The sequence below is a fragment of the Molothrus ater genome, chromosome 4, assembly GCF_012460135.2.
Source record: "Molothrus ater isolate BHLD 08-10-18 breed brown headed cowbird chromosome 4, BPBGC_Mater_1.1, whole genome shotgun sequence".
NCBI classification, from domain to species: domain Eukaryota; kingdom Metazoa; phylum Chordata; class Aves; order Passeriformes; family Icteridae; genus Molothrus; species Molothrus ater.
In genome coordinates, this window is record NC_050481.2 from 27,708,492 (window position 1) to 27,852,287 (window position 143,796).

At 40.0% G+C, this 143,796-nt stretch overlaps 3 protein-coding genes across 4 annotated transcripts in view; 2 read left to right on the top strand and 1 right to left on the bottom strand.

Annotated features, from left to right (window-relative positions):
* The first annotated feature begins 1,050 nt into the window (after positions 1–1,050).
* UBE2D3 (ubiquitin conjugating enzyme E2 D3) lies at positions 1,051–24,303 on the top strand. 2 transcript variants are annotated; one of them, XM_036381822.2, is made up of 8 exons: positions 1,051–1,640; positions 15,757–15,820; positions 15,905–15,936; positions 18,449–18,526; positions 19,349–19,454; positions 20,808–20,901; positions 21,416–21,465; positions 22,495–24,303. In XM_036381822.2, the coding sequence occupies exons 1-7, from the start codon at positions 1,617–1,619 to the stop codon at positions 21,462–21,464; spliced, it is 447 nt and encodes a 148-aa protein (XP_036237715.1). In that variant the 5' UTR covers positions 1,051–1,616; the 3' UTR covers position 21,465; positions 22,495–24,303. The 2 variants fall into 2 exon arrangements, with proteins under 2 accessions (XP_036237715.1, XP_036237716.1); XM_036381823.2 differs by lacking the exon at positions 21,416–21,465 and having other exon boundaries at positions 1,067–1,640.
* Positions 24,304–36,324: 12,021 nt separating this feature from the next.
* Positions 36,325–82,432, top strand: MANBA (mannosidase beta). The gene is made up of 17 exons (XM_036381739.2): positions 36,325–36,504; positions 46,159–46,253; positions 46,739–46,844; positions 48,745–48,915; positions 51,579–51,702; positions 54,116–54,291; positions 56,870–56,980; positions 62,056–62,207; positions 63,319–63,436; positions 65,527–65,613; positions 66,108–66,275; positions 68,233–68,451; positions 69,682–69,846; positions 71,553–71,697; positions 78,027–78,169; positions 79,884–80,141; positions 81,995–82,432. The coding sequence occupies exons 1-17, from the start codon at positions 36,325–36,327 to the stop codon at positions 82,217–82,219; spliced, it is 2,643 nt and encodes an 880-aa protein (XP_036237632.1). The 3' UTR covers positions 82,220–82,432.
* A 4,981-nt stretch (positions 82,433–87,413) lies between these two features.
* NFKB1 (nuclear factor kappa B subunit 1) overlaps positions 87,414–143,796 on the bottom strand; it is a 59,055-nt gene continuing 2,672 nt past the window's right edge. Inside the window, exons 2-24 of the mRNA XM_036381736.2 lie at positions 135,023–135,075; positions 133,834–133,918; positions 126,616–126,656; positions 124,172–124,270; positions 116,943–117,091; positions 115,268–115,431; positions 114,350–114,508; positions 111,286–111,390; positions 109,344–109,435; positions 108,627–108,765; positions 106,079–106,201; positions 105,048–105,134; positions 103,993–104,190; positions 100,786–100,927; positions 97,579–97,693; positions 95,402–95,603; positions 93,578–93,747; positions 92,640–92,742; positions 91,633–91,754; positions 90,739–90,805; positions 90,260–90,432; positions 89,954–90,125; positions 87,414–88,299 (exon numbers count right to left, since the gene is read on the bottom strand). Of these exons, the coding sequence (XP_036237629.1) occupies positions 88,112–88,299; positions 89,954–90,125; positions 90,260–90,432; positions 90,739–90,805; positions 91,633–91,754; positions 92,640–92,742; positions 93,578–93,747; positions 95,402–95,603; positions 97,579–97,693; positions 100,786–100,927; positions 103,993–104,190; positions 105,048–105,134; positions 106,079–106,201; positions 108,627–108,765; positions 109,344–109,435; positions 111,286–111,390; positions 114,350–114,508; positions 115,268–115,431; positions 116,943–117,091; positions 124,172–124,270; positions 126,616–126,656; positions 133,834–133,918; positions 135,023–135,067 (2,940 nt within the window). The 5' untranslated portion in view covers positions 135,068–135,075 and the 3' untranslated portion in view covers positions 87,414–88,111. The remainder of the gene's footprint in view (positions 88,300–89,953; positions 90,126–90,259; positions 90,433–90,738; positions 90,806–91,632; positions 91,755–92,639; positions 92,743–93,577; positions 93,748–95,401; positions 95,604–97,578; positions 97,694–100,785; positions 100,928–103,992; positions 104,191–105,047; positions 105,135–106,078; positions 106,202–108,626; positions 108,766–109,343; positions 109,436–111,285; positions 111,391–114,349; positions 114,509–115,267; positions 115,432–116,942; positions 117,092–124,171; positions 124,271–126,615; positions 126,657–133,833; positions 133,919–135,022; positions 135,076–143,796) is intronic.

Below are 143,796 nucleotides of genomic sequence, written 5' to 3' on the forward strand. Positions count from 1 at the left end.
AGAAATGGAGCAGGAGTCTTTCCCCATGTAGAGAACTATGCATAAACCTGCACAATTTATTACTGTGAGAAAAAAAAAAAAAACCTGTCTGAGAGTGATCTGTTGGCCCATGCTGCACAAAATAAAAACCCTCCAAGGAGCTGGAAGTGCCACAGATGGTATCGCTGTAAATAAAATAATCATTCCTCATTCTCTAGAACTACCTAAAAGGTTGTCGTGAGGTGGGGGTCAGTCTCTTCTAGACTGCCTGCTGTGAGGGGACTAGAGGAAATGGTGTTAAGGTGAGTCAGGGTAGCTTCAAATTAGATATTAGAATAATTCTTTTCAACGTTTAGGTGATCAAGCATTGGAATAGGTTGCCTGGGAAGGTGGTAGAGCCACCATTCCTGGAGATGCCTAAGAGGTGTCTGTAAATGGCGCTGGATGATATGGTTTGGGGGCAATGCCCTGTGACAGTTGGACTTTATGATTTTAAAGGTCACTTCCAATTCTGATGATTATATGACTCTCTTTGATGTGTCTGGCCCTTGTACTGACATTCCACGTCACCATATTTTCCTTTTGGAGATGTTTTTTCCCCTATACCGAGACACTTGGTTTGGTACCCTCGTTTGTGCCGATACGCCACTAAAAGGAAGCGCCCGGGCCGGTAACCCTCAGACCAGGCCCACGCTCTTCCTGGGCAAGAGCAGCGCTTTAGCTTCGTCATTCGCACCGAATGCGGCGAACGCTGCAAAACCCATCGCTCTGGGGCTCCCGCCTTGCTCCGTGCCCAGGCGCTCCCGTCACGGCCGTGTCCGTGGGAGGGCCGGTCCTTCCCAGGCTCCAGGCGGGCCGAGCCCCGCTCCAGCCGCTGGGGCGCAGGGCGGCAGTGACCCCTCCGCGGCGCTGACAGCCAGCTGACGCGCGGAGGAACACCGCGCCGCCGCGTCAGCGGGCGGGCCTAGATCCGGCCGCTGCCGCCATTTCGCGGGGAGGCGGGCGGGGCGGGGCCCGCCGTCAGCGGTGCGCGCCCGCCGCGGAGCCCCGGGGACCACCGAGCTCCGGAGCTGCCGCGACCCCAGGAGCTGCGGGCGGGAAGAGCCGCACAGCGGTCCCGAGGCGGCGGCGCCCGCGGGCGGCCCCAGAACCTTCCTTCCCCTGCCCCGCCCGTTCGCCCTCGGCCCCGCCCCCGGAGCCGTTGGCGGCGGCGTGCCGGGCCCGGCCCCGCCTCCCTCCCTCCCGCGGCGTCCGGGCCTGGCCAGCGGCGGCAGCGCGGGGCTCTCTCGCCCTTCCTTTCTCGCTCTTCCCTGGGCGGGCGACGCCTCTCGGCTCTCCCGGCACTTCGCACTCTCTCCCGGCCGTGACGGGCGGCGGCGGGCGGAGCGCTCCCCCGGCAGCCTCACGGCCCCGCTGCCCGCAGGCAGACAGGACTTCGGGCGGCCGGCCGGTCGGGGCGCCCCCCCGGCTGTTTCCGGAGGAAGGAGAAGAGCAGCTGCCCCCTCCCCCCTCTCCGCCTTCCTCCCCGTTCTCCTCCTCCTCCTTCTCCTCCTCCTCCTCCTCCTCCCTCCCGGCCCCCCGAGCGGAGCGCGGAGTCACCGCGGCGCGTAGACGGGCCCGGCACTCGCACACACACAATGGCGCTGAAACGCATCAACAAGGTGAGTGAGCACCGCGGCTCCTCTTCCTCCGCCGTACCCACCCCCCCCCCCCCCCCTTCACCGCTTCGCCCTTCTTTTTATTGTTATTTTTTGGGTGTTTTTTCTTCCCCTTCCCCCATCGCCTTCCTCCCCCCCCTCGCCCCTGGAGGAGACGGGCGGGGGGGGAGAGGCGGAGGCTGAAGAGGCCGGGAAGCGGCGGCTCCTTCCGGCGGGGCAGCGGCCCGGCTGGGGCTGCGAGGCCGCTCTCTCTGGGCCTGAGCTCGGCCCCGGCCCCTTCCTGAGGGCGGGGGCCGGGGGGGGGGGGGGGGTCGGAGAGAGGCAGCTCCCGGGGCCGCTCGGATGTCACCGCGGCCCGGGGTCGCTGCCGCTGCCCTTCCGCCGAAGCCGGCCCGGATGGCGCCAGCCCGTGTGTGCCGAGGGCTTTCGGCGCGATGGAGGTGCTGCCCGGGGCAGCAGCCGGGCCCCCAGGCCGGGTTCTCCCCTCTGCTGTGCAACTTCTCTCCCGCATTGTAAGATGGCGGCGGGTCCGCCTGGCCCGGGCGCTTTCCGGGATCCCTCGCGTTCCGCAATAACGCGGCACGGACACACGGAGCAGCCACCGCGGCGCTGCCCTCGCCCCGCAGTCGCCCCTCTCCGCCGCCCCGGGGCCCTCCGGACACCCGGGAATCCATCGCCCGTCCGGGAATAGCTTCCCCCCGCGCCCGGCGGGAGCGCGCATCGCGCCGCCGCCTCCCCCCCGTTGCACAATCAGAGCCGGGTGGAGCAACTTCGCGGCGGCTAACTCGGAAAAAATGCCGAGGTGATGAAAGTTTGTTGGTTTGGGGTTTTTTTTTTCTTTTTTTTTTCTTTATTCTTTTTTTTCTTCTTTTTTTTTTTTTTTCTTTTGTTTGTTTGTGGCGGTGGTTGTTTTTTATTAAACCGCTCCCAGGGTTAGAAGGCTCCCGGCGTGAAATTGCCCCTAAGTAGGTCTCGGTTTTCTCGGCAGGTTTGAGAATTGCTGGGATGTAATGGCAAAACGCGATGGGGAGCGCAGCGGCGTAACCGGGAAGTCGCTGTTGGTCTGTGCTCCTTCTTACGCGAGCTACGTGGAGCATTTACGTGTTTCAAGAGCTCAGAGGAGTTTCTTGGTCATCTCATAGCCTGCCAAGATGGCAGAACGTCAGTGTGTCCTGAAATCGGTGAATTTCAGTGCACAAAACACCTTTTGTAGACAGTGTGTAAACTTCATGCCGCCTGTTAGTCTCGCTTTAATTTCACACAGTGCCTGTGGTCATATTTTAGACAAAAAAGCCCGTTTTTTATAATATTTTTAGTGAATGGATAGTACTGTTTTCCTCTAAAATTTCAATTCCGTTCTGGGTAGCTAGCTCAATGGATTGTCTTTGAATTATGGCTGTGCTCTGGCAAGAATTTCAAAACAATTCCTTTTGAATCTGCCATCAAAACTTCTTCCCTGTATTAGTTGAAACACAGCTAGGATACTCCCTGGTATGCTTTGTCATCAGCTCATGCTTATGAAACACGTTCAGGCGCTGCAGGTAAGAATTTATTGTCAAATGTAAACCAAGACAAACCCCCACTTATGTAGTAATCTGGTGGTCAGAACCTGGAAACGACTCAGCGTGAGTCTTGAACCAGTAAGTCATCTCTGACTTCAGCGTCTTGGCCTGCTGTGTACAGTCTTGTCTTGTATTGGTCCTTACGCTCTATTCCACTGTGTGGTAGGAAGGCTCTTCCTTTACTCTTGCAAGAGTTTAGGATTGGGAAGATAGTTGAGTCAGGGGTTTTTCTTTTTGCCTTTTTTATCTTTTGTGTGTGTGTGTTTGGGTTTTTTTTATCACCTTAATCACCCCACACTACATGATACACTTCAAAATTCACATGGAGTTTGTAGTTTTGATTTTTGTATTTGCAAGCCTGGAAGGTGAACTTTATTTGTGAAATGAAACCATTCTTTGCACGTTGGTTTCTTTCCTCTACTGCTTTCCAGTACAAATGTTTACAGGGGCTGATGGTGACATAAAAAAAACAGCAGGGCCAGTTCTGTAACAAAATGGTTGTGAATGTAATTTTAATCCTGTCAACCAGTAAAGCGCAGAGAGAACGACATTGTCACTGATAAGCTGGGATTCCCCATCTTCCAATTGTAAGATCACAGATCAGACCTTGGAACTCTCTGATTCCTTGCAGTAGGTCTTTGGTAGTAGATGACAACAGGCTAAAGAGAAACCAGGACCTCAGAACATTGTAATCATCATAGCTGATTTAGTTTGTGTTATTACTTGTCAGGACTAGAATTCATTGTCTCCTGCAGCAGATGACATCCTGAACGTCCCAGTGAAGATATTTTCAGTCTGTTTGTTTGACTCCCTCTTTGTAGACTTGACATATCAAGCAAAATAACATTCTTCATTCTTCTGAGAAAACTAGACTTTGAGACTCTGTTAGTGTGTGTGTGTATCTTTAATTTGAAGTCTGTTGCGCATTCAGAATGCAACCACTCTTAAGGCATAACTGGCAAGTTCTACTTCTGATTTGAAAACGAAAGTAAATGAGTATGTGTTGGGTCGTCTGCTTCTGGAACACCCTGTATAAAGCACTCCCCAAACTGAAGTAGTTGTCAGCTACACAGCCAATCCCAGAAAGATTATTGTTATGCTGGAGTTTGTCATGGCATCAGTGCCATCTGCTCTGGGGGCAGCTTGTGTTCAGTTGGCAAAAAACTCTGTCCTTGATATGACTTGCTTTGCAGTTGTTTTATGATAACAAGCAAGTTCTTTTCCCATAAAATTGAGTGCTTTCTTTCCTGAGGATGAAATTTCCCCCCCAGAATTATCAAGAAATTCACACTGATTTATGAGCATGTATCTAAATGCTTGGTGCATGCTGTGGCACATTGTCTTGGTCTGAAGTGTCAGTGGTGCCTGCTGAAAACACATCCTGTAATTGCTGCAGCATGCTGGAGCTTCCGCTTGGAATGATGATGATGATCTGGTAGCAGGGAAGCGTTTATGTAGGAGTAGGGAATCAGGAATGCATAGAATTTGGAAAACTTGGAAATGTTTCATCATTGGTACGCATCCATTTTATCACTGCTGTACGCATCCATTAAAGTGAGGTAATGTAAGTGGCCTAAGTGATCTTGATAGGCTAAAAATAGAATTAATACAGGAGATGTATGCATGAAATGTCTCGTCCATGTAATCCTTAAGAAAGCTTGTGCCTGCTGTGTTTTATGGCCATTTGATTAAGCATAGCACAAGCCAGCATCATTATATTGCAATAATTTATTAGAAAATCTTAAGTGGAGTTGGCATCCTGGAAGCTAAAGGCTGAAGGTGGCAAAACCATTTATTGCTATTTAAGTACAGATAGGCTTCCATTGACACTGGTGGAGTGGAGACTGAATTAACTATTTTCCTCAGGCTATAGCCTCCAGCACTGTTCCTAGATGTATAATTAATTGCAACTTTAACTCCCCTTCTCCAGATGCTCATAGTAAGAAATGCTGCTAACCCTGGAAATACAGTATTTTTTAGAGATGAGGTTTAATGTGCATTAGTGAGGACTGCATGGAAATCTGCATTAGTTTAACCAAAGTCAAAGATTTTGAAAGCCTGCTCTTTATTTTTAAACTGCTACTTTTTTCTTTTGAACTTGGTTTGAATTTAAAAAAAAATCAATAATAAAGCTGGTTGGAATTAAGTTTTCTTCTCTGGATGAAACCCACAACACTTTTGTGGGCAGTCTTGGGTTTTGTTTACTGGGCTTTCTCAAAGTTGAAGTTAGGTGATTGATCTCACGCTTTGAATGAATGTGTAGAAATAAGTCTGGATTTGTGTGTTTAGGGGCTCAGAAAGTTAAGATTAGCTAGCTAATGAAATTCAGTTGATGGAAGCTTAGTTGAAATGCTTTAAACCTTTGTAAATGCTTTCTCTATGTATTGAATTACTTTTTTTACTGTAATTTCACTTAACTATTGTGAATATCCAGGGCTAGACCAAGGCCCTGCCTTGAGTGGGTAATTCAGCACAACTATTGCACTCGGTGGTAAGGAGGTCACATTGAGCCAGAAGGCAGTGGTTGGTTTTTAAATCATGATATTGCAGTAATGGAGTTTGGGAGGCCCTAGTATTGAAGAACTTAAATGATTTTTAAAGTCAGAATAAAATATTTAGCATTAGATGAAAGCTGTCATCGCTTAAATTCTGTTTAAGATTTAGCTTATCCAAAAAGAAGTGACAGTTCTACTATGAAATTAATATCATTAAAATAGAAATAATGTTTCTTAATTGGGTAGGTTTGGTATTGAAGGCCAGCATTTATTAATAAAGTATTGGGTGTGTTTTAAGAACTGGCCATTTTTTAATGGGAGAGGAAAACCTATGCTTCCTTAGCTGGAAAGTTTGGACTGTGATAACTTAAAGATTTCTCTTGTTAAATAAACACAGTGCTTGTGAAACAAGTTCCCAGTCAGCATAGAACTTTAAATGTGTGCATTGGAGTGGGAAGAGAATGGGGATTGTTATCTCACTTAAGTGATTTACAGAACTTCAGAGATCAATATTCCATTAGATGAGTACTTCTTGCATACTTTAAAAAGACTTCTCCAGGTTATCAAGGATTTAGTTGGGATAATGTGTACAGAGTAAAAAGGGTGGCCAGCTCTTAGGATCTTTATGATCATTCCAGCTTTTAGAGATCTAGTTTAGAAAATAAGTGTGCTTTTGCTGTTATTCCTAGTGTGGGTTTCTTCTACAGAAGGCCTGATGTGGAACTCTACAGAACGAGCTCCCTTCGACTTCCTGCCCAGTCTGTAACCAGTTCTGAGGCTTTTCTCTGAACTCACAAATAATGGATAAGGGAGTGGAGAAGGATGGAAACAGCCGTAAGCAGCAGCTGTTGGGTACTGAGCAGTGAACTGCCTCTTGCCAAAGGCATCTCTCTATTCCTTGTGGAGCCCAGTTCCAGCCTGGCGTTAGGCCCTCCCTACCCGTGGATGTGTTCTCTGCATCCACTGGATTGAAATATTGGAGGAGAGAGAGGATGGAGGTTCTTAACCTTCTCTGAGATATCAAGTGACAGCTGGTAAGGTGGAGTGGAAAAGGGTTGAGCTTTTGTGTCATTTGGATTAGGGCATTGATACACCATCCCTGAGAAGTCTTTCTGTTTCAAATATGAAGGTTTTGCCACTTTAACTGTCTGCCCTGTGCTCTTGTGTAGGTCCCTCCCCTTTGCCTCAGAGCTGGCAGATGGGAACTTGTGGTTTGCACTTCAGCCTTAGGTCTGATCTCTCAGAATAAACTGACTTCTGTTGATGGTTTTAGGTTGAGATGCCATAGCTTATATTGGAAGGGCTGAGTTACAAGCATTCTTTCCTGTGATTGATTTGATGTAGTAATCTGACGGTAGAATATGCAGGAAAAAATTAGGAAATGAAAGCAGCGCTGTGAGTGTGTGTGTGTGTGTATATATATAACTGCAGTCAGTAGTGCATTTTTAAATGTGGTTGCTTTTTGCTAAGTTGGTCTTAAAGTCTTAAATTGTGTAGAGTTGCACATGCTTGACAAAGTTCTGTAAACTTTGGAATATAAATTTAATGTCTTAAACTCTAAATTAAAAATGCAGGAGATTAAAAAAAAAAAAAACGCCACAAAACCAGTTTCTCTTCACTGGTTTTCTATGGGACACAGATCTGATTAAATTTGTGTTGGGGAAGGTTTTCCAAAAAAAAAAAAGTTAAAATTACATTCACAAGTTTAAATTGGTGTTTATGCCTTTAGCAGCTCTTTGTAAAACACTTAAATGTAGACAGGGTTTAATACTGAAAATAGAGCATTGCAGGATTCAGGACTGAAAGCTAAATAGATAGGGGAATTTTTACCAACAGTAAACTTCAGTATTAAATTTTTTGTGTAAAGGAAGCCTTTGTTCTGAACATCATCCCTTTGAGACATGTGATACACTAGACATCTTCAAGATCTGCAGTTTTTTCCACTGTAATTGTGATAGGTTTTTGTTATGGTCTTAAGAAAGCAAGATGAGAGGATTGTAGACTGCTTTGCAAAAGTTACAGCCCAGTAGATAAAGGTGACCAACATTTAAACCTTTCCACAAGCGTCTGGACACCAGAGTTGCCAGTTGAACTGCGTGCAGATGCTGAAGTGCTTTAGGTCTTTCTGATGGGGAAGGCAAGAAGATTGTATTAAATGTTCAGTTACCTTTATAGTGAGCTTTCTTTGTAACTTGGAGTTAGGTTGGCCAGGTGTTCATCACCTCTGTGAGCTCTTCTAAGTGTCTAATAAATAAAGGCAGTACTTCTCAACCTTTGTTGGCCTATTTGAGTAGTAATGCCAAAAAAATCTCTTAAATCAGATAAATGAAAAATATGTTTTTCCTTTTAGCCTTAGTTGTAATTTTTTTCTTGCCTTGCATAATATACGAAGACCTCCTAAATTACTGTTTGCCACATGAGCAAGACCCCCCTTCTACTCCCTTACTTCAGGATGCAGTCTGCTCATAAAGATGCTTTGAAACGTAAAACTTCCCTCATTTATTTTTTAAGATCTTTCTGTACATCACTATTCTCTGGATAGCTGAGGTGGAACTCGACTGTGAGAGCAGTTGTACTCCAGATAGTTTTGTGTTTTGTTTTGGTAGTGGTTGGTTAGTTGTCTTGGTGTGAGTTGATTTTGTGTGTAACTGTACCTAATCCTATAGACAGGCCTTTAGAATGATTATGAAAGGTAGTGTCAGAAATAGCATAATATGATATATGATGGGTAATTGTACAGTGTAACTAAGGCAGTATAGTCAATCCCACATAGTTGTGTCCATAGGCTACACCTCTGTGGTATATTGTAATAATTTTCACGTGTATCTTTGTGTTCATACAAAATATAGACCGGTGAAAGTTAAGACAGTTTTTTAAAAGGAGAGCTGATTTTTAGAGTTTATTAGGTTAAGTAATGAATTTCAGAATAATATCTCAAGCTACTGCTAAACAGTGAATTCACCATGCTGATTACAGACCTGGTGTTACTTGTTAGAATACTAATTTGATAACTCTGTTACAGCGTCCTCATTTTTTTTAGAATATGGATTATTGTTGTAGCTTTTCAGAAGTGCAGACTGACTGATGTTGTTCCCCATTGAGGCCACTTGTCATTTCTACAAAAACTTGTCCTGCACACTGCCAGTCTCCAAACTTGTTGTTGTGTAGTTTTGGCAAACTCTGGGACTCTTGTGTCCCATGGAGCGCAGGGTGTACAGGTGCCGCTTCTGGTTTTGTGTCAAACGCTGCTCTAAGTTACTGTGCCCTCAACAAGCTGAAGGGCAGCATGTTGGGAGGCTCTTGCATAATGCTGCCAAACTCCTGTATCTAAGGAACAATGAGCCAGCATTGGTGTGAAAATGTCTAGCACAATGTCCAAATTGCATTTCTGAGAGGTAGTCATCAGGACAGAGTGCCTTACTTAGAGTATAAACTTCTTTCCAGCTGCATCAGTTTACATTTGTCTGTACTGAATTTCAGCCTTCCCTTTGTTTCCCAGTCATTCTGTTTTATTTAGCAAGGCACATCTTGGTGTTTCTTGTGTGGCCTTTGTTTATACCACTTACCCTCTTCTTTGAGGGCTGCATTGTAGTCCTGGGTTACAGAACCAAAGATTACTGTGGTTCTTGCAGGAAAAAACTCCCAAGGGAAAAGTCATGCTAAGTTTCAGTGTCTGATATTCAAAAGCTTGGAGATGGCAGAATTAAAATACCCAACCGTCACTGAATGACTCAGTAGTTAACCACTGCTTCACTTCAGCCTTGCCCCTTCAATGTACTTTAGCCAATGTGTACAGTCCTCATTCTCCACTGAGCACAGGAGTGTTTTCATAAGCTCTGCTGTTTTCAGGATATGGTAATTGTTATAATACCTCAGAATTTGTGTGTTAAGCAGTCAGATTTTGTTCATCTTGAGTAAGACAGCTTCTGTGGTTTTGGTTAGTTTAGGGGAAACAAACTGTACTTTTGGGTTCAAAGCACAGCTACAGGTGTGTAGTTGCCACCTTTTTTTTAAAAGTTTGTTCTGAAAGCCTTTAGGGAAAGGCTGACCAGGAAAGCAAAGTCTGTAACTGCATTCCTTTTCCATTTGGATCTTTCCAGCTACTCTGCAAAACATTGGAATAGAGAGCCATTTTAGTTGCAGTAACTCAGAAATTTCCCAAAAACCATTACCTGCATTGTACACTTTCCAGATTCCAGAACAGATGAGAACAGCTGTAGACAATACTCTCATTCACAAAGGCCTTGTGTACTGAAAGGTAGAGTCTTTGAAGAGATAGTAGGTAGTCACCTGAGTAGTTTATATCACAGTCCAAGTACACCAAGTGCTTTAATTTCAGTGGCACAGCACTCTGGCATTTCCTTCCTTGAGTGTGAGGCTTAAAACATTAATATTTCAATGTTTGTCTTTTCTTATACCATGATGGTATTACTGCTAGACACTGTACAAACAATATGTGAGGTGTAGGCTGAAAAATCTGGTACTAAGGACCGAAGGGAGAACCATGAAAAAATAGAAGCAGAATAACCAAAATAGGGAGAAATACAACTGTTACAATTTGGCTAGTTGTGTTTTGGGTTTCTTAAAAACCTTTCTGTGCTCATTGTCTTTGCTGTTTTTTGTAATTGTTTTTCATGTGTTTTCTCTGCATAGTTGTTCTTTTTTAATCAAGAGGAACCTATGTCTTTCTGTATCTTGCACTGCCATTACACGTTGCTTTTATCTATTTATTTTTCACCAGAAGGCCAGCTTGTTTGAAACAGATAATTTTCTGCTGGTTACATTTGTTTTGTGATGTCTTTTATGCCATTGCTTTCTTACTCAGCTTAGAAATCCACATTCAGTGTCCTTACAAACTGTTATTTTCTGCTTCCAGGTGTAATTAATTTCCATGCCGAAACGAATGTTTCAAATGTAGGTGTGTGGGATGAGGCAGTAGTTCTTTGCTGCTTGACACTTCTTAATCTTCAAACAGGCTTAAGTGTTCTTCCCCTCCCTTTATAGCTGCTTCCAATCCTTCCTTCTTTTTTAAAGCTGTTTTCAGCTGTGAGCTAATGAGTAAGACTAATGCAGTGATGAATTTTTGGTTGCCTAGAGTTTGAAATATCCTGTTTGACACATCATTAGACAAGCAGTCAAGTTAATGAATGCTGATTTTTTTGATTGGCCTAAGTGTTCATTTTTCTCTTTGTCCTTTTTTGGTTGGATTGGGTTTCTTTGGGTTGGGGGGTGGGGTTTTTTGGGTGTGTGAGCATCGTGGGTTGTTTGGGTTTTTTGTGTTGTGGTTTGTTGATTTATTTTTTCTTCTGATTTAACTGCATATCAACTTTCATGTCCTCCAAGTTATTTTCTGGAAATTTAAGGCAAACCCCTCTAAATTAACCCCTCTTTGCTTTCTTGAGTGCAAACCAGAAAGCTGCAGTATGTCATTTTAACAAATACCTGTGTATGAACCAATATTAAATGTAACTGTGAATTAAGGCCTGTGGAGGACAATCTTCAGTCATTGTGGTTGGAGTGATCTTCTGTCACTGTGTTTAAGTCAGCTGTTAGTATCATTAAAAGGAAGCCCTGGCTATTTCCAGCTTAAACTAAAAAAATGTAGTAGTGCCACAGGGAGTATGGAGTGTGACGAATGGGAAGAAGCCAGTGCAGATGCTGCATTTGGTACCTTGCAAAAAGGCAACTTGCTAGGCACCAGGCTGTCATCTCTTACAGAATTTTCTGGGACCTGAAAACTTCTGTTTTCTTGTTCATGCATATTTGGTTGAGATAGCCTTTGTTAATCTTTAAAATTTCTTCATTCTTTAAATGGCTTCTGTAATCTTTTAAATAGCTGGTGGAGGGGAGTTTTTTGAGGGATTTTTTTAGCAGCTTTTCTGTCAAGAAAAGAAAGGTACTTCTGGTTTTACTATGTAGGATCATAGTCCTGCATTTGCTCTCACATGTCAAAGTTTTGAATCCTTACTTGAAGCTTAAGCCATGTTTTCTATGTTAGTTGTGATTATATTGCTGCAAAACAAGCAGGTTAGTTAGCTTTTTATAAGCATTTTTTTCTTGAAAATACTGGTTTGTGGGTTTTTTTTGTTAGCTTTCTGATAAATGTATAGTGAAAGAGAAGGGAGGAGATAAAAAATGGGGCTGTTTCACCAGTGAAACTGAATCATGCTAGCAACCTAATGTGAAACTAGGCAGAACTGGCAGAGAAAACATGCTGAATTTGTGTTAGAGCAGATCTGTCTGTTGCAGTGATGGGTGCTGCTGTTTTATTTCTATTGATCCCTGTTTTCCAAAACTGTTGCAGAATTGTACACGTATTGCTCCTTGTCTGTGGTACTTTGCTGTTGTCCTCTAACAGAAGCATTGGTCCTTACTCGTTTAACAGTGTTCTAGTCTGTAAAATGCTGAGTGACTAATCATCCTTGTGGAGAAGTAGGAACTATCACACTTTATATTTGGAAACTGGGACAGAGAAACGGTGACATGCTGGAGCTGCGCCGGAAACCTCTGACAGTGGCAGAGACTGCTGGTCACGGTTGTAATTCAAGACTAATCCTTTCCGATAGGTGCATGGTGTGACACTCCTCACCTAATTTGGGTTATTGTTTCTATGTAGTCTTTCACATTTGCTGCTTGAGAGTTCTGGTTTGGTTTTTCTTTAAAGTACCTCTACAGTGAAAAACTGTAACAACCGATTCCAGGAAAATGTGGGTTCTGTTTTGAGGATTTTTAAGAAAATTTGAGATGTAGCTTAATACCCCTTGAGAAAGGGAAAGCATTACTGAAACCATGTTAAAAAAAGAAGCAAAGTTGGAGAAGTAGGTACTATAGAAGGAATAGGAGAAGCAGAAAGCTCTTATATGTATAAATATTTGATTCAATATTTATTTGTTACAGAATTGTTACTCTTGATTGCTAAGCTGAGAAAGTAGGTTTGTATTTATATTGCTGAGTGGGAAGCTTAAAAAAAAAAACAAAAGCCCCTTCCTTTCCTTGAATAAAATGCTTCACCAGCACTCCAGATCTCACAGCCCACGTGTCTCTGCTTGTTCAGTTTCCAGTTATTCCAGTTTGCTTGTTGTGTTCCCTAGAGTTGTAGCTTTCAGAAGGAGGTGCTTTTTAAAGTTACTCAGAACTTTCCACTCCCTGGTGTAAAAAGCGTTCCCTTTTTATGTAGATGTGAAGTGTCACTCAACAGAGAGGTGAAGTAGGTCTGGTGTTAATGTGAACCAGGGTTTGCTTCATGTTTGCCCAAGTTCTTCCACAGCCCTTGGCACTCTGCTGAAGCAAACAGCTTTACTACAGACTGCTCTGACCATAGTACCCCAGAGAAGCAAATACAAGAGTGTGTGCCACCTCAGCTTTTTTTCCCCCCAAATTTAGTGGGTGAATTACTTGCTTTGTGGGTGAAATGCCAACTGGTATATCATTTGTTCCCAGAATTATCTGTATGTTGAACTGCTTTGATTAGCACAGTTAGGGTGGTTTGTTTTTTTTACTGAGCTTTTTTAGACCAGACAAAACTTCAGTCCTTTTGTTAATGAAGGTCACTGCTACCTTGTTATCTTGAGCAGTTCAAGTAGTTAAAAGGAGTACAGGCATAAATTTTGAAATGATTGGAGCCTAGAATATTGAAACTCATTTGTTTTAGCTTTTCATTTTTTTTTAGTATTACCAAAGAGTTTTTTTCACAAATGTATCACTGGAACTTACTAAATTTAATTTATGTCTTACATCTGCAATTACTTTTCCTGGTTGAATTATTGATGTTGAATTACTAATTTTCCTGCTGTGGTAAAGTACCTATTTTTATCTTGAGTACTGAATTCTTGTTTCTCTGAAGATAGTAGTACCTTTTGAAGACCTCTCCAGTCTAACACACATATCTCTGACAGTCCACTTTATGCTAATCTTTTCTCATCCTTGTCTTCATGCTACTTAATTTTATAATTTTCATATATGGCATGAAGAGTCTTCATAGTTCTTAGTCCCTGTGAGAGTTTTAAAAAAAACCTTGAGGATCTAAATGTACTTCTGCTATTAAATCCAGTAATAACTGTACAACTGCATTAAAATAACATTTGTGTCTTTCTGCTTATTCTTTTGCTACAGCTTACTTCAAGGGACATGATACCTTTTTTCCTCTCAGATTTTGGAAATGATTGATCATTCTTAGAATTGGAAAATACATTTTGATGAGAAATAAATCTGATTAACAAAACCTGCTGTATTTGTTAAACAGAAAAAAAATGCCCTGAAAATGAAACAAGCCTTTCTATCAGAAGCTTCTTGTACATTTATTGTTTGCCTTTACCTAAATAACATAAATCTAAGTTAGCAAATTTTTCTGGAGGATAATGAACAACATATGGAACTAAGAAGTGATATTAAATGGCAGAAAGAAGTCTGTCATCAGGCCTCTCAGTAATATTTGGAGAGTGTAGCAAAATGCATTCTAAATGCATGTACTGTGATGATCTGAAAAGAGCTGTTTCCCACACTTCTACAAACAGCAGCAGTGAAATGAGCTGTACTATTATTAACTTCATTGTGCCGTTGCTTATCAAAACTGATAGGGTTTCATTTTGTAAAACACTGTGATGCCAGTGCAGAATTGAAATATTATTAACTGGAAAATTCATCAGAATTAACATGTGTAGGGAGGAGAAACCTGGGACTAAATTTTCTTGGTGTTTGGAGGGAAGGGGATTGTTATGGGCTTTGGGTGATGTGGTTTTGTTGTTTGGTGGGGGATGTTTGGTTAGTTGGTTGTGATTGGGGGTTTTTTTAGTGTATGGACTTGCACATGTTGAAGCGGTGTTATTCTTTCTGTGTTTGCAGGAGCTATCATCTTACCAAAGAACAAGGTGTTTTATGTTACAAGAAACATAAATTGGGGTTCTTTTCTCATTTTGTGTTGGCTTATACTTAGTAAGTTTTTATGGATTACAGACTTTGTGAAACTTTAAGGATGTCCATTAGGATTTTCCCAGGCAAGAGTTAGCTATCTGGTCCAAATATGCATATATTTCCAGCGTAGTAGATATGCCTGGCTTTCTTAAATGTCTGACAAAGTTCTTGGTTGAATGGCTTGTATAGACTTCCAGGGGAAAAAAAACAACTTGTGTGAAACTGTTAATGTATGAAAGAGGGGCCGAATTGTTTGCCTTTTCTTAAGACTTCTAGATTCATTGACAAGTGCAGATTAATCTGTAGAAGCTCTTGAAGCCCTTTTTAGAGTCGAAGGTAGAGCAGGGGAGAAAGAAGGTGATTGTTACATGCTTTAACTGAAAGTGTAAATTTAATTTTAAGACACTGTCCAAACAAATGAGTTGTGCGCCATTAAAACAATTTCATGGAGAGCCTCTTTGTTTCCTCACAACAGTATTGTTACCGCACAAGGAATCCTCCATTCCTGTTTCCATTCTTCTGTAGCGGGGAAGGGAGAGAACTATTCCTGCAGTTCAGTAATTTTTAATTTTAAAGGCATAATTGTCTTAAATGCAAAGTTTAAAATAAAAAATGCACATATTTTGCCTGATTACAGCACTTGTGAGCCTCTTGAATTTTCCTGTCTGTTTCGATCTTTGCAAGGTAGATCCCTAATGCAGGTAGTGGGTAAAGTGAAACCAAGTTTCTGTGGGGTTTTTTCTTCTGTTCTTAGTTCTAATGTCAGATGTTACATACAGAGTTTTTCCTGTTTCATGAAGACTCATCAGCAGGTTTCTCTCCTTCCACTTCAGGCTTCTCTGGACTTGAGTCTTTGTAACTCTCAATCAAAAAGTGATTAGACTTTGCCAGCTTAAGGCTTTGTGTCCTGCTTCTTTCTTCAGCAGGAGTGTTTCCACAGTGGTGACATGTATTTGGAAAGGCATAGTCACTAGTTATAGGTGGTTTTGGTGCTTCTTTGTCTGTTATAAATATTTTTGATACTGATATAGTGGTTCTTAGAGTTATTAATTGCACATTCTTCTGTGTTTGTGTATGGAAAAACTGTTAAAAGGGTTTTGCTAGACATGAAGTGAGAATTAAGTATTTTTGTTTGTTTTTGTTTTCTTAAAGGAACTTAGTGACTTAGCCCGTGATCCTCCAGCACAGTGTTCAGCAGGTCCTGTTGGAGATGACAGTAAGTGACTTTAAGTTTTATGTTTTGTTTGCTGACTCAAAGCATATCATGCCTAGATAATAATGCGGAGTTTTTCTTTTGTAGTGTTTCATTGGCAAGCCACAATTATGGGACCTGTAAGTATTCTGATTCTTGTGATGTAATATTAAATGAGTAGTTCCTACTGAGGAGAAAATTCTGGGGTTTTTGGTTTACTTTTGTTAGCTCCTCTTATCTGAGTTCTAGAGGTCTTCATTACAGTAAAGGAAAATGAGGGAGGGGAAAAAAACCCACCAGTTATTTTGTTGTGGTGTTTTTAAAAGGACATGTATTTCAGCTGAAATAATCTCTAGAGCAATGTTAGGTATTATTACTAAATATCTAGAAATTTTGTTTGTATTTAACTTTTTCTAAAGTTTTAATCTAGCATGAACTTTGTCCCAGGACCTGGTTCTACTGTCAGGAATTAGTTAGGATGTTTTTGTGTGGATCTTAAAAGGGAATCCATATTTGGTCTGGTGTAATGCTGAGATCTTGAATATTTGAAAGAATAGAAGAGGGAATAATCACTGAAATGTGAGGTTTTAGTTATGACTGGAGAAAAATGTCACTGTTGAATGTTCAGTAAGCATCTGAAACCTGAATGGGACTTTTTCCTCCTTAAGGAAGCCAGATGTTTGCTTTTGTTGAAAACAACCTGGAAGCAGTTCACATCTGGAGTTTTCTGGTTACCTGTATTTAAAAGACAAAACCTGTAACCTGTGAAGACAAGCCTTTGGTGAGGCTACAAAGTAGGCATTAAATATCAGTGATGCTGAATTACCATGGCTTTATATATAGCTACAAGTGTGTTATTCGGAGGTGACTGTTAGAGGTTCACTGGACTGAAAAATGTTTCTTCATCCCAAAGTACCTTCTCATCATTGGTTGTAACTAGGTACCTCAAGAAGATAGAATTGTTCAATAGCTATATTCGTGCTTAAATGGCAAGGAGTGTTGTGTACTCCACTGGATATGATGATTCTATGTGGCTGGTGTGTGCATGGTCATGAGGTATTAAGCACTGGTTGAATTTAAATTGGGATTATTATTTTTAGTTTTCCCTTGTGGTTTAATAATGTACAGCTCCTTTTTTCCCCCATGTGGTTTTCGTGGTGTCAGGAGGTCTGCGTTCCTGTTTCCAGATTGGGCAGTACCCTGACAGAAGTGTGTCAGTGTGGTGTTAGTAGTTCTAGTGCTGCTGCCTTTAATAACAGACAGGGATTGTGGAACCAATCATCTGATCTTCACCTCTGCAATAGGATATTGTGATCTTCCTGGATAGGTGTATGAGAGTGTGCTTTGGTTTAACACATTTTAAAGAGGAGTTTCTGTAATTGATAAAATGTATCCCCAGAATATGTCCAGTGAAAGGGTTGGTATTTTTTGGCTCCTTAAGGCCTCATATGGTATCTATTGACCAAATATAAGAGGTTCTCTCTTGATCACTAGATTTCATCAGACAGCATAGGCTATAATCTACATGTTGAGGGTTTGAGTCCCCTGTCTTGTGGTGCAGATTTTCATTCTGTGGTATTTAAGTAATACATAGTTACTTCCTTACATTGGTGAAATGTTTTTGCAATTAAGATGAGAATTATATTTACAAACAATGTAGAAGTGTACTGTGTATGCCTCAAATTCATTTTCCATAGCCCTGAGTCCAGAACTAACAGCAAAGTATTCTTCAGGTTAAACAATGAAATTGTTAGCTCTATTTCAGAAATTTAGTTGTAATTTTTGAGTTAAAAGCCTTTTGCTTCTTTCTTCTTGTGACTGCTAACTTAATCCCTATTTAGTCACTCCAGTTTTTTCTTCTTCTTACTATATCTTTCTTCTTCTTTTATATCTTTCTTCTTCTTACTATATCTTCTTTTCTTCTTATCTCTTCTTACTATCCTTCCACATGTTGCTTTACTGCTTATAGTTGACACCTGAATGAATTATCCCAGTAATTCTTTCTTTGGAGCAGAGAAATGTGAAATACTCTCTCATAGTAGATTACAGTTAATTTCTAATAAAGAAAGATAGACAAAAGAATAATCATAATTCAAGTGAATTTTTCCTATTTGGTTGTGCTGGTAGAATGGGTGAGATTTTTTTGTTGGGGTCTGTCTGTTTGTTTTTTTTTTCAAGGAACAGGGGCCTAGCTGTGTACTCACAGGTTTTCTGCAGGGCTGAAGCTAAGGACAGAATTTAGGAGAGAATGGGAGTCTGCCGCTACTCTAAACTTGGGTGGTCACAACAAATAAGCTCCAAACAAAGAACTGGAGGTTTTTGAGTCTGATGGGACCCCCACTTTGTTAACATTACTTCTTGGAGCTATCTTAGAAGCATTTGAATGCATCTGCCCTCTAGTCCTGAGTGGATTGTCAGAGCTGCTGGGTTTTATGATGTGTTAGCTTGGAGGGGTCCACATGGAAAATGATGTATGTTCTGTATCACTTAGCTTAGGAAGTAGGAATTGAGTTTTAATTATGTCTCACTTGTATTGGTAGATTAAACATTTTGGTTTAAACAAATTGCCTCTCCATTTATTTAAAAACAAGATCTTCAGTGATATTTAGTCCTAAAGATGATAATAGGAGAATTATTTGTTTGCTTTGACAGAACGACAGTCCATATCAGGGTGGTGTATTCTTCTTGACAATTCACTTTCCCACAGACTACCCATTCAAACCACCTAAGGTAAGTATCGCCATGTCATTTGTGAAATTAGTGATTTTTAAAGAACTGAGTACAGGACAGAAATTGCCAGCCTCTGTATTGTAGTATTGTCAAGTTCTCACTTCTTTTCAGGCATTCTTACCATCTATTAGATGTGTGGGTCCCATTCTGATTACCACAGGAACTGGGTGTATTAGCATATTCTTTATGAGTGAATTCCAAATCTCTTAAAATATTTGTGTCCATTTCTGGTTTTCTGAATTGATAGGAAAACTTCATTAGTTTTGTGTTACTATAATAGAATTATTGCCAAGGAGACTGTCAAGTATTATTGTAGCTGTTTGGATTGGTCTGTAGGAATGTGACACTGTGGGTAGGGATTTACTTGCTGAGTGCCTAAAATCGAGAGAAGGGATTATTTGCTAAGAGTTTGGCAGTAACTGCAAAATATGCTCTTTTTTGGTAGCTTTATCAGCCACTAGCTTTGTCTTCCAATTTTCAGTCAATATGAAGGCCTACCCTTGGGGTCACTGCAGCGTTGGAAGTACTTTAGCTCTGTGACAGAAGTGTTTCTGTGCTTTAGGCACTGCTCTTGGGTGTCTTCATCAAAGGCAGCTGGGATTAAAACTCATACTTGCCCTCTCTCTGTTGGAAATAGTGCCTGGTAGTGGGAGACTCAGAGCTTGTGGTTTGGGTGTGTTTCCCTGAATTTGATGCAGTTTAACTGCTTAATCCTTTTCTTTTAGAGTAAATGGAATTGACTGAGGGCTTGACTGAGCAAAACCGGTGCAGTTACTGTCATAGACCCAAACGCATTATTCGTTTCTTTGTTTTTTGTTGCAGGTTGCATTTACAACAAGAATCTATCATCCAAATATTAACAGTAATGGCAGCATTTGTCTTGATATTCTAAGATCACAGTGGTCTCCTGCTTTAACTATTTCTAAAGGTAACTTTTGTGAAGGAGAATTTTTTCCATCTTGTGCTGAATACTGTGCTTTTAGCTTTGATTGTGTTAGTTCTTACCCATCTCTGTAATTTTCCCTTAACTTACCTTCCTCATTCAAGCCTGTGTTTTGCCAGTTTGATGATACTGCATTTTTAATGGATTTTTTTTTTCTAACACTTTCTCATATGTGGCTGTTTAAGGCCTTTTCTGGCCATTTACTTGCTTCAGTATTCCTAACAGAGTTTACCAGCTTGGACCCAGAGGAATTTGCTGGTATTTGGATTGAACTAAGCCTGTGTTGGGCTGTTCAAGCTAAGGCTAAGAAACTGCTTGTTTGGAGCTGCCCATGTAGGTACCTATGCATATTAAATGAAAGATTAATTTCAAGTCAGTTTTTAATACTGAAATTTGCATAATTTTTTCATCCTGTCTAGAGTTACATGCATAGTTCTATTGGCATATCTGTGGTAGATGAATAAATATGTTATTGATACATACTGCTTTCTACCACGTTGCACTGGCGTTGCATTGCATTACTTAATGAACTAAGTTTACTGATCCTACTTCATGATAAATTGATGTTGTGTTGCAAGAGAAGATTTGTGGCTTTCCTCATTTTACTACAGTAAATAACAGATAATTCTCAAATATTTTCATGATGATCTATACTTGTTTTGCCTCAAAGCCACTGGTCACTGTGGCTTCAAAAGATCCCTCAAAGTGCCCTTTTGTCTATAGAACTTGTAATTCCTGTCTGTCCGAACAGTCAGTTTGTTATTTGAATGTGGATTCCCTACATTTTAATGCTTCACTGTTTTCTTCTAAAGCATCCGTGAGAGTAGAAGATGAAGTCCTCATAAGTTGCCCGCAACAGTGTTACTGAGATTTTTACAACATGTGTGTAGCTTTTATCAGTCCAGACCAGAATATTCTTGCCTTATGTACAATAAATAAAGAATTCAGTCTGATTTAAAAACTAAAAGCTTAAATCCGAGGATTTTCTACTTTTAGTGATAAGAACCATGGATATGCTGTTCATCAGAGTACATAATGTGCTTTTGTGTTGGCTGCTATGTTACATCATAGTGCAGGGCACAACAGTGCTGTTCTCATGTATGTGCTGACAGCTCTAAGTATGGGGATATAGGAAGCAAATAGTTCTTACAAACCTTTAAGTTAGTTTGGGCTTTTTACTTAAGAGTGAGTTATGAATTCATATTGGCTGTTTTTCAGGAAAATACTTCTAGGTTCTGTCCTGTGACGACATTGTGCTGATATAAAGATCTGTGCTCCATTGTTTCTGAGATTGCCATTCCTCTTTCACTATTGAGATTGCTTTTTTTTTTTTTGCAGTTCTCTTATCCATTTGTTCACTGTTATGTGATCCAAATCCAGATGACCCACTAGTGCCAGAGATTGCACGTATCTATAAAACAGACAGAGACAAGTAAGTACAGAATTGTGCAAGACTGGTATTTTTACAGTCTGTAAGAGTTCATTGTCAGACAGCAGTTGTGTTCAGTGAGCCTTTTGTGAAGATCTGAGATGGAGAAAACTTGTGTGTCAAAGTGAGTAATGCATAATTTAAAAACAAAGGAGCTTGGCATCTTTGAAGTTTATGGGTGAAAGAGACTTATCTTTTTCTCACATGCATGGAAGTATTTTACAGTATATATATATATATATATTGACTTTGTTTTTGCTTACCATGCATAAATCTAGTTAGAGCTTCATAATGCTTTTTGAACAGCTTTTTGTTGTTTTGATGCCTTCATTTGGCAGCAGCTTGGCCTTAAATTTTGGTTCTTCCCTTGAAAATGGGCAGCAGATTTTTTTCCCCATCTGTGTTGCAACAACTTTATTTTCCTTAGGTATCTTTAACATTTTGCACAGATAGAATTATATGAAGCGGATTTGGGGGGTTTTATATATATTAATGCTAAATATATTTGTCCAATTAGGTACAATAGGTTAGCAAGAGAGTGGACAGAGAAATACGCTATGCTGTAGGGTAAGAATATTTGCAAATTATGGTGCATTTAACAAAATGGAAATTTGTCAGCACTTGGGTGCTGCATGCTCTAAGGCACTGGATTAACTAACAGATAATGAATGCACCAGTTACTGAACGTGGAAATTTAACAGCTTGATCTGTGGTTAGTGTGTAATGTATTGGCTAGTCACTATTTCTCACAGATACTACTCTTGCATGGTCAAAAAAAAAAGTTAGTATGAAGTAATTACTGAGTTCTGAGCTATGTTGTCAATTTGTTCTGGTAAGTATTTTACCCAGATTTTGTCAGAATTTCATTCAAAATGATGCCCTGTAGTGAGACCTCATATATAGACATGAGTGAATTCAGACAATCCAGATTTCAATTATCTTTAGTCAGCGGTGTCTGTCTTCCACATATAAACTTGGAAATATATGGGAATTATATTCTGCTTGTATAGTTAATAATTAACTTCTTACTGACAAGCATGGAGTTAAGTGTTAACTAATTGTCAGCTCAGTTCCTGTGAAAGTAGTGTACTTTAAATAGTCTTAAAATTTTGAGCAGTATATTTGTGTGAAAAGAATATTCAGTGCAGTGAAATGCTTAGTGTTGTTCTTATTTAAAATTGGAAATTTGACATTTTGTATCTAGTGACATTATTAACCAAATAATCTTTACTTATGGCATGGGACAGGTACTGTAATCTTAACCTAAGAACAGTATGCAAATGAAGTATTTGCCTTTATTCCATCCCAGATAGTCTCTGTTTCTTCTCTTTCAGTAATTTTTTTCATAACAGACTACTTGCAAATTTGCTTGTCTTGAGTTTAAGGCTTTTCTTAAAACTAGAGAATATCTATCCTAATCGGTGTAGGGAGGGAATTGTTCAATTTTTTGAGTTCAAGTATGTCTCAGTACAGAAGGAGACTTCTCGCAGTGTCAAGAGACAGAGAGATGGGATTAAAATCATATTTAATCATAAACTGCTTAGGAAATTGTCATTTTCGTGCTGATGTTAATTCAGTTCCTGGTTTTGTCTGCAGGTACAACAGAATATCTCGGGAATGGACTCAGAAGTATGCCATGTGATGCTACCTTAAAGTCAGAATAACCTGCATTATAGCTGGAATAAACTTTAAATTACTGTTCCTTTTTTGATTTTCTTATCCGGCTGCTCCCCTATCAGACCTCATCTTTTTTATTTTTTTGTTTACCTCCTTCCATTCATGCACATGCTCATCTGAGAAGACTTTAGTTCTTCCAGCTTTGGACAATAACTGCTTTTAGAATCTGTAAAGTAGTTACACAAGAACAATTGCCCAAGATTCAGAATTTTTTTTAATGGAGCATGTGTATTATGTGGCCAATGTCTTCATTCTAACTTGGTTATGAGATTAAAAACAAACATTCCTCACTGCTCTAACAGATACTGAAGATACCACCTGAAGGGGGGAGGGGAGATGGATGTTCTGTTTTCTCCCATCAAAGAAGTAATATTGCTGTAGCAACATCCATCTTGTTCCAAACCTTCCAGTGTTAGAGAACTGAGGTTTTATTATATGCTTTCGCTCATAACTGGTGTGTCTGGAGAATTGGTACTGAATCTATAGCATCAGCAGAACAGAAAATGTGATGTATCTTATGCATGTCAATAAAGGAATGACCAGTTCTTGTTTTACAGAGAATGGAAATTGGAAGTCAAACATCCCTTGTATTCCAGAATAGGGTTTAAGAACATTTTTGTAATTCATTTAAATTTTGTTAGGAGGCTTGGAGCTATTAGTTAATCTGTCTTCCAAAACACTGTTTAATATAGCACTGAATAAATGATGCAAGTTGTCAATGGATGAGTGATCAACTAATAGCTCTACTAGTAATTGATTTATTTTCTTCAATAAAGTTGCATAAACCAATGAGTTAGCTGCCTGGATTAATCAATATGGGAAACAAAATCTTTTGTAAAAGCAAAGCTGGTTTTTGTATATACTGTTGGCATTTGCCTCGTTGTTTAACATCAAATAATGATGTAAAGTTCAATAGAGTGACTCTTCTGCCATTTTCAGTTCTAATGCTCAGTCTGTTGCAGGTTGGCACATTGCTCGGCCTGGTGGATGCAGAATTAATAAGCTAACATAGTCGTGTAGCCGTAGTAGGGGGCTGCACTTGGTGCTGGGAGCCCAGCGTTCATGGATGGACTTGGGACCCAGCAGATCTGAAGCGGTGTATTGTGGAGATAATTCCTGATGCACCTGTGTTTGCTGACTGAGAACCTTTTTCTTCAACTTGTACACTTGACAACTGAAAGATCTTAATGTGGGGGTAATGATGAGGCAAAAAAATTATAAAATAAAGTACTGTTTTGATGTGGGAATTGTCATGAGGCTGTGTTGAAGTGACTTTACTATGTGGGATGTTCGTTGCCATTGAAAAGGACTTGTTCAGCCATGCTGCCATTTACATTGATGACTATTTTAATGCAACAGACACTTTCTTCATGTCAGGTGACTAAACGTGAATAAAGACTCATTGCTATTGGATTTTTGTTCTACAAGAAACATTGTCTTGTGCCATTAGTTTCTTTCAGCAACAAGGGCATTATTAAACATCTGACTCTTCCCTCCCCTCTTCCTTCATATTTTTCCTTGTTTAATCTTTTTGGTCTCCATTCTTAACATCCATAGCTTCATTTTCTCTAGTCTTGTACTATCACTTTATTGTGCATCTGTGACTTCTCACTGGCACCACTTTTGCACTGCTTATAGTTATGTACATTCTGATTCCTTGTCCCCACATGGATGTGGAAAGCTAGATGTAAAATAAATGTTAAACCTTAATTTTTATAAAAATTTGAACATGTAGTTTGGACATGGTTTGTTCTGGTTCTAAACTATGAGAGTGAACTTGAAATGTTCAAGTTCAGTTGGCTTGGAATTTAGAAACTTGGGCTCTCTTTAGCAGTACATGCTTCAATGATTACTTTCTGAAATCCCTTGGTGAAGTTCCTGCTTTGCTAACCAGCTTACACCATTTTGCTGGAAAATTGGAATACAGCTGCCAGTAGCATTACAACTGAGGTAAAAGTTGATTTTTTTTTAAGCTTAAAAATGTGCTGGTCTCAATTGTTTTTATACTTGTGTTAATTTGATGCTTATTACTTTGTTCTGGGAGACACAGCTGCTGAAATCACTTACATGATCAACTAGGAAGATGTTTTGTGAGGTGTAAGACCGCGGGTGTTAGAGAACACAAGGAAGTGTGCATGATGAAGGGTCAGGGAAGAAGAAAAAATAGTAAAATATTACATGGGAGACAGAAGTCTTGTTTGGACCAGTACCTGTTTCTTTTTTGCATCTGTCATGTTCCCAAGGTAATAATTTTTTGTAATTAGCAAGCATAAACTTTGACGAAAGAATGGGGATGGATTGTAGAGGTTCTGGAAGCATGCTGAAGGTCCAAAGTGGGAAATGGGACATGTTTTGTCCTTGAAGCAGACTCAGTCCTCTCTGGTACAGGCTTCTTGTCCTAAAATTACATTTGGGCTTCCTCATCAAGCAGTGGGCAAGGGGAGGAGCTGGTAGACAGGAGCTAATATGGATATGGTGAAGAAGAATTCTAAGACCAAAAAAAAAGCTTAATTGGTGATTATCTCAGTGAGTACCTACCAAAACCACCGGTAGTCTAAAAGCTACATAGTGGATTTTGGTGCCTTTGAAACATAGGGGGTGCAAAATTTTCCACTTGAACTTAATGTAAAAAGTGAAGGGTTTGGAAATGTGAGTTTTCCTGTTCTGCTGTGGTAAAATATTCTTTTGTCACGATAAATGCTGTAATAGCTTCAGTGGGGTCAACTTCATGCTAGAAAATTTGGATTAAACAAAATCTATTTCAAAGACTTTTATTTGAGATCGAGTATAGAGAACAAAATGTCAAGCCAAGACATATAACAGGGAAGGAAACTACAGTGTTCTTTCTGCAGTAATTTTTTAAGATTGCTTGCTGTGTTTAATTGGGGTTTGAATTTAACAACACGATTGCAATCTGTTTTTTACTTTTCACTTGGAAAAACCTTGAGTGGTTTTAAGCACAAAAAAGTCTTTTCAGGATGCAGGAAAAACTTGATCTGTGGCATTGGCTAGAGATTTTCCTGGTTTTTCTGTCTTCTGATGCACACAGCATCTGTATTTGTTACAAAATGAATATACACACGTTTTTGCATGCTTGAGTAAAAACATTTTACCCAGTTGCACCGTGCCATAGTTTTATATGAAGATAGCAGATGATAACTTTTTCTGAAAAACCTGGCTTTAAGCAGACCACAGCAACAAGTTTTTGTTGCTGTGGAGGCATGGAACTAAAGTCTGGCAAATGATTAAAAGACAACCATGGATATGCAGATTTACAGTACCAGTCCTGTTAGATTGGATAGTTGTTTATGCAGAAGTTAGCATTAATGAGCAGATAACATGAGGGTTTAAATACAGCCAGAAATGTTCTAAATAACTCCATTGTATTTTTTTTATCTCCCCCCCCCCCCTTCAATTTTTCTCTCTAGTAATTTTATTTCAAACTCTACATTGCTTTAAAAAATAGTGTTTTAACAGGCATTATCATCTGAAGCAGATACCTTGGGTCCATCAAATGTGGCTGGTCATTTAGAAGTCTTTAGTCTGCATATTCTTGGTAAAACTTAGAACATAATTGGAATTTAGCTGAAGATTTCTTGCTGTGTTTATAGCTGTCGAAAAAACATTAAGGTAGTTGTTTTTCTCTGATTTGTTTGTAGTTTCATACATGAAAATGAGACTAAGACAAAACCCTCTTTATTTAAATTAAACTAATTAGCACTGGAAGAATGGAATGAGATAATGCATCATCAGTAAAAGATCTTAAGGTATGAAGGTTATTTTACTAGAACACAGACTATACTAATTTCTTCAAATGTGAAAAAAAAAAGGTACTGATTTGATTTATCTGCTTTCTGGTTTTTGGTGTCATTGAATGGATGGTATTTTTCCCCAGCACCTTCAATATAAATATTAAGTAGGTATAAATTGAAGAACAGTTGGATTCAGATCATGATCAGCAATTGCATATTTTAAAAGGCAGATTGAATTGTGGCTGAAATCCTTCATGTGTAAGGCTGAGGGTTTGTATTTTGGCAACAGTGCAGGAAGGACTAATGCAGAGAAAGCATGGGAACACAGGGAAAATGCATAAATACATGATGTCAAGGGGAGGTGCAGAAGGTAAAGGTAAGAGCTGCCTGTATTACTGTGAAGTGAAAATGGTCTGCTCTCAATTCATGCATTCTAGTATAAAAACAACTAGTTTCAAAATAATCTGGAATATGATAGTTGATAAATTATAATTTTAAGTGTCTATCTTAGTCTGACAGAATAGCAATTCAGAATAACCTTTAACTGGAAAACCAGTTCAGAGTGCAGACAGAGTTCTTGCAGGTGTATGTAGTGTAGAACAGTTCCTAAACTGATGTTTGTGAAGGTTAGCTGATGCCTGTAAACTGACTTGGCATTCTTGGTTAATGCAGCAGTAAATTCTGCAGTAACTTTGGTCTGCAGCGCATTTAGCACTCAGTCTTCTGCAGGGATAGTTCAAAGTTGTCAGTGTCTTTTTTTCTGTACTGCAGGGGTTGATTTAATGTCAAGCAGTTGTGGGGGAAGAGTTCAGTAGCTCCCAGATAAGCAGGAGTAAGGGATGTAACTCTTTCTAGAGCATCTGTGTGCCTTGGGTAGGTTAGAAGAGGTGACAGGCATAATCTTCACAGTGATAGGTGCCAGAAGTGAAATAGTGAATTTGATAAGACAGCCTGTGTAAAGTTATACTTGAAAATTTCTCTGGTAAACATCCCTGTTTGCCCAAAATAGCTTTTGTTTGTTTGGGGTATTTTTGCCTATGCATTAGAAGTATTGGTGAGACTTCAGTATCTTCTTTAAACAGTGAAGGATTTTAATTCATGATGGGACAAAGCTTTATCGGGACACACAGTTGAACAGACTGTTTTGGTTTTCAACAGCTTTTAATACTGATCTTTGATCTCTGGGGTTGTTCCTGTGCTCTGGAAGAGTAGGCTCCTCTCCTTAGATGGCTTCTGCTGGGATTGGTTCCCCTTCAGGAACTTCAAGCATAAATACTCAAGCTCTGAGTACTTAGGAGTCCTAGGTTTGGCAGATCAGGTAATTCTGGCTTTTGCCTAAACTTCACTAATCTTCACATTAACTGTGCATTCTCCCATCACAGATTTAACATGGAGAGTAAGAACAGTTGCTTAGAAGATGGTGATACAAGGTTATCCTCACGGGAGGAATGCTAGCTGTAGAGCTGGGCTGGTGGCTTTGCTTCAGCTGCTTTGGCAGACCAGGCTTGTGGAGAAAGAATTTCAAAATGCCTTTAGTTTTATCAGGGATGGGAATCTGACTCAAGTTTAGTCTCAGATATGATCTCATGTTTCATTAGAGGGAATGCAAAAATTAAGCTGTAACTTGTGTTTTGAAGAGCTGCCTAAGAGGTGATGTTCTCTTAGAAAGCATTTGTAGACACTGAGTATGGTAGTTTCTTGTATGCTGAGGAGAAGCTGTGCTTGTTTGTAAGTCAAGCCTGTTTTGTTTTTTTCCCTCTGGCCAAGTAAGCCTCAGCACTTCTTATCTTACAGTCTTTGATGCAAGTCAAAAATGAAACTGTTCAGTCATTAGTGGAGGGGGTGTTTAATTTGTTTTGGTTTTGCTTTGTGGGATTTTCTAGAGAATGTTCTAGAACAGAACTTTGTACTAAATGTGCAGCTCTAATCCTCTTGAGTTCTAAAGGAGGAACTGCAATTTGCAACCTTACATAGAGAACTTAATGTGAGTCTGTAATCCCTTCTTCCTGGCAAATTTATGAAGGTAAATAGTGAAGATCTGTCATAGCTCTGGCAAAGATCACTGTTCAGTGTGAAACTGTTAATTCTTTAGGGAAGGATACTCTTGCTAAAACAGACTTTGCACATTACTTGCCATAGTGTTAATCCTGCTCTGACAGTGAATGCTGAAAATTAATTCACAGATACCTCAGTAATTGAAGGATCTATTCAATATAACCATTTTAAAATTCTTTTTGCTATTGAAAGGTTTGGAATGCTTTTGTTGGAGTAAGAGGTCCAGTTCTCTTCATAAGGTTCTAGATTTTGTGTCTCTCAGAACAACATTGAGGAGAGGATCACTGTTAGTGACTGTAGGAGATCTCAGGTAACAAACCTAGTGGAACATGGCAGTGATATTTTTCTAGAATGGACTAGCGCTGGCTGAAGAATTGAATATAGTATTTGGAACTGGTGGTGTTCAATCTCTGTGTTGGCTAAAGTACTGCACCTCTCACGCATGTCTGTCTGGTCTAAGCTCAGTAACAAGCTGCCAGAGCACAAGTGCAGATGATGAGTCTAACCAGCATTAAGAGGTAGAACTTTCTTGTGTAAACAAACCATGATACCCTGGTTTTATTGGTTGGTTGTACTAACTGCTCTGTTTTTACAGTTTGAATTGTATTTCATGAGGATATCTCTTAAGTTCTTGTTTACAGCATGATTTATGTTTCCTGAGAATCCATTCAAAATTCACTGAAAGCAGCACTTCAAGGTATCATTCCACAATCACAAGCAATTGAATTAGGAGGTAGGTAGATGGTTGCTACTTAATTTAGCTCTTTTTGTCCTCTCCTATTTCATATGTGCTGCACTTAACACTGAGAATTACCATTTGGTGCAAAGGATGTGAATTTTCATAGCCTTAACTATTTTTTTATAAACTGAGAAAGAAGTAAAAAAAAATTCTTCTTGGCTTAACTATAAATTATAAAAGAAAAGCTTTGAAAAAATGCAGGTAACCCTGAATCATATTTTCACATATAATATTCTTTCCAATATTGATAAAACTGATGTTCAAAAACGTTCCAAATTTTCAGAGTGGAAACATGAAAAGACAGGTTTGTGGAGAAGCATTGAGCAGTTATCTTGAAATTTCTGGATGCAAAATTTAACTTGAAACAGCCTTTTTCTTTCCCTTTTTTTTGTTTAACGTGACTGGTGTGACATCTTAATATCTTAAACATGCATTATGCTGTGCTTAATGAGGGGTGGGAGGGGAGGAGAAAAGGAAGGTGAGAAGTTGCACTTTGCTGTTCAACTGAAGCTACATCTCTGGTTCCCAGGGCAGAGATCAGATCCAGAAATAGGTTATAGTTGACCAATCAGCCCTCCTAGACTAGGAAACTTCCTTAGGTTTTTAAGTTATGTGAATCCAGGTAAAACAAAGACCATGTATGTATTAAGATTAGGAATCTAGAGTGCAAATGTACAGAGACACAGTGAAGGGTGAAAGCTCAGCGTTGTGAGCCTCAATGAGGTTTTAAAAAGAAGTTCCCATGAAGCATATGCTGACACACACATCATGAATAATTTAGGGTGTGGACAGAGGAGAGGGCAGCCAGCTGTACTTGGTGAGCCAGCTGCAGCAAACTGATAAGCTGTTCTCGGAGTTCTGCTAGGCGGAAGTAGCAATAATAGTTGGTGGTTACAGGATTATGGGTCATTGCCGGGAAGCTGGAAGGATAAACAGTGGCTCAGCATGTTTGGTAATGAGAGAACACAACAAAAGAGGTCTTGAAAAACCTCCAAGTTCAAGCTACCACCAAGATGTTCACTAAACAATGAGTGACTTTCTTATGTCAGCATTAAGCTGTCCACTGCTAACTGTGAGAGCAGGAGGTGGCAGGAGAAGCTTAGCTGCACCCTTCTGTCCTCCAAGTAAATCTTCATGTGTCTGACCAGGTATGGAGGACTCCAAAGGGATTACTGTGGAAAAATTGTTACCTGTCAACTTGCTAGGCATATTGAAGTACTTCATTAAACTGAATTTCCTAAAATATGTGTTTAAAATAGTTTTAAGTATCTTTTTGATGTGATTGAAATTCCTCAGGGCATTTTCAGGCCTTTAAAACTATTTCTCAATATGACCACTGTTGATAAACTGTACTGAAAATATGCTGAGAGAATCAACATAATAGAGCCTTTATTGACAGATAAGTACTCAAGATAATTTTGCATCTTGAACCTTCTAAGTGCTGAATAACATTCTGGAGTCATGATAGCTTCGTGTGATGAAGAAACCCGTTCCTCAGAAAGCCATACCTTTGAAAATGGTTGTTTGCTGAATGCTGTTTATTATGCTAATAGGTAAAAAGTGCCAAAAGCTTAGGTGGCTGTTCACTCTTCAACACATTAATTAAAACTTTAAATACCTTCAGAATATTGTGGCACTTCTGTGAAATGTTCTGTTGACATCCAAATGTATGCTGAGTGTTAAATACAAGATTTAGTTGAAGCTATATGGCATCTTTTGTCCTTTCATTAGATCTCTAATAGTTCAGACTAGCTGAAGATCTTTGCTCTTGCTGAAACAATCTGGGAGGAGATTGATTCCAGGCAGTGATCTCCTGTGGTTTTTAGAACCTCTCTGTGGGCTGTTATTACCTTTGTGCTTATCTATAGTCCTCATGGTGAGAAGAGTTCTTCAATGGAACAGTGACATTTGTAGCAGCAATCAAAAGCATAGGGACTAATTTGAGCACCAGATTGTTTGGATCCACTGGGCTGAGAATGTTGCTGTAAACAAAATGTGTGTGAGTAGTATTTTAGCATGGCCACTCCTTGAAAGGGTCCTTCTCTCACCAAGGACTTAGCTGAAGAGACAAGGTTCTTTTCACATCCCTAAGGCTCTTTTTTTAATGTTTCTAGCCATAAAACTACTCTCTGCCTTCCCTTTTTCCAGTGCAAATATCAGACTGTTAAAATTCTGACTAATACCAAAACAAGAGATCTAGTCAGACACTGTGAGAGGACACAAAGAAATGGAATGAAGGTATGTCAGGGAAGTTCCAGTTGGACATTAGGGAAAGATTCTTTACTGAGAGGGTGGTTGGGCACTAGAACAGGCTCCCCTGGGAAATGGTCACAGCATCAAACCTGATGGAGTTCAAAAAACATGTAGATGTTACTCTTAGTCATATGGTTTCATTTTATTCAGTCCTCCAAGGAGATGGGAGTTGGACTTTTGATGATCCTTATGAGTCCTTTCCAATTTGAGATATTCTCTGATCCTTCCAGTACTCTTTGTATACTGCAGTAGTCTTTTCCTTTTTGTTGCCATGAGAATCAAGCACATAATGCTTTTTTTTAACAGATGGGTGTATATATAAAGTAGTATTTTTAGTGGTGTTTGTGCATGAAGTCATTGAAAAAAAAAATAGAGCCCATATTAAAGTAGGCCTGTTTCATGGATGTGCAAGAGTCAGTTTCTGTAAATGTTAGTCCTGAGACATTTGTACCAGTGCAGCAAGTGATAGGGCATGTAGCGTTATGTACAAGGGTTTTCACTGGAATAATTTAGACAAGTGGATATTTTTGCCTGTGTAGCAATGCTCTTGGCTTATGCTGTTGTCTAAGTAGGGCTTGAGTTGATTTAGTGAGAACTTGGTTGATTAAGAATTCTGAAAATTCTTACAGGTGATGAAATAATCATTAATCTTTCAAGAGGAAAAAAAAGTGTGTCTCAAGTACCCAGAGTATTCAGTAAAGTTATTTTGAATATTTTCTGGTGCTTGCATTAGAGTAATTTTGGTAGAAATAAAAGGACAGAATTTGTCCTAGGGCTGAAGCCAGGAGCATTAGCCACTCTGAAGGTCTGAGAAACAGAGGTCCTGACCTGCCCCAGGGGTTTGTTTGGAGGCACTTAAGTCAGAAAAAGAAATGAAGCTCCCAGCTGTTTCAGCAACTCCAAATCCATTTACATTTACTCATCCAATTTATCAGCTACAAACCTTTGTTGATATTCTCTTAATACTCACCTGCACAGAAAACATTCATTAAAACAGTAGGCTGGACGTGTGCTTCATATGTAGTGTGATCTATCTGGTATGTCCTGCTCTCAGCTGGTCAAGTCCCACGCATATGGGCTCAGTGAAGCCTCTCAAACTTCCATCATGGGGGAGAGTTTGCTACCTACAGATCCCCACATGTTGAGGGATTTCATTTTAGGCATTCGGGGACAAGTTGTACATTGTACTGTGGTCACAGATGACTGTCTAGTTTTAAGCCTCTAAGAAAGGCTATGCAACCTGTTTCATAATGTCTGCATTTGTGGTATTTAATTTCTCTAAGTGCCAGAGAATCTGTTTGCTTTAAGTAAGTTTTAATGAGAATTGAAGGGGAGCTTGGACAGCACTGTGCAAGACAATGATTTTGCTGCCTATGAAACAAAGGGTAAATGGCAATGATCAGTGTTACATAATTTTACAAATGGGATTGATTCAAAATTGTTTATAAAATGAAAAGAATAAAAGCTGTGGGAATTCCACCTTCTAAATAACGTGACTTTAGAAATCTGGCCATGCTGGCTTTGAAGATCCTTAGGCTTTTTTATGCCTGTTCTATGGCAGGTGGTGACCTGTCACTTAAATCTTTGGTTTAAGTGCATCTCAAAGCAAGAGGTTATGTAGAGATACAAATAAAGGCTTTCGTCCCAGCATGCCTGATGAAGTTAAAGGTTATACTGAAGGCATCACCTGTCTTTCTGCTTCTGAAATGTTGAAGTTATTATTACGTATTTTTTGCTTTTCCCCTTCCATTACAGCATTTGCCTGGAGCAGTAGCTTCTCTTCTACATACTTGTTTTTAATTACTTGTGATTGTTAGTGTTGGGTAATTTTGTTTGCTAAGGAAATCCCCTTGCAGTGGCCTACAGACTTTGCCATAATTATGAAAGAAACTCCAGGCCTACCATTTAGATTGTCACTTTGTATTTTGCTCATGATAACCTGCTACAACATTCTCTTCTAGTGATGTATTAATAATGTCTAAAAGCAATCTTATTTCCTCATTTTATTTTTGACATCCTTTTGGATGGAGTGCAACATAAGTACAGAATAATGTCCTTTAGAAATCCATGGCTGGAGAGCTCCCTGCATCATATTGTCTACTCCAGTGCAGAGGGTAACTGTTCTGCACAGTAGTTGTGTTCTGCAGATGCAGTCAGAAAACAGAGGTCTGGTGTTATGTTGAGGAACTGTGGGGCTTTCTTATGAATATTCTGTACTGCCTGAAGGTATTTACACTCATACAAACATGCATACAGTGATATTGCTGCATCTGTAGGAAATTCCCTAAGGTAGATGATCCTTCAGTTCCTTTGCATCTTTGACAAATGGTCTGTGGTGGTGGTGGTATCCTAAGCAGCACACAGTTACCAAAAGAGAGAGCATGCCCTGCTACAGACTGCTGTGAGCACAAGTCCTGTATGGCTTCAGAGGTGTCTACCTTCACCAGAAGAATGGTACAGGGTGGACAGGTGGGGGCAGTAATATCTTGAAGCACTGCATCCAAATCTGTGAGAACCTTTTTGTTTAAAACCTTTACATGAGCTCATTGAACATGAATTTGAAAGAGAAAATAGCAGCAGCCTGTTGTAATGATAGAGACTGCATAGCATTTGGAAACAAAGGACTTCTGGATTAACATGGCAGAATTTAGGCAGCTACAGTGGAATTGGCTCTGAATTTATGCTAATAGAGCCAAAGGCATGGTTTTGCCTTCAGCTTTTTGTCTTAGTTGATAAAGAATATCTGCTTGCAGTATCACCAAATAAGAATTGTAATAACCTCCTAAATTTGTGGTATTTCAGAAAGAGGGTTAATATAGTACACAGTAAAAGAAAGTACTTGGTTTATCTTGTTTTGTGTCTTAAGATTTAAAAAGATTAAACCACAGGCTTTAAAATTCATATCTTGAAACAGCGAAAATGTCATTTGTTTAAAAATACCCTCAAACAAACAAAAAACAAACCCTAAAACTGGGACATGAAAATGAGACATGATTTAACTTAATTATAAACCTTGAACAAGGAAACAGCATGTTCTCAGAATACTTAATTACAGCATTGTTTTTAGGTTGAGATTTTTTGGTGTGTGTGTTGCTCCAGTCAGTCTTAAGCAGAAAGAATAAAAGGCAAAGCACAGAAGTACAGTAAACATCTTGAAATGCAGTTTCCTTCTTACTGGGAACCTATCACATGACTTGCTGGAAAAGATTTACTAAAAAAAAAAAAAAAAGGCAGTTTCTTTTTTGACAGCTGTAAATCTGCTTCTTGAGAAATAATATCCTGTAAGATTTCTCAAGCAGCACTATAAGGTTTAAATGGTTTTAGTGTTTTATCAGTGAATTTAAGGAAAGAACACTGAAATGTTTGATTGCCCTGAAAACATTACTCATTGACAGAGGAGGACAGAAACAGAGTAAGGCTTTATACTATTAATGTATAATTATTTTATAGTCTGGACTCTTAAAGGTGAGAAGATGCTAATTTTGACTGAATTCTACAGTATGCAAAGCCAGTTGGGGTAACTCAGTCTAGGATGATAGCCTTTTTTGGCAATCTCACTAAAAGACAGCTGGGAGTTGAACTGAAATGGGACCAGCATTTCAGTTAGTCAGTGAATTGAATGTGGCTTACTCTGTCTTAAAATTACACACATGGTAACTCTTCCAACAGCTAAGTTTCCCCATGGCCTTCTACTGCCTGAAAGTGTGGGTCCCAGCTATCCCTTTTTGAAGTTGGCAGGAGATATTTTTAAGAGAAAAAAGGATCGGCTACTGTCTTGCTCTTTGAGTCAGTATTTCTCAGAATTGCACCCCCTCTTGTGCTTCCACAGGTGAAAAAAAATTACCTGTGGCTGGATTGTGTACTTTTTATTGAAGGTGAATGGAAGGACTGACATTTTTATATTGCATTGAAACAAAGGGTTGTCAGCTTGAAAGGATTCGCATCAAAAATATATAGGCATGTTGACTATGTTCAGTCATGCCTTAAAGAAAAATTTTAGGGTGGATTCCTACAGATGCTGAAATAGGCGTGTGAAAGCCAGGAGCTAAAACAAAACTCTGGTGTTCCTGTTCTTGTCAGTCTGGGGGGACCTGGTGTGAAACATTTCCAGTTCATGGAGGTGAGCTAGAAGCTCCTGCACCCCCTGGTGCAGAGGGAACAGAGCATGAAGCACCATGGATGTTATACCTGGAGAGTAGCTAAGGCCTTATACCGAGCTATTTAAAAACTTGCTAATTCCTGCTTTTGGGCTGTGAATGAAGGGAATTAACCTAGCAAGGGCACACAGGAAAGCTACGGTCTGATTTGAAAACCATACTTCTTGTATGTTTTCTTAGGAGCTGATGCTTCTGTCCTTTTGCAGAGGAGTTTACTGTATTTTTATACACTAAATCCACAGCCCTGCTTTATGAGGAAACCACAGTACTTGGAGATGTCCATGACGTCTGTTACAGTTTTATATGCCTCTGTAATTTTATGGGAAAAAGGATGTGGAAGTCTGAGGCCATATAAAAGCCTCACGACTCGAGGGAGCCAATATTGAGAGAACCCACTGCGGTGTTGCCACAGCTCTTCCTCATCCCTTCCCCGCCTCCCTGCCGTTTTCTAGAGCTCCGAGTGCATTTGCTGCATCTGAGCGATTCGGAACCGTATTAGAGCTCCTTTTACCGCTGTTCCGCCGTGCCTCTTGGAGGAAAAAAGAAAACCAACCCGCCCCTTGGCCGCCGTGCCGAGGCAGGGCTGTGCGCTGGGGGCCGGCGCAGCCGGGCTGGGAGCGCGGCCCGGCCGTTGTTCCGCGCGCTCAGCCCCGGGGCAGCGCCGCCCCGGCCGCCCGCAGGCCCCGCGCGCAGCCGCGCTGCACCGCCCTCAGCAGCGCCGCCGTCCTGCCTTCCCTTCCCTCCCTTCCTTCCTTGGAAGCACCGCCCTCGCTCGCTGCTCGCCGCTGCGGTCATGGGTCCCGCCGCGGTGCTGCTGGTGCTGCTGCTGCCGCTGGCGGTGGCCGCGGGCGGCCCGGAGGTGCACAGCCTGCGGGGGAGCTGGCAGCTCCGCAACGGGAACGGCTCGGTGTCGCTCCGAGCGGAGGTGCCGGGCTGCGTTCACACCGCGCTGCTCTGCCAGGGCCTCATCCAGGTACGGTACCCCCGAGAGCCGGGCCTTGGAGCAGCCCTTCCCGCCGTGGGCAGCCCGCCTCGGAGGGGAGAACCTAGCCCTCCAAAACAGCCCCCTCCCGGCGGCTGCCCGGCCACTGCAGGCTCGCTTGGCATCGCCGGGGCAGCAGCCAGGCTTCCTTTGGTGGCTGCAGTGTGCTCAGTCCCGCATATGGCCGAGGATACAGATGGAGGCTTTGCAGTATGTGAGATTGTGGTTTTGACACGCAGCCAAGGCGCTGACACCAGATACCCGCAATACCCTCACAGCGTGTAAGTCATGCATACCTATAGTGGTACCTGAAAAGAATGGAAAGTTAAACCCATACTCCTAAAGTTTGACTCGTTGATACAATAAGTTTAGGAAATTCAAGCCATTAAAAAGCCCTTGTAAAACTTGTAGGGACTATCAGAACAGTTGAGGTCATATACACCCATTCTGCCTAAGGAAAGTATAGTCTGAAACAAGTTAAATTTAAAGGACTAACTCCTGTTTTAACACTTTGAAGAAGCTTTTCTGCTTCTGTTTATACTTGTCTCTATTAGATTTTTTAATTTATAGAAACACAGCAACCAGTTTCTTGGGAAAATTTTCCAAACTGCAGTTGCAGATGGGTAGCGAAGTAATCTGATACTAGCATAAGGTGCCTGTGACTCAGACCTGACAAGAAACGTGGCACTACTAACTGGATCATTGTTGAAATAAGATGCCTTTTTAAAAGGAAACAAGGCAAATGAAACATGTATCTGGAACAAAGAAATAAAACACAGTGAAGTCAACAAAGTCATCTATAAAGATGATAAAGACGGTTCTGTGCTGGAAAATGTACTGTTATATGGTGTGAGTATATCATATTACCCCTCCTTTATTGTGGGCCTGATGGTGCAGTTCTTGTGCATCATTTATTTAAAAACCACATTCTGGATGTATGCATTTTGTATTTTTTATTTCTTGGGTTTTACCCTTCAGCTTATTATACTTTGATTAAAGTTAGAGAAGTATAAGGAGAAAGTGACACCATTTGGGCAGGATAATTTTAGCATTTTCTGTCTTGGCACAGGTTGGGAATCCCAGCACTAATAATAGATTCCAGAGAGTGTCACTGCCAGATACAGAGCATCAACATTGGAGAAAGAACTGTGCTATGAAGGGATAGGCAGATCTATGATGATCTGTTGTTTTAACATCTGTGTGCTAAGTGATGTGACATCTTGGACATTGAGAATTAAGGTTTCAGAAGGGCTCTTTTATAGTTGTCAAATGTGCAGGGGGCAGGGAGACTTTATGTGGAGGATCCGTGAAGGGAACTGTGCTGGTTTCTCTGACGCAGAAGTGCTCGAGGTGACCTGGACGTCTGGGATGTCGTGTTTGGTTGTGCTGGGAGGTGTTCCTGCAAGAAGTGTGAATAATCATCAGGAGAAACTGTGACCAATGCACTGATTCAGGCACACAAGACAGTGATGTAATGAAAGACTCACATTTAACTACTCACACTAAGTACACTTACGAAGTGAGAAGATGTCATTGCTAATTTAAATGCATTGCTGCAAACTGACCTGTAATTTAGCAGTATATTTGGAAATGAGGATCATGAACTCTCATGTGCCTGGGCAGAATCCCAAGCCTGCACAGAGGCATGAGAGTTTAGTCAGCCAGCTGGGCAGCAGTGGGTGCTTGGCTAATTAAATCCATGATGGTTGGTTGTGGTCACTTAGAACACGTTTGCTTGAATACGAGTAAGAACTTGCTCCAAACACGTGCTGGTACAGCTGGTGGACTGGAAGCTGTTGCCAAGTTGGTGATGCTGCTGTTGAAGTGCTGAGTTAATCAAAATGGTTCACTAGTGTGGTTGCTTGATCTCTGGACTGGACCCAGCTGGTGTCTGGCTAGTTCCAAGCTCAGAATAATGAGGTAACCTGTTTCTATGTATAGATGTGTACAGGTAACTCAAGGCCAGCTTAAACCCATTCTTATTTTAGCAAAGCTCAGCTTACAGAAAGAAGCATTCATGCAAATTTGCACTTGGATAACTAAATTGTTTTAAAATCTCATTTTTGTTTAAAAGATAGAATGCAGATCAATGCTCCCCAAAACAGCAGAGCAACCTTAGCAGATTTGAAATCTATTTCAGATGGTGTTAAATGCTTTGCATTCTACAAAGCAGCAAGCCTGGGTTGTTTGACTCTTGGAGGGAGTCAGTGACATCATTCATTATTGCAGTGTGAGGCTTCATGCTCCAGAGGGGGGCTCAGCTGTTTGTCCTGAGGTTTCTTCACTGCAGTGAATGTGACCCAAGGTTTTCAAGTGCAGCTGCCCAAAATCATGTTCCTATTTTCCTATATTCTTATTTATACAAAAGCATGCACGCTGCCCTAATTGTAGAGGCATAGAGCACTGTTTGCTCCACATTTTCAGAGTTCATTATCTCTGGAAATCAGCCCTTTTTGGTGTTGTGTCAAGTATAGAAGCAGGAGATTTATTATAGATGCCTAAATACAAGTTTTGGTCTTAGGTATTTTTTTTCATTTGCTCCTTTTGCTCTTTGCAATGGAATATAGGATCTTTATTCATCCTACAGAAGATGTCACTAGATCAGTAACTCAGCTTGTAATCAAAAGTGGAGATTGATCTGAAAAGCTGTACCAGGAAATAGGAGAACAAAGGTAGTGGGAACAAAATCATTCTAGATAGCAGGACCCCTATGTTCAGCGACGTGGTGAAATCTACATGCTGTTTTTCTGTGTGATTTGCAAGTGGCAAATCTCACTGCATCCTTTGCTTTTGTACCTGTAAGATTTTCAATGGGTTAGCACCCAGAACAGAAATTTAAAGCAGAATTTGGAAGGGCCTACTCCAGCAATGTAGCTTAGTGGGCACCTCACAACGAGGGGAAGGAGGGCAGCAGGGGTAGGCTGATGAATATTAAGCCTTCAGAACGTGGCTTAGATTGCAAGACTAGGCTGCAAGCAAATTATATATTATTGTGTGGTTCATTTCAAATTTAGGTCGACACACAAACTGGTTTTGCACAGGGATGCTCTAGCTGATTGCGTGTCTTTAGCCTTACTTTAATCTTCTGTGCAAGCCATACACTTGAATTGAAAAACACCTCTCTGATGCTGAGGGTTCATTACTCATCTCTCTGGATCCCCTTAGCATTTGTTCTAGAGATATCTTTATTCTGGCTCATAAAATATACATTGGACAAACATGTCTTTCTGAATACACCAAATGCACGTGGCTCAAAAAATGCTCTTGGGGAAGACTCTTGAGTTTCTTACCAAAGTATTATTTTCTTTCTTATTCAATCAGTGTAGTTCAAATGCTGGATTTACTATGATAAAAGCTCCAGGGCCAGGAGATTGCATCAGAGTATGTGTTTGGCTTGATTGTTTTAATAGCATTTTATTAAGACACTGTAGCTCTTACTACTATTTACATTTAAAAATAAAAAACACATGAGAAATGCAATAGGGAAGGGTAATAGTCACTTGCATAAAGTTAGAGCAAAGCTTTGTTTTGAATGCAGACATTTTACAAACTTGCAGTGAATCTTTTACTAACCCTGCAGCTCCAGGAAAAGATTTGCCAAAACCATTTTGTTTGGAAGTTTTGCTTTTGACCGCCGTCAGTGTAGTATTTTCTTTCAGGCACTGTTCTGGTGAGCCATATGTACCCACAGGTAACTTGCTTATTAAGTCTGTGTGCTGGAAATAAGCCTCCTCTACCACATATTGTCCAGTTCTGCACGATGCCATTTCTTGCTGGCAGGTGACTCCTGTAAATTTCCAGTTCTGAGGAATATGGCTGTTGTAGCTGGATTTTCTCATATGACAGCCATTTGCATTTATACATAAGGCTGTTCTGTCTTATTAGTTGTCACTTAGACTTGTATGGAGTATTATGAGAGGTCTGCAAGTGTGATACTGATATAGGGGCTGGGTAACACTGCATGTTCTGGCCTGTTGGACAAGGGCATACACTGGACAGAGAAGCTAACAGTGCTCTTGGTCATATTTGGGTATCAAAACTTACTAGAAGAGACAGAAGTTTATGTACTAATAGCTGGTAGCTCTACATTTCTGGAAAGTGATGTGGTTTTCTGTAGCTTGTTCTGCATTTGTATAAAATATTCTGTTGTTTATTTTCTGACCCTTCATCACAACTTAGAATTTTTTTGGAACAAGCCAGGTAACAATTCCATTTGGTATCCTATGGTTCTGTTCAGGTTAGGTGGCATTCATTGTTGGAATAGTTGATGATTATATTATTTTCCAGTGAAATACAGGTGCTCTGCTGAACTATGAGAACACGTGTGCAAACATTCAAAACCCTTAGTAAATCCTAGCATAAATAATAAAGGACACTTTATTTTTTCTTTCAAAAGCTTGTGATTTTAAAAGAGGTAAGATTTATAGTGGTCTGTTAAATACATCCAAGTGTTCAAGTAATATTAAGCAGTGGGTATTACTGTGTTAACTCTTTAGTCATATTTGGCCTAGTGTTCTGCTGTGACACATCTTGAACATTGACAGTGACATTCAGTTTACTGCTTTCTGAGAGCAGCTACTGAAATTTAGTTACTTTAGGAGGAACTTCCAAAACTCACGCTCTGAGAGTACAATCCATTCATCACTGCTGTTAGTTCAGCCTGACTTCAAGCTGTGAAAATTATATAAATGTCCTGACTGCTATCACTTGTGATGTCAAGGAGCACATGGGTATAGATAAGTAAATATTAACTACTTAGCTTTCATCTGAAGTTGCCCAGAGCAGAATCATTAAACTGTAAATCATGAAACATCACTTAGAAATTTTATTCTGGTGGTTACACCATCAGAATTTTCTTATGGTGTACATGATAAAATATCAGCAGAGTTAATTTATGAGAGAAGTGCATGTAAGGTGACTTCAAATTAGACCATAACAAAAGCAGGGTAAGGCAAAGGAATCTGGTTTTTGTTCTCTTTATTAAATTTCGTTTTACTTCATGCAGATCTTCCACCTGGGTACAGCTGACTCTGTCTGGTGTCATTCAGGTGTTTGTGCCATGCCCCTCAGAACTCCTGGGTCCTGGGTGGCCAGGAGGTGTCCTTTCTTTGAGCCAGGGTATGCCCACTCACTCGCTCCCTTGGGCTTGGAGCCTCACTTCTCATTTTTTCATATCTCATCCATTTCCTGCTTAACAGGAGAAGCTCTTAGCTTATATCACCGTGGCTTTTCAATATCCCCTTAAAATCATTGCAAGGAGAAGCTTCCATCTGGGCACTGGCAGGTCCTTCATTGTAGTGCTGCCAGTGCCTTTGAAGTCCTGCTGATGTCCTGCTAGCCGACCTGGAAATTGCTTCCTTTTGATGATCTGTAGCAGAGCTTTTAACCTCCTCTTAGGGGGTGATTTCCTGCTTGCTTACAGCGTTGAGACTGGGAGCAGGGAACAAACAGACAGGCAGCTTGAATACTTCAGATTTTTCCCCCAAATTGCAGGAAAATGCAAGGCTGTTATGTTTGGTGGGATCTAAAAATAGCTATAGTTGACTCCACCCCTCTATGAATTGCTTCCAGGAACATACTGAGCTGGTGAGCTATTGAATGTGAAGTGTATTTAATAGATGTGCAGCCTATTTCCTACCATCTTTCAATTTTTTCCTGTGCCTTTAAGTGATTTAAATTTGTCTTTTTTTTTTGCATGCACTTTTCTGAAGTAAGCCTTTCATTTTGATGTGAAATGATTTAATGTGGGATGAAATTCTGTTTCAGAGAAATCCAAACAATTTGACTTACATGATTACATCTTCCAGCACTCAGAACAGTTGTATTTAATAATGGAAAAGTCAATAACCTCACAAGTGTATTGGCAAAGTAATTCTGCTTTCTTAGAGGACTTTGTTTTGATCATGCATTTCTCCTGAACCTTGAGAATTGTCTTAAAAGCATTGCTTGAACGTTGCCACAACTGATTTTACAACACTCAACATCTGTCATGGTTAAAATGGCTGACCAGCTATTAGCATTTAACAGCTTTTATGTGATATACGAGCTGTCTTACTGGTTAGGTAGCAATGATATCAGTAAACTGTTAACTTTTACATGAAGGTACACGGAACTGTGAGCTTTCCATCTAAAAGGGCCTGTGAGTCAGAAGGGCTAATTTGCACTTCTATGACACCTATTTTAGCAGTCAGTGCATTTCTTGAAGTTTGAAGGCTGTAGACTAGTAAAGAAGAAAGCTCCTTCAGGAAAAAGGATCTTCAGTATATTCTGAGATTTAAACATGTCACTCTGTAAGCTCCTGTAAGAGCCCATTTGGCAATGATTTCTGCCTCTGATAAAATATTCCTGCATTTCTCTGCTAGACAACCAGTTTTGTATTTTCCAGAAGTCAGGACTTTGTTCATTAGCATCTTGGTATCTGTGCTTTTGTGGGAGAAATGGTACAGGTTTCTTTTGTGCATCTTTGCCGAGGCGCTGATGTTGATTGTTTGACCATTAACCAAATGGCTTTACAGTCTGCTATTGGTAGTGCATTTGCAACTTTCCTCTCACGCCTTTTGTTAAATATTTCACACATACAAGTGGCAAATACTGAAATTTAACATGCACATTTTTCCAAGCATAATGTGAAATAAAATAGTATGTAATGTTAAATACGAATATGTATGCATATGTATATATAAGTATATATATAATATGTATATATATGTATATATATGTATATATATAATATGTATGCATATATATATATAATATATATAAGATCGTATATAATCTAAAGCAAGACCGTTGTTTAAAAATGTACTTTTAAAAGTACATCTTGTGGGGTTTCACAGTCTCTGACATTCTATGCTAGCCTCTCATTATCTCAGTACAATGATCTCAGTGAAGTTTCTTTTATGAGGCTAAATTTTGCATATTAATATGCGTTTCTTGGCTTTAACTTTTGCATCTCAATAAAAGTCTGAGATATATTCACCAAAAGTAATGCAATGAATGTCTTAAAATTCAGTGATAGTCCTGTAACATCATGATGACTTAACTTTTAGAGAATACACTGTATTATCAATACAGAAGCCACACTTTTTCTCAGGTAACAAGGCTTTTCCTTTTTGACTCTTCCCTTGTAGTAAGAAATTTGATAGAGCATGGCATGTAGAGGCAGGGTGGCACCTTTCTCTCTGTATAAGCTCAAGGGATGATGTTTGTATTCCTGTAGGACTCCAGAAGGGTCTGTGCTGCTGAGGAGAGTCACTTTGATGTTATGATTTTGTTCTGCTATGTAAATAGGTTCATGTGTTTATTATGGAACCTGACCCTGTTAGTTGTAAAACAAATATGAGGTACAAGACCTTTTTTTTTCAGAAGACTTCAAATTCCAAATGTTGTAACAATGCATACTGACTCCTGAAATGGGGAGAAAAATTAAGTTCCAGCAAGTAGGAAAGAAAAAAAAAAAAGCCGGGCAGATTTTCTTCAGTGTGACTGAGAATATCCAGGGTGGGTAGTTAAGTGTGTTGGTGCTGTTGAACACTCCTGTCAAAGCAAACCCTAACACAGCTCCCCTCTCTCTGAGCCAGGTTGAGTCATGCAGGCCAGAAGAGATTGGCCTTTGTTTGGGGCAGCAGCTCAGCCCTGCAGCTGCTGCAGCGGCTGCAATGGGGCTGGCAGGCTGGGACCCGGGTACTGGCACTGTGACAGGGCGTGGGACACTGCCTGTGTGCTCTCTTGACAGGGGATGGACACTGCCTGTGTGCTCTCTGACAGGGGATGGGACCCTGCCTGTGTGCTCTCTGACAGGGGATGGACACTGCCTGTGTGCTCTCTGACAGGGGATGGACACTGCCTGTGTGCTCTCTGACAGGGCATGGGACACTGCCTGTGTGCTCTCTGACAGGGCATGGACACTGCCTGTGTGCTCTCTGACAGGGAATGGGACCCTGCCTGTGTGCTCTCTGACAGGGGATGGACACTGCCTGTGTGCTCTCTGACAGGGGATGGACACTGCCTGTGTGCTCTCTGACAGGGCATGGGACACTGCCTGTGTGCTCTCTGACAGGGCATGGACACTGCCTGTGTGCTCTCTGACAGGGCATGGGACACTGCCTGTGTGCTCTCTGACAGGGCATGGACACTGCCTGTGTGCTTTCTGACAGGGGATGGACACTGCCTGTGTGCTCTCTGACAGGGGATGGACACTGCCTGTGTGCTCTCTGACAGGGGATGGACACTGCCTGTGTGCTCTCTGACAGGGCATGGACACTGCCTGTGTGCTCTCTGACAGGGCATGGACACTGCCTGTGTGCTCTCTGACAGGGCATGGGACACTGCCTGTGTGCTCTCTGACAGGGCATGGACACTGCCTGTGTGCTCTCTGACAGGGCATGGGACACTGCCTGTGTGCTCTCTCTGACAGGGCATGGACACTGCCTGTGTGCTTTCTGACAGGGGATGGACACTGCCTGTGTGCTCTCTGACAGGGGATGCACACTGCCTGTGTGCTCTCTGACAGGGGATGGACACTGCCTGTGTGCTGACAGGGGATGGACACTGCCTGTGTGCTGACAGGGAATGGGACACTGCCTGTGTGCTCTCTGACGGGATGGACAGTGCCTGTGTGCTCTCTGACAGAGGATGGGACACTGCCTGTGTGCTCTCTGACAGGGCATGGGACACTGCCTGTGTGCTCTCTGACAGGGCATGGACACTGCCTGTGTGCTCTCTGACAGGGGATGGACACTGCCTGTGTGCTCTCTCTGACAGGGTATGGGACACTGCCTGTGTGCTCTCTGACAGGGCATGGGACACTGCCTGTGTGCTCTCTCTGGCAGGGATGGGACCTTTTTGCTGCCTTTGTGTGAGGTGTGAGGCTGTGGGGTGTCAGGTCCTTTAAGCTGGGTGAGGGACATGGTGACCCACTGTAAGGTAATAAATACAGCATGAAGCCAGAAAGGCTGAGGACGTAGCTCAGACCAGCTGTGCCTTCTATGCTTACTAGGTAGTGTGGTTAAAGGGAGAAGGACACCTTTGGTGTAAATGCAATACTATTCTCAAAAGTACTAATTTAGTTTTTACCAGAATCAGAATGGTGTTGCTTCTCCTTCTTCTCTTTCTCCATCCCTCCACGTACAACAATTTAATTTATCCTTACCACAGCAAGTCTAGCTGACAAGGAACAACTGGATTATTTGCAATAACTTTAAACTAGAGATTTGTTCACTGCTGTCCCTAGAGGCCTAAAATGCTGTTTCTCTGCCTTTTAAAATCCTATTAGTCTTACTTTCTCCATAATTATGAGGGTGATCATATTTCTTTTCCTCTCATTAAGTCACAGGCTCTCTGGATTTATTGGTTAATTTCCAGACCAGTAATTTCTTCTGTAAAAACAAATCCTGCTACTTCTAGTTTGAGTGATTATAGCAGACAGGGTTTTGAGCTATATAAATAAAGTCAAATATTACTAAAGCTTTGCTTTCACATTAAATTTTAAGGGTGAAGGACTAAGGAAGGACTAATTAAGGTGGATTTTGCATTTGCAGACTGACTGAAATAAGTGTTCATCTAATGGATATTGTGATGCTTTTAATGGAGTAACACTATAACTAAATAAATAATGCAATTTTCTTTTTGTTGGTCTGTTACTAGGATCCATACTATAGATTCAATGATGTGATGTACAGATGGATCTCACTAGATAACTGGACTTACAGCAGGACGTTCAAAACTCCTTTTGACATCAGGTATGCAGTAAAGATATGTCTAAAATAGTTCTGTGCCATCTTTCATGCAGAATTGCAAGTTAATCCTTCCACTCGAAATCTGCTTAATTCTTTTGTATCTGATAAATTATGCAATCATGTGCAGCTGTAAAGCTGTTGCTTCAGAACACTTCAATTGTTGCTTTTTTCTTTTTTTTTAATTGATTGTTAAAATTACTTATGAATTGTCAGCTGAAAAAAGATAGTACTTAATCTAATTGAAAGCTATCCCATCTAATATCTGGTGGGTATGTGAACCTGATGTGTTCTTGAACATGCTGACTTGAGCTACTTCAGCTGTCATCTTAGTTTGACTATTTAAAGGTACAGTGTAGCTACACTGAGTCAAAAGTAGCTGAAGCAACTGCTGGTATAATAGTGATACACATTTTTACATTGTCTGTGCCCTGTGTGTTTTTAACTCTAGGTACTCTGACAGTTTTTCGCATGTATGTTTTCTGTTGTAGAAAGTGGCAGAAAGTGAATTTGGTTTTTGAGGGAGTAGATACAGTAGCACAGATCCTGCTCAACAATGTCACTCTCGGGAGAACAGACAACATGTTCAACAGATACGTAAGTAATGTGTTTGTTTCTATTTATTTCTGCTTCTGTGCTTTCTTCAAAGCCCTTTTGTTCTGAGCACTTCTAGTGCATTCACCTACCCATAAAAGTAGGTGCTTGGATGCAGAAAGTGTTGACTTGAGGACTGCATGTGTAATCAGGTAAATGTTAGGAAGGGAAGTGTACTTACCTTTTCACTAGCAACTGGGTCATATCTAGAGGTGAATGTGCCTTGTCCTAAATGAGAGGACCAATGCAAGAGGATCAATTCAGCTAATAATATAATATATATCTTGCTTCTTGGGATCTGTCCCAGCTTCAAGAAAACATAATATTAAATCTGTTTTATTAGCTGTAAATCTGCTTACTAATTGGTATTAGAATGGTTTACATGTCAATACTGCAATGAAAATGCACGTGCTGTAAAGCCTGTGTATATGTTTCATGCTTTTGGTTTTTAAAGACGGTGGTTTATTTTTAATATGGTACTTTGGGTAACATTGTCTTGCATTTTTGAGCTCTGCTTATGTCAGCATGAGAGTATTCGTTATGGAATGATCTTGAGAGTGGCAAAAACATTCAAACTAATTTTATAGCTTTAAAATACAAAATTATTCTGATATTAACACAAGGAGCAATTCTTGCTTTTATCTTAATCAAAAAATCTGAAGAGTTAAAGGAAGATTGATAGTGGAATAACTGAATTACAATGAAATCTGGTGTCTCCATATCTCAGCATTTACAATTCTGGCAGTTTTTATTGCAGAAGCACTGGACTGAGACATAAGACATTCTGCCACCTGGGTCTGTGTAACCTAGGACAAACCACTTAGTTTCTCTTTGACTTACTTTTACCATCAGTGAAATCAAAAATTTCATAGAGTTTTTATGAAATTGTAATTATTTACTGTTTGGAGAGTATCTAAAGGCTTGTCAGTAGCAGGCTCTGAAAGTCAGAAAAGTGGTATTATTGTGTCCATATTTCTGCAACTTCATTTTGTATCAGATTGTAACAATTCATGAAATGGCCTTCACTGTAAAACCAGCATATACTGCATTAAATTGAGTCCGGGGTTACGGTGACCCAGGCTTGTGCCTTGTTCACCTGTTCCACATGGCAACAACATCTGCAGGAAGGACTCTCTGAAGGCTCTGGTTTGGGGAATGCTATTTTCTTTCTAATATCCTGCTGTATGCTACAGGAATAAGTGATTCTAGCTGGGCTGCTCCCAAATTAAAGAAAAATGGTCAAGACTTGGCTTTTCACAAATGTGCACTCTGAGGAATAAATGGGTATTAGCCATTGGAACCACATTGTCGTGATAGCACAGGATAATTCTGAAATGGAACATTCTTCTGTCTCCAGCCACACTGAAGGGGATTTTGTGACCTGGTGAGGCAGCCCCCAAATGCTTCATTTGGTGCTGATGTAGAATGTGTGTCTTACATTTGGGGGATTAGAATGCAACTCATTTCATTTGGGGAATGAACTACAGCTTTACAGCATTCATGGACTAGGCAGGTCAGTGCCTTGTGGTGGATGAGCTGGCAGCACAGTGTGAGCTGGAAGCACTCTTGTATGGAGCAGCTCTCTGAGTTGGAATAAGGTGTCTTTCCAAAGATGCAGATGGGTTCTGGATGAGGAATGAGGGTAAAGATTCTCTTGCTGTCGTTGTCCTTCAAGTACTTCTCTGTGCAAGCAAAGTGCTGCAGCCTGCAATGAGAGCTTGATGTGAAGAAAGCAGGTTTGCCCAGAAACATCTTTTCTTTCAAAACCAGAGCACGCTGAGACTGTATTTCAAAAGCTTTTGAATAATATATATATGGTATTAAAATCCCCGTGTAATAGTGATTATAAATCTCATAGATAAATGTCAGCATTGTAATGGTTTTGTTCTGTGTTTTGTCCTAGAGCTTTGATATTAGCAGTGTGATCCAGGAGGTCAATTGCATTGAGGTCCGTTTCTTGTCAGCCGTTTCGTACGCAGCGGAGCAGAGCAGATGTCACAAAGCACACAGCATCCCCCCGGCGTGCCCTCCACCTGTACAGAAAGGAGAGTGCCATGTTAATTTCATCAGAAAGGTAGGGGCAGAATTGTCTGTCTCTGACTTCAGTCTGGGAAAGAGGAATGCACCACAAGCTGTCCTTACAGCTGTATTCTGAAACCTGCAATGTCGTTTTGTAAGCAGGGCATACTTTTCATTGCAGCTTCCTTCTCCCATCCCCCCCAGAAACCTGTACTTTTGGATGTTGACAATACAGGAGGCGTGAGAAGGCCAGGCTTCATATCTAAGTGATAAGAATGTTTAAAAGGCTGTTTTCATCAAAGAGTCAGCAAGGAGACTTGCTGCTAAGAGGGCAGGATAGCATTGGGAAATGTGTAGTCATTCCATTTTGATCCACTGGGTGGGTTTAGCAATGTATGCTGACAATAGAGTTCACTGTTGCAAATACTAGTATGTTATAGCCAAGGCTGTAAAAATCTCATCCAAGCAGCTTTTTGAGTGTTTGCTGTTGCTCATGTGCTGTGCTGTTTATTCTGGGCAGCTCTGGCACGTCCCAAGAAGTGTTATCTAACAGGGAACCTGTTCTCTTCTTATTAGTGTTGTCAAGTGTGACTTATATGTACATATTCAATGGAAACAACAGTGTATTATAAATGAATGAGACTTAGAAACTTTGATTTAAAATATGGCTTCTTTGTGTTAAAACAACTCAGGGCAAACTATCATTTGATTAGCATCTCTTGTATTTCTGATAGCTTTGCAGCAGACAGAGGCAACGTCTAGATGATCATATTTTCTAATTTCTCTTTTTGGGTGTTTTTGCATATTTGTTTCCTCTTAAATGCCTTTCTTGATAATTATTTTCAAACTTTCTAATAAAGTCCTTCTAGAGTCTCCTCAAAAATGACTAGGATTCTGTAAATCTGGTATTTAAACTTGGATATAATTTCCTTTAAAATTTATTAATGTAAACATGGACTCCATGTTGTCCTGGAAAGATCCTTTAGGATTAAGATGCTGTCTTTATTTCTGCTTGCTGCTACTTTAATTTTCTCTACATTTTAGAAAATTTAATAGTTCTTCTGAGTCCACTGTGTTTCTCCGAAATCAGTGCAAGGAGAGGCTTGGAAGGAATAGTGCACTTATACAACTGTAGTCTTATTTATAGAGCAAAAGAAACCTGGAATGATTTTATGCCTCACTGAACTATACCTTTTAATTTGTTAGAAAGTACCTTAGTGCTTTTTCCTCAAATGAATTTTTGATTTCCTCAAATGAATTTGTACTTGGAATTCAAAATGTTTCTGGAAATTTCTGGAGCAGTTTCCAAGTATTGGCAACCACAGCAGCTATGTCACATCTAAAACTAAACAAACATACCAGGACATTGCTATAAGCTGGTTGCTTCCCATCTGAAAGTAATGGAGAGCTATTTACACATTTCAGGTGCAGTATTAAGTGCAGTAAACTTAATCTAAATCTAAATCTGAGTAGGAATTTGTGGCAGAACACAAACCTGTCACTGCTAATGTACCCCAGTGATACAGGCATATTGTTCTTGTGACGTACTGTTTTTGATAGCAGTCTCTGCAGTGTTTTTAGTGAAACCTGTCAGTGATTCATTTGCTTATTTTTTATAATGCGAAAATTATTTCCAATTGGACATGTTTTCTAAGAATATGTTATCCCTGGTTTTCTGTTTGAAGTAGGTGCAGTGTTTGCTTCCTGGAAGGCTCTTTTGCAGTTTGATAGACAGGGAGGCTGACTGGCAACACAAGGGATAGGCCAGGCTTGTGCAATGTTGTTTGCCCAAATTAGTATGCCTTGGCTGTAAGTTATTAGTCTCTAAATTTAGAACTGTGTGTCACTGTACAAGACTTTAGGAGATCTATTGTATTTGCTTTGGGGGCTGGGGCTGTGTGAAACTTGGAGGGCAGCTGAATAGATGTTGTCAAGGGATTTGTTAAGTAGAGGTCTGACCAGGTTTGAAAACAGCTAAATGGAAATTAGTGTACGTACTTCTCTGCCTGACCAGCATTTTATAATTCTGACAGTTATTCTGATGTTAGTACCAGAACTAAGCTACTTCTCAACCATGTTTTTGTTCCCTTTGTTTTTGTATAAGAGAACTATAAAAAGGGGAGAAACAGTGGACATGACTGAACTACACAAATACTCCAGACATATCCATTTCTTTCCTTGTATTACTCTGTGGTGTTAAAACTAAAAATAGGAGATAAACTATTTCATGTATGGTTTTTAATTTGATACTTTTCTTGTAGAATACTGTAACATTTCTAATTGTCAGTTTTCTGCTTAGTTAGTCTTTTAGGTGTACAATTAAATACTGACATTACAAACTAAGATAATTCACAGCTGAATTGAGAATAATCTCCTGGATTGTTTTTTTTTTATCTTTACTGTTTGGGGTTTTGTTGGTGTTTTTTTTAGCGATGCGCTAAGTGTTGTTTTGCTCTTTTGGTAATACAAACTTTCTCCATACTTGGACATTTAATACAAAATTTAATTTTTTGTATAATGCAGGTAGTAGCAGCAAAGTTCTGGTTGTGAAGTAAGAAAAAAATACCGTAGGGTCTTCTGGATTTATGGAAACCGGAAAAATTATTTCAGTGCATGTCAGTATTTTATTCCCAGATAGCAAATGTCTTTTATTTCTGGCAGGGCATCAATGTCTATGTGAAAAACAGGCATTTGTAACATAGTCATTCTGTTTTCCAGGAGCAGTGCTCATTTAGTTGGGATTGGGGCCCTTCTTTTCCCACTCAAGGAATCTGGAAAGATGTTAGGATTGAGGCCTATAACCATTATCACCTGATTTATTTTTCTATAACTCCTCTCTTTGGTAAGTCTCTTATTTCGTCTTGTTATTGGTTTCACCTTTAGAATACAAACCATTTTATTGGTAAGCCAAATTAACTGTCAGGTAGGAAATGTTCTGTGGGTTTTTTATGACTTTGTATGTAGTTCTTTCCAGAGCACACCTTTGTTGGGTATTGAAACAGTACTTCAATACAAACAATAACTGTTAAAAGTGTTAGAATTCAGAATCTTTTTTTGCTTAAAATCCCTGAATAACTGCAGAAATAAATGTGGTATAATTGAGATTAGCACCTGTTCTTTGATTTTGAAAAATTTCCTTTCTAATGGCATGTGTTTTCACCAAGACTCCCTGTAAATATGTCTCACTTTCATCTCACTTTCATTTCAAACAAAGGCAAAGCTGCTATGGGAATTTGGTTTTGTGTTGGAAGGACAAATATACAGTGAGCAGAGTTCGAAGAATGCTGAGTTTTCAGGACACAACATGAAGTCTGAGAGAAAAAAGCAAGTTGTGCTATGCAAGGATAATTGTTAAAGCTGCAATTGGAGAGGATAACCTCCTGCATTCTTGTACCTAACTTAACAAACCGGTTTCCTCTCTTGCAGTGGTCTCTGATTTTCCTCTCCTTTGTCCTGAAGATCATTGCAGCTGTGCAAAAGTAGTCAATTTTCCCTTGAAACTTTCTGCAAATGGTGATATTCCCCATTGTAGACCACCCACATGCTTATTTTCACTGCCTGTTGACCCAGTGGAGTATAGGCTAGCACGTGGGTCCTCTGCAGTGGGGTGAATTTTGGCTCTTGGGACTAAATTTGTTGTGTATGAATGAAAGAGGAAGACATCACTCCATGGCTGCTTTTAAAGCGTCCTGAAATAGCTGCAGGTCCTAAATAGAATTGACGTGACTGGAATTTCCATGGAAAGCCCCAGCACAGACTGTGTGCTTTCTGAAGTTTAGTTACAGTAAAAATCTTTTCTGGTCCCTCCCACATTCCCACAACTCCACCTTCTGGTAGGTAAAGTCTTGCTCTCTGGGTAAGTGGAGAGAGCAAACCTCTTTCCTTCAGCAGAGAGTGGCTTGGAACCAGAGCAAGAGCTTATTAGTATTCAAACATAATAACGTTTGAAAAAGGAAGAGTAAATGAACAACCTGAATTTAAGCTGCATATGTACTTTTATTGTTCATCAGATTTAGTGTCATAGCCTTTTGACCACTGAGTCTGTGAAAGATTCATTGTTCTTGGTTTCTCTGTCTAGACCCCACAGTTCAGGCAGTTAGGAGTGGGTTGGAATTTCTGTATGCTTTTGTAAGGGAGGAAGAATGCACTGTAATATCTGACCTTTGTAGGGTGGGTACTTTTAAACCTTTTCTACATTTCAGAGAATTGGTCTTCACTGGGTAATGCTGGGTGTAATATAACTTGGGAACTCAATCATTGCTCTTCATTCTGTGAAAAACAGTGAAAATCACACCAGGGCTGAATGCAATTCTTTGTTTTTTGGAGTGAGCTCTCTTTCTCTTGTGAAGCAAGGAGAGCTAGACTATATAAATGAAAAGAGAAAGCAAGTTATTAGTAATTTGGGCATACAAAATGTGTCTTAGTTCTAGTTCTCCTTGTTTTCTGTTTTGTTTGCTTTTGCTTATATGTTAATCTGCAATATTTGAAGTATAGGATTAGCCAGGCTGTGTTAGTAGCTAGGCAATTCAACTGCTGAAGTTAGTGGGAAATTTACACATAGATCTTGAGTACCCTTGACCCTGGCTCTCCTTATTCAGTAAGGTCTGTAAAAGGGAGGATGCTCTGTGGTAACTTCAGAGAGCTCTCAGGGAAGTCATTAACTTGTTTCTTTCACGACACATGGGTGGGAGAAGGGACGTAAAGATATAGCCTGTCAAGTCTAGACACAGTGGGCCCAATTCATCCCCAGTGTAGCTCCATTCATTTTGTCCAGTGAGTCTGGGATGAATTCAGCTCGTTTTCTGTTAATACTGTTTTTGTTTCATTGACAAAAGTGATTGTAGTGGCTTGTGATTACAATCTTTCCCAAAGAGTACCATGTTCATATGAGTGCTGACTAAAAGCAAATACAATGTCTATGGGAGTTGGTGGGAAAAAATTCCTTCCTAATGAAGTGACTGGTGTCAAGGTCTCTGACTTTTGTACAGAGCTCTGAAAAAAAGCCTGGATGGCTTTTGAATTAAAAAAAAAGAGTTAAAAAACATAAATCACATTGCATTGTTCTGTTCCATTAGACTCATATGCCAAACACACTAAATAAGCAGATTAACCGTGTAGGCTGGTTCAGACACAGCCTGAAAATTGTTAAATTTAATCTTAGTTTTTGAATTTTTTCTTTAATGAAAGATCATGTTAACTAATTGGTATATAAACATAATTCTTAAATTCCCATTTTTTTCTCCATCTTCACTTAGAAAAGAGTGCTCAGCAGTGGTGTCTTGAAGTCGAGTCTATTTTTGATGTAGTCAGCTCCAAGCCAGTTGCAGGTCTTGTGACTGTGAACATTCCCAAGTTACAAACGCAGCAAACGTTCAGTGTGAAGCTTCAACCTGGAGAAGGCAGCATTGTGCTGCTTGTAAACATCAACAAGGTAAAGAGGTGTGTGTGTGGAGAGCTAGTTCAGCTGCAAAATGTTTCCCCTGGTTTCCAGTGTGACTTTCTGCCTCCATGCCAGTTTTAGGCCTCCTTCCCATTCCTTAGTGTCTTCCTGACATTTAACAACAGTTCTGTATCCCCTACAGGGTAGGAGAGCAGTTCTTTTCCTTTCTAAAGTGTGATGTCTGTGAAGCTATGTAGCTCACTGCCAAAAGGTGATGAAGCCTGAGAAAAAGGTCACATAATCACTGGCCACTGTTAAATGACCTTTTTTGAGTTATTTAGGTAAATAACCTTTGGGTACCCTGTGTCACTTCACTTCACTGGCAGCAGGTATCTCACATGCTACTGTTTACTGGACTGATTGGGACCAGAATATACTACAGTACATAGGATTCTCCCAGGTGAGAGAGGAAGCATTCCTCAAGCCTCTCAGTAGATATTAATTTACGTTCAGGTAAATAAAAACAAAAGAAAATTTTGTGGAGTAATACTCCTTACATTCGCTTATAGTCCTTTCGATAGGCAAATCTCAGGAGGAATTTTTGACTGGTAGAAGGTGCTCTAATGAGGAGCAAACTCAATTAAAAAATCAGGCTCCAGCCAGTGGGCAGAGTGGGAGCCTTGGCAAGTGTAGCAGGAGCCACACCTGATGAAGTTCTCCACGGGAGCTTCACTGCTGCAGGACACACATTTGTGGGTGGGTGATGTGCTATAAGCAGGAATTTGGGGCTTTTGACAATACTGGCAGTTAATAGCACTAAAGGGTCTGCCCTCAAGCTCTTCTATATTTTACTGGCTCTGCTGTTTTTCTGCACTGCTGTGTAATGCTGCATCTGTTTTGCCAGTTTGACTGCATTGTAGCTGTTTGCATGGAGAGAAAGCAAGCAGGGTGTTTATGTTCCAGTGTGCACACTCTGGCTTGTGTGCTTATGTGTTTTGTTTTATTTTGACACAGAAGCATAGAAACATGCAGGTTTTTTTACTGTTGTCATCTGATATGCAAGTTACATGAGCAATTACCAATACCCAGTTTCATTTAAGGCAACCATGAGTCTCTGCTTAGCCTTTTTAATGGATTACATTAAACAGGCACTGCAAAGTGAAACTTCAAAAATTATTTTTGCCTATTTAGTTGTCCCAGCTTCAGAAGAAATCTGTTAGTGTAGTGCAACTGCAAGTCTGGAAGGAAGCACTTCCTTCAGAGCAGAGGCAGCAGTGTTTCATTATTCTTTGTGCACAAAAGGCTTTGCTGCATGAATTCACATCAGCTGATTTTATGAGAAGCCCCGAAATGTGTTCTCATGTATTGATGAGGCTAACAGAGCACTTACTCTGTACACAGACTTGTGTGGTGCATGTTAGATACTGAGACCTCACCAGAAATGTATTTTTACTTAAGAGCTTATTGCAGATTACGTTGTGGAGTCAGTAGATGTTCGAGTGGTGCATATCGCAGAGATGTGTATCAGCCTTCCTGCGGTCGCCGCGCAGAGTGCTGTGCTGCCAACGTGACAGCATTTTGCTTATCAGCTAGTGGTGAGCAGAGGGGTGACATCATTAGTGGCCAATGAGACATCCAGTCGTTCCAGGCAGCTGTGAACACCCCCTTGTTGTCGAGGCTCTCGCTGACTCTGTGCTTCCGTTTCTATCCATGCAGCACAGAGATCAGAACTTCCTCACCAGCAGTTGTGAGAATTCTCTATCAGAGAAGCTGAAAGATATATTCATGATATATTCGTGGTTGTGTCCAAGTATAGCCACAGCAAAACATATTGCTGGGCTGCTTTCTGGCCTCAATTTGTTTGAAAAGATTGAGATACTCCTTGCATGACTAAATTCAGCGCTGATCCCTCCATTGTTTGGTTGCATGCATTATTGATTTCTTTCCACAATTTTTGTGTTATGCACGCAACTGGCAAATGCTGGCAACAGGAATGAGCGGCAGAAGAAGGCTGCTAGAGTGAAGATAAATATTCTGTCATCTTGAAATACAATCTCTTGGAGATTGGAAACATTAGGAAACATATAGAGACGAAGCAAAAAATTACCGAATGAATGAAAGAATTTGACTTAAAAGCTTGACATAAGTGAAGCAGTCATTATGGTCATATAATACCAGAATCACAGTTGGAAAGTGTTACTGCTGTATATTGAATATTGCATGGGATAGGTAAAAGGACCAATGAGAGGGGGTGTATGATACAGAGCTCAGTGAACAATGGCTGCTCCTGACACAGATATTTGGGGTTTGGAGGAATAGTGTGTCAGTGTACCTCAGCTGAGGAGTGCTAGATGTGTGCCTGCGTGTCCAGGTGTGCTCATAGCCTGTTGTGAACACAAAATGAAGTGATAGCCTGGACTTGAGCAGAAGAAATCATACAATCACACTTCTCTCTTTAAATGATTTTTACCTTAGAGCTGCAGCTGGAGAGAATGTTAGCGTGTCTCAGCTGAAGCACAAAACCTCGTTAGGCTTGTGGTAATTCACTCAAAGATATCTGAGCCCAGGTGCATTTGATACCTCTTGTTATACATATTGCTCAGGCTTTTTTCTCCCTTGTGTGTTCAAGAGTGCTGCATTGGAGGCTTGGTGGCCAAATGGACATGGAAAGCAAACTGGATACAACATGACAACAACTTTCATGATGGAGGCAGGATGCCAGATTGAGAAGTTTTCGAAGGTGAGCCCTAAAGTTTAATTATATCTGGCATTGCACTGTTGGTGTTAGGACATCTGCTCTGCATAACAAGTGTCTAGAGCTCTTAAAAGTTTTGCTAAGTCGTAATATGCATGTAAAAATGCTAATGAGAAATGAGGTTTTTTTAATGTCACAGTGTGTGGCTACCTCTTTTCTGGTAGTCTCACCTTGTGTGGATGCATTTACTTGTGGCTGCAAGATGGTTTACAGTTAAGCAGAAACCTCAGAAGAGAAAACATGTTTACTTCTTAAGTTTTCTAGCTTATGAAAAGAAAACAGCACTTCTAAACTTCATATACCATGCTCTTGGTTTTGTATCATGCACTGAAAAACCCTTTTAGATTTCTGTAAGATTATGCAAAGGTTTATTACTGAGATTTTTTTTGCTAATTTCAGTTTGTAAAAATTTATGGGATAGACACATTCCTAAAAACCTAACATACATTTATTTATTAGAATGTGGTAGATGTGCTTCAGGCTGAAGAAAAGATACAGTCTTAAATACGACCATAAAAGTAATATTTGGGTGTTTTTGCATAAGGGTTCCTCTAACACACTGGCTGTTTAATTATCTGTTTGGTTTTACTAAGGAGCCTAGAGGAGGTAATTTCCAACTGTCCATTAGAAATAAAAATCTTAGAGATTAGACTGGCCTCCTTATGTCATGAACATGTGGAAACAACCACATAAATGTATGCATTTATTAGATGTTTCTGGTGTGTACTGCTTTACTAAAAACGAATCTGGTCACCAGGCATCTGAACTGCTATTTGCTGTAACATTTGTTAGTGTGAAAAAAACTTAGGAAAACTAGTAGCTTCTGGTGTTGTATCTTTATAGGACTAGCCCCTAGTTTGATTATGTAGTCATAATAATAATAATAATTTGCTATGATTAGTGTTCTAATTTTGAAACAATTAAAAAACCCACAGCAAGTGAACACAGCATGTGTTGCTTGGAAAAACTGGTGGTAGGTAATACAACTATAAAGCCTCTAAAAAGGAAAATTCTGTTACTGTGTGAAAACCACACAATGATAGGAAAGCTAATAATTTCCATTTGAGTGCTTGTTTCAGAATATTTCATAGAGCTCTGTGGCATGTGATCATGGGGACTTCACGGTCTACAACAGAAGCTTCTTATTTTTTTTTCTCCTTAAGGGGAAAGAGGGGGAAAAAAACCCAAATGCACCACATAGTGGGCATTGTGAATTAACCAGCATATGAAGCCTTTACAGCTTACAGTGTGAAGTCTGGTCATCCTTCCCATGTTTTGTGAATCTCTGTCTTGAATTCTGACAGACACACAGGCACACACACACCATCACCCCCAGTCAGAGCTGTATGAGTGGAAAAAGGCTCTGTATGCAGTTTTTTCATGTTGTAGCATAATTTTCTCTCATGTCAGCAGGACTCAACAGCAATGTTCATATAGCTTAATAAGAACTTTGAGTAGTTCAGGAGATACAGTCAGGGATTAATGTTCCTGAAAGTTGTTTTGTTGTCAGTTCTGTTGTCCATGTTGTACTGACTGTGTTCAGGAAGAATAAATTTCCTACTTGCATGATTTTTTTCCCCCTCCCAGAAAAAAAGCAGAGGTGAGGCATTTCACAAGTGGTTTGTGTCCCTATGAGTATCTACTTAACTTTGGACAGGAGAAAACGGAAGCATGAGAACTGTACATGTGAGAAAGCACAGCTTGATCTTATGTCAGATTTGGCTATTCCAAACTTGAACTACTTTCTGGATTCTGACATGCTAGAGTAGTCTTCAAAACTTTAACCAATCCTTTGGGAATATTTCTGGGTGGCCTTCCAGTATGTACTTGCAGGAACTCTATAGAGCTCTAGCCAGCAGTGCTGGGAATCTCTTTGGCTCAGAGAAGTACTTACTCATTTCTGTTCAGAGCAGCAGAAAACCAAAGCAGAATAAAAGCCAACATCTAGGATAGGATGTGGTTTGGTTTTGGCTTGGTTTTCCATTTGAATATTTTATTCTAGAGTTTGTTTCTCAGGATAATGTGAAACAAAGTCATATCTTACAGTGACATTGGTTTTCTTGATGGAGGGTCCTGTTTGCTATTGATAAGTTGATTATTTCTTGCCATCCCCACATTTATTACCTCTTTCATTGCCCCTTGAAGCATTTGTTTGCTTTTCAGTTCTATTTCCCCATCTTTCTATGTGCTCATTTCTCCAGCATTGTACTCAGAGTTTTTTGGTTTTTAAGGCTATTTTTGTACTTTTAAAATCTTGGCCTCCAACAGTCTTTCCCTCCATCCCTTTACACACTCTTTTCCTCTCAGGCATTTTAGCATGACTTCCAGAAGTCTTTCTTTCTGGCTTTGTAGTTTTCACACCACTTTCATGCTGTGTTCTAATTAGTTAGGTCGCTGGGTTGTTCTGTGATCTTAGTTCAGCTCTAGGCATCTTCATCCTTATTACTTTTCCTACTGCTAAATATGGAATGCCAAATGTGATCCACAGGTCACTTAACTGTGTACAAAGCCTTTGTATGTGCTTTAAAAAGGTAGGTATCTGTTTCATAATTATGCTCAGAACCAGCTGATTGGTCTGTGGTGGCTAGAGAGCCCCTTGTGCGTGCCCCAAGGCTGAGAGAAATGCTCAGCCCCCAGGCAGCAAGCTCTATCAGACATTTAAAGGTGGCCAAGGTCTTGGTAGCCAGGAGGGCATGTAGTCAAGCTTGCCAGATGCTGGTTGTCTCCCATTGCCCTTCTTTCACCCCCCAAGGCAGAAGGAAGCTGTATTAGGAGTAGGAAGATGTGCTGTTACCAGCTGGCCCCAGGGGAGCAATGGAGTTGTGCTGAATCTTGGAGGCCTGGGAATGTGAGCTGAGGCTAAGGAGCTTTTTCTCTTGCTCCTACTGTCTGGGTGGTCCTGGCTGAGTGTTTCAGCCTCTCAGGTTGCCTTGGGTTTGGCCAGTTGCATGAGTTCCACTTGAGCAGGAATAAAGCAATGTCTCATTACTTCTGTTAGTAATAGAAGTGCTCCATTACAAATGCACTCTGAGACAGTCCCAACCTGCCTGATGACATCTCTTAAGATGACATCCCAAACACTTTGGCAGCTCCAACTGCAAGTCCCATTCCACTTTGTGCCATAAAAATAGAGCCACGGTGGAGACTGAGGAGTTTCTCTCCAAGTAATTGAATTCAGTGTAGGAAGGTCAGAACTTTTTCACATACTGTAGTTTCTCTCCTGTAGCCTTCAAGAGTTAGAGTAACTGTGAAAATTGCATGAAACTTTGGCTATTATTTAAGTTCAACTTCTCCTGTTAAACTAGGTCTGCAAAAATCTAGGAATGGTTGCTGCCATGATGCAGAGCTGTTTAGGTTGAGCTCAGTGATCTGTGACCTCTGCTAATGCATCTGGTTTGTCACATGCATTGTCTCTGTCCAGGTGTTTGGTTAATAATTGTCCAGTTAACTTAGAGGCACCAAAGAGGAATCAAAAAGTGGTGATTTCCTTTTTACTCCCTACTGCTAGAAATAGTTTTCTGTCTATAGGTGTGACTTTTGATAAGCTGAATGTTCAGAAAACGCAGTCCCATAGTGGGATTAATCATTTCCCTTTTCAATAACAACCATGTCTGGTGTGTGAAATAAAGAGTTGCATTTTGTATTAAAGACAGGTGTATCATTTGCACTTAACTAGGTTAATTTTAGCCTGGTTTAGTGACATATACTTGCCTCAGCTGAAGCTTGTGGCAGAGGGAGAACAGGCTGTACTCTACAAACTGACCTTTTGAAAAGGTAAAGCAAATAGTCATCTGAGAGAGGAGTGGTTGCTATCTAAGGAGTAGTTTAGAAAAAAATTGTTTCCTGCCCTTCTGACTCAAACCTGTTTTGGCTAAAATTTACTGTGAGCTTTCCTTCCCTTTATTTAATTTTCCAGTTTTCTCCCTATGATAATGAGCAACAGGTGCAATAAAGAAAATGTGTTTTCTTCCTGACTTAAGGAAGTTGAACTGGAACAGGGGTCCAGGAGAAGATGTTTAAAGTGTCCCTGAAAGAGCTGTTTTCTGGAAGAGTTTGGAGGTGTGCAGGAGCTGATATGGCAGGTGGGGAAAGCACTGTACAAATAAGGGGTCAGTGCTGTTGCAGTGCATTAACTGCTCCCTCATGGCTGTTTGTGTCAGTGCAGTCAGGATACCCCTCAGAGCAGCATTGTTGCTTGTAGTGAAGTCCTAGAAATCATCTGGAACTATTTCCTGGGAGCTTTAATTCCACCTGCAACAGGAGAAAGGAAGGTTTTCTTGTTTCAGCATCAAAATGCCGTGTATTAGGCTAAAAGAGCAGCTGTAAAAGTTTGGCCTCTGCTTCTGCTTGAGATGTGCTTTATCTTTAATACTTTACTCAGAGTAAAGTGTTTATTTAGCTGAACTGGTCACTCCGAGTCATTATTGCTGATCATGCTGTTCCAACACAGCTGTGATGGCCAGAGGGCCTTTCACTTGCAAAGTGCCATTTGTGTTTGCATGGGTGTTTTTTTCTCTGTAAGTGTTACATCTATTTAAAAAGTGTCATTTCAGAGTAGTAAAAGAAGATCTTGCTTGTACTATGTGAATCTCATTCTAGCCATTCAGGGACAAGACTGAAAACTGAGCTGCTATAGTCTCCTGGTAAAAAAATTGCAGATTTCATGGTGCTTCTGATCTGGTGGAACCCCTGCATTCCTCTTTCTGTCCTTCAGCTGGACTTTTGACTGAACTCTGCAAAAACCAAACTTCACGAACTGTCTCTCCTTACATACATGTGTGCACATGTACAGTTGTTTGCTCATGCTTTCTCTTTCTCTCTCTTAATATGATAGCAACTTCAAAAAGTGAACAGGCTTATTGAAAGAATGCTTTCTAGTACTGTTACAGGGTGTTTTCAGCAAGCAGGAATTTAGAGATGAGTCCTTTGTCTTTTGACTCCTTGACAAATTCTGAGCTGTTACTGTTCAGTTGTACATCCCTTTTGTAATGATTTTCTTTATTCAAGTTGTTTTAATTCCTTTTTTGTCAGCTTTAAATCGAAGTTTCATGTCTTCACAGGTTTATTTTCGGACAGTAGAACTTATTCAGGAGCCTATTCCTGGCTCACCAGGTCTGAGTTTCTACTTCAGAATCAATGGCCGACCCATTTTTATTAAGGGCTCAAACTGGATTCCAGCAGATTCTTTCCAGGACAGAGTGACCTCTGACACGTAAGCCACATTTGATGTTCTCTAAGGATAAAGGATAATGTTTTCCTCCTCCTGATTCTCTCTACACCCTTTATCAAAGGTTGGCTTTAGTGGGTAAAACTTCCAAGGTAGAACACTAATTGTTGTGGGTGGGAGGGGGAGGCTACAGAATTAGGGCTTAATTAACATGAACAGATTTGAGTGATGTTCAAGGCATGTAGGTGCAGTTGCTGGTGGGAAGGTAATTGCTTGCAGTTCATAGTTACTGGCCTTTTGGGTATTTTTAGGGATGATCCTCAGGCTGTTTGACCCCTGTCTGGACACATCCATTGGTAGTCAGAGGATGTGCACTTCATCCATGTTCTAACCCATATCATGCAGGGTTATGTAGGTCCATGGCAGTCTCTCCCCTTCTCCTGATCTCATCTAAGCTACTTGGATTTCAGTGCTCAGCACCACAGAGATTCAGGTGGGATAGGGGCTGTCCTGTACTTGGACTAAGCTTTGCTCTGGGGTATTGGGGAACCAGGACAGCAGAGCATGCTGCAGTGTGCATTCACATGCAATTTAGAGGCTACCAGTATGATTTAAGGAAAAATGAAGCCTAAAACCCTTAAAATGAGATTCCCAGTCTCAGCATTTCTCCTCACCCTCTCGCTCCCCTATTCTCTCTATGCATTATGGAGCTCAGGAAGAGGGTATACATTCCTGATTGCATTTAAAGAGAATTTGAATTCAAGTAATTGACATACAAAGCAAGTAATATCGGAGGAGAAAAGACCAACAGGATTAATAAAACATAGTATTTCTAAATTTGGTCCTGCCAAAACTTCTGTAAAAGCATTTACACATGTGTCACTCCATCTATTTTTTAAGTGTTAACAGGATCAAGCAATTTTTTCTGTGCAAAAAATTGCTTTTTGAGAGCTCTGTCCAGACATGAAGGTTTAGAAACCAGAGTATTTTGATACTTCCTGTTAGAGTTATAAGTCATAGATTGCCTACTAATGATTTAGATTTGGATGGTTTTTTTGGTAGGGGCATTCATTTCTTCATTTTTTTATATAACCTGAGAAATTCTTAACTAATATAGCTTCACAAAACTTGTATATCTCCTTTTTGTATTTGACAGACTAAGGCTACTCTTGAAGTCTGCAGCAGATGCTAACATGAATGCCCTTCGGGTTTGGGGAGGAGGAGTATATGAACAAGATGAATTTTACGATATTTGTGATGAAATGGGAATAATGGTAAAAACAATAAACACAGAATAATTATTTAAAAACTGACAAGAAATGAAAATCCACTTCAAATTTAAAAAAAGAGAATTAATACATAAGTTCTAACCATCTTTCCAAAGGATACTGTAGAGTATCAACACAAGAGGTCAGATTAACCTGATTTTTTGGTTGACTGGTTGGGGTTCTTTAATTTCTTTGTAATTTTAATGGTTTCTGATTACAGAGGCTGTCTGAATCTGGAAGTGATATTTTGGAGACTTTATTGTAGAAGGTCACCATTAGGTAGAAGGTGGCTATGCTCTTCTCAGCTTTGGAAATGGATTTTATTTATTTTAAAAGTATTTTCTTCTTTTTAACAATAGCTGAAAAGGGTTGGGTAGTTTTGGTTCAAACTTCTCATTTGGTCCAAAGACAAACATGGAAGGCATTATCCAAGGGGCCATTTTGAACAAGTTATAATTGAATATAAGTGGAATATAAGTGTAGCTGTAAGGTGAACACCTGCTGCAATCCTAGATGAGTACCTTTGATTATATAAGCTTGGAGGCATGTATTAATAAGTTTTGATGAAGTAGTGACTAGATGAATGAAGGCCAAGTTGCATCTGGTATTAAAAATCCTGACAAGTGTGTTTGGTCTTAGTCTACACCATAAGAGGTAGGGAAACAGAATTCATACCTTGCTGCTTTCAGATGGGTGTGCTTGCAAAAAAAAAAAAAAAAGTTACATCTATTTTAGTGATCTGAATGAGTGTCCTGATTTTCAAGGCTTCTGAGCACTTGCAGTTCTTCAATTTTTGACACTAGGCTCCTTAAGTAGGCCACATAGATCTGTGTCTGTACAGTGCTCAGTGCAAGATTTAGATCCTATTTAACAGCCAAAATAGCAAGTAAGTGCAGAAAATCAGATTCTTTTTTGGGAGGGGCAGTGGGGGAGGCTTTTGGTTTTGTTTCTTCTGATGGTCTTGTAAAGGCTGAAAAGTGCATTGGAGTCAAACTGTGCTTAAGGAAAACCAGTGATAGCTCACTGAGAGAAATAGTGAGAAAGTTTCTTTCAATAGAGAGTTTTGACACCAACAGTCACTGAAGGATTATGAGTGATTCTGCAGCAGTAGCTTTGCTTTTTCTGTACAGTGTTAGGATTGTAACAATTATTAATGGCTCCATTATCCCCCACTGTCCTATTCTTTATCTTCAGTTTCCTTAGGGAATGTGTGCTGAAAAGAGCCTTGGAAAAGCATATTCTCACTGCAATGAAAATGAAATTCTATGAGGAGCTGGTCTCTGTCTCTCAATATGTAGCATGGTGTTAGAAAAGTGGAGTCTTCTACAGACCCCTTTGGGTTAAGGTGCTCCTTCCTAGAGCTCTTTTCCTTAACATTTTAGACAGACTAGAAGGAGCCTCAAGGTTATGGCAATTTAAAAAATAAAACAGGTAAACAAGAAATCTTATCCATGTCATTGGGCTTCCGTTCCCATTTTTGTAATTCTGCTGCAAGGTACAAATGGAGTTTATTGTTCTTGAATTGAAAGGCTTGCTGTTCTGTAGGAGTATCTACTTGATCTTTCTTTGAAGAGAAAGATTACTGTGTTTTTAGAGCATCTAGTTTGTTTCTGCCCCTCTTACTGGGTAAGATTTGCTGGGTTTTAGATAATTTTGTATGGAGGTGTTTTCTTAACAAGTACACATTAAGGTCTGTTAAGTATGCTCAGTGCCACATCAGAAGAATTATTGTCTCTTCTCATTAAGTAGTGGGGATTTGGTGTTACACCTGCAGGAATAGTAAATAAAAATGAAATTGTTCTGTTCAGCTGCAAATTGCTACATGTTCATGTTTCTGATTATTCTGTTGAAAATCACAGAACTTCATCTACTGAGCAGTATTCCTCTCCTCAATGTAGGCTGTCAGGAGCTGATTCCTAAGGGTAAATATTTTGTAACCCTGATATTGAGGATAACCACAGTGGAGTATGCACATACTTGAGCCCCATGGTCAATGTGATTTGTACAAAGGACTGTGCATCCCAATAGCCATATATTTTGCAAGTATGTAAAGTAACTTGCTGACAGTTTTTTTTAATCTTTCCTTTCCCTTATAGATTTGGCAGGATTTCATGTTTGCGTGTGCACTATATCCAACCAACAGGAATTTTTTAGAATCCGTAAGAGCGGAAGTTTCTCATCAGGTATTTTATCCATGTGTCAAAGCTCTATTTCACATTATCTATTTTTCATTGACCGACTGTGTAAGTTAGCTTTCCAAAAATGGTTGTTTTGAAGTTTTTGTTAGTGTACCTTTATGTAGCAGACACAAAATGTAACCTTGCTAAATCTTATTGAGCTCCTCTGACTGCTTGCAGTCAAGAAGACTGCACAGAATTTATCCTGCACACATGGCTGAGTAGAGGTCCATGGTACATACACGCATAAGACAGATGAATGCCAGCATATTAGAAATTTTCCCTTCTGAAAGTGTATATTACAAAACTTTGAGGCTGGTGGCAAATGGAGGGAATAGTGAACCATGTGGCAAAAAAAGGGAATTGTAGGCTTAGCATATGTAATATAATATACATGTGGACTTGTAATTCAACTGGTAGTAAAGTGATTATTTAAAAAAAAATTCATTGTTAAGATAAATAATTTTGCTTGACTTCTGAAACTGTAAGTTGTATTTCAGGTGCGACGCTTAAAATCTCATCCATCAATTATTCTGTGGAGTGGTAACAATGAAAATGAAGCAGCAATTGCAAGCAACTGGTTCTCCATACCTTATCCTGACATAGGAGTCTATATCAAAGACTATGTGACCCTTTATGTGAAGAACATACGTGAAATAGTTCTTCGTGTAAGTAATCTCAAGAAACTCTAGGAGGATATGGTTTGGCAAAAGGTTTTAGTGTTTGAGCAAGCTGGGACTTCCCTTTTTTCTTTTAATCCTTTTAAAGGGATGAAGAAGAGCATTTTGAGAAACTGCTCTTTCCAAGACCTTCTAAATAACTCTCTAAACTCAAGAGTTATTCTCCAAATAAAAACATATTTAAAAAATTACTTGTCTTTAACATTTTATGATGTGTAAAGTAAGACCTGAAAGTGTAGTAGATCTTGCTTCTTTTTTCCTTCCTGCTTTTAGTTATGTCCATGAGTGCCTTCACTTCTAGTGGACAAAAATTAGCTTGCCCATTAATTAATTTATGTCAATGATCAGGTTTTCTTTATCTAATTTTGTTGAAGAATACTGTGAAAAGCATTCAACAGCCCTCAGATCTTTTAAGAGCAGTTGAAAAAATCTATAAAGATGTTATTTCTTCAGTACGTGACCGAATGTTTTTTGTTCTAAGCAGGTAAAGCAAAAGTGATGCTAAACATTGAACTCGTGCTACTACTCGTGTAGTCATTGTATCGATTTTGTAAACAAAATATTGGTATCCTACAGTATATGAAGGCAAAGTAAAATATTTTGATATAAAATTTAAACTGCAAGTATGCAGTCCACAAACACCTGGCATCCTTAATGAAGTCTAGTGTGATTTTGCACAGGTTTTTAAAGGTTTATTTATCCTCTTAGAAGAGGAGATTCTAGATTTCTGTACTGAGCTGTGTGTAAAGGTGTGCTGTGGTGTTTTTGTGATTAGCTACATGAGTTGGGTGGCCAGTGTGTGTGTGCAACAAAGTGAGGTGTTCTGGCTTGGTACTTGTGCAGCATTGCCATCCAAGATGGACCCATTTTTATTTTAAATCCATAGAATAGCTATTCTGAGTGCAAAAAGGAACCATAGAGGGTTCCTTTAACTAACTTCAGGTCCTGCGTAATACAGGCCAGCTGAGGAAACCTGTAACTACCAGTAGTTGGTAACTTGAAAAGACTTCTACCTTTGAGCTAAAGACTTCAGGGAATCCAGGATTTCCTACAGTAAATTGTTTCAGTTAATTATTAATTACTCACACCAAGAAAAAAAGAAAGAAGATGATGTGGGACACAGGATTGTTTCTTAAAATGGGGCAAATGTCAGAGTGCATTGCTGTGTTCGAGTCAATTGCAGTAACTTGTTACTGGTAACTACACTTGGGCCTCTATCTTACTAGAAGTTGGGTGTTGAATGAATTATACCTGCAAAAGGATTCCTTCAGTACTTTGCAGACTGTTGTTAAAAGATTTAGTATTCTAAGTCTACTGAGACTATAAATAAAGGCAGCTCTGAATAATTTGAAATGTAACCCTTCTTGTAATCTCATCTATCTTAGCATGCAGAGCCAGCTAAAATGACAATAACCTGTAATGATACCATGCAAGCATTAAAAGCAGAACACCTTGGATTTGTTAGGACTAAATTTAGGTGACTGTTTAATAAGAAAGGAGAAAATCATGGCCTTGTTCCTGTAAAAACACTGCAAAAGTAATAATTTTCCATAAAGAAGTCATAGTATTCCAATATTAATGTTCCTTGAGTATATATTTCACAAGGCACACTTTAAATAGCCTTCATTAAGAATTTAGAGGCATATAAAGATAGAAAATCTCTTGATGTGAGGAGAGAATCCCTCAGAAGAGCAGAGCAAGCAGAATCATGCCCAGCTGTCCTCCAAGAACATAAGTAAGAAGCTAATTAAGTAAGTAAAGATGATGAATGTTAGGACATAAAAAGAGAATGTTCCTTAGGTGGTGACTCAGAAATTTGGAAGAAGTATGGTCTCCCTGTCCCCAAGCCCCTCTTTTCAAAAAATAGTCTATGTATTCAGATGGTAAACGTCAATCACTTTGTAAAGGGGTTGTATTTTTGTTTTGTTTTTTTTTTATATCCCAGGAAGATAAGAGTCGTCCTTTTGTGACATCCAGTCCCACCAATGGCTTGGAGTCAGTCAAAGAAGGCTGGCTCTCCCACAATCCTTATGACACCCATTATGGTGACACACACTTCTATGACTACAGCAATGACTGCTGGAACTGGACAATGTATCCTAAAACTCGTTTTGCTTCAGAGTATGGATTTCAGTCCTGGCCTTCCTTCAGTACCATTGAAAAGGTAAGGCTGGGCTTCCACACCTTGCTGTCTCCTTTGCTCTCATTTAGTGAGGGCAATTAGTCTCTTCCCAAAAAACTTCTGCATCCAAACCATAGTAATGTGTTTTTAGGCATGGTATGGCATAAGTGGGATAGAGGTGTGTGCCTGGGGAGGGCAGGGATGGATCATTCTGTTTCCCTCCTCGGTGTTCAATATACTTACCTTGACGTTGAAAGAGGGACTTGGTTTGGATGAGAGACTATTATGAAACTGTTATTTCTGGTAGTAATTCTATTTAATGTATAGAGGAGAGGAGAAATATGACAAAAGCTGAATTGTGCTGGATTTTAGAATGTTTTGATTTCTATGTATTTATCAGTTTCTTTCATTTAAATAATCTGTTTCTTAAGGTATTGCATGTAAGAAGATTTGGTTTTGTCTCCATTAAATTTAGATATTATATGTTCTGTCTTATTTATCAAAGTGGAGCAGAGACATACCATGACGTTTGTCCGTTTGTCCAGGGAGAGATGTTGATATTCATGCCTGCTAGCAAAAGGACTTCAGAATGTTTCTTTCAATTTGCTGGGCAAAGCCTATTATCTGAAGCATTATCAGAATATTCATCTATATTAATAACAATAAAAATTATTCAATCCAGCCTAAAAGGAAACAAATTTAGATAAGATTGTTTAGAGAGAGTAATTACAATGAAAACTTGGCAATAGATAACTTAATGAGTTATGCTTTGTTGTTGTCTTTAGTTGAAAAAAGCTGGTTTATGATAATTTGTTATCAGAGACAGGTTTTGAAAATATATAGACATATTATTAGAATTTATACCCCTACTGACTTACATAACTTTTATACCTCAATGTGTTTGACAAGATTCTTCCATATTAATGTAGGGTGTTTCTGATTTACTATGAATGTAAGCAAAACTCTGAGGTCCCTTGGCCAACCCAAACCTTAGGACAGTTAAGTTAAATGCCACTGAGCCAAAAGTTGCTCTTCTGGGTTGAACGGCAATGTGTGTTTTCATTTATTTGTACAAGGAGTGTAAGCAAAGGGTGTTAGTGATTAAAAATCTTTGCATGACTGCACGAGGCACTGTAGAAATATACTACCAGTGTTAAGGTTTTGGATGATATCAGTAGCCTGTAATGGATATCCTCTCCTCAATATCCTGGCTGTCATTAAATGTATATTCTACCTTTTCATACAGATACCTTATTTTTGTTTTTTTTAAAGGTTTCCTCCCCTGAGGACTGGTCCTACACAAGCAATTTTTCTCTCCATCGGCAGCACCATGAAGGTGGCAATATTCAGATGCTTCAAGAGATTGGGCGTCATTTCAAACTTCCCCAGAGCCCAGATCCTGTAAAGCAGTTCAAGGATATGATTTACCTCACTCAGGTAATAGTGATTCTTCCATAGAAGTAGCTGTCAGTACTTGTTCCATTAAATTCTGTCAGCGGTTAGAGCTGGACCTGGTCCCTTCAGGAGTGTTTCATCATACAGAAAGTTTCCATTCTGAAGAACTGGAGAGTCCAGTTTGGTTTGGAGCTAGCTTGTCTCTCTTTTTTTGTAGAGAGACTCCAGTTCCCATGATAGAAGGGCTGAAATAATCAGGGAGTTACCCAGAAACTGGGAGAAAGTCTGTCTGAAAGTATGTGCTGCCTTGGTCTTTCTCCCCAGCTGGGCTCACGTAGCTGGGGGAGGATGCAGGGATGTGCTGGGCTTCCATGGTACAAGATTATTCACAGTGCTGCATGTTACTCCCTGTTCCAGGGTGGGGATGTTTTGCTCTTCATGTGGCCCTTGTAGGCTCACTGCTTTGATTCTTCCCACATGGAAAACACAAGCTTTGGAAGCAGTATTTTTTTCCAAAGAATGTAGTTCTCTATTAATCAGAGAATTTTATTTTGTTATGGACTCAAATATTGATATTTTAGTAAATACATTTTGAGGTTTTTCCAAATCAGAAGCATGTATTTTGCTTTTCATTCATAGTAATTCAACATCATGCTTGCTTCTTTATTTGTGATTTCTGTGCAATTTTTAAAAGATGCTAAGTAACTTTCTAATGCTATTATGCAAATTGAAAGTGCTGTTAATTTTTGGTGTGTTTCAAGAATTTTAGAAACACTCTTGATAGAAGTAACTGCACACTCACTAAGTTTCTAATGTTTGAGAGCTGCTGTCAGCAGGTTTTATATAAAAGCAAAATTGCTTGAGCATTTCTGGCACTCTTGACAAGAGAAAAAGGATAGATGATGCTGTGAAATTGAAACCAGGGTAAAGCTTTCACCATGAGGTCCTGACTCAAAAAAGCTGAGAGAGTTTCTGTAAGGCCAAGTCTGTCAAGGCCTTATTAACAGGTTAAACAATTTAATACCAAAATAAGGATAGCAAAAAGGATGAAGAAAGCAAACTTGCTTTAGTGGTTAACTAGAAGTAATATCTTTACCTTTAGGGCTTTTAACTTTATTTTAAGAATTTCTTTATATTTCCCCAGCCTAATAATAAACTGTGTGAAGAACCATATCAGTCTGTTTAGGACCCATTGAGAACTTGGCCAATGAAAAATTCTGAAAAGTGGTTTTTAGATGTCATGAAGAAGGAGAAAAAGAGTGGAAGTGCAACTGAAAAAAGGTTGCTTTTCTGATGCACAGTTTTGACTGTATAGTGAGAATGGGAGTTGAGAGTGCTGGGATTTAGACACTAAGGTAATGTATACTGAAAGAAATGCAGCTTAACATCATTTTGCAACTCAGAAGGGGGTTATTTAAATTAATGTTTAAAAAAATACTTATTTTAAATTTCATTTTATTTTCCTTGTCTTTGATTTGCCTTTCAAAGACCATTCTCACTGTATGGAAGTAGCCCCATATGAGATTCTTGAAGGTAACTGCTTGCAAAGCTGTTGGGAGATGCTAGGAATAGATCTCCTTTCAGCAGAGTTCCACTGCACTGCAGGTGGATACTCCTCAGGGCTCAAGTTTAAAGTTATGTGCTGTTGCTGTGAAGTCTGTGTTGTGTATCAATATATTCACACATGTTTTGAAAAAGAAGTAAAATGCAATATTCCAAAAATAATTTTTATCTTTTTGTTGACCAAGGTGATGCAGGCTCAGTGTATAAAGACAGAAACTGAATTCTATCGTTTTAGTCAAAGTGAAATAATCAATGGAGAAGGACACACCATGGGAGCTCTGTACTGGCAACTCAATGACATTTGGCAGGCGCCTTCGTGGGCTTCCTTGGGTAAGTTTTGTAGCAGTCTGGTAAAAAGCACCAGCTACCAATTGTGTTTTCCTCATCTGGAAGTATCAGAATAAGAAATACAGCTCTGCTCTGTCTCTTGGGCATGTATTTTTGTCCATCCTTTAGAAGTGTGTTACAGATGAGATTTATGATGTAAAAATTGAACATCTAGATTTCTTCTAGTCAGCTGGGGGAGAGATGGATATCTCCAAATGTGATTCATTGTGTCCTTAACTGTCTCAGAACTGGGGTGAATTATCTTCTCCATGATGAATTTGATTTTCATAGAACTTCATAAGATATCGCTCACCTAGCGTAGCTTCTGAGGAGCTTTCTTTAGGAGATCACTGGCTGAGATTTGCTGTCTAACTTGGTGTCAGATGAGGTGAATCACTCCTCATGACTAAATTATTCTGTTAATATGCTATTTACACATATTTTTTTTCCTCTTAGGACACAAAACTAATCAGACATATAAAGAGATAAATCACTTAGACAGTAAGAAGTAGGGAAGGAATGAGGCAAGTGTGGCATGAGGGAAGTGGCTGTGTTTTATGTTCCAAACATTTTGTCTAGGAGTTGTTTTGAAATGGAGAAGCTGTCCTATGGCATCTGTAAAGGACTTGGGTGGATTCTCTTTCAATTTTAGTTATTTCTCACATATTTTGGTTTTGAAAATCTTTATTTAAGCATTTCATGTGTAAAAAAATACGAACAAACTAGAAAAAGATAAGAAAAAAAATAAGACTATCTGTGGACAGTCTTGATGTGCCCTTGGAATAAAATGCCATTTGGCCTGGTTTTGGGAAAAAATTAGCCCACACCATCCTCCCCCTCTTTTTCTGGGAGATGTTTGTCCCCCTCCCTTTCTGTTCTTTTTATTTTTTTCTTTTTTTGATTAATCCAAACAAAATAGCTGCAACAACAAAGCAAAAACCAGTAGAAGAAAGAGGCTAATTTATTTAAATGATAAGGCAGTGGTCCAGCTATGATGCTCATCTTTCTGGACTTTCTAGACTTGTATTAGGAAATGGAATATCACAATGTTCACTTTTATGATTCTAGCAATAAGTGATGCTCGTAGGTTTTAAGTGCCCCAAGAGAAAAAGATGCTTGGAAAAGTGTCCCTTTGTAAAGACAGGTGTATTGATAGATGTAATGGTTGTGGAGACCCTAAATGTCTTTTTGAGTACAGAAATGACATCACTGTAGAGTATTTATCAAATACTTGAATTATTCATATGTTGTTGAAGTTTAGAAGAAAGAAGCTCAGCAGAGATACAGCTGTCCCTTTGTTTTGTTGTATTCCCTCAGTGAGATGAGGAAAGGTTTAATATTCATTTAATTAGGCAGTGTGGTAGAGGGATTTTGAAATGCTAATGGCTGAAATTATGCAAGACTTGGGAGAAATTAGTTTTATTTGCACTTCAAAAACATGTTTCTGCATCTTGTTAGGTGGCACAGTAGTATCACCAGTGAGTGCTTTTATTTAAATCTGTTGCTTTGCAGAAAGTCATGGAGGGGTTTACATAATTTCCGGTACAAAGCAGAAATGTTTGCACGTGGTGGGGAAGGAAGAAGGTAGCAAATGTTTCTCCTTTTAACTTTTACCTTTAAAATGTTTGCTTGGGTTGAATGAAAACACAGCACAGCACTTGTGTCACAGTACTTCTGGGTTCAGCTCAGAAGTAAAAAGTTTTGATCACAACGGGGTTCTGACTGTTAGCACCTAGCTGTGAAGCTGGCTGTGCCAAGTTGGATGCTTTAGCATCTCTGCAGTGTGTTTTGGTGGAGTGCTGTGACACTCCCAGACAAGTGTCACCTTGAGGTACCCAACTCAGTAGTCTTGAGATTGCCCTGAGCAGGTAACTGGCTTTTATTGCAGGTTCAATATTCAGAGGCCCTGGTGAGCCCCGGTACAGGCTGTTCTGAAGAATAATTGATCTGAATTCATGAGGCTGAGGTGAGGAAAGAACTAGCAGCATGTTTCTCAGGTTGCATTTAATGGTGTGAAGTGATTAATTTAAAATAATTTCAGGGAGATCTGTTTATTTGCACTCCTGCCATCAGCGTAGAAGGCTTCAGGGAAGAGTCAGAAAAAAGGTATTGGGGTCTCATTACAAACCTGATTCTGATTTCCTGTTCTGAAGTTTAATACCACAGAGAGTGCAATTCCCTTGTTATTGTCAAGAAAAATTGAGGAACTTGGATTTCTGTAAGAATTTCTTTAAATGTGGGAGGAGAAGAAAACCACCCCAGGGCTATTTTAAATAACTTTTGGCTGTTGCCTTTGGGCATGCATGTCTGTAATAGGAAAGTTTAAACCCAGAGGTTTCTCATGATAACTTCCTGACCTCCAGATTTTTTACATCCATTTTTGGGTGTGTGTTCATGGTGTATTTGATATGCAACTTGCCTGTTTTTAAAGAAAGGAATGTAGTTCTGGTCCTATGGAAATCAAGACAACACAAGAACTGAAAAATACGGGCTTTTAAATTAGCTTCAGTTTTCCTTGCTGTCTGAAGTTACTTTGACAAATGTATTATTAAGATCCTGTTGCTGGAAAAGTTGTCTTTGGAAAACACTTCCTGTGTGAAACTGCTGCAGCAGTTGAGTTTTGGTTTTTTAAAATGGCTCTAGTTTTTTTTGGAAAGGGAAGTACCAGTATTCAAAGCTGATTTGAGTTAAGCAGACTAATGATGTTTCAAACATTCCAAAGCAATGGGTGTCAAAGTAGTAGAGTGGGTTTTGAAATGGTGCAAACTTTAAAGTGTGTGGTTTGTTTGATTTTGTTTCTTGGCTGGGGATTTTGTTTGCTCGGGTTTTCCTGTGGAAATCTGATGCCATGTTCACTCTGAGTGTGTTGTCTTCACTGTAAAGGTTTTTGAGGATCTCTGCTGCCTTGGTAGCAAACCTCCTCTCTTTCCCTCTGCAGTGTGGCTGTGTAATCCAGCTGGAAATCAAGGCACAGCAGAGGTTGAGAAGGACACATTCAAAAAAAACCCCAGGATTTTATATTACACTAAGTAGCAGAAACTGCTCCACATTAATTGCATTTTTCATTTCCATATATAAGACAGCTGAAGCCTAGATTTTCATTATGTGAGTTAAGCTCAGGAAAAAATTCAAGTCAACAGGCACTGAAACCTCAGACCACGCTGGGTAACTTGTCTAAGCTTGTGGTGGCCTTTGCCTGGATTCTGCAGTTAGCAACATTTATTGCATTGGCAATTTAATTAATTTACAATTGAAATTCCAGGAAGTCTTGTAGCAGTCCTGAGGGCTTTAGGGATTTCAACCCCTCCCAGACTCTCCCTGCCCATTTCTCATACAAGGCCCATAGCTTTTGTTTGTTGGATCAGATACTGCCCCCCTGTTTACTCTGTTTCAGATAATCCATCCCCAGTTTGAATCTCCCATCTTCTCAAGTTTAATGACTGAAGAGTAATTTGTTAGCACCCCCTATTTTTGGTACTTTTGTTATTAAAACCACCAGTGTTTTCTGTCAGGAAGTGTCCTTGGAGTAACAGAACATGCCTTTGTTCATATCACCTGGGGATCAGACCCAGCCAGCACAGGTTTTTGAAAGGCAGGTCCCGCTTGACCAACCTGATCTCCTTCTATGGCAAGCTGATGCAGTTGGTGGATGAGGAGAGGCTGTCGTGTTGTCTGCCTAGACTTTAGTAGAGCCTTAGTGCCATTTCCCACAACATTCTCCTGGAGAAACTGGCTGCTCATGATATGGATGGGTGCACTGTTCACCATGAAAACAAACTGGCTGGAAGGCCAGGCCAGGTGTGGTGATGAATGGATTCTCACCCAGCTGACTGCAGGTCGCTACTGGGATTTTGCAGGGGCTCAGTACTGGAGCCAGCTCTGCTTAATGCCTTTATCAAGGATCTGACCAAGGGGTTCAAGTGTTCCCTCAGCCAGTTTGCAATCAACACCTAGTTGGGTGGGAGTGGCAGTAAGGCTCTGCAGGAAGATCTGGACAGGCTGGATTGATGGGCTGAGGCCAGTTTTATGAGGTTCAACAAGGCCAAGTGCCGAGTCCTGCACTTGGGTCGCAGCAACCCCAGGCAGTGCCACAGGCTGGGGCAGAGTGGCTGGGAAGCTGCCCAGTGGAAAATGTCCTGGGAGTGCTGGTGACAGCAGCTGAACATGGGCCAGGGTGTGCCCAGGTGGTCAGGAAGGCCAAGGGCATCCTGGCCTGTGTCTGTGGCCAGAAAGAGTAGGGAGGGGATTTGACTCCCTGTACTCAGCACTGTTGAGGCTGCGCCTCAAATTCTGTGTTCAGTTCTGAGCCCCTCACTACAAGAATGGCATTGAGGTGCTGGAGCATGTCCAGAGAAGGGCAATGGAGCAGGGGAAGGGTCTGGAGCACAAGGCTTGTGAAAAGTAGCTGAGGGAGCTGGGGGTGTTTAGCCTGGAGGAAAGGAGGCTGGGACACACAAACACACACACTCCCACATACCCCTTATCGATCTCTCCAGCCACCTGAATTGAGGTCATAGCAAGGTGAGGGTCAGCCCCTTTTCTTCATTAACAAGTGACAGGATAAGAGGAAATGGCATCAAGTTGTGCCAGTGCAGGTTTAAATTGGATCATAGGAAAAAATTCTTCACTGAAGGTGTTGTCAAACATTGGAGCAGGCTGCCCAGGGAAGTGATGGAATCACCATCCCTAGAGGTATTTACAAGATATACAGGTATGGCATGAGTACTTAGGGACGTGGTTCAATGGTGCACTTGGCAGGTGAACAGTTGAATTTGATCCTAGAGATCTTTCCCATCATAAATAGTTCGGTAGTTCTATACTGAGAAGCACCAATATACTGAGTATGTTCAGTTTATTGACTGTCTATTTTGAAGAAATGCAGCTGCTTCTCCTGAAGTTTTCCTCCAGCCTTATCTCTTTGGTTTGCTTCAGTGCAATTAACTTGAATGCCAGTGGTGTTTTTGCTGGCAACAGACTGATCTCATAGCACAGTTCAATCTTGTGTGGGTTTTCCAGGCAGATATGAGCTTCTCTTGTTGTTTTCCAAGCTAGCTGGCTGTGAACTTGCTGAGAACAAGGTGATGTGTAAGATGCTAAGCTGGAGCTAATGCACTTACTCTTCACAAAGTTCATTCAGGTCTATGTGGAGTGCAGACAAAGCATGTTCAAGTCCCCCTGGGAAAGCCACAGCAACCCTTTTAAGACTATGCTGGATAAGTCTTTAATTAGGAGATGTTTGAAAGTGCTAAGAGCTTTGTACAAGAACCAAAACTAAGAGATTACTAAGAGTTACAACAAACACATCTCACTGAAAATATTCTTCATACATCATAAAGCACACATCAGTTTTAAACTTGTTGTATAAAGTAAAGACCCAGAAACAAGAATGAAACCTGTATCTAACTTTTCTTTCCTTGTGAGATGGTGCAGCTGACTTGCTACTTCTTTTTAGTGCCATTTCAGTGACTGGATAATGGTTGAGCAAGGACAAACTTAAAATGCAGATAGTGGGTACTAGATGGAATGTTAATAGAGGAAGAAATGGATGCAACTTCTCTTTCAAAATGGTTACGTGGCAGTGTTGCAAAGCAAGAAAACAAAAGTGCTTTTTTTGGAGAGGATGCAGAGTTTGATGGCTTTTCCAGTTTAATGGCAGATTTTCAAAGTATTAAAGTAATGAGGTACAGCTTTCCATTAAAGGAGCAGTGTGAACTGTTTGTCATGTGTCTGTCATGAATACTAACTCCCATGGAGGGGGTGGTGTCTCTAGCTCCTGACAAATTTGTTTTGCCAAGCTCACAGTTGTCTTTGGTTTGGGAACTTATTTTTGTCTTTATTGTTACTGATGTCCTCTAAGGAAGAACTGAAAGGAGGACTGAAAAAAGGGAAGAGAGCACTTTGTATAAGTGCCTTGTCTCTTTTTATAGTAGTGATAGTCTATGGCAGTGCCAGTGTGTTTGTCTGGATTCTCAACAGCACACATGCTCCAGCTGCTTGGTTTATGTGGGATATGCTGTGTCAGCCTTGTCACTTGTGTTCAAGGCTTCCTTTAACTGAATGACAGTGTAGCAGTGACAGGACAGAGACAGAGAAAAATGTAAACTTTTGGGAAAGCTTAAAGCTTGAAAGAGCATCAGATCTTTTCCAGGGCAGAGCCTTTCCTGGAAGGAAGCAAGAGTACCTTCAGTCATTCTTTGCACTTGATAGAGATGAAAAAGGGTGGAGGGGGATGTTGCATTGCCAATAGCAGGACCAGAAAGCACATACAGGGAATGTGTGATAAGGCAATCTTGGATTCAGTTTCAATCTTTATTCTTTTCAACCATTTTTAGAGTATGGTGGTAAGTGGAAACTGCTCCATTATTTTGCCCAGAACTTCTTTGCACCACTGCTGCCTGTGGCCTATGAAGACAAAGGGATGTTGCACATTTATGGGGTCTCAGATCTTCATGAGGACCACAAGGTGACTTTGAGGGTAAGTGGCACCTACCTCACCACTCTTGTGTGCCTCCTACAAAAATGTGAGAAGCTGAAACAAGCACGTCTTTGTACAGACAAGCTTCAGAAAGGCCATGCTCAAACACTGTGAGATGCAACTCTAGTCTTTAATCTTAGGGGCAACACTATTCTTTATTAAAGTAGTGTGTAGTACTTCACAGAAGAAGGAATTGCTTTGCTTATAGCCTTAAAGGTATAAGGCTGAAATGAACTATTCTGTGGAAATCTTAAAGGGATTGATGGTTAAATAGAACAAAGTGTGAAAAATGGTACCTCACTACTTAACAAAACTCTTCCCTGGTGTTAGAACTAGATAACCTGATTAAGTAGAGGGGAAAAAAGGGATCGTACCATTGCTTACCAGTACTCAAACTATACAGCGTTGGGAAAAAGGACTGGATTATCTTCTGAAATGTGAACAGCACATCTTTAATTGGAAGGTCACCTATGCATGGCACCACTTTGCAATTGATGCCTTAACTGTTCTCTGATAATGCTATAGAAAGTGATAAGATTTTTAAGTCAGTATTTGGACTGCTGTGTTTTCTTGTAGAAAAGAGTCTTCCTTTTCAGCTTGTTACATTTTGTTGCTGTTAATCATATGGCAGCCAGACCCCAGATGAATTTAGGGACCATCTTCCACTATGAGATACAGCTCCTGACATAAAATATATCCCATGTGAAAACAGTTTGAAGGATGGAAAAACAGACCTTGAGACCTGGAATGACTCACTAGTAGTATGAGTTTGTCAGCTCCTAGATCATTGCTCTGTCTGGTGGGCTTCCATGAATTTTCAGATTTATAAGGTTGCTTATATGGAGTAAAATATGCTACAGAATATGGTTGCAATTTCTGGATAGTCAGTTCTTGGAGTAGGACTGCACTTAATGAAATTGTTCATTTCTGTTCTGAGTTATTCTAACAGACATAAATTCAGATTTTCTGATAGCATCAGAGAAGTGTTGGCAGTAGAATAGTTCTGATGAATACTGTATATTGCACTTCAAGAAGATTTGGAACTTAACTCTTGAAAGGAGTTAAGATCTATTCCTGACTGCATACTCCTGTTAAGGCAAAAAATAACCAAAAATTTATGAAACAGAATGTTTTAATTCTCATTAAGTACTTAATTTCCAAATTATGCCCTTTTAAAAAGGGTATATTTATAATGCATGGAAGATGTCTGGGAATGTATTTTGCTGTATTAATATACCCTTCATAATCCCTTTTAAGATGATAGAACTTGCTTCTGTTTAAGAGTGATTAAGCAGAAACTCTAGTATACCCAGTTGGGTTACCTCAGATAATGCTTAGCAATCTCATAAAAATCCTCTGAGTTGTTTTTTCTTAATCCAGGAAGGGAGGACAACAAATGAGTCAATAATTACATTTCCAGCACTTCCTTGGTAGGAATTGGCAATCTCTTCCTCTCAAGGAGCCTGGAGAAAACAAAAAAGTCTTGCAGATCAAGAGCAGCTCCAGACTGTTTGAAATGGACCACTTGTTAGGATTTTAGAATGACCTTATTTTTATACTATATCTATTGTGTAGTTTCTTGCTAGGTGGAAATCAGCTGGTGCTGTCAGAAAAACATCTATTGTAATGAGCAATCTGAAATCTAGGATGCTGCATTGTTTTCAGAAATGTAGCCTTTCTTCTAAGCTTTGTGCTCTCTCAATGTGCTTAATAGGTCACAGTGCACGCCTGGAGCTCTTTGGAGCCCGTGTGCACCCTTGCCAAAGAAGGTGTGACTGTTAAAGCACAGAGTGCTGTCCCTATCTACAAGGAGTCCATCTCTGACCTTCTGGGAAGATGCAGAAATTGTACCAGGGAAAGCTGTGTTATTACTTTCTGTCTCGTGGGAGAAGATGGGCTCCAGAGTCCTAGGAACCATTACTTCCTTTCATCACTCAAGGATGCTGTGGGATTAGAGAAGACCCAGCTTAGTGTAAGCATCAATCATGCTAAATTACTGTATTTGGTTTTGCTAATCCTACTGGTTTGGGTTGTTTGCCGGCTGTGCAGTGTCTGATTCCACTGAATGTTCTTTCTCCTTGGTTGTTGCTATTCTGGCTTCCAGGTTAAGTTCAAAATTAGATTTTTTTCCGGTGTCACTATATGTGTATCCAAATAAGACTGCTGGGGGGGTTGTTTGTTTGTTCATGGTTTTTTGTCTGGACTTTGTTTTGTTTTAAAGAATGAAATCTCCCTTTCATTTGTTTAGATTGTCTTCCCCCTTGCAGCATTGCTCCTTTCTTTCTTTTTGTCCCTAGACAGCAAATAGCATCATGACAAGTGTTCTGGCTTGCAGACAGCACTGTATGTCAGGATGAGGTGATCCTAGTTCAGTTGAGTGTGGAGTGCGTTATTGTCAGCAGTATTTCCTCTGGAGGTGCTCACACTCTCAGATCAGTGGAACATTGCTAACACACAACATTGCAGTATTGCATGCTCCTTTCCTCCTCTTTCAAATCCCTGCCCTCCAGTAAGGGTTCTGATTTGCATAATAGTGATTATTCTTAATAGCTGGCAAGTGTGTCAGTCTCCTAAAGAGGCAAAAAACCCATTAGTGTTGTATAACATTGTTGTTTAGTCAATTTGCTGCTTTTTCCTAGATTTCTTCTGCTCCTAGCAAGCTTGCTGTATATATAGAGAGCTTGCATGCCCTGTGTGTGTGTGCACACATGTTTTATTAAACCTCACTTCTTAGCATGTACAGCTTATTGGAAAATTCCTAATCATCAGATGGGCAGGATGGGGACCTTTTGTGTTCTCACATTTGGCTTTCAAACTGCAGCATTGCTCTTTAGTGCTACACAGAACAAGGGGGGAATAGAGGTCTAATCTCTTTGAATCTGGACCAGCATAATGGCTTTAGAAAAAGAAAATGGGCCAGATTTTCTCTTCTTATCTTTTTCACAACAGCACAGCCTGCCTTCTGAGTATACAAAGAAAAGAAATCAGCCTGTTTTAATTTTTTTTTTCATCTGGTGGTACAATCTGCAGTCTGAGTCATGCTGTGGGGAGGTTTTTTGTTTATTTTGGTTTGGTTTTTTGGTTTATGGATGATATCATCAGTAAGAAAAGCTCTGCAACTGGAGCATTTGTGGAAAATTTCATTCCTTTATCTTGTAGCGGTGTTGTCTTTGCAATACTAACTAATAAGGATAGCTAGCAAGGATAAATGCAAAGTGGTCATTTTAAGAAATGCAGCTGTGATTTAAAAAATAACTGTGTTGGGAGAAGCTGATACGTCTATACTTAGTTACTAATTAACTAACTAGGCTTTCAAATACATTGCTAATCCAAGAGCTACAGTTCCTAGCATTGCTTTTAAAAAGCATCAAAAGCCATTAGTATTTCTTCAAGAAACAGAATGTGTAGAGGATGTGTGCTTTTTCTTAAAAATTAATAGCATTGCTTTTCTTGTAAGCAGAACATGATGCCTGTACTGACTGTAATTTGTCCTCTTTTTATAGATGGTTAACTGGTATTTGAAAGTTATGTAGCATAATCTTTCATTGTGGTGAATGGGGAGTGCTGCATGAAAATGCATCCTGGCTGGGATTTAAGGTCTCTCTGAGATTTAAGTACTGATAGAACTTAATACAAAACATTATACCTTGACCTTACATTTTACATTTTTTTTAATATATAACTTAAGTATAAGGGCTACTTTTGATGAGATGTGATTGTTCAGCCTGTTTTACTGGTATGCAGGTCTTTCCCAGTTTGGGTGTAACTGGGGTCTTCTTTAACATGTATTTTTTTAATAATACATATTTTTTATTTCTCTTTCAGGCCTCTGTGTCCCAACAAGATGACATTTATATATTTGTTCTTCAGACCACTGCAATTGCTCCTTTTGTTACTCTGGATGTAGGGAGTATAAAAGGCAGATTTAGCGATAATGGTTTCCTTATGACTGAAAAGAAGAAAACAGTTGTGTTTTATCCTTGGGAACCTACTACTGTTGAAGAGCTAGAAAGTTCACTAATCTTGACCTCTCTACTGGATGTTGTCTGAGAATACTTCATTTCATTCTAGATAAACAGTGAAACAGGAGGAGAAATAAAAATTAGAAGAATTTGATTGAAGCTCTGAAGTGATGTGCACTTTGAGCTGGCTGAAGAACATACTGTGTCTTCCTGTCTCGTGAATTTTAGCTGCTGGTTCATTGTAAAGATACCAACAGCAAAGCTTACATATAATATATGTGGTGTATTGAAAACACATCCATATTTTTTTCTAGTTTCACTATGCTGTGAGTGGAAATTCAGTTTAGGATAACAGCAAGGTGTGTGCTGGGAGCAAGGCAGAAGGATAGGGAGTGAAGCTGGGACTGCCTCGAGCCGCTCCATGGGTGGGTTGCTAAACATTTGGCTTGTCTGTCAGCTGTGGTTTGGAATGCAGCTGGGATCTTGCTGGGGTTCCACAAGGATCTCTGTCCACCCAAGCAAATATTCATTTTCTTGCAAAGCAGAATCAGCATCGCAGTAGGTGGAGTTTGAAGGAGCTCTGCCACTGATGTCCATCGCTGTTGTAAAAGCAGCACGTGGGCATTACTCAGTGGTGGTGTGGGGGGTCTGGGGCACGTGTGGGGGGAGCAGCTGTGTGTTCCACTGGAGAACTCAGACTCAGTTTGAGTTGTGATCACAGTTTTAATTAGCATGTTGGTACTTTGGTGTTAACCAAAACTGACATACTCCTGAGTGAGAGGAAAAACTTACAGATGAAAGGGAAATGACTAATGAGAGTTTCTTACAGATGCTTTATTGGGTCACCAAAACAACTAACTGCAGTTGCATCTGGTTCAAAACAAGTCCTAGTTAAAAGAAGACATGAAGACAATCAAAATATGGGTGTGTATGTGCCAATGTTAATAGATAGGGAAAATGACAGTCATGAGTAAAACTTAACAAATGCAGGTGCTGACAAAGGAAATTAAAAAGCTGAGAGGCATCATGGACCGACAATACCAGAAAAATCCTTCAGTTTTTTTGGTGTCCTGGAATCGAGGTGGAATCAAAGCAGCAGTAAAGTCAACATAAGGTAAGAAAGAAAAAATGTAGAGAAAATATGATCAATATGTACTGCTGCAGTGTATTAGGAAGAGGGCAAGTCTGTTGATGCCTTTCTTTTATATTGATGGAGAAATGTCTCTTCCAGCAACATCTAGATAGAATTTCAAAATGGCACTTAACAGTGTTAAATAAATAAAACTTTGGAGGAATCACTTGTTTAGAGACAATCAAGAGACCTGTCTGGAGGTTAGTGATATTTGTTCATCTCAGCAAATGAGTGAAGTTTAAGATGTGTAGAAAAACTTTTGGATTGCTAGAAGCAAAACCCATTCATTAATAATTAATTTGGATAGCTGTGACCTCATCTAGCCTGTCACAATTTTTAGGCAAAATCTTGAAAGAAATGATGTGTTACATGATTAATAAGTGATGAAGTGGCTATGCAAATAAAGTCTACCAGCACAGTTATACATAACAGCATTCTATTATTTTTTTCCCTGTTGCTTTCTGCAGTTACCAGATTGACATAGCAAGGTTTGGGATATTTTAAAAATTATTGCTGTATTTGAAGGTCAGGAGCTCCTAAGGAGTAGGTCCATTCTTTCTCAATGAAAATCTTTAATTCAGCACTAGGTGCCATTGTGAAAGATTAGCAATTGCTTAAGCCAAATGCTTGAACTCAAAACAGAATTTAAAGGGGAAGGTCGACTTCCATTATTGTTTTAATCCTTAATATGTTCTTTTGGTTTCCTGGTGTTGTAGTAGGTGTGTGTTTATAGAAGCTGTTCTCTCACTGTGCAGCAGTGGCTGTAAGGTGTCCTTTGGTTAACCATTGTTACTTTGGCAGTGGCATCCTGTGCTATATTGGTTAAATTGTTCTGGCTTTGTCTCAGATCCGGGCAGAGATAGGAAGGCAGCACTGACAGCCTGCACTCCTATCAACACATCCATCTTGCCAGCTGGGTGTTGTTACAGCTGCAGCAGCTGTAACCTGTATCGCCAGTTCTGTCTGATGGGGGTTTGGCAGCCGGAGCCTTAGGACAGCATTTGGTGGCTGTGGTGCTTGTCCTCAGTGTCATTACATTATTGGTGGCAGCAGCAGAGGGGACTGGCCCTGTCAGTGTTCCTTCAGGGTACTTCCTTGCAATGTCTTGTTAAGGACCAGGGAATTCTCTTGTGCTCGTGGCCTTTGTTTGTTCCTGGGCCCCTCTGGGCTGTTCTCCAGTGATGGCAAAAGCAGCAGCCAGAGTGCCCCACAGCCATGACAAATGCCCTTCCAGAACAGAACTTGAGAGCAGGTTTGGGAAGAACACTGTATGGTGTTGGCTAATCTGTTGTCCTAAAACCATTCTCTGGCTGGGATTTAGCTGTGAACACATTCTGGGCTTGCAGAGGCCATTTTGAGCTTTGGAGGGCACCTGTTTGTACTTCCTGCCACACAAGGAAGACTTTATTTTGCTCCAGTTTACTGGAGCATGTCCTTGGAAGCTTTTTCAAGTTCTGCATTTTCTCCAGGAAAGAAGCATGCAAATGTATCTAAAAATTACTCTTTAAGTAAGTGTTCATAGTTCTCTGTTAGTCTTTCTTGTTACCTGCTGTTTGCATACCTTGTGGTCTGGACAAATATTCTGCCTTAGAAGCACATCTTTCTCAGTACTTTTACTTCTGTTAGTTAGTTCCCTTTTGGTTTTGGAGATGTGTAGCAGAGACCTTTTCATTAACTTGAACCAGTGTCAGGAGCAGAGAGATGGGCCAATAAGTTTCTTATTTTCAGTACAGGAGAGCTGGGGTTTGAAGTTTACAAGCCAGCCTTTTTATTGCCAGAATCACTGTTTTCTTTCTTACCCACTTAGGGTACCAGGAATTCATGGTTTGAAGTTTTTAGGACAGGTTTCAATCCAAGAGTTGTGTTTACATAACCTTGCTTTCCAGTCAGATGTTACAAGGTAGCGAAACAAAAGCCCCAAATTCATTCAATTAGTGTGGAAAACCAAAACTTAAATGAAAAAAAGGCCATCTCTGTAAGAAGTAGTCAGTCAGCAGAGACCTATAATACCTGAACTAGTGCTCTTCTGCATTGTGCATATGGCAAGGGTGACTGGATGGCTAAAAAATTCTATAGTAGTTTGGTTTAAATGAGGCCATGGGAAACCTCTGCAGCCTTGGAAAAACATACAACAGCCTGGCTCTAAGTGGGACATCAGGCTGCTTCATAATGCTGAAAGGAGGAAATCAACTCCTTGGTAAGTAACTTGTGTTGTCTTTTGCTGTAGGAATATTTTGGAGCCAGCAAAAGTTTGGACTGACCATTGGCCATTACTCTAGAACTGCTTTATTTCAAGGCATGATCACCCAGAAACACCAGAAGCTGTGGATGGTGGGTGAGTATTGACCATAAACTAGCAAATGGGCCCCAGCATTCCTGTCACTTTACTTGGGGGAAGCAAGAAGAGTGGCTCTTTTTTCTTAAATGTGTGAAAAAAGCATTTTACTTTCCAGGCAAGGGAGAAAAGACAGTTGATACACCACTACATGTAGGTAAGATTCTTATCCTCCTGCAGTCCACAGAATCTCAGACTGTTGCCTAGATCTTCCAGTGATTTCCAAGTTTGTACATACATGCCAAGATGATATCAGGAAATGTACAACTGTAGCAGCCAATCTAAAATCAAGGGCAGTTGAACTTTCTGAATCCTTCATTTCATATCAAATGCAGAGAACATCTGAAGAGACCTGTTGTTACAACTTCTTCTGCTTTCCACAATTTTCTGTTGTTTATTACTGCAGCAGAGTAGCACAATAACAGAGCAAGCTCTATTCCGCTGCACATATAGATTAAGTTTGGAGGTTTCTCTCTATAAGCCAGGTGTAAACAGATGTGCTCAGCAATATTCTTCTATCTCTAAAGAAAGGGGAAAAAACCAAAAAAGATTAAAGTCTTTTTTATTAAATACAATGAAACTGAGAAGCTGCCAGGCTGCCATTTAAAGCACTTCCATACATAGGGCCTAGGGGACCTGCTGTGCATGATCACTAACCTGATAAACAGCTATTATGCAACATCTGGTCACAAAGTGCTTTAAGGAAATACAGATCCAGGTGTCTCCTGGTGGTTTAAAAGCAGAGCTGGTCAGAACTAAAGCTAAAAGGTGTGCATAACAGCCAGGGTGCCCTGGTGATCTGCAGCATTGTAGAAACCTCAGTAAAAATCTCTGCCAGTCCCCTGAGCTGTGCTGGAAATTCTTTGGAAGCAGAAGGTGTGTTTTACTTGAACAGCAGCTCTCCTGGGGCCCAAAAAGCCCCTCCACTCCTGGAAATATAAAAACCTTTGCCTGTTTCTATTAGAGCTGGAATACAAAGAGAATACTGGAGAAGTACATTAATTGAACAAAAATCTATATGCCTTAGATATTGCCTTGATGATTATACATACAAGAACTGAAAGAAAGAATGAATGGCACTTTTATTCATCTTCTCTGGAAGTAATTAACATTCTCAGTAATTCAGCTGGATTCTAAAATAAATTCACAAGTTTTTTTGTTACTCATAATTTAATTCATTACAGCAGCTACCACTCTAAACATAACCATTTTCAAGGTTTATTTTGATTCATTTTCTTAGGAGTGACACCCAGGTTACTGAAGACTGAGCTGAGCCAAGAACCACCCTGTCAACACTCCCTCTTTGTGCCACAAAAGTTGGCTAGAGGTGACTGTGTTACAGTGCCCCTCCTGGTTTTTTTATCATGAACTCTGATGTCTGTTCTGTTTAGTTGGGCCAACATCAATAACAGGACACTCACCGTGTCTCAGAACTGATGTCAGACAAGAAGAAACACTGCTCATGAGCACAGTTACTACAGGAGATTCTAGATAGCCCAAAGGAGAGCTGTCTCATCAGAAATTTGCTGAGACACTAAATAGTTGGTTTCAGTGTAAATGATTCTCTGCTGCCATAATCATGAGAACTAAAACAAGGAAGAGGCCTTAATCTCAAAGTACAGCTGCTCAGTGGTAGCTGATGGTCCTACTCTCCCTCCATAAAAGATACTTTAGGCTTAAGACAGGTGGCTTGCAGCATTTCATTTTAGTGCTTGGAAATCAGCATGATCTTGTATCAATGCCTAAAATAGAGATGCTAAATCTTCAATACCTCTACTTGAAAAGTAATGTAAAAATCACAGCAGGCACAGACAGGAGCATTAATTTTGGGGTTTTATTATAAAAGTAAAATAAAAATAGGCATTTAAAAAGCACGCTTTTCCAAAAAGGAACAGATATAAAAAAAAAAACTATTTACAAGTAGGAAAATGCCAAACTTGAAAAATTTTTGAATAAGAGGCACCAAAGTTAAGTTTAAATACATTATTTGAAATATACAAGATTCTTTTAGGATTCTCTTTTTTTGCTAAGTTGTCTCTGTTGTGATTAAAGTAATGATTTTTCTTTGCCAGCTATTTTATAACCTGTTTGCATGCAACTGTGCTGCAAAAATTATGAAGAGAGCAGCTAGAAACTGTATCTTCTGATTGCTCCTGTGCTTAGCCTCTTTAGTAAGTTTGTATTATGCATTAACAACTTCTTTTTCATCTGTAAAAGAAAATCCTCACAGACCAGGGAAGTTCAGTCAGTCTTTGACAGCATCCAGACCTGTGTATTAATGCAGCAGTGGAGCCCTGGTTGCTGTAAATGGCTTGTAAATGAACACAATTAAATGTACTTGAGGAAGGAAGCAGTGGCTAGGAGTCAGATGCTGCAGTTGCCATTTGTTCGGGTTCAGGTGAGATTCTTCCAGTGCACTTTTGGTTGTGAGTTCCCTTCCCTCTGGCCAGGATGACACTGATGTAATTTGAAATGTCCCATTTCTTCCTGTAACTGCATATTGCCAACTATCACTAGTCAGCTATGTAATTGCTTTGCCCTGAACTTTGATGTCCATAGCCCAGGGCCATTTTGCCAAGTGTTAGTGAGGACTTGCTGCTCAGAGAGTCTGAGTAGGTGAAGCTCAGCTTGCGGAAGGAGGTCTCCACACCACTGTCACACACACTTTCAGGGTCTTGGAATCTGCTAGTGTAGCGCTCACCTGAGGGACAGAGAAAAGGGAAACATCATCAGTTGTGTGGCTTGAGCAAGGTTGCTTTGAGAAAAGCCTAAGGCATATAAACCAACAGGGTCAAGCTCTTCAATAGGAAAATAGGTCTAACATGAGGTATTGTAATAGGAAAAGCTGTACTGAATGTTTCCTGGCCACCAAAGCATGTGATCTGATGTACTGCTGGCAGAGATCAGCTTGCAATTGGAGGTTGGATGGGATGAGAAGCCTGGTGCTCTACTGACACTAATGCTGTCACTGCAGTTGGGTTAGGACTCTGCCCAGCTGTGGTGATCACAGGGCAAAAGGTTCTCTGGTTCTCAGAGTCACACTCTGTGCAAGTGTACAACTCCAGGATGAGGCTCCTAAAACTTCTAATTCATGTTATTTCAACTTACAGATTTCTTTTTGAGACAAACATTTGAAGAGCTTTCATCTAGTAAGTGACCCCAAAATAGGAACAAGTCAGTAGCATTCATCACCTGTGCAGGATCCACAGAAGGAGTGCCTGACTGTAAGCTGAAACTGAAGGTACGATGTGGGATCAGTGTGACTAAACCAGTGGTGGTACCTTAAGAATTCAGTCTTGTTCTTCTAAGCAAACATCTTAAAATAAACTATGTGATGCCCTCCATGTTGCAGAGGGAGCAGAACCCCTCTTACCCTTCAAGATGAATCTAAAGGGGCAATATGTGTACAAGCACATTTTTGGGTGGGTGTGAAGGTTTATTCTATGACTGACCAAACAGTTTTCTATAGAGAATAAACTGGCAATGTTAGATTGGAATGGAGTGACTGTGGTGTTTCTTTTTTCTTACCAGAAATACCTACAATGTTTTTACACAGGGTGTAAGTTTCCACATTTGGCTACAGGCAGCACTACCAGTGTTTGAACAGGAAAAAACAAACATTTTTGTTACTAAACCTGGCCAGGCAATGACTGAACAGCCCTGATAGCAAACTTCTCACAATCTCTCTTAGTAGAGTTCCCTTCCCAAAACCACTGTAGAACCTCTGTCATTGAAGGTGCTCAGAACTCAACTGGACATAACATGGGCAACCTCATGTCATGTTCCACTGGCCCTGCTCTGAGCAGATAGTTGGCCAGCAGGACTCCTCAAGGTCCTGTGTAACCTAAGCCATCCCCAGTTTCTTTGCCTACAGAACACTGGGCCATTTTGGAGTGCTACACATTGTGGAAGGAGAAATTTAATACTGAAGTCTTGCCAAAAAGTTTAAGAGCCCAAAACATTTTTGTTTATCCAGCTGTGGGGGGAGGGGGGGGGGGGAGGAAGTCAAAAGCTAATGGCCCTTGTACACACCTAGGAGATAATTGCCTATATTCCCAGTACATCCAAGGCATTAACCATTAGCAGATGGCAGGTGTCTGGTTTTAGCAAAGGGCAGCAGTAGAATGAATACTGTGATGCAGGCATGCTGATTCAAGTGGTTAATTTTTCCTCTCTCTTCTGTATCTAGCAGGTATCTATGATGACAGGGGTCACACTGCAGTAAAATATTTCTGAAACCAGTAAGCAGGTGAAGCAGTGTGTGTAAGAAGGTGTGCAATCCTAACAGTCCTAGATAGAGTGGGGAGGGAGAAAGATCTTAAATGAAGCTGTTCATATTTTGCTGTCAGTTTTACCTGTCTCTCCATTTGTGAGCGGTGATGATAATGGAAGAGCTTTTGCTGTGCTGTCCTCCAGGGGAGGCGGTCTGTGTGAGATGGACAGTGCTTCCTGAATTATTTCTATGGCTTCTGTGTGATCCATCTGTCTCAAAGCAGCAATCAGCTCTTGAACTGTACCACCAGACACCTGAAAGAGCAGACATCAGACACTCAGCATGATCCAGGCTGGCTAAAGCTGCAGGGCTGCACTGTCTCACTGTGCGGGAGAACAAGGTTCTCTACGTGTATCCATGTTCTTTATAACCTGTCACAGCACATTACCTCATAGTTATCCAGCAGGGTCTTCGATGGGGAAGGACTCAACCTGAAGGCATTATTAAGTATGCCAAGACCCAGTTTTTGTGCTAGGGTGGACCAGTTTTTAGTTGGATCAGGCAATTCCAATAGTTTGTAAAGCTGCATCTTGGAATTCTCATTCAGCTCTCTCAAATGTCCTGGGGAACAGAGAAATACGTTAGTTTATTATTTATACAAAACATGCACCAGTTCATTTTTAAGCAGAAACAAAGTCAAACTGAGAGTTCAATCCCAGCATTTACAAATGTATTGCTGCAATACTGCAAATGTACTCCTTGTCCTTGAGACATCTTAAGGGAATCATGCTCATTGTATGAGTGAGGGGGTGGGAGGGCACATCTTCTCTCTCAGCAGCTCAGTTACAAGCAGGGCAATGTCTTCTGCACTTACTCTTTCAGTACTCAATTACTAGAGGGATATTGTCAAGTCTTTATAGGTGTTACCTTGTGTGAGTAAGTCCTCCAAAACCTCTGCTGACTCGTAGGGTTTGCCATTTAATATGTCATACACCTAAGAGAATACATTAAAGTCAGTATTTAGTAGAAATCTGGTTAGTGTCCATTAAGTCTCAGCAGTCTTGTATAAAATTCCATCTGTAAATCAGCATTTTTTTTTCTCTCCTAGGTTCAGTATGACTAAGGATACTGTACAAAACCTGTGCTAAACTTTAGGGAGAAATCTTGAGAAGTTAATCTCCCTTTATTTTAAGCTGTGTCATCTGGCAACTATTTTCAAGACACAGAGGAAGTCTTGGCAGTAAATAAATGGCAGTAGCAGAGACTAGGCAAGGAGCTGCTGCCTGCTGCTGCAACCAATCTTTTAAAACAAAGCCTGGGTTAGATTTTCACCTAAGCTTGGTACCACTCCCAGCTCCAGATGAGCAAAGATGCTGACTGCTTATCCTTTACATTCACACCAAGCCACATGCACAATAATCAGCTCAGTCACTGTTTGGGTAGAACACAGGAGTGCATTTTCCCACCACACACAGGCTGCAGTTTGGAAGAACACTCAGCAAAGAAACCCCTTCCAGAATGGGCCTTCAAACACAAGCTGCCCACCCAGGTAAATACTTTCCCACACTGAAGACTGTAGAGCAACTGCTTCAAGAACTTCCTGGTCATTTCTGTTCAGCAGCCTTAGATCAGTGGAGCTTTCTTCCAGTGCTGTTTCATCAGGGGAGTTTTATGGCTGAATTAGCTTAATTTTTGATGGCAAATTCATCGAATTAATTGCAATAATTTTGGATGCAATGAAAGGAGCTGGCTGAGAGAGCTGAACTATCCTTTATAATTAGAAAAAAACCAAAAAACTAAAAGAGAAAACAGACCACATACCTCAGAGGTGGCTGCCATATCCAGTGGTGTTGTTCCAGGCACAATCCCTTCATCATCATCATCATCTTTCACATAGTCTAGATCAAACAATGGCTCAAAGTTCTCAATGTGAGGATTGGCACCTGAAAAACAAGGAGGGGGGTGGGAAAGGGGCTTCAAGTTGCTTCTCAATAATATTTAAAATATGTCTTCTATGTACTGAATGGCAAATCAGCTGATTTACTCCAGGTGAATGATATTTTATATTAAGCTAGGAAGTAGCTCTTTTTTTCAGTTACATTTAAATACTGTCACATCTCTGTACAATGCTGCTCTCCATTATAAAGAGGGAAAAAACCTGATAAGCTGAGCCTTAGGGCCCAGAGAAAGAGCTCTGGTTCTATCAACTGACTCCCAGTCCCACGTTGCCTCACACAGCACAGCATGTATGTGATGAAGGGATGGTGTGGTGCTGCTTTTTAGTGTCAGAGAAAGTGGGGGTGTTTTAAAAGACCAAGCAGGCAGCCTCAGCAATGGGAGGCTTGGGTTTCTGTTTCAAAGGAGAAAAATTAGGTTTAAGTACAATTGACAAAATGTTCCAGTAAATACTCCAACCTAATTCTTCCAAAGTGACAGCAGTAGGAGACACTACAAGCTCATGCTTCAGTGATGGTATTTTTTTTTTTGGCTTTTTCTTTCTAAAGCAGTCCAACACTTATCCCAGATACATAAAAAGATCTCTTCTCTGCTTCTTCAGCTATAAAAGCTACAAAAGATACTCAAGAAACTTCCCAAAGTCCTCTCGAGAATTTTTTGGACCAACATAGTTTGCCTTTCCAGCCATTAGATGGTGCTGAAGAGTGATTAGTATAGCACCTCAGAGCAGGACTTTCTGAGGAAATTCAGACCTTCTTCCTTTTAATATCTGACTTCCTCCACACGTTTAAACAAGTTCATTCTGCTTTGCAGCCTTTTAACTTGAATTGTCACTGTGAAAGAGAAGTCTCCAGCAAGATATATTTCCATACCTGCTGCTTTGAGAACTGCTGCCAATTTTGTGGAGCCCCTTCCAGCTGCTATGTGAAGTGGAGTTGTCCCATCATATGTAGTGCTGTCCACATCTGCATCGCCCTAAGGTTTTGTTGAATGGCAAAAAAGAAAAAAAAAAAAATCTGTACAATGCAGCTGTAGAGGCTCATGTCAGCATAAACACTGCTACTGTGCAAGTAAGCACCATTCTGTGTCTGGTAGCATAAAAACTCTAACTCTTGCCTGAAAAGGAGGAGTTAGAAAGGAACCACAACTGTCTACATGCATAGAGTGGTAGTGTGCTCCAGTGTTAGAGCAGGAGGCACAGGGTATATCTCCAAATAGGTCAGGTAGATAAAAGCCACTTTGCATCCCCTGTAAAACTTCTGCCATCTGCTTGCCCATGGCCTTTGGAGTGGGAGTGGTGTGCACAGAATCCTGCCCTCCTGCTGCTCATCAGAACAGCCAGGCTGGTGGCACATCCATGCATGAGCACAGAGGAAAGCTACACAGCCAGCTGGGGTGTGTAGAATTAAGGATACCAGGATCAAGGTGTTATGATGAGATAAATATTTACAGATTACACAACTACATCTCTCTGCACAACTCTATACCTGTTCTACTTCACACAGAAGAAGGGATGAACTTCTTCATGGTAACTTCAGTGCCTGCCAGCCTTACTCAGGGCAAATTATACATGGCATATGCAGTCAGGTTAGGGTCACAAACTCTAAATTCCTCAACTTGAGCAAAAGCTTCACCAGCTGAACAAAACAGTAACATTATCAGTAACTTTGCCACTATACCAGTTCAAGTAATCTGGTCAATAAAAAGGACCCTCCCCCCTTTCTTCTGTCATTCTGAAGCATTTTAGGATTGTCAACAGCTTTTAAATATGTAATTGAAAAGACCTGGAAGAAAGAAATTCTGCCTTTACCTCAAGCAAAAGGCAGCCTGCCAAGGGGATGTTCTCTTGTTCAACAGCCAAATGCAATGCAGTTCGTCCAGATTTTTGTTCCTGAGCATTGACATTAACTCCAGCAGCAATCAGCTGTTTGAGGCAGGACATGCTATTTGCCATCACCACCATGTGAATTGCACTGAGACCTACACAAAACAAAACCCGTCCCTCATCTGCATTAATATTGTAAAATTCAGAAATGTCAGAGTAATGAGTTTCAAAGTGAGAAAATGTAAAATGAGTTACTGTAGTTATCTGAGCAGAAATAACATATTTTGCCTGCTTATACACTAAAAGATGACCGAATCATAGAATTTTTAGGGTTGGAAAGGACTTCAAAGATCATCTAGTTCCGCCCCACTCCTGCTGTGGGCAGGGATACCCTCCACCAGATCAAGCTGCTCAAAGACCTATCCTGGCCTTGAACCTACTTTAAGGAATGAGACATCCGCAACTTCTCTGGGCAACCTGTTCCAGTGTCTCATCATCCTCACAGTGAGGCATTTCTGTCTTAGATCTAATCTAAACCCACCCTCTTTCAGCTTAAAGCCACTTTCCCTTGTGCCATCCCCACATGTCCTCATAAAACACCTCTCTCCAGCCCCCTTTAGGTACTGGAAGGTGCTGTAAGGTCTCCTTGGAGCCTTTTCTTCTCCAGTCCCAGCTCTCCCAGCCTGTCTGCAGAGGAGAGGTGTTACAGACCTGTGAGCATCTTCATGCCCTCCTCTGGCCCTGTTCCAACAAGCCCATGTCCTTCTTTATGTTGGGGGCCCCAGACGCTAAGGGAGTACTCCAGGTGGAGGCTCAGGATGAAGTTAATAGTGTTAATAAATATGTTCTTTGTGCATAAATTGGAACTTGGAGAGTCAAAACCATGCAAGGGGAAAAAAAATCAGATTACAAGGTGGAACAGAAGGCAGGAACGACAGAGCTCACCTAGAGCATCTTTTTGCCTCAAGAGAATAGCCTTAAAAAGAAAATCTGTATCTTAGTACTAAACAAGTAGGTACCTCACACTGGCCCTATCTGCCACTGAACATCTCCTCTAGAAAATGGTTTGGAGAGTAACTGGTATATTTTAGTATCATCCTCCTGTAAGGTCACAGTGACCTGACACCTCAAGAATACCTGCACCAGAAAGATAATAATAAAGCCATTTTTAAAAAACCCAACCAACGCCCAACCAAAAAAACCTCTCTTCCTGAAGAACTGAACACAGTTTTTTGAATCCACGATGACAATTTTAGGTCAGACATTTTACAATTTATTAGAGCAGGAGTACTAGATTGAAGTCTCTTGCACCCTGAAAAATGGGAGAACTGTCTCTTTGTGGTTATTTTACAGGCTCTAATTCTGGATAGTCACAAAGTGCCAGATATGAAACTCAATACTAGTGCAGAAACTATTTCTAAGGGGATTTCATTCACTAGGCAGGAGGAAACATTTTCTTCCAGGGGGATTTTTTAAAAAAACCAAGGGTGGTGTAAGGAACAAGATGAACACAAGTGCTTGAGATTGTGTGATATTGAAGAGAATCTACAGGGACAAAAATTAAAATCCATGCTGTGTCACGTGACCATTACCAATCTTCCTGTTCTGTATAACCAGAAAACTGACACGCCTGTGCTCTCTCATCTGTGCCTGCAGGCATATTAAAACCCAAGGACAGCATATGCAAAATGGGGAAAGATGTTATTTTCAGGGTCTGTATCTACCTGTGTAGCAACACAGTGTTGGCAGGAATTGTGGTGTGTTTGTCTAGTAGGGAAGGGCATAAGATAAGCCATTATCTTTCCATACCTTCAGCATTTGGGAGGTTGACCATGGGAGATACCTTCTCATGCCTGAGGAGTAGACTCAAAATCTTGTCATCTCCTTCAGTAGCAGCTAAATGTAAGACAGAATTGCCATGGCGATCCAGAAGGCTGACATCTGCTCCAGCCTTCAGCAAGTCTTCCACCACCTTTGCCTGCTTTGTGATTACTGCCAGGTGCAGGGGGGTCTGCAAGTGACAGAAGCAAGCCATAAGAAGATAAACAAAGCTACATCACTTGTACAGAAATCTCTGAAACCCATAAAAGCTCCTAGTGTGAGAAGATTGTACACATATGCAAGATTTTAGTTGGCTTTGGAGTGGTGTAGCTTCTTTTCTACTGAATACTACAAATAGGGTTTCTACGTACTGGAAATAAAAGCTGCCTTGCTGATGTCAGCAGCTGGACTTTGGGAGGAACAAAGATGCTGCCTACTCTATAAGCCAGGGCACTGACCTGGCTATTTGAGCATTGCAGTGCAAGGGACTCAGGAAATGAGGTCATCCCTGTGCCCCCCACACACTGCAAGCCAGCTTCCATGGCTGCCCCATCACCAAGTTCATGCCACAGTGGGAGCACACACGCTTTCCAGGCCCTACTCAAGTCCTTTAGCAATGAACCATGCTTTCATTTTGCTCCTGAATCAAGAGATTTGCAGCCATGGGCACAGGAGTTCCTTATGGCTGCACAGAAAAGAAGAACATCCTGCAGGTTCTGTGCACTTGTCAAAATGCAGAACAATTGTGCATTTATGCCATGTGTGTTGAACTAGCTGATCCCATTTGCACATTCCCCATTTCTGTGCACCTGCAGCACTGAGCAGTGCTCAGGCTGAGAGGTTTTGGGACCTTCCAGAGGTTGGTTGCATACTGCATTCTTGTCAGTTCTGAGCAGCATCACACTGAACATACATATGCATGTATTTAAACAGTAAGCATTCTAATGAGGTCTGGGAAATGGTAATTCCAATACTAAAATAATTTTAAAATTGAGTAAGATTCCATATCTAGATTACCTTGACAGAGGACTTTAAAAATAAAGACTCATTCCAGCTCTGCACAATAAGCTTGTGTTTGTCAATACATCTGTCAACATATTTGCAATTAATTACTGCATCTGTAAGGTATATGTCAGCTTTCAGAATATCTGCAGAGAAGGAAAATTCTAGCCCAAGCCTACATTCTCTTCTGTTAATGGCTTAAGGTTTAAGTTGAAGGTAGGGAGAGCTGCAGAGGTTCTGTATTTATCAGGGATCAGGCCAGGGATTTATTTCCAGTGTAGAGCCCAGCTTTGCTTCCTGTTTCTGTTAAGCACAGGGCACAGAATTCAATTTAGAATCTTCTGCTTAATTTCAGCAGCCTCCACATTTCAAACTTACTTTATAAGAACATAAAAATGTGAAGGAAAACAAGTCAAAATAAGCCTCCTGGGACTACCTATATAGAATTAAAATCTGCCTTTACTGTTCACAGCAAAGCAAATGTCACAAATGTCAGAGTGCTGCTCAATGGCATGCACAATCTCTTTATAAAGAGATTATTTTCCAGGCAAGTTCCCACAGCTCTTTTCAGAACTTGAATTACAATGCAAACAGGCCAGACTATAGCTGAGGAGACAGAACTGTGCCTGCCAGTTGTTTTCCTCCTAGGTTAAAGCCAAGGGGATGGGCTTTTCTCAGTTACTGCAGAAATGAAAGGGAAATCTTGGTGCTTACATGATGGGCACAAATACAATCTGGGCTGTAGGAATGGCAGAGGTTATTATGGCTTCCACATGTGCCTACAGATAACTGATGATGCAGGAACTGACTCATGATCCCAAGTTAAGCAGTGTCAGAAAGGGCAGAGGAGTCCAGAGCTGGCACACTGTAATCCATACCTCTGGTTTAGTGACAGAGAAGCCAAATACTGAAGCCATGAACTGAAGAATTTACTCTCTTTGGCCTGTTCCACAGTTAGCCCATGGAGACATTTCTGTTACCATCAAGAGAATTATGGACTAAACCAGTGACAACATGATCTTTTTCCTCCACAACCTTCCAGTATATCCTTGTTTCTAAACTTTTTTGCATCAGTCTGATCTCTTCCCACAGACAGCAAGTTGTGCAATTTCTTTTTTACTGGCTAAACAATCAGCAACAGTTATACCCCCACAACTGCTCACCTGATAGAGGTCATTTCTCATGTTAATGATGTCATTGTAATTCAAACGGGGCATCACTTCCAAGAGGTTTTTCACCAGCTCAGTATGAAAGTGGATAATTGCTAAATGAAGGACACTGAAACAAAAACAAAAAACAGATTAACAATTTTACACTGTTTTCAAACTTACTACAAAAGTTTCAAGACTTTGCTGTAGATCTGAATGCATTCTGATATAAACACTTGACTATTAGAGATAATGATTCCAACACTACGTATCAAGACCTAAAATGAATCTCAACACTGAAAAAAAACAGATCAGAAGGTAACTGTTTAACCCTTCAATCACACAAGCAAACTCAGGATGGCTTTTGCTGGCCCTCAGCATTACTTTACTACCAGGCTAATATATAAAATGTGTGGCACAAAACAATTATTTCAGAAATCCTCAGATTCTCTGCTGGTTTGCTGTTTTTTTCATATTTTGAATTATGCAGCAGATAAACACTTCTTACTGTGAAAACCTTCCTGCAGAATTTCCACAAGCCTCTCTGCTACCAAAGCAGATTTCCCCTTACGGGTTTCCCCAGATCTGTGGGTTTTTCTTTATTTCATTTTCAAACAGAAAGATGACTAAGGACTCAGGCCCAGTGACTAACAACCACAGGATTTGCAACAGTGGCCAGAGGGATCATACCAAAAAAGCACCTGTTTTGAGACATGAGTGACTGCACAGCAAGTCACTTTACTTCTACTGGGTTAATACAATGTCCCCTCTTCTCCAAAGGCAGGTCCCTCACCACCAGTGAGGGCTGGACATGCTACATGGCACCAGGAAAAAGCAGGTTGAGAATCCATCACTCCTGTCCCACAGAGCTCCATTTGCCTTGCTACCTTGTACTTCATTTGAAAATCATGCCCTTTGTTTTGAACCATACCCTGCCGAGCCCTCATTGGCACATGCTGACCACCTTCTAGACTCATCTTTGAGCAAGTTGCTGCTGACGCAAAATATCAGCACAGGACACGTGGTGTGTCTGTTATGCCACTCCAGAAACACCTGAACAGTCTCAGATTTACACTTTTGTCAGAAAAATAAAAAGGAAGTTCCATGCCATTCAGGGCAAGGAGTCATCCAGAAATTGAGACAGAGAGCAGTCAAAACCAGAAGATATTTTAAAAAACAGGAAAAGAAATTTACAAATCAAACTCACCCTTAAAGGGCATTTTTGCTGATTCTGTATACTGCTACTTGAAGTATCATGGCACTTCCCTCCTTCAACTCCCCTGTGATGTACAGTCTCATCATTACTGGAAAAGTGCTGTTCCTCTGCTCTGACAGATGCTTTTCATTATGCTCTGTATCATGCTGACATTTTATTTCAAATCTCCAAACACATTTGTTCTTCCACTTTTGTTCTCATTTCAGCAGCAAGTATTTTAATTTTACCCTACTATTATATGTGATGCTGCTGACTAGACCACGCAAGGTCAGTTCCATTTCTTAAACATTCCTACATGAAAAGATGCATTTGAGCACCACTGCAGAGCCATCAGATATCTACAGAGCAATGGTACTGGTATAAATACAGTCACAGCCAGTGTCACTGAGTGTCCACTGTAAATATACACTAATCACAGGTTTCTGGGTTCTGTCTCAAAGCCATAAATTGTTGACAGCCAAGTTTTTTGAAATGCTTAAGCAAAAACTTGCTAGTTGCCATATAATTTTAATGATTAAAGTGCAAACCAGGGCAATTTATTAATTAATTTTGACCTTTTTCTTCTCCCCCAAGAGAGCTGGAAGACAATCACCAAAGCTTTGCTTTATTAAAAAGTTGTGAAGTAATACAGATGTGTATTATGCTCATAGAAGAAATCCATCTCAGGAGAAAGGCAATGTGAATTTGAGCTTCACATACTTGCAGGTATTTCTTGATTCAGCAAGAAAACAACTATTTATTATAATACTAAGAAGTATTTTAACTTAGTTAAAATGCCCTGCAACTCCAGATCGGAGGAGCACCTTTTTGGTATTTAAATGCAGGGCCTACTTGCTCAGTACACTTTTAAGTCCCCCCTTTCTTTTCTTAAACACAGAAGCTCTACTTTCCATAGCACTTGTAAATGTTGTTGCTAGCTCTCACCTCCTTCATATTCCTGCTTATCTCAAAGCAGACATTAGGTTTCCAGCTGGAAAGCAAAGCTTGTAAAGTAGCTCTCTCTGTGCAGTCTCTCTCTGTAATCTGAGGCCTATTTTCATTGAAAATGGAGTGAAGGTGGTAGCCTTTCTCAGAGTAATTGAACAGTGGGATACAGGTCTCAGTCACTTGAAATTTTCCTTCTAGCTAGACATCTTGAGGCTTATCTGGCTTCTACTGTTCAAAACGCTACAATTTAAGGAAATGTAGGTGATTGCACAGGGCCTGCCAGCTAAAAAGTAACAATGTCATAGTGTCACTTGCTTATGCAAGAGATTATCTTTGTGTTTGTTCAGAGCCCTTTTGCTGAACTTCGTTTTAAATAACTACTGATCATTATTAGTTCCTCACAGTACTTCACTCTGAGTTCCACAGAACCTGCATGGCTGTAAAGTAACAAAGTGGATTTCCACTCCAGCTCACATTATTGAAAGACTGATATGCAAATATTAGCAAGTCTGCACAAGCATCTGTGCAATTCATTGGAAGACAACAGTACAGTACAGACATAAGCAAGAGCAAAATAATGTCCTCTGGAAAGAACTTGATGTCAGTGGGAGAAATGCAGTATGGACCCTCCAGCTATTGTTTCTCCTGGTGCATCTCTTACTTGAAGCATCCTATGAAGACTTAGGGACTTGCATGGAATAAAAAGCAGGGCCCTCTCCTTCAGCACCAAGCTGAGGATCCCCACACACCGTGTATCATGATGCAAGCACAGCAATTCATGCTCCCTCAAGATTTTGAGTAAAAAAGGGCAAAGAAACTCAAACTCACAACATGCTCAGCATACTCTCAATGACCAGATTATTTTCTGACAGGTACTGGATCAATGAAGTTTATGGTGTACGTGACTTCTTTGCGAATGAAACAAAAGTGTCTAAATCACAGCTGTACCTCTCCCAAAGAGCAGAAAGAAGTGGTGCCATCAGTGATTGGCACCCACGAGGGACAGAACAAATTGACTGCACCATTCTGCCCCCAAACCCATTGGTTTCAACCCAGCAAGTGCAGTGAGGTCAACTCACTTGTCCCCATTGTCATCCTGGACAGCGGTGAGATGGCGCTGAGCTGCCAGCAGCATCTTCACGTCTCCAGTTACGGCGTAATCGAAGAGAGCGTTGCAGTGGCGCCTGGCAAGCTGCATGGCCTTCTCCAGGAACAGGGCATCTGCAACACAAAGTTTCCTCTTCATCAGCTCACTTGTTTTCCTTGGAACACCACCTACTTTTGACAGGCACTTGTGCTGTCACAGAAATACAGCACCAAGCATTATTCACTGCTTCACTGAGATGGTTGCTAATTACTTCTGAGAGGTGAGGACAGAGGGAATGAATGCCTGGGAAGGAAAACTAGGTGCATGCTGAGCATTCAGGCAGCAGGAACCCTGAGAACAGTCAAATCTGGAAGCTCCCTCTGGTTTGACTGGCACTGAATTAACAGCACTGATGTGCAGTTGTGTGAAATGATACAAAAGGAGCAGAAATTGGATCTGGAACTTGCAGGTCTGAGTAGTTTTTCCTTGAGGAAGCTGAGGCATGGGAAGCCTAAGTGACCCGTCAAATAATGCAGAGAAGCTCAGAGAAAAGCTGTGGAATAAATGCAGGGCTTTGCACTCCTTCTCCAACTCAAATCATGCAGTCTAGCCTGCACAGCAGCAACACAGAGAGTCTGTTCTTCTGTTTAAAACATTTCACTTTTTGCAATGGTTAGTACTTGTTTCCTGATTTTAGAATTATAAAATGGACAGCCACTGAGATTTCAAAAAGCAGAAGTTGTCATGGTGGGCAGGCAAAAGGGAGAAATGGGAGAAAAGAAACTCATTTGCAGATATAAGTAACTCTAGCTGCTCTGTCAATAGTTCTGTGATTCTGTATCAGCAAGAAACTAGTGAAAATGAAACAGATGAGCTCTGAAACTACAGCGTCATTCTGTGAAGCGGTATCATCTGAAACCAGCCTGTATTTTAAACAGTTTCATATTTCTATAAAACCTTGTAAGTTTGGGAATTATAAAGTGCAAACAAGTACCTCAGACTATGTCATTTAAAGCACACATGGGGAGACAATAGCCAGGATTTCCAGCTACACAAAACCAGGCATTTAACCAGGTCAGAAGTGTGTCCCTGATGAACAGGAACACATCACTGCTGTAAGGCAAAGACTTACTCAGCTATCCATGGAGCTTATTGTTCTGGCCAGTACATCCCTGTGGCTGCTGCACTATATGCCTGGCCTGACGGATTTATATTTGCTATTTACCTCTTAACACTAAATGTGTTATATTCAGGATACATATTCAGGTTAAAGGGTGTTAAGCAGTTCAGTCTTTTCTCATTATACATCTTTCCAAAGATCAAAGAACTGGGTGTTGAAATTCCCTGGTTTTCCATATGATGAAACACACAAGAAAGATATCCTTCAAAATATGACATGTATCTTTTAGTATAATAACCAAATGATCTAGCCTGCAGTAGCTATTTTATGGAGCCTGTTCTTCTGCATCAATTCTTTGTATAATCTGGAGCTAGAAATTGCCTCCTTTCATGCCATTACAATAGATTAAAAAAGTCAGCTTCCTGCCTACAATATTAATTGCTTGGAAAACAAGTAAACAATTCAGACCCCTCCTTCATGACAGCTAAATGGACATTGTTATTTCTTCATATCAGCACAAGATTTTGTTCTCTGAACCAGTCACAGGATTTGTCACAACCAAAACTACAAACAGCAGGTTGCTTCAGCGTCATCCGTTCTCAGATCACAAGAGGCTCCACCTTGGAGGTGTTTACAACTACAGCCCATCTCCTGTGCCACTTTGGATTCTCAAGGCACAAGTTTCTAGTGCTGTTAATAGCAAGTGTCAGACAGGGCTGACACACACAAGGTAATGTGCTCTCTCCCTGATCCAGGGAATAACAAAAGTGGTCTAGATCATGTTGCACTTGGTAAAAACCAGAACCAAGAAATTCCTTTGTGCTCAATTCCTACCAATACCATGTCTCTCTAGTCCAACTACTATTTTTTTTATTTTACGCTAAGCATGATTACTCAAATCCTTTAAAAAAGTGTCCATCAACTGTTAAAAAAAAAAAACAATCCAGGAAATGCACGTCTTGGTGTCTGGGAAAGGGTGATTTGCAGTCTTTATATATTTTAGAACTCTGCTGCTAAACCAGTTCTGTTGACTACCCTTGCCTTCCCCCTCCTTTCGTTTTGTTGCCTGAAATAAAAAGACAAAACCATTTACAACAGTGTTAAAATGGTAAGATAAAAAAAGCAGTTCTTTATTAGAAACTTCCAGGTGTGTCCACAGTTATGGGCTATGGGCACACCCAGGAACAGATTTCTACAGTTTTTGTAAGTTTAACAAATTATCCTATATAAAAAACATTGTCCAGTTAGGAGAGAAGTTGGTTAGGTATTTTTTCCCCCAGGTACTGCATCAGTGGAGTTGGTCCAGGGCTTCTTTGCCCCACTTCTTTTATGTCTTCTAAGATTCTGATTGGAAAATAAAATGTTCTTTCTGTAGGCCCTCTACTTGAAAATAAGACTAAACAGTATTTCAGGAGTGTGTTAGAAGGTTAGCTTATTATTCTAAAATCAAAGAGAAAGGGTAGGAAAAATACCAGGAACTGGATAACCACATATTAATGGTCTACAAAGCTACAAATATATGAAAAACACATAAAAAGCAAAAATTTTTAGGCATTAGTTTGACGTGTAACACATTGCTACTGCAGTTACTTTACAGTGTACTTGCCAAATGTAAACAGGTACCTTGACATTTGAAATTCAAACCAATAATGCTACTTTGCACACAGTTCAACAGTGATGCAGGGAAGAGCTACTGCAAGTCATACTAACATCCATTAACTCATCCACTAAAGTCTCTCAAATATCAAAAGCCAAGTTAACAGCTGAGTTACATTCCCTGTGCCTTCACTGCTTGTAGCTTCCTTCCTCACACTGCCTTATTCAAAGGCAGTGTTAACATGCCCAGCAGGCAAAGCTGTCTCATCTCCTTGCATGACCAGCAGAAGCTCAAGTGTCCAGTGGTAGTAGAAACGTGGAAGGTTATCTACAGAACTCGGTATAGGGATGGACCTTAGATCTTGGGGAATTTTCATGTTCTGAGAACCACAAGCAGACATTTTTGGAGTTTCCAAACCTTTAATGCTTGCTTTGCAGTACTGCAGTTTGATTTACCCTAAATAGATTTACTTGCTCACTTACCCTGCCACCTGCAATCTGCTTCGCTCACTTCAGTCTTACAGGAAAAACCAGAATCCTCCTTTTTCTCATGGACAGCAGATGTTCTGCACTCAGTGCTCTCCATGGCTTCCATCTTCACATCACATTTCATGTCCCATTGTTCATTTTGTTTATCACAGCTCTTTCTGTCTTGTTCAGCTGTGCAATTTGATAGGCCTTCTAATAAAAAGTAGAATAATTAATGTTCAGTACCATTGCTTTTTTTAATACAAATGATAAAACTCAACTAGACAAAACCAAACCCTGAAAAATGAATACAAAAATTTACTTCAATGTAAAACTTATCACTAAACTCATGAATCATGATACTCCACATGCCAACACACATGGACAGGCACAGTGATGTGACTGCTCTAAAGTGATGTTAATTCTTTGACAGCCTCTACTTTAGAAATACACTTTTATATATTACAACAGATTTACCTCTCTTTTCATGGTACAAGAATGTAAGTCTGAAGTACTCTCACAAAATCTAGCAGAATTACTCAGACACATTTTTTTTCCTAACAGCAAGTTTATCCCCAAGACTCTGGAAGTATCTATGGAGTAATCAACATGTACATCTGAAATTACCTTCCTATTTTAGGAAGCCAAGAGGATCCTTATTATTAACTTAATCTTTTCCATTGGTTTCTCTGGGCTACAGGGTAGTACCAGACTTTGGCAACAAAGGAAGATACATTTTCTGTGGTCTCATCCTTGGGTCATCTGTAATCAGCACATTCAAGCAAGCAAGAGGGCTGTTGCTTGAAACAATACACTGAATACAGAAGCACGTAGAGGGGTTTTGGTCACTGCTTCTCAGGACTGCACAGTAAAAAGAAACTACACTTGGAGAGGAAAAAAGAGAAGCAGGGCAGTGTAAGCTACACAAACCCCTCTGCTGTCAGTGGTTTGAGAAGAGGCCCTCTCCAGCACGCTTAGCTAGACCTGCCTGACACTCCGGCTCATAGTGTAGACAAAAATACAAGTCAAGCTCAATTCAACTGTTGGAAAAAAGATATTTATGCTGTTACCATGTTTCATGCCAGCATTGGATTTTGTTGTGCCAGGGAAATGCATCCGTCCAAAAGCAGAGTATCCATATGAAGGAAAACTGAACCCTAAAGAATGGAGAAAGATTAAGAATCAATAGAATTACATCCTAAAAATGATTACATCCATCAAAAAGAACAATGAACCTAAAGAACTGAATTTTTGTTTTCTGCATACCTTCTGCTTTATTCCATCCAACTAATTTCCAGGCTAAAGATGAGCTCTCCCCTACCCCTTCAAAAATCCAAAGAAATTCTAGGTGGTTGGCTAGTGACACTCTCTACCCCAACATCCACAACACCACCAAATGTAGTATTGTTATGTCTTTCCTCTGAAACTCAGCTGAGACATCACAAGCTGCCCTCTGTGCTTTTGAATCTTTGTGATTACAACACATTTGTATTCTGGTGTTATGCTATACATGTGCTGCCAGCAACATATGTAGCAATTTGAAAAACTGCTGCTCTATTCCCTGCTCTAAAAAAAGGGTTGTGGTTCAGGTGACATTTGCTGACCTAGAGGTTTTTAATGCTCTGCTGCAAGAACTAAAGCAATGCTCTCACGATCCTGCATATCAGATATACTCTGACCTCAACAGATAGAGCACAGTAGAAAATTCACTAAAGAGCATCTCCAATTTTTTAACAGTTCTTTGCACTAACACAGTTAATTTGCAGAATTCCAATTGTGGTCCAAGAAACAGTTCAAAACCTGTTTAATTTTAGACACCCACGATGATAGCAAACTGAGCTGTCTCATGAATTTCAGCACCTCCCAGGCCCTAGGACGCAACAGAGCTCCCAAAGTGGGAAGGCAAGCAGGATGATGAAGTGTTTAGAATAAGGAGATGCTTGACTGAATTGAGTAACAGTAAAGACAATAAAGGCAACAGAGTCAGGTCTAGTATGCCTAGGAGACAAAATCCTCTTTACATCTTAAAAATCAGCATAAACATCTGTCCTGCTCTCAAAGTAGAGCCCTTTTCCCTCTTTGCCCAAAACTGCTGCCTTACCAGAGCCAGCACCACCACCTGCCCCTCCATACATGCCACCACCTCCAGTGCCACTGCCCCCACCATAGCCATCGGAGAAGTTGGGCATGAGCTTCTGCCGTTTCCTTTGCACTTCTTCTTTATCTGGGATGGAAGGAACAGAGAGAACAGGGAGTCAGTCCTGCTGGTGACAGGCACAGCACACACAGGGTGTGCATACAGAAAGCATCACTACAGTTACTAGGACTAAGGACAATGCAGACTGTGGTAGAAGAGTCAACTTTCCTCAAGCTCCAAATAGAAGAAAATCTTTGTACATACTGGAGCAGAGAGAATTCCTCTGAGAACAAGCCAGTGCCAAGCCCACAGTCAGACCAGCAGCACAGCTTGGGCCTGGCTTGGTCTCTTCAGCCATGTCACTGCCTTGTGCTCAGACTCAGGGGACACATATGGAGATGTCTTGGGGGGCTCAGCGCTTCCTTCAAAAGTGTCTCATGTACTGAGAGCCCTGGAGATCAGTGGCCCCAACATTCTTCAGTGTCTAAGCCAAGTCATGAATCAGCAAGTGCTCCAAACACCAAATTTGTTGCCTTTGGGGAATATAAGCACAGGCTCTTCTTCCAAGCAGATCTTCAGAAATGGAGCCTTATCAGAGGATCACAAGGCACTTTTGAGTTTAAACAGTGCAGAGTACCTGCAGTGCCTTTTCAACTTTTGTTTAAGGGATGGCAAGAAATGGTGAAAACTGTGCTTGCTTGAAATGATTTACTTAAAATACCGTAACAGCCACTAGAACAAAGACAACTTATTTTCAGGCAGGGACATATTACTGTCAAACCATGCTGAGTAGCAGGAGAAAAAAAAAGCCTGAACTTATTTTATAGTATAAGTACAAAATAAGACTTAGTATCCCTGGAAAACAAAACACAAAGATATAAAAGGACTATCCCAGTGACTGGGGAAAGTGAAAATGTCATGACAAGAGCTACAAAAACAGGGATACAAACATTACATGTGTTAAAATCCAGTAGAAATGTTGAGAAAGAACAAAATACCATTTGCTCATTAAACCATCTAGTAGTTTTCAACAGCCATATGAGAAAAAGAAATTTCATGCACAGGCACATCAGTCAGTGCATCAGATGAGACAGCTGAATACATGAGCCAGTACACTGACAAAGCCACGTGCATTGTTTCCAGGTACACATGATGTGTAAGTATGCATGCATGCACACATCAGGCATACTCACACTGACGAGGAGAGAAAACCCTAGAGAGCAATCTAGTCAGAGAAACACAAAAAAATCCACATATATGGGTCTAAGTTTGTGGGAATATTTGCAATAAGGGTTATATAAATGGATCCTAAATGGTAATTTCTTGATGAGGTTGTATAGGGGACCTGAAAATGCACATAATGTTGAACTAATTTTAATTGATTAAGAGGCACATAAAAGAGATTTGCTTCAAAGATTTGAAGCAACTTTGCTCTGCAGCTGAACACTTCCCTTAACACTTGTGCAAGAGGCTCCTGAAATCATTACCAAGAAGAAATTCTCTGGCAACTCTGGAAGCTTTTGTGAATTCATACTTTTTGCTGTTGTATTCTAAGAGTTGCAAAGTAGACTTAATTGGATCACCACCACTCCCTCCTCAGCTGTCCTGAGTCTCTCACTACTAATGCACATTTATTTTAGAGACTCTGACAGGGAATTGATTTCAACACAGCTCTACCTTAGCCACAGAAAACATTCAGGGTCAGAATTCAGTAGTGTAACCTGCAGGCAGGTAAACTCCTAAGCCGAAAGATAATACAATGAAACACCAATTATGACTTGGGCCCTCAAGGCATTTCCATATCATGAACATTATTGGTATTTAAAAGCTTGACTCCTGATGTCATTCCCGTCAAACATTTGAAATGCAGACTTCAAAGGGCACAGATCTGCTGATTAAACTTATTTTCACTACTAATTTAGGAAGCAGATCCAATACCAATTCTTTTACTTCTTTATAGCAACTAAAATTTTAAACAAGAGATTGAAACAGCATTTTCCCTGCTCGCACAAGAAATGTCTTGGGCTTACTAAACTAGTACAGGCAATTGGAAAATACAGAAACATCAGTGGTATTGGCATGATGGTAAAAGATGAGAACTGCAAAATATGTGCCTTTTCCACCAGCACCAACAGGTTGTGGTTTAGGGTTTCATCTGAGAGTACTGACAGTAAAATCTCTTCAGGTATTATTTGGCAGAAACTCAGAGGAAGAGTGCCATCTACTGTATGGACAGGCATGAGTGCATATAGGGAATCTGCGAGGAACAAGCCTCACTCGGAAAATATGCACGGATTTACTGCCCACCAGTCCTACAACACCACCTACAAAACCCATTATAAACCTACCACACTGCATATTGACTCTGTCCAAAACAAGGAGGCAAATATATTTTCTAAAAATAACAGCTAAAACCAAAAATTCCTCACCCAACCAGTTCTATCTTATTAAAAACATTCCTAGGGACCCTACAGTTTCCATTCCAATCTGTAGAACGGGTTTAATGAGTTACCTTTGATTTCTGGATAGTAGAGAAAAGGCTTGGGTTCGCTTGTTTCTAGATCAGATTTCCTACGCAGTTGTACAAATACAGATGCTGGCTTTGTGATATTGACATCTCGGTATTTGGGTGTTTTGAACACAATAGCAAACTGTGAAGGAAACAAAGACAAGCATATCTGTCACAGAGCATGGCTTTTGACAACTTGGCTTTTGCATTTGCATTATTTTGAAGGTGTTGGTTTAGGGCTCAGGAGGCAAAAGTTCAGAGCAAAGGGCTGTTACAACAATAAACTTCCATTTTAGCTTTCAGTTTCACTTCTGAGATTGACTCCTAAAGCCTTTTGGGAAAGACAGAACTGCCATGCCAAGTGCCACCACATCCCATATGTCAGTACTACACTGTTTGTCCCCTGATCCTTTAGCATGTCTTCTGTGGCTTTCTCAGTGCGTTCCCAGGAGCTCTCAGAGCTGTTTATATGTCCTATCCCATTTTACAGGAGGTGCATGTTAAAGCAATGGGACTTTCTCCTAATATCCTTGCACTGTATTCTTAGTAACCTAACAGATGTCTTTAAAGAACTGTTCAGTTTTTTGTTAGGAAGCAATGACTCAAAGAGGAGGTCAGTATGGGATACAGATGCTTTTACAGAATTTACAAACTATAATGTAATCCTAGCTTACAAAGGTGGGAGAATCATTAACAAAGGACAAATGCTCTGTTACTTACCTGTCTATGTACATCTGTAGGAGAGAAATCTCCAAAGCCTTCCCACATACCACCATTCTCATCCTCTTCATAGAAACGTATCTGAATATCATCTGCAAAGAATGAAAGTAACACTCTGGGATGTTTGTGCATTTGTTGAACCTTTGGCTGTGGTTATTCCAGATAAGTATCAACGTGGTTAATTCTTGGATGAAAATACTACACAATACATCAATTATCTTTATCTGTTTTATGAAAACAGCAGAAATAACACATTTTTTACATCAAATTTACATCAGCCTAATCCTAATGACTTCACTCTAGTTGCTATTTACTGAGCTGTAAAAAGAGAACTAGGTTCACATCATCTTCCTATTCTAGGGTTATAAAACATTCCAAAGGAGCCTTATTTGGAACAAACATGTAAGGAGGGGAGAACTTGAAGCATGAAATGTAGAAACCACCCTCTCTCCTCCAACAGTTTCAGTTCAAAAAACTGTAGCAAAACCTGAAGTGCCACAGTTCAAGTTCCGCTTGCTGCTGGCAGAGTGCCACGGTGGAACTGCAGCTCAGAGACTGGGGAGGTGTGAGCCAGCAACATGGCAGCAGGGATCCTTCACCCTCCAAACAGCACAGGCCAGAAACATGGCATTTGGCTTCTGCTCCTCTGAAAAACTCTTCTTTCATTCTCTTTCTATTTATTTATTTATGATTTTAGGAAAAGCATCTCACCAGGAAATTCCTTCCACAGCACTCCCATGAGAAAAAGCTAGAAAAAGCCTATTGTCTCTTAGGGTGACTGATGCAGGACAGGCCTCTGCAGCAGACAGACTGCTTCCCCTGCAGGTGCCCCACCTGCTAGTCTCAAGACTGTGAACCACCACTTCCAGTCCTGCTGTCCTGCATGCTCAAGTTCCTTCAGGCAGGAGGTTTCTGAAGGCAGTGAGGTCAGGGGAAACCCCAGTCTGGCTGAGGGGAAACCCCATCTCAGGGCTTCCACTGAGTCAGACATTTATTTATTTATTTTGTACGTAAGAGTTGCGTTTTATCTCAGCCCTCCTGATGGCAGAGGGTAGATGCACTATTAAAGGAAAATAGTTCTTTCAAAGTCCCTAAAAGCCCCCAAAGCTTTCCCTCTTCCCTAAATGGTAGAAGGGCACTTAGAAGAAAGCGAGATGGAAAAGGACAGCCTGCACCAATACAAAATGTCACAGTGGTTTTAACAACATGAGCGGGGACTGTTTCCAAGTAGATGAGAACAGGGCACCCACTCCACCACGTAATCTACACCAGGGTGTCCCAAGTACTACCTGTAGCTGAAAAATACAAAGAATCTCCCTCACTCCCATCTTTTTTCTTTTTTACTTAGTCCAAATATAACAAACCACATTTAACCATTATCTTCCAATAAAAAAACAAAGTGTCCTAATCCACACTGCTGAAGTCTCACACATTCAAAGCCATGAGCAGAGACTGAAAATGAACCTGTCATAAGTGTCTGTTTACACTGAGTAACCTCTACCATAAGTGTATACATAAAAATGAAGTTATTAGCAGCAGTGCTGAACACATTCAGCTCGCATCCATGAGAATAGTCATACTTACTCTTCACAATCAGGAACTTAATAATAAATCAGAAACTTTAGAATAATTCAGAGCAGGTGTTAATTAATGGAGTCAAACATCACCCACCACCCCCCCCAAAATTCCAGAACACACACAAGGGCAGAAACTTGAGAAGAACAAAGACGATCACATGGTCTCTGTGGAGGCAAGAGAAGCTGAATTTGCTTTGCAGTAGACTTTTTTGATTTATTAAATCTGCTGCCTTGACTTCCAGAAAGGCTGAGTACTTACAAATCCTGCTGCACTATCAGAGTGACAACACTAAAGAGAGCACAGGAGGCTTTAGTGTACTCCAGATGAACACCCTGGTGTGCCTCACAATACTCATGACTCTTACCTTTCTGAACCTTGTCACAGAGCAGGTAAATCTCTTCCCCTCCTGTCACACACCCCGCTGTTCTGTCCATTCTTACAATTTTTAGGTTGGAGGCATTGGGAGCTTCTATTGAAAGGGAAGATGAAAAAAACCTGCTTACTTTTGTAACAGATTTAGACTTCAAAAAAACACAGCCAAGCACAACACACAGAAATGCAATAGAAAGACAAGCTTCCAATACAACCTACTCGAATTTGTCTGTGTTTTATTAAACATGAATAAATGAAGGGCTTTTCATATGAAAGACAAATCTCATATCTTCTATGCTTTGACTGAACTGTGAACTACAAAATAAGGTCCCTGCCACTGCAGCACAATTACTGCACTAGCAAGGTAACCCAGCAGTGACCTGCATCCAGCACCCTGCACTAGTACTCATTTTCTGACAAGCAGGGCCATACAAGAGAATGCAACTTTTTCCTCCCTGCTTTCTGACAGAGTGACACTCTTGAGAGCTGCTTCCTGTTTCTTGCTATCTACAGTGCTCTGCTTGACACTGTGGCTTACTCGAAAGCATGCCAGTTTTTGGCCAATGTACTGGACAGTGATAAAAAAGCCCCCCTCCACAGATCCTAGTAGAGGCATCTACAGACAACTATTGGTCCTCAAGACAGAACTATCATCTGATAAGGGAAAGCAGCTGTGACAGGCAAGTTATGCTACCACAGGTTATGTCTGTTCTGTAAAGACTTGAATGGTGCCAATGAAGTATCCAAAAAACCCCCAAACAAAACCCAAGAAAGATCTTCTGAAATTAGCAATCAAGAATTCACCTTGGGAGATCAGAAGCTAGTAACTGACATCTGTGTGGCAACGTACAACAGCAGAAACATGCATACAAAATGTCACCTTTGTTTGTCTCCTTAGTTTAGGACAAGATTTTTGACCTACATTGCCCAATTAACAGCAAGGCACAGACTATAGCAGAACAGTTGCATTATTACCCTTTGATCTAGACCTTGTTTAAAAAGCAATAATATAGACATGACTGATGCACAAAGGAAAAAAAAGGTACTTTTCCTGAGTCATTACAGAATGACTATCAAGAACATGGGATGCCACAGCCTCAGGAAGGAAAATTCAGGCAGCAGAAAGGGTTCAAGTAAAATGAGTCACTATAATTTAACAGCATAGGGGAAAACATGAAGTGAAAAAATTCTCTTAGAAAAAAGACAAATAGAGGAATGCTCTAAAAAATACTGACAGATCTAAAGGAAATGGTTGTGTCATGGTTTGACACTGGCACAATGCCAGTGCCCCCATGAAGATACCCTCTCCCTGGTAGCTGCTGTGAGATGTGACCAGGAATAAGCAAAGCAGGCTCCTACTTAGGAAAGAAAAGAAAACAGAACTTTATTAACTACTCTACAACTACAAATAAAAAGGAACACACACACAAGGAAAATGAAAACCTTACAAATACATTTCCTCCTCCCCCCACCAAATTTCCAACACAATACATTTATTCCTCAAATCACCAACTCTCGGTCCAGCACCACCTTTTAGACAATCAATCCTCAGTTCATCAAGAGGAGAGGAGTCCTTCTTGTACCATGGGCTTCCCCTGGAAACACAGCTGAAGCCTCGTGTGTTTCTGTGTCACTCGTGGCACTGCCCGGAGTACATCTGCCGTCGTGACCTCTTCCTTTTCATGTCCAGTGCTCCCACCACTGAACACGGACCAGAGCTGCTTCTAGGGTTGTCTTTTAAGGATGCTCTGTCCCGAACCAAAAAAGGCCCAATCTCTCCTTTGGGACACCGGTCCCCCCCATATTTTTCACTTCCTGGGGCCGAGGGGCACCAACACTGAACCCTCTTGGTTCTGAGGCCATTGCCTCCCCCTAGAATGCAGTCTCTGTGTCACAAGGAACATGGTTCTGTCCATGGCTGTACAAAAAGAGTCCAGCAAAAGCCACTCCATCATCTCTTCCCACTAGGATTCTTCTCTACTCTTCCACTATCTCTCACTCGCCCAGACCTCTCTCACACTTGCACATTCCTTCCTCATCTTCCACTCTATCTTCCAGGAGAGGTCAATGATCTGTAAAGTTCTCATTCTCTGAAAAGGGGTTAAAAGCTCCTACAAGCGGCCGGCTGAACCCCCCCCTCTTCTCCGTCCCAGCCGTGCTGCCGGCGCAGGCCCATGTTTATCAAGCTTCAAGGTTACAGTCCCAGGCAGCGGCTCTCTCTCTCTCTCTCTCTCTCTCTCTTTCTCTCTCTCTCTCTGTGTCTCTCAGGGGGGGCTGCCCGATGGCTCCCGGTGTCTCTCTCTCTCTCTCTCTCTTCCACCCTTCCACCCCGGGGCTCAGGCCTACCTCTCTCGGCCACATGGCTTTCCCCTCCCCCTGCCCAGCCAGCAGCTGGGCCGGGGGAGAGACCCGAACTCTTTCCCGCCGGAAACCCAAAAGGGCCCTCCCAGGGGAGAGCTCTGCTTTTAACCCCGTGTTCTCAGAGGCGTGTCTATGTCCCAATGGCCAGGTTAAATGCCAATATTAAAGTCTGAATATCCATTGGCCAAAAACACAGCATCCCAAAAAACACATTTCCTGTCAAACCACCACAGGTTGCATTATCTTTTAAAATATGGACAAGCAGATGGTCTGCAAAACTGAAAGGTGTCAAATTCTCAACAAAGATAGAAGCAAAGTAATTTTTTTCCTCACATCTCTTGTAATAACGCTTTGTCACAGAAAGCAACTGAAAACTCTGCAAAATTCAAGCCCTTCTTATGGATATAACAAGAACTTACAAAATCCTCATAATAAAAGCGGCAGGATTAAACATGCTAACAGCAAAATAAAATCTTCCTCTATGGCTTACATCACCATCTATTAAAATCAGCATGACACTGTATGTACGTCGACAGACATGGGGCTAATTATCCATGGGCTACTTACTTGTTTTTCATCAAATACCAGGCAGGCAGGGCTAGATGAGTCTATGTACAGCAATATCTACCTGTCATTTCTGTGTGTACAAGAGCCTGCCCCTAATTAAAGAAGTGATTAAAGCCAAATATACTTACTGCTGTCATATATTGCATCTGATATGACGGGATCCAGTTTGCGCGTGAAGCTGCCGTTGCTGTCGGGAAGGAAGGCCGTGAACATGAGCCGCACCACGCTGAGATCCATCTCCTTGGTCTGCTGGATGGCTGCCTGGCGGATGATTTCCCTCTCCCGTTCTGGAATTGACAGAGGAATTAACACAAAGGGTAGGGCATCCTTAACAAAACAGAGAGAACAAACAAACATCCAAAGGCATGGATAGGGAAGAAATGTCTTCCTTTACGTTTAGCATCCATTGGGTTTTCCCTTTCTAAGCAGAGTGGAGCAGCTATTCAAATTGTACTGTGTTCAGCTGGCAGTTTGTGCTTCAGATCTTACTTAAGTTATATAATTAAAAGACAGAAAATTACTACTTTCTGCTCTCAGTTTATAAAGGTTGCGAAAAGGAAGGATGCAACCCCTAAGGACACCTGGACTCCTGGTGTTAAAAGTGATGAAAAGACAGCTGGCCCCTCTATGCAGTGCCTGAAAGCAATGAAGACCACAGGTTTTACAGCAATATGGGTGAAATGCAGCTGAATGAAACAGTGCTCTCAAAAGGAGGTCCCTAAGTTAATTAAGGATATCATGTCTTGCTACAATAATGCAAAATTACTCTTAAATAGAGCTTATTCAACAGCAGAAGAGCAATGGAATACAGGTGCAGAGGTTGGTACAGGCAGCTGTGGAAGTTTCTCCATTCTCATGCATGCATTGAAAGCAGACTCCTTTCAGATTCCCTAAAACACAGCAACAATGCACCACCTCTTAAAAGCACATAGACATTGGCTGTTGTCCTACACAAGGTCTTTTTCCAGCTAGGAATCTGTGTTTTCAGAAGCTCAGTCTGTTTGTAATAAAACACCAATTAAAACCAGGCCATCATTGTCACATACCAGTTAGCTGCCTGTCTTCACAGCCTTCTGCCTGAAGATAGCTGAGTTCTGGATGCACCAGGAGTCCTGGGTTGTATCCCTTCTTGCAAGCATCTATCATGCGTGTTTCCAGAGTTTCAAACACTTTCTTCTTCGTGACATGAAGTATTCCAAGATTTGCAAACCTGCCAAATTTTGATTGGGGAATGCTTTAGGCCAGACTTACAGGCAGCCTTTCTCTTACCAGAGACATCTACACAACCCAAGTCTACAGAAGGACTCTACAGGTTTACTTAGACCCTATTAGTGTTTGAGGGAGAATTTTCCATCCAGAAAAATTCAGTCAAGATGACAAAACATGTAAAATGTGCACCATTCTATGACAGCGATCATGTGGGTGCACTTTCCTATGGCATAAGTAGTAATCTGTCAGGTTTCAGACTTCCACTGGGAAAGCAACTTACAAAATGTTGGAAAATCTGGTAGTCACACTTTGTTTGCTGTGTCTTGGCAATGACATTAATATGTCATTCTGTGTGTCTGTTAAGCAGAGCAACTGCTCAGAGTATGCTCCATCTGTTGAAAATGGTTTGGAGAGCAAGCTAAGAAGCTGAAAACAGTGCAGTATTTTACAAATAAAATGTTTTAAGGAAGGCTCTGGTCATTCTGCAAGATAGGTTGGGTATCTATTTGAATAAAAATTTCCAAAATACAAGGTGTGCTTTTGTAAAAATCTGCTGGCGTATTGAAAAATCAATTAGATTTGGAAATATGAAAACAAGACAATAACTCAATTTTCATGTGGGTCAAGTGAGGACAGGAAAGCTGGTTCTAAACATCTGATGAAAAACAAGACAGGTTAGAATATGAGCCAAACTTTTCAAGATGAAAAGGAGCATTTGAAATAAAGCTATTTAAATTGTTGTGCGCGGTAAAGTCAGTGCACTGGGCTTGGACATCAAAAGTTACAATTTAAAAGAATCTCTCTCTCTCCTAACCTTCTCAGCTTTTTAAACTTCATCATCTTCACCAACAAAGACATTCTTGAGATCACAGAACTAAAACTCACAGCCAGCATGAAACCTGATCTAAGCCTCAAAACACGGTTGGGAGCTTCAGCTCCGTTTACTGATATAAAAAAATTATTCTTTCAAATTAAACAAGAACAGGCCAACTACAATTTCACTACAATCTTTCTGCTTTAAACTTTACAATTTTGACTTATGCAGTATTTTCATGTTTATACCCGTCCTGCATTAATTTCAAATTTAATAATCCTATTTTCTTAATGCTTTCCATTACATTTCTATTGACAGGTTTAAATAGAAGTAAAATATTGATCAAAGAGGTGACAAAATGATAACACTAATTTTAGTCCCTTCTCTGATCAAAATTCCTTTCATTTTAAAGAATGGACTTACAACACAAATTTAGATTGCACACCAAGAGATTAAAACTATACAAATTCTAAATAAAAAATCAGTTACCTAAATAAATTTAGCTTGCTTAGGGAAAATTCTACAAAGGTGAACAAAAACCCCATTAAATTTTCTTCTTAAGATATAAAAAAAACAGAGATCAGAGCATGGAGACGATTGCTCCCCAGAGCTGCCTCTTAGGAGTATTTCTGTATTGCTTTTTACAGTCTTGATGCTGCCCCCAGAGCTCAGGTTTGCAGAGGAGCTCCCAGACTTACCCCACAACCATGTCCTTGGGTCCTGCGAGAACCGTGCACACTCCGTCTTCGCAGAATTTACCCACCAGGCTGTGAGCGTGCAAGTGGACGTATTTCCCATTAGTTACTAACTGGACAATTACTTTTGCAGGTCCAACATAATTGCAAATCTGTAAATAAATATGAAGAAAGTGGGATGGATGCTTACTGTTTTTTTAAAATGAAACAAGTGATGATTCCAGGTGAGCATTTTCTGTCAGTTAAGTACAATCAAGTTTACATAGGAGAAATGTGTATGCATTTCTTCATGAAATACAAATGGCAAGCTAACTGTACCAGATCATCACTTTCTTTTGCAATTGAACTTGATATGCAAATGGCAGAAGTACTGACCAAAAAAGTTAAAGGAAAGCCTCATCTGTTTCTTAAAACATGAATCTCACTTTTACATTCTGGCCATTTAGTCCACATTGCTCTCCTTAAGTTTCAATCAGGACACTGAATTCACAATGAACATTGTTACCCATACAGAAGCATATAGAAAATTAAACTAAAAACCCTGCACTGTTTTGCCCAATTCAAAAAGACTTTAAAAATTACTTTTAAACATTATGATTGTTAGAAAACATTTTGGCTGCATTACAATGACTCCTCAGGTAGAGATTTTACACTGAATAAATTCTATATTAACAGGCATTTTGTTAGCTCATGTACTTCATCAACACATATTACTCATTCCACTAAATATCTCTCTTAAGTGTACACAAGGATTTGTAATGAATTCCCACCTAGGATTTTGCTGGACTAGAACTATGATAAACTGTGTGCTTTCTTTCATATACCCAACTCTGAAAGCCTACAAAGCTTTTTTTTCCCCTTGCCACAGTTTCTAATCACCATACATTTTTAACAGCTTTTAATAAAAAACAATGCCTCAAAAATACATCTAAAATTACTAATAACATACCATACTGGTAAGTTATTTGCTTTACATATATTATTTAGAACTTTATTTTCTTTCCTCACTCCAAGGCAGTAATGCTCCAAGGCTGTTATGGGTTATGCACCACTTTCAAATTATGCTGAACATAAAATTACCCCACTTTTTAAAAAGCAAACATTACTTTCCCTTCCAATTCACTTAATTAACCCTTTTATCAATGTTGGGCTTTTCCCCCTCCTCCTCTAATTTTTCTTCTAATTTGCCTTGGGCCAAGTTCTTTGTATTACAGCAGCATATAGATCTAATCAACCAAGGCATTAAAGGATCACGATAAACATTAAAGTGATGAATCAGTGATGAACTGAATATTTAAGGTTATATTGTTGATAAAATGCTGATAGCGAGGGATTGCCTCGATTTCACCACATTACTGAGTCCTGCTAGCTTCCTTCACTCCAGTTAACCCCTCTCTTGAACCCATTCCATCACAGCTGAAACACTTTGCATATGTACAGTGCGTGCCCCCTCCCTGCCTTCCTATTCACTGCTGAAAGCAAAAAAAAAATCCCAACTATGAAAAAGTTGTTCCAGGAGGAGCAGGTGTGCAAAAGCCCTCTCATTACTCACTCCTGCTAGTTAACTGTATAATGCTGCAGTAATGTGCATTTTACAAGTGGCAGTTTCTAAAATACAAGACAGAGGGCTGATGCTTCCCTTCTGTTTCCACATTGAAATCTGGACTGAAACAGTACAGAGATGCAGGATAATCACTGCTGGACTATTTCTGTCATTTACCAGCAGGGAGAAAATATTTATGTACCTTTCAAAGTCATCTGAAAATAAAAACTACTGCATTCAGTGTTACAGTATGTCACCACCACTGCTACAATTAACTTTTCAAAAAGGTAGCTTTAAAATAATTCTTTTCTTTTTACTCCTCACTCAATAAGCCTTTCCCTACTACAAAGCTCCCAGCACATCTGCAGTGCTATATTCACTATGAATAACATTGATGCTCTGGTGTCACATCAGAAAAGTTCAAGACAATCCTCCATCAGCTGTAGAAACCACAGTGAAACTGGAGGCAGGACTGCTGCACACAAGGACTTTCCAGCCCCTGAAAGCTCAGCACAGAACTGCAGTGGTAACCAGATTGCAATCTGCCCTGTTACTCAGCTCAGCATGATCTTTGCAGTCTCTCCCTCCCAGGGGAAAAACAAAAGGGCTCCTAAAACGTAATACCTTATGTAGGTCATAAGGCAAGAAAAGACTATTTTTGTCATCCAGTCTGATGTCCTATGCTGCAAAGGGGACATAATGTCTCTGAACATCTCCTAACTTTATTTCTTATAGACAGACTTTCCTACTTGGTTTTGAGTCATTTGGGGTAAACTTGGTGCCCAGGAAAATAGTCTAAGTGGTTAAATATCCTTATGTACTATAAATTAAGTCTGAAATAACTTTTCAATGTCCTTGAATCATGCCACAATTTCAGAATAATTTTAAATTAATTCTGGCACTAAGGTATGAAAGTAACTACCAGGTTTGCACAGGAACTTAAGAAACACTGTCAAAGGCCTGAAAAGGTAGAAGGTATGTTACAATGCTGAATAGGGATTATGGTTTTGACACAAAAACAGACTCAGCATGAGGGGGAGATAGCATGTGGATGCTGTACGGCTCAAAATCAGAGCTGTGATCTAGAAAACAGCTACTGAACTTCAAATTAAAGGTGAGGGGAAAAAATAAAAGGAGTTCCTGGGTAGAGTATAGCTGTAATACTTGATTACATCCTGTATCTGAAGCAGCACTCAATTGATCTGATAAAGTTAAAAGGCTGCAGGCTTACATTTATCTGCTCTTTCTGTTTGAGAGATTTGTCTGAAAGATTAAAAGGATCCTGTGAACTCGAAATTGAGTCAATTTCAAAACAAGAGTAGAAAGTTTTTTCAGTTATTTCATGTCCTCCTGCAATCCAGATCCCAGCCAATTTTTATAGGTTCCAAAACTTTACAAAAACTTTATAAGAACATTTTCATACTTCAAAGATGTTTTTTTCCAGTTACTCTTACAAGCAAGAAATGAAACCAATTGGTCAACAACAGGAGCAAATGATGGAAAAAACCACATTAAACCTACAACATCAGCATTACAAAAGCACCTATTTCTCCTTCCAATTCCTTTGTTAAAGAACTGCAGCTCCAGCCCTGCCTGTCCTTCAGAGTGTCACTACCGCTGTCCTAGGCATGTAGCCTTGTACAAGAAGTGTTCCAAAGATGAGGCATCACTCACTCTTTATAAACAGCTTGTTTTTACAGAGCAGTATCTCTCTTTTTTCCAGTTGCTAATTAAAGACAAAATACTCAGATGTGGTACAAATCATACAGACAGCTGAGTACTTACTTAAAAGACTTCAGAAAAAGCCATGTAAAGTAATTTAAACGAATGGGAGCTGAAGATCTGATCCTCTGACTGCGAGGTCACTCTAATGGCAAAAATACAGAGCTTCTAAAGTGATCCAGTGCCTCATATTCAGCTAAATCAGCCTTACCAGTAAAAAGCTCAAATCTCACTGAATTTGATTCAGTAGCTTTTTAAAAGGGGTAAAGATTTATACCAAAGAGTCTGCTTATTCTTGTCTCATGTTTTTTCCTTAATTCAGTTGTTGGGTGATTTTTTGGACTTGGAATCAGCAGTCTATATCACTTTAAATTTAATTCCTATTGGGGACAGGGGAAAAAGCAAATAAATATGCTCTTTTTGTCACCAAGGCTCATCAGCAAAGTAATTTTCCATAAATTCTCCTCCTGAACTCGAAGTAAATGTGCTGAAATCCCAGATTTCAAGAAACTCTTATCTCCAGACTGAGGTATAATTTGGAATAGCCCCAGGACAGACTGGCTGGGCAGTTCTGTTGGTGTGCCTTGGTTCAGGGCTACCTAACTGGTGTGCAGCTCCAGTTCACAAGCCAAAGTGCTCTGTGCCCAAACTCTTGTGCAGAGAGATGGTGCTCTTTAGCTCAGGCACACACCTCTGAACTCCGGGCTGGAGCTCATTTACATCCAGCTCACAAAGAACACTGAACTACAGACTGCAGCCACCCACGTAGATTTGCCCCCGAGGAGATGAAAATTCAGGACATTTCCTTCACTCTGCCGTTTTCAGTAAGCTCTTGTCACACCTAAAAGTGGATCAAGCACTTCAGTGTAAATCATGGATCTGCCCACACTAACAGCAGCATGCAAGATCAGGGCACACATGATAAATGTGTAAGGCCAGTGGAAATTTTCTGCATGAGTTTTCTGACATTTTTTCAAATATATAAAACCCAAGCAAATTGTAAATTTAAAAAATTTAGATAGTTAAGTATGCTGGTGATAATATTAGACTTTGCTGGTTTATCCTTTCTTTTTATACTACTGATTGCTTTTTCCTCTGGATAAAATAGTAATGATGAATAAGCAGTTCATGAATAAGCTTTGGTTTCAACTGTTCTAGACAGTAAAATTTTCCAGTGCTGTGTTACTTACACTAAGTAGGTGAAAATGAAATTTAAATGAAGAATTTTAGGTTGCAATCATGAAACATAACTTCATTGTAACATATTTATTATCTACAACTTCTCTGCTCTCCATAATAACATGCGAAGTTATATAGAATCCTCTGAATATGCAAGATGTTTTCTACATATTAGGATTACTCTTAGCAGAGACAGGGCTAAGCAAAGGAACGTAAGTCCACAAATCATTAAGATAAATTAATCCCATTTTTGATATTATGGAATCTACTGTAATCTAGACTCCATTAGTCAGGACTGTTCCATTAAACAAGAGGTTTTACTCCAATTCCACCTTCCTGGCCAGTGCAAATTTGTTTCAGGTGTAAAGACTGGCATTGCTGCTACAGAAAGAACTGCTACATTAGCTCCTGACCTACACCATCTACTAATATACTATACAGGGAGAGGTTAAACATGTAATTAAATACCAAAACACCTTGCTTAGAGACATAGCAAAGTCTTCAAAACTCCAGCCTTTATGTGAGAGATATGTCTTGATGTGTTCCAGCTTAGTTACGAGTTAGTGACAGTGCAGGGAGAAAAAAAAAGGGTGAAATTGAACAGTCCACATTATGCAAGAGGTCACATCCCATAAATGTGCTTTCATTTTGGCGTCCAATCCATCATCCTATGAAAACAGATTAGGAAAACTGCAATGGTTTTTTGCCCACAGAGGATGTCTATTTAAGGACATCCATGGCAGGTACTAGTAAAGTTTGAGAGAGTTGGCCAAACTCTCACAAAGCAGATCCCAATGTGAACTGCACTGACCACACCATGGCCAAGGGTTTAAAGATCTGTCACAAAACCTCATTTTTTACAGTACAGCCAAAGCTCATGTTACTGTCCTTTCACTGCACTGTGATCAATTACTGTAGGTTTTACAGTGAAAACATTGACACGAGAGTAAAAAAAACCCACCAAAAAATAAAAATAAAATTAAAAAAAAAAACAAAACAAAAACCAAACCAAAACAAAAACCCCAATGCAACAAAAAATTGCAATTTTCAATTGTGCTCCGCTCAGTTAAGACAAAGTGAGCACATTCTGACAAAACACAGAATAGACTTACAGGAAAAGGTGTGAAACACTTCTGTCTTTCCTGGCACCACTTGAATCAAGAACAGGCACTAACAAGCAATGGCCTTGAGGAATTTACTTGTGTTCCCTTGCCAGCCTCTCCCAGCAGGTGTTGCCATGTGGGGATTTGTACTGGGGAAAAAAACCCAGATGCACACAGTGGGATGGGAGGGAAGGGAAGGGATCTGTGTGTGTGTAAGCTATAGATGAAATTAAAAAGTGATGATCAATGAAATTAGAAGGTTTGATGGAAAGCCAAAGAACATTTTGCTTTCTACTTTACTCAAGGAGAAAATCCATTTCCCGTTTAACTCCTTGTCATGCTATTGTGTGACCTACCACACCTTTATAAAGCATCACTTGTATTATTATCATTGCAGATTGGATCAGAATCCAAAGATCTGGCTCAACTGAAGTAAATGATTTTATATCTGAACATTCCAGTGAAATTTCATTCATTGGTTCCTCATTACTGTCAAAATAGGAAAGAAAAAAGCAAGTAGATAATTTGCCTGGGCTAGTAATTTTTCCTAAGAGTTTTGCAAGGCTATATGAAATCAGCTTTCCTAGCTTCTTCTCAAGTCACAAAACTACCAGCCTAGCCTACCTCAGCCAGTGCTGTTTATTTTCCATGATATTATGCTTACACTGGTGCATTAGGAGATGCAACTGTTCCAAACTCCAGCCTTTCCCAAGAACTGCAGACAAACTACACACACACTGAGGAGAACAACCAGGAGTGGCACACACCAAGGCAGAGGTTTATTGCTTACCACTCTTCCCTCCCCTTCTTTCCCCATAAAGGCATAAGAGAGCACCAGGATTAGAATATATTAAGAAATAACACCAGAATTAGAATACATTAACCCTGCTCCTCATGAGAATTTGCAGTGCACCAGTTCAAATATGTAATGGACTAAGAAGACCAAGGCTTACTTTTAAGTTAAAAATACTGAAAAGACACAGTGTAGCTTTTCCACACTTCCACAGAAAAAAAATTTGCTGCAAGAAACACAGGCAAATACAATCCTCCAGTCCCAGAATGATTAATCACTTTTCTAATCTTCATATTAAGCCTCCATAGAACATTTCTTTGATTAACATATTTTAATTTTTTTTTTCCAGAGGAGAAAAAAAAACCCACAAAAAAGTTCAGTGAACACCTGAACATAACACTGTTCCTATTAAAATCAGAGGTTCTATGTTACTTTAAAGGAATTAAGTTCCCAAGAATGGAGTACTCTAGAGATATTGAATAAGGAGTAACATGAACAGGAAAAAAAGGAAAACTTGGTAAATAGCATCCTAGAGTGAAATGGAATAACTAAGCAGACTCATGCTTTGCAATGGAAATGGAGCAACAGAGTAGCTCAAGCCTTGCTAAAACTGCACCTTAAGGAAGAGCTCCATTAGTCTGCACAATGGTAGTGAGGTAGTAGGTGCAGATAACTTACTGCTTAACTGTTGGCAGATAAAAACAGTGCCAAAACAAACCCACACATCTTAAGGCAACTTTATTTTCAAAATCAAATTTGAACATCGGGATTGAAATGTAGCCTGTCGTGAGCAGCTTCATACAAATGTATGTTGCTATGCAATAAGGCCCTATACACATATGTATGATGACACTGGCCTTGACTTTGCAGCATTAATGCTTTATGTCCTTACTTTGACCTGAGGGTATGATTTTTTGTTCTTTTCACTAGAAGCACCAGGAAGTCCACCATGCGAAGGCCCTTCACACACGTATCGGAAACGAAATCCCCTCTGTGGAATGAAGGAAAAGAAACTTGAAAGCTGTACAGAAACAGAGCCAAAAGAGAAACAGCACACACAGAGATGAACACACCCACAAACAAGGCTTGCCCAAATGAAAAAGTTAAATTGTTCATTCATGAAATGCTGGTTAACAAAGCATCGCTGAACTGTAGCCCTAGAGAACCTCTTCTATTTTCACTTTAACACTCAGCAGCAGCCTCATATTTTTCTTTTGGTTAAGTGAAGATATTTTGAAAGAGAGAACTATTTATACTCTTAAAATAGGATAAAAATTCACATGTAGAGAATGCAAAAGCAGATACTCTCTCCCAAGACTGCTGCTAAGTAGACAAAATTGGAACAAATAATAAGGAAGTCCAAAGTACCATAAATGAAAGTACAGGGATGAAACAAAAACACTTTCCTCCTTCTGGGAAAAACATATGAAAGCCGTATCTCTGAGTGAAATCCAGAAACAGCATGAAAGCTTCAGGGGACTCTGGCTGTTTTTCATCTCAGCTACAGATGTCTTTAAATAGATATCTGAATATACTTTAGAGAACTGCAGGATATTGAAAACTAGTCCAGAACACAGCTCTCCATCAACTCCTTTGTTGAACATCCCCTTTATTTTACATGGCAATCAATAAAGCATGACAGATGCAACTCTTAAGTGAAGGTGTCTGGTAACTAACTCTACTTAACAATATATTTCATGTGGTCCTCAATTTTGCTTTCAGATCTACCCTTGAGGCCTACAAGCTCTGGCAAAATCTCCATCTTATATAGGGGTCCCAGTGTCCAAATAGCACCAGTTAATGTTGTAGCCTTTTCCAAGAAACATTCAGCTTCTTTCTAGTAGTAGACCACTCTGAATTCAAAGTCTCTATTAGCTGAATGTGAACAACATGCCTTAAAATTACTCCATAAGCAGAAGCTTCAGTACCTATCTCACAAAAGCTAAGAACTTGTTTACCAAGCAAATGTAAACTTCTAAGACTTTTATTCCGACCTAACCAATTCCCTTCCTAAGGTGAACTGAGTGACCCAGAGTCTGTGTGTTGATCAAGTTGATCAAAAGACAAAGCAACCTCTGTGAAAGGCAGATCACCCTCTGCAGTCAGGACCCATCACTCTGCTGATGGATCACCCTCACCACCCTGCTATAAGCCCCTGCCCAGCTTGCCACATGGGTACCTCCATGAGAGGAGCCCCTTGCTGAGAAGTCACACATGGGAACAAAGGTTTCTCCTTATGGATGGTGCACTGCAGGCCCCACCATGCAAAGGCATGGCCTGATTTGGGATGAACTCAAAACAATGAGGAAGATGCAGCATATTCTTCCAAGAGTTCACAGTACACTGCTGTTCCACTTAGTGCTGTGATGAAGAGCCCTATTCCTGGAGGGATGCTCCAGCACAAAAATATCTTTGGTGTGTGATTGAAACCAATGTTCTCCACTGCCTCCTGACAGGAAGAATGGATTGCAGTATGTTTCTGAAGAAGACCAAGAGGAGGATGGGACAGCTTTTAGCCACTGTCTTCCCCTGTTTACTGAACAGCTGTATAAGGGAGGATTTTGGTCAATTCACTGGGACAAACAGGAAGGGCACCTCCATACTGTAACAGCTTCAGGAGGAATCCTTGTTGTTGCTGGTGCCACCAGCCAAAGGGGAACAATACCCAGACACACTTCAGAGCAATCTTTACCCAGCAATGATTTGTACATCAGTTGCATGAAAACTAACCAGTGCATTGAAATGATTTCTCTGCAGTTAGAGGAGCATAGATCACTGTTTGCCACCTAACAGAAAAAAAGTTTCATTGGAGTACTTATCTTCATTTTTCTTTGATTATTCAAAACAGACAACCATAACAAAAAGAATCTCAAAGGACAACTGCATTTCTTTACAACAACAAAACACAAGTCAGAAGTTCCTGTAACTTGGGAATTAAGTGTTTTTATTTTTAACTTCTTGTGTTTCAAAAACTATAAAACAAATCCTAAAAAATTTTTGTGTTTGATCTACTAGTTTATGTTCCCAAATACTGGGGTACTGAAACAGCCACTTTTAAGATGAAGAATCTATAATTAGCAAGGCATATTTTTAAAACCCTTAGGGTTGGTTTTTTGTATTATGACACTTCCAGAAAGAGATAAAGAACACAGAACAAAACAGGAAATGCTCTAACTACAAAAGTAAGAGTTAAAACTCCTCATGTTCAAGTGCCACATTTGTTCTGAGAGCTCAGACTTTTCTGTGCTCTTTTTTATTTAAGTCATAAGTTTATTCAAAGCTGAATGTAGTAATATAGCTACCTTAGACATTTTCAAAATGTAGTCTTGTTCTTACCTGTTTTGGCTGTTCTATGATTTGAAGATATGGTCCATCTGCTAACATAAAAGAAAGAAAGAAAAGTATTAATAGAAATTATATTTCCATTGCTATAATGAATATATAGGTTGTAGGGGTAAGATACTGTCCTTGAATTACTTGAGATAAAATTTTTGAAAGCATCTAAGTCTCTTCAGAACTTAAATTTCAATAAATTATTTAATCGTGTGTCAGTCTGTTACTCCCAGCTAAAGATCAGTAGTATAAGAAGAGGAAGATTAAGTCAAAAAAGTTAATTTTACTCAGAGAGCCTAAATGGACAACTGATCACTCAGTTAAAACTTGCAATGGTGAATAAGAACAGGATCCTTCCCTTGCCACTGACAGCAGCCTGGCTTCTTGAGCTAAGGTTAACTTCTGTATTTAAACCCCTTGGGCTCTAGAGACTACACTCACCAGCTTTTGGCCCTAGGGCTTCCTACAGAATAGGTGATTTTGAAAGTCAGGAGACAGCCAATGGGAAGCTCTGAGGCATGGGAATACAGGAGGAATTCAAGCTGTCTCAACATGCCCTAAACAGTCAGAACTGCTTTAAAAAAAATCCTGGAACTGAGAAGACTAAACAATTTACATTCTTTTAATAATTTCAGATACACTTTTAAATATAGTGTTCTGCTGGGCCTCTAAAAACACTGAATACACTCAATTTGACTACAAATACAGACTCTCTTTTGATTGAGCATGGTGCCAATACATAGGATTATGTCCTAATAAAATCCTATTTGTGTCTTTTAAAGAAGGCTTCATTAAACAACTTTCAGTCTCATACAGAGGCTAACTTCATACTATAAACCTCATGCAAAATTCACCAGTCTATATAGGTTTTGAGTAGGCCCTAAATCCAATGAGAATTCAGTGCCCCCAGAGTTAAGCATTCATCACCTGATCAAAGCTTAGCTTCAACTCTGATCATTCAGATTATTTACATCAAGAAGGAAAGTTCTCTGGGTGGATGGCTGTGAAACACCTCTTAAAATGCAAGCCACTGATGAGTCTCAAAACAACAGTTCCAAGAGCTATCATTACTTTCCTCTCTCTTGCTAAGCAGTCAAGATGATTTGTATTTCAATGCTAAATATCTGTTTTCAAAGTAGACCCCAAATGACAGCTTCACTGGGAATAACTAAGTAATATTTTTCCAGCCATATTCCTGTTGGATTTCTGTATTATCAGTTCTACTCTGTTAAAGGTATTAATGCTAAGGAGTTAAGCACAGATCTTTACTGAACAAGCTTCTCTCAACATGAAAGTTTGAATAAATACACAATAGATGAAATTAGTATTCTGCTACAGCAGTTAGGTGACTCAGCAACTGAACTTCATGTCAAAGTTACATTGCAAATATTAGCAGTCACAACAAATTCACATTTAAAGATAAATTAGTTCTCAAGTCCATCAATTGTACTCTTCTTTGAAAAAGTAAACAGTGCTTCCTGAAGTAATTAAAAACAATTGCCTCAAGACCATATACACATAATCCTGCATTACAAAGCAGGAAAAACAGTTTGGACTTTAGGGACTTTAGAAGATGCAGAGTAATATTTAGCTTTGGCCTTGTGTTTCAATTTTTGTCTGTAACAGATAGAGTCAAGATGAGCTGAGTTAGGTTTAAGCAATGTATCAGCACTTAAATTTAAGAAGTCTTTTCACAGACCTCTAACCCCCTTCATGCTCTAGGCACCTGAAAAGTTATATTTTAACAATCCAGAAGCCATGTATTTTCTGGGCATTGGCAGAAATAATGCACCAAAAATACAACAGTGTGTAGTTCAACTTTCAACCAAGCCTCCAGGGCATGATCTGGCAAGTAATTGTTCTTTGGCTCTTCTCCTCTCATGAATTCATTTTCAAGACATACATGTTGGGTTAGCATAAAATGCTATTGCTTTCTCTCAAACATTAGCCAGAAAAGAAGTGTCTTTATCCAATGGCTAAATGGCTGCAGAAGTCCCCCAGGACACATCACACCCAAGTTACAGCTTTTCCTCAGAATAAGGAAATACAAACTCCTAAGAGAGGCATGTACACTATCTTGGCACATGGGAAAACTAAGGAAAAATGCTTCATACCACTGAAATGGTTTTCCTTGTGAAAACTCAGGAAAATTGAAAACTTAGGACTGTGGTTATTCTGACCTCTTGGAAAAAAAGGTTTTAAAAAGCATACAAATATGCTGATAAAAAAATCAGGTTTTATATACCAGCACTAGAAAAGTGAAAAAAAGATGCAGCGTAAATGTACAAAGCCAAATTAGATGTCTGTTATCATTAAACCACATTATACAAATAACATAGCAATGTACTTAAAACAGTTTTGTGAGGTCTTATTTTAACCTTTGGGTTCCATGACTAAAGATTTTCCTTTTTATTTTTTTAACAGTGGATAAGTAATTCTCTGGTATAGCATCTGAACCAGACACACAGAGAAGGCATTCTAATGCAAAGCACCTCATAATATCTGAAATGCTACTTAAAAATAAACCAGCGATGTTCAAGAAAACATCCATGTATAAATGGCATATTGTTTTGATTATAAAAAGGATTTTATTAGTGAAAGGTCTCATATAGCTGTTTTCACTGAACTCTGAATATTCCCAGAGGCACATTACACAGCCTAACACTGGCTATGTGTGATTCCTTCTTTCTCTCATCCTTTCCCATGGGGAAAAGAAAACACATTTAGTGTTTTGCACACAGCAGTTTTTAATATTTTGTTTCTATCAGTAGGCTTGTCTTTGTCTCAGCAGACAAAGAGCAGGAACCTGATGATGAACACCTTGTAAGGGGAACTAAAAATGATGAGATTTGTGATGATCCTTTGCTCCACCTGGGAAGGTGCTTGCTTTAAGTTCTTGTTTAAGGAGCAACCCCCTTTTAAATGCTGAACAGCCACAAGAAGGAACACTACTTATGCATAGCTTATGTTCTACTTTTGCCCTACAGAGAGGCTGAAGGACACGATCATGGAGCTGGCTCTAACACAGGCAGGGCTCTCAGGGTTGCCAAGAGCCAGATTTTGACAGGAGTGTCCCTGGTGCTTTGCCTGGCACTGCTGCAGCTGGGAGGCCAAGAACCACAACATGCAGTCCTCCAGCCTGAAGGGGATTTGCCACATCCTGGCCATGCTCGAGGGCTTCTTTTTCTGTCTTCTCGCCTCGGTTGCCACAGAGCGACTCGCATCCCACTCCACTCTGAGTCACAGTCCCACTTCCCCACGTCTTCTTCAACTGCCAAGTTTCTTCATTTTCCTTCCTGCCTGAGTCAGAGGCCCTCCTGCTCCTTGACACTCCCACCACTTGCATTCTTTCTTCCTCTTGACAGGCCTCACCCTACACACACACACACTTCCAAAGGAGCACCCATCCTAGGCTCTCCCTTGATTCCTTCTTCCCACCATAGCAAAGTCAAGGAAAAAGAGGTCTCTGAGGTTGGTGGGATATCTCTGCAAGCCTGGCAACTCTGTTGGACTAGTGGGATCCTGTGTCTAACAGCTTTCTGAGACCTAAAACCATTCAATGTAACCTGCAACAACCTGTGAACAAGCATCATCCCTCACATCCTCTCTGCTGGTGGGCCACCAGAACAGGCATCTCACCCTTGTAATTGCTGTTTTCTCTGTGGACATGGATGGAAAAGCTCATAGCCTGTAGGTTTTGATTGTTAAGTCCCATAAACTCTCTTGTGTCCATTCTGGCAGTGGTACCTTGCTGCTAAAAGCTCAGACCGGAGGCCTAGTGCCTTATCCTTCCTGAAGGCCTGTTGTAGCATTTGCATGTCCTACCCCTGAGGGATTCCCCTGCACAGGCATACTCTCTTGAATCCCAGCTCTTCAGTTCAAAGCATGATGTTTAAAGCAAATGGCACATAAGACTTTGTTTAACCTCTTCCCTTGGTTCACTCTTCCAAACACGAGCACGGGAGTTCTAGAAAAACACCAGAAACTGTATGGAAGTCTGCCCAAGCTCCTGAGGATTAGGGCCACTACTGTGGAACAGGGAAAATGAACACTCATCTCATTTTTGGTGGTGGTCTAGTTTCCTTGAACCTCTAACATTATCTCTCTTTAAAAAAATATGAAAAAAATATATAAGTGCCTTCTTTTTCCCTCTATAACCTCATTTTTCACAGCAAGTGTCACAGAGAGTTGGACAAAGGAGGTTAAAGAAACAGCAGAAAATTAATTTTACCAGCCTCCAGGCAATACTGCTCAGCTCCTAATGGCTCTGCTTCAACTTCAAAGTCTTAAAAACACACCACCGTAATGCCAAGAGCTAGTTAGACCAGAGCCTCTCGAAGCCAGAACAACTACACAATTCCCAAACCCACCTCTAACTGGGGCATATTACATGGCTGTAGATGGCCTTGGATCATCATGAGGGAGTACAGAACATCCAAAATTACAAACCTCTTAGCTCAGAGCTCTGCCCATTTCCTCTCCTTCCTATCCAAAGGCATCACTTTGTTTCTCCACTACACAGTGGATGTCCCACTGATGTGCACCTGCTTTTACTCTAGGTAAATACATGCTGTGGTTAATGCTCCCTCCATCCCCAATGCCACTAAGGATCAGTACCTAACCTACCTAATCAAAGGCAGCATACTTCCCAGCAAGCCAAAGAAGAGGTTGGTTTCATGAGGTACTGCGTTTTCTGCTGGTAAAACTTGATCCACATAACTACTGCAACTTTAGAGCCAAAGTAACAAAAAAACCTAATTTTTATTTAAAACAGACATACAAGAGAGGAAAAGAAGCAAAGACACTTGAGCATTGACAATGATGTTGAGAAAATCAGTGCCCCACCATCTCAAAGGTTTTCTATTATTACTGTAAACATTAATGTGGCAGCAGAACATCTACCACCAGAAAGTCCCCAAATTCCCCAGCTGCTTGTTGATTCAGCTCCACTGGCACGACACAGCAATCCACGGTTACACATTAAACCTGTCTCCTGTGTAATGGGTCTGACATTGCCTTTATGGATGCACAGACTGAAAGATATAGGCACCACAGCCAGATCATGAGGAACAATTCATGTCTTTGCTTCTTCCTGCCTTAATCATCTGTCTGTCCTTGAGAAAAATCCTTTTATTTCACTCTCTCCATGTTCCAACTGGAAGTACTTCTGGAAAACCCCACACGACTTTTTTAACTGACTTTGCTGAATAGAAAGAAATCATTAGTCCCTGCTTGAAAACCACTAAAGTAGAAAATAAAAAATATTATACTATCTTTTAACTGAAGGGCCAGTCCACAGTAACAATGCAGCATATTTTCAAGAAGGGAAGGAAATAAACATTATTGGGATACTGTTCAAGAAACAAACAAACCAACTGCAGCATCATCAGATGCAGCTGAAATGATCAACCCTTTTCGAAATTTTTTTTATTAACTTTTTGTTTGTGATAACATGAAATCCATGATCTGTTACTGAATCCCATTTTGTGCACAAGGAACTTGCCACCTATACTGCAGCAGTAGACAAGAGCAGTTGCACTTATAAATAAAAAAAAGCTTTTTTGAAGCAATTTTTCAAATTAAGGACAGAGTCAGACTTAGCCCAGTAAGAGTTTTCTGTGGCTGCAGAACTCAGTGAATCCTTGACTCCCTGACATGTTTTTGAAAACAGCTGTTTTCTACTTTAGACGATAGTTATCTGAAAATTAGCTTTCTATATCTGATAATTTGTATGGAATGAGTCTGCCATGAAGGTACAGGTAAAAGAGCTCATTACAGGGAAATTTCAATAACCTTATTTGTTCAAAAGAAGCTGGGAGAAAAAATCCCTTGGTCTATAATACACAAGCCCTTTAATACAACACAGACGAATCTTACGGAATAATCTTATGTGCCTTAATAAAAATACACCGTAAACAAATGATTGCAACATTCATTTGCTGGATGTTTTTCCATATTTGTCATGAGCTTTGCTCATGAGAACATTTTATCTTGAAACAAAATTATCTTTTGATCCTTTCTTGCTACTACTCTTTTAAGAAAACAAGAAAACACTAAAACAGTTAGCTTGCTTTAATTTTTATTCTATAAGCAGCCTTTATTGTTACTTTAGGATGGAATTTTACCTGTGAAGGAAAACGTTAAATGCTTATATCATTCTACCCTTAACACCTTCACTGCTGTGAAGTGTATCAAACAATGCCATCGGAAGTGGTTTGCACTTTCAACCAAAGAGAGTCATTTGCTATACATAAGGCACCAGCTACATTCTAATACAACAGAGTCAAACAGATAAGAGAAAGTTGTCATGGTAAAAGACTTGGACAGCTATATTGGAGCTATATTTTGAGAAAAAATTCCTAATTTTAAATTAAAATTTATTTCCTTCTTCCTTTTGTATCAGTTGTTCTAATAGAGTAAGCAGGAGAAAAGAGTTTTCCAAATTCATGCAAGAAGTAATATTCATAAAAAACTTTAATAAGCAAAACCAGACCAAGGTTGATCAAGCAGCTGATACTAACTGAGCTATAAAAAACTTCCAATTGTTCTTACTGTTCTGGAAGCATACTGTAAGAGCTGCTTATCAGACCTTTGCAGAATACTTATTTTCAGTGGTTTGTTGCAAAATTTGTCTGAGCTTTCAAACTAGTGTTATTGTTCAGGAAATTGTCAGGTGCTTCTAATACCACACTGCCACTTCACAGGAAACAGAGAAGTCACTGTGAAGGAAAAACACATTTGAATGGTACAGGAAGTTAATATTCTCTGCATTTTATTACTGAAAAACAAGCACCTTAAGAGCTACTACAACTAATGCAACAGCATTCAAAAGGAAAAGAAGCACATGGTGCAGTCTGCAAACTGGCAATAGCAACATGCAACTCACTGAAGGTTCAAATTCAGAAAAAAGCCTCAACAAAGAAATTTATAAAATTGGGCCACTCAAAGCTCTTTGGTCACTGTCCTGGTTTCACCTGGGAAACTGCTGAAACTTTCAGTTTCTGTACAAGCCACAAGAAAATCCGATTTGTCTCACTGCTGAAAGTTTCACGAGGGAAAGAAAGATGCAAAAAGATGTAATAAAAAACCTAGTTCACAACTTGCAATCTACTATTATGACAAGTTGGTAAACAAAAAAGGCTCTGAAAAGAACTCCTCAAAAGAAAACAAACAGGAAGAATCAGCAGGACAATGGCACCATCAAATAGTAAGGGTTCCTACCTGTTCGTAGTGGTAAGTCTGCAGTGATGTAATTGGTACTGTTAAAAAAAGCATTCATTCCCATGAACTGATCCACTGCAAACATCTATATTGAAAGAAAATACTCTTCATTATTACATATATACACAGTTGCATAAAACATCTATCAGCAAAGCACTTTAAAGTTCTTTGCAAATATTGAGACTGCAAACACCTTGCTGAATTACACAAACATTTTATAGCAATTTTATTTTTGCTGGCAACAGCATTGCAAGCAGAGCTGACAGCACCGACCCAAGTTTCACCAGAATCACGAGACCACACCAACCTCAGCACAGTTTCTAAACACCCATTTTGCTTACCTGCACTAACAACTATAAATCCTAAAGAGCTTATGCAGTAAATTCTGAAAATCTAACCTGATGTCTTGGCCAAGGCCTTGCTAAGAACCTGTGAGTTTTCATTTCCACTTCTCTGATTAAACCCCACCAGACTACATTCATTATGTAAATATATTTACAAGCTCTAATGCAAGTGTGGTTTTGTTTTTTTTTTTTTTTAAACCCTGATATGTCTTAACTTACTGTAATTGTTGTCAGGTATAAATCTATCTTTTTCCAAAGTGGAGCAAGCATAAAGGAGAAAACAGTTGCTTTTTGAAAATTAAGGTGAATAGAAATGACCTGTTTTTCACTTAAACTTTTCACCCACGCACCATTCTCACAGTTCAAGTAATTTATGGAATGATCTAAGAAGATCAGGAAGAGCTCCTGAAGAGCTAGGTCTGTGGATCTGTGTGAGTGAAGGAACATTTTAGTGATCACTGTCAATGCCAACATCACAAAAATTTACACAAAAGGGCCTTTTAGGACATAAGGGGTTTTATTTTCAGAAATACTCCAATGTCTACCACAGAAGAAATTCCAGAGCAAGTGTCACAGGCATGCAGGGCATAAAAATAAGGTTTTTTTTCCAATTGCTTATTTCAGCAGGCCTAGATTTCCTTCCCATTTCAGCCATTTAACTAGTGAAGGCACTTTACAGGTCACATAAAAACCAGCTTAGGGAAAAAAGCCCTGATTTCTGCCAATGCAGAATGATTTTCCATGTCCATATTAAGTCTAGGAAATGACAAGACAATAGGAGAGAAGGCCTAAACAGACAGCTAGGAGAGGATACAGGGATACTGAAAACATAGAAATTCACTTACTTGGGGATCATTTACTCCCATAATATAGGAATCTTCTGCTGCCATTTTAAGTCCTGAAACACAAAAACATGATTAGAACTCCCATTTTTTTTTTCCAATGTAGAGCAATAGTGAAGCCTGGAAAGCATTCAGAGTTAAAAGCCCAATCTCAGACACTTTTTATTTTACTCATAAAATTAATGATTTCTAAAATACTCTAAAATTCCTCATTATTTGGAAGGGGCAATGTAAGGACAAGATAGGTTACAGCTAGGATTTTCCATTGCCTATTGCCAAGAAATTAAAAATTACAGTCAAAGTCCAGAAGTCAAAATTTCTTATTATCAGGAACTGATTCTGTCTTTGCTTTGACTATTCTGCCATTAGACTTTAGGCAACATCATTACCATAGAAATAGTGGAACTCTTCATTTGTACACAATAAAACGAACATTATGAGCATTCATGAACGAACTCTAACAGTTTTCTTATGAAGTACTACTAAATGGAAATAAAGATGCCCAAGAAAGAACAGACAGTATTAAAAAAATTTAAATAAAACCAGGATTCTATTATTGACTAATTTTGGACACCTTTATTTCCAGGGTTCCACAAGTGCTTAGCACACACAACAACTCTGTGCTGACAATGACAATTATGGATGCACAGCATCCATCACAACTCTTTCTCACAGGTCTACATGTGAATTCTGGACACTGGAAAAGTTTAGCTTGGTTCGTTTTACTGGGACCAGTAGTGGGCCAGTAGCAGAACCTGTGAATTTTCTGAGGAATTTATTAGGTTTGTTAGAAGATATTAGTATTAGTGTTACTTCCTTTCATGTAGATGTTATTAAAAGAATTTACAATTTCACCTATGCTGAGCTCACTAAATAAGGCTCTCCAAGAGAGTATCTGAAAATAACAGTAGGGCTATTTCAAGAGAGTCATGTTTGCATTCAACAGACACTAAATAAGGTCAATAACTAACAGAAGGCAGAAACAGGTCACTGGCCCTCATATTCCACCACTGTGAACAAGAGCCATGTTTTCCAGCAAAGAGAACTGTGAAAACCTACTGCACTACCAAAGAGAGGTGCAAGAGATCAGTAAGTCATCAAAGAAAAAATGAGTCACCCTGTACCTCCTACAGGAACTAGAAAGGCAATTATCAAAAGGAAAATTGGAATACTTGGGTACTTCACCTAGATGGAGGCTCAACTCTGCTTGTTAACAATCTCCAAAGACAAGTCACCCATTCCCCACAAAGTAGAAAATGTAAATAAAAATAAAATGGAGAAATAGGAGACAATGCACAGATGACTTCAATGAAAAAGATGTTTATGTGGGTACAACTGCTTTTTAGCCTAGAAAATAAAAGTACCCACCTGACTGTAAATCGATTTTCGAAATATTTACAGGGCAATATTTATTCATAGTATTTGTTCAAATATCAAATAACTGATCGTAAGATTTCAGTCAAAAATTAGTAACAGATATAACAAGCAGCCAATGTCACTCGTGCTGTACTTCATCCCCTAATACAACAGGATTTCAGCAAGATAAAAAAACACCAGTCAATCACATTAGCTCACAGGCACATTCCACAAAGCATTATTTTCATCAACCATTTGCCATTGTTATTATTCATCTTTATGGAAAAAGTCAACATAGAAAGCGTGATAAAACCTTCAGGATACAACAAAATTTACTAAGATGCTTTTATTTGCCTTCTGTTCCACAGAAAAAATATAAATAACATTATCACCAACTGACAAGTTACTTAAATCACTGAAATTACTTGTAACATTTTTTGTCAAACACTTCTTACTGAAAGGTGTAGATATTACAGAAAACAATCTGAAGACCTCAATATCCAGCTTTTTTTTTACAAAGTGTCAGAAAATACCCACCCTCTTGTTACACCCTGATTAGGTAACTGAGTGCAAATGACAGATTTCTTCTGCATAAATAGAATAAAAACTAGTCCTAAAAATCTTGTTTTGTAATGTCCCATACTTAAATACTTAAAATTTCATCAGTCGCATATGCAAAATTGTGTTCCAAAATCTTGAGGTTACCACATGACATGGTAAACATGCTTGTTCAGAAAAATAAAATATTCTGAGGAGCTAACATGAATGGCATCTGCCCACTTGCCTGTTTGCTCTCTCTCTATATATATACACATATATATATATACTTTGCCAAACTTTCAAACAAAGCATCTCACAGCTTCTTCTGTAAGCCACAGGATAAATATAATAGTAGGTTCTATTTTCTTTGCCCTATTCTAGCTCCTCAGGCTGCACCTCTCTCCCTCCAGCAGAACTCTGGGGGCAGTGTCCTCACACCTGCCACACTTCTGGTCACACCTACACTTCTACAATACATGACTTTCCAAAAGTGGAAAAATAACGCAGAGGCATTACTTCTGAAAACTTTTCACCTAAAGTATTTTGATGTAAAAATTAGAACCCATTTAGGAAAAAAAACCCTGCATCCATCTGAATCAGTCCTTCAGTTTCACTTTGAAAACAGTAATTTCTGGCTTTTTGGCTGATGCAGTGAACATAGTGACACTAAAACAACAGCCTTTAAAGATGTTCCCCCTGCAGTGCGATGTTCAGCTCTGGGCTCTTCAGCACCAGGAACACATGGACCTGCTGGACTAAGTCCAGAGGAGGCCATGAAGATGCTCAGAGTGCTGGAGCACCTCTCCTGCAGAACGGCTGGGAGAGCTGGGGCTGTTCAGCCTGGAGAAGAAAAGGCTTCAGGGAAACCTTACAGCACCTTCCAGTACCTGAGGAGGGCTTCCAGGAAAGCTGGAGAGGGACTTTTCACAAGGACAGCATGAGGGGGAATGACTTTAAACTGACAGAGGGTGGGATTAGATTGGATATAAGGAAGAAATCCTCCACTGTGAGGGTGGCAAGGCACCAGAAAGGGTTGCCCAGAGAAGCTGTGGCTGCCCTATGCCTGGAAGTGTCAGGTTGGATGGGGCTTGGAGCAATTTGGAAAATTTATGGTAGCAGAAGGTGTCTCCACCCAGGGAATTTGGGGAGGCTGGGACTAGATGATCTTTGAGGTCCCTTCCAACCCAAACTACTTCATTATTCCATGAACGTGACCCTTGGAAGCAGCAAGGTAACTACTGACATAGCACCCAGCCAGCTGTAGGTAGGTACTAATGAATGCCTAACCAGGTATTAAACACAACCTCTCTCACATCAGAAGTGCAGATGCCTCTTAACTTGAGATCTTTCATGTTCAGATCAGCTGCACTGCTTGAGGGAGGGGTTACAGACATTTCTCTGGCCTGAACGCTAAGCCAGTTTATTATGAACAGATTATAATTTAGATGTGCAAACATACACCTTTGTGTATGTAAACTCACACTTAATTGCCTTATCAGGGTCTAGACAAAGATTAACCCAGCTGTTTAAAATAACCCTTCTACATGACTGAAAACACTATGAAACACTGAAAACCTTCTAAATGACAGTTTCACTATGTCTTGTCCTCTCCAAAGCCAAAGAGATAACAAAAGTGTTCTGGGAGCCCTACCTTCAAGTAACCACTTGTGTCCTTAGGATTTATTAAGTTCACAAATCCGTACACTTCCTCTTACATGAAAATTGATACAAATCCACAAAGTCACATGATCAAAACCCCAAAAAGACACAGAAAAATAGACCCTAGCACTACTACCTGTGTGGCCTCTAATTGGCCTCTTCCCTTACTGCTCCCGTTTCTAAGCACCTTTCCCATTTGCATCAGGTGGTAAGATTAGCATCTACCTCAAGCAGCTTTGTTCATTCTCTCATTACATGAGCTGTATTATGGGTCAGGGATTGCCACCTCTCTCATTTGAAGATGACTGGAATAAAATTGCTTTGTGGAAGTTCATGTTATTATAGATGCCTGCTTCCTGCATATTCCTCCAATTCCTACAAATTGTACTGCAAACTAGAATCTACAATAAAAAAATACCCCAACACCTGCAGACCACAATTAACCACAGCAGTCTCCACCCTGGAGATCATCTAAAGTTTTCCAGATAATGGGGCACAGGAAACTAGACATTTCAATTCACAGTATTTAGAAGTGTGAAAATTCAAAGGTCAGTGAAGAAACTTCATTTAGCTCCTAGGAAAGGAAAACAACAGGAAAACATAAAATCCAGCTAAACTTGCCCAAACCCACACAATTATACCTTCTGAGAATAAGTGTGGGATATGTGTGCATGTGGATACATATTCCTTTCCCTTCACAGCAGGTCAATTGCCATTGTGAAAACGGTTTAAATAGAAAGAAAAAGAGAAAAAACCTAGGAAGTCATGTATACATATACAGGAGATGACTCTGTTGCACCAAACAACCAAGCAAACCTAATGGCAGGTACTTTGCACCACTGCTCCTCCTTAATAACCAAATGATACAAGGTACAAGTGGCACAGCTGGAAGAACATGATTTATTGTATTCTAAGTATTTGTTCTAAAGCTTCAAAAGGAGCAGCCATTTAAAATGAAAACAACATAATTAGTGTAGGAATGCTGTAATCAACAAGAATTCTCATTTCTCTTATCTCAATCATTTTATTTCAGAGCTCTTCCCTGTTATTCTCCCACATTCACTGTCTGTTTACCTTTTAAAAGCCAAATTTCGCTATCCAACTGTTTTCAGCCCCCCTGATTCTTCAAGGGTACAGATCCTTCCCTTTACTTCTCTTCAACTTTCCAGCCTGAATTTTAAGCATGAGGTGAACCCTTGTTCTTTTTGACACCAGTATCCAATCCAATCCCTAAAAACTTGAATGGGACTTCTCCCTTTCTACAGACAAACATGATCTTTATCACCCAGTTCACTGCACTTGAGAACTGAAATTAGTGTGATGGATGTTCTTCCACAAGGAAATTTATTTAAACCATCTCTTAGTTCATGACATGTTTTACATCATCCTGTTCTCACTTTTCAAGGCTGGGATTCAGAATGCAAGCCTCACAATAGGAAACTCAACTACTACACCTCAACCGACTTGATAAACCGAAAGAAAAACTCTTCCTGAAAGTTTTCTAGCAGAGTGCTTTTTCTCTTTAGCCTGGCTTTCACTGGAATTTACCGGTTAAAAATAAACTTCTTTAACAGGACGCTGAATTAAATGAATTAAATTCAGTGTGGTTATGCTCTTAGCCTGTTTATTTTGCTTTCTAAAAATAGAGAGGAATAAGGAGGAAAATGAAGCAAAGATGTGTCTCTTTCATATACTGTAAGTATATTTTTACTACATCAGGACTATGAAGTGTGGTGATGATCTCATTATAGAGAACTATATTTTTAGGAACAGCACCAAATTTTCAGAATTCCTGTAGCAACTATGAAGTACTGAGGTAGAAACAGTAAGTGCTGTATTGTACAGACAGGACAACGTGTTTAACCTGCTGTTGCTTCCTTAACTTTAGGTGGCAACTATCCATCCTTGAGCCTCAGTCTTCCATCCTTTGCAAAACATAATCTGTATCTGTATAGGGACAATTGTTTCAGAGATTTGCATTTCCCAAACAGAGATGCTGGGAAAAGGTATTGTGCAATAGACTCTTTGGGTTGCTGGGTCAGGGCTGGCAGCAGGACAAGAGCTGCTGAGATGATTTTGGCTGGAGGCCAGAGCAGGATCTGCTCTGACAAAGCAGAGATAGGATCACGCTGTTCAGTTTCAACCTTTCATCACTGCAGTCCCTTCGAAGCCAGAATGCTGCCACCCCTTTCTCTGCACAGCCTTTTCACCTTGCTTCTGGCCACCTCTCCACTTCAACCAGCACTTCATTTCCCTTGGAACCCAGTTATTCTGCCCAGAGTTCCAGAAGTACAGCTCCAGAGCACAAAACTCTGAATTCAAAGTAAGAGACGAGAAAGAGCTAATGTATTCTGTATTATACAAAGTAAACAGACTCAAATATTAAGGGAACATCATGCATACTTTCACCCACAATATTGGCATAGATGTCTTCAGGACAAACACTAAAGAAAAATATGTTCAAAAACACAAGAAATGATTGTTAACTTGCTCATGCTGACAAAGCCACATCTATTATGTTATTTTGAAGGGATTAAAGTCAGTAATGAAATAGATTTGAAATTTGCCTTCAAATGTCAAAATGTTTACTACTATTTCTTCTCCCAGCTACGGCTTCAATACCTGGGGGGTCTAGGGAGCTGTTTTAAGGAAGCAACACTCAATTTTCACCAAAGTGGCATAAGGAAGTTGTATTTTTCACATTCCTTCTGGTACTTCAAAGATGTGTAATCTCTCAACAAAGATTTGAGTGCAATTTCTCATATACAAGTGCAAAAAGTTTGTACAGAGAGACATTTTGATCAAAGATTCTAATTTCCTCTGCAGAGTTTTTGTCATCCACACACTGTTGCAGCTGCAATAACACTACATAACCCTAAATGACACTGTTTGTTTTTCTAATATAACAACCCAAATTGCCTCCTCTTGTGACTAATTAAGCCTGCTTATTATTTCCTGTTGGGTGGGACCTGGCAGTTGTGTTTATGTATTTTTGATTTTTTTTAATTGCTGAAGTTAAAATTTTCAAGTATTTTCAGTCATGAGCAGATGCATTACTTGACAACAGTATAAAAAGTACAGAATATTTTGGAAATTAAATAAATCACAAGTACTTGAGATTTCACAAGTGTGGTGCTCTACATCAGAATTGTTGGGTGCATAATTATTTTATGAAACCGAGAACCAAATTTATTATAGCATGTAACAACTAAGTCTGAAGAAAAACACAGTGTAAGAAAATTTCCTTGTCAAAGAGTAACTGGACAACCTAAAAGATATTCTATTAGCTATGTTTGCAAACAGAATTTTTGTTTTATTCCTTTCCCAAGTATCAAAGTAGTGAATTAATATGTCAAGAGGAAATACTAAAATGCCATAAACATACAAACTGTTTTTCCATGATATTGTTGGAATAAAGTTAGAATGTTTTTGTTAAAACACATTCAAAGCAACTTAAACCAAAGGAATAAACAGTATTCAAATATATGGCAAACATATTCTGATACATGTATAATGCTAAGTAGATGTAAAAATACTGAGGTTTAACACAGAAAAACAGCTGTAGTAACTACATTGTATTTTAGCCATGTGGGGTGCTAATGTTACTTGAACTCCTGAATATGATGTTAAAATGCTGTAACTTTTTCCTCCAGATTAAGATCAATCACTGAATGTTCTTTGCAAATAGCTCTAGCTCCTATAAAAGCTGTTCATCAAAGTAAAATTTTAACTTAAGAAGCCACACACACCCATTTAATAAGCCTGAAGTGTAATGAATCATTAATATTAGGCTGCAAACCTGTCCCTATATTTTTTTTCCTTTCCACAGGGGTAGAGGGGGCACGGGAAGAACGGCGTTTCTGAGAAGCCAAGCAACGCGTAACCCCCAGCTGCAGAAGTTCATCTCACACAAGGTTTGCTCTCTCACCAGGTACAGTCACACGGGCTCTGGGCTCCTACTGAAGACACAGTCCCTCACTTAATAAGCAGAAAATAGCCAGGGCTGTTTCCACTGCAATCACAAAGGTGAACTAAGGGATTCTCAGTGTCCTTTTGGTTCTGAACAGCCACTGCAATCATCATGTGACAGAATCAACTGCTTAAACAGCACCAGTAAGGGGAACCAAACAGGTAGAGCTGAGTCCAGCACCATCACAGTCATACCCAGTTTTCAAATCTACAGATGCAGAGTGGGTAACTATGGTTTAGTTTTTTGCTTTTTCCAAAGAAATTGCAAAACTCCTGCAGTCCCAATGTTGTACAGTAACTTATGACACAACAAAACTCACTTGGATTAAACTACTAAGACCAAAAACCCACCTGCTTCCTTTGTTTATACTTTGTGTGCTAAAATCTGCCCGAGTCTAAGCGGATGGAAACATGACGTCTAGAAGAAACAAAAACATAAAGCCAAACTCAAGCAACAAAACGCCAAACAAACCCAAACCACACAACTCAGACATACTTTGCTCTTGACCTGCTGACAGTTTGCTTGGAGGACACAATGAAACATGGGAGTATTTCAGTTGAGTATTTTAAATGAACGGGGGGAAAAAAAGTGTATCTACCTGCCCCTGCTTTTCAAAAGAACACAGGAGTTGAAAGGGGGAAATAATGCTTGGAGCAGAAGCTTCCTCCCTGCACATGATCTGTCAGCTTCACCTAAGTGCTAAACAAAGGATTTTACCTTGAGATCATAATAACTTGAAACATCTTTTAAGGCCTTACTTTTGAAACTGTCAACAGTGCTTCATCAAAATACATGTTCAAATGAAAGCACTGAAGAAGATTCACCGAATTATTTCTATGCTCAAAGTTAGATGCAAACTTAGTGCCTGACTGACCTAAGGGCACAGTTAATGACAACCATAATTACGATCTTATCAACACAGAACTTCATAAAAGGTTCACAGCTTATTTAAAGGACATCAAATTACAACTTCCACTTCTAAAATACCTCTGTCAGAGCTAAAAGTGACCAAACCCAGGAACCACTTTTTTCATTACCTGCCTGAAAAATTCATAATCTTCTCTTTGTTTTATAATAGCTGGGTTATTTTGTCAGAGAACCAAAAGAAAGCTATCAGTATGTTGAAAGAAAGGATTTTTAACTAACTGTAGAGTTTTCATTAGTTGCTTACATAAACAACTTTCTTTATGACTGATACTTTTGAACTTAGAGTTGGCAAACACACACAGCACTGAAAGGTGAAAGTATTTTA

What these genes read in the sequence shown, in the direction of transcription:
- UBE2D3 (XM_036381822.2), top strand. Translation starts at nt 1,617, where the DNA reads ATGGCGCTGAAACGCATCAACAAG. An exon ending in AAGCCACAATTATGGGACCT is followed by an intron (nt 15,937 to 18,448) that starts GTAAGTATTCTG and finishes TTGCTTTGACAG; the next exon opens with AACGACAGTCCATATCAGGG. An exon ending in TATAAAACAGACAGAGACAA is followed by an intron (nt 20,902 to 21,415) that starts GTAAGTACAGAA and finishes TTGTCCAATTAG; the next exon opens with GTACAATAGGTTAGCAAGAG.
- MANBA (XM_036381739.2), top strand. Translation starts at nt 36,325, where the DNA reads ATGGGTCCCGCCGCGGTGCTGCTGGTGCTGCTGCTGCCGCTGGCGGTG. An exon ending in AAAACTCCTTTTGACATCAG is followed by an intron (nt 46,254 to 46,738) that starts GTATGCAGTAAA and finishes TTTCTGTTGTAG; the next exon opens with AAAGTGGCAGAAAGTGAATT. An exon ending in TTCTATAACTCCTCTCTTTG is followed by an intron (nt 51,703 to 54,115) that starts GTAAGTCTCTTA and finishes ATCTTCACTTAG; the next exon opens with AAAAGAGTGCTCAGCAGTGG.